Below are 144,179 nucleotides of genomic sequence, written 5' to 3'. Positions count from 1 at the left end.
TATTTTTATACAGTAGATAATATATAGTATTATTGACATGCACTGTATATAGTTATCTAAACTGTGCAGAACTAGGAGTTCAATTCACAGAAAGTTTCAGCCCATAAGGTAACATTTCACTAGCCTCATGGGCAAAATCCCATGTGGTGCCTCCTGCTGGTCAATGTAACTGAAAATACTAACAGGATATACACAGAATATATCCTAGCCAGAATGGCGTAGTAGGCTAGAATTGGGAGAGTATGAGTTCTAGTTCCATAAAGTCAATTGGGTGGCTTTGGGCCAGTCACTTTCTCTCAGGCTAAGAAAGAGACAATGTCAAAGGACTTCTGAGGAACCTTGCCAAGAAAACCACAGGGACTTGTCCTGGAAGTTTCTGAGAATCAGACATAACTGAACAGAAGAAAAAAAATAGCCAGGATATACAACCACCAACCTATCACCCTATGGGCTCAGTCATAGAGGAATAAGTGAACCCACTGCACCTACAGTCTGTTCCTCTCCTATATGAAATGAAATGAAATGAACCTTTATTGTCAAAGTACAACCATGTATACATTGAGATTGGCTGAGCCTCCCTTCGTGCCCCCACCCCCCAGCTTACAGTGACACAAACCCTCCATCTTATTATACCATGTGAACTAATTGCACAACACACCAGCCTCGCAAGTCAATTATGCATAAAGTTTATAAAAAATATTTCCCGTTCAAAAGCCTAATAGCCCATGGATAAAAGCTGTTTTTTCAGCCTGTTGGTGCAGCTGGCTATACTCCTATATCTCCTACCCGATGCTAGGAGAGTAAAGAGATACCATCCAGGGTGTGTGTCATCCCTGAGAATTTTCCTCACTCTTCCAAGGCAGTGAGCCCTGGCGATGTCATCCAGTGGTGTCAGGGGACAGCCCACAATGTCTTGTGCTGTGCTCACCACCCTCTGTAATGCCTATCTGCGGGTGTCAGACCAGCATACCAAACCACAATACCATACGAGAGGACGCTCTCTATAGTAGACCGGTAAAAGAGGGTCATAAGCCATTGTTCTACCCTGTTCTTCCGCAAGACTCTGAGAAAGTGAAGCCTCTATTGGGCCTTTCTGGCACCTGGGTTGTATTAACTTTCCAGGTAAGATCTTCGCAGAGGTAGACTCCCAGAAACTTAAAGGAGGAAGCTCTCTCCACACAGTCCTCCCCGATGTAAAGTGGGGCAGGTTCCTCCTTTTTCCTCCGGAAGTCTAGCACCATCTCTTTCATCTTGCCGATGTTCAGGTGCAAGTTGTTGTTACTACACCATATGGATAATTTTTGTACCTCTGCCCTGTATGCTGTCTCATCCCCACCTGTAATAAGACCCACCACGGTCGTATTGCAACAGATCTGTAGTCATTCAGGCACTCAACTGCAGTTTTCTTGGGGACTGGGACAATGGTAGCTGCTTTCAAGCACGATGGTACACATGCCGTTTGCAAGATGTTAAAAATCCTTGTCAGGACCATTGCTAATTGGTCGGCACAATTCCTAACCACTATCCCCAGCACCCCATCTGGGCCTGCGGCTTTGCTGGGATTCACAGCCTTCAATACAGTTCTCACTTGGTCTTCAGTTAGGGTGAGTTGCTGAAAATCAGAAGGTCGGCCAGCAGAGGCTACGGGGTCTGGTCTTTTTACCTCATAGCAAGTGAAGAAGATATTCAGCTCCTCAGCCAACGAGGCATCAGTGTTTACCATGCTCCTCGTACTGCCCTTGTAGTTGGTTAATTGCTGCAGTTCCTGCCACACTTGCCTTGTATTGTTGTCTGCTATGTGGTTCTCCACCTTATGTTTATATTGCTGTTTCGCCATCCTAATGCCTCTTCTAAGATTTGCCCTGGCCTCTCTGTATGTGTCCCTGTCCCCTGCCTTAAAGGCAGAATCCCAGGCTCTCAGGAGTGTTCGTATCTCTGCAGTCATCCAGGGTTTACAGTTCCCATAAACTCTAACGCACTTTTCTGTTGTTACACTATCAGTGCATGTTCTAATGTAAGAGAGTACGGCATCTGTGTATGCATTCAGATCTTGTTCTTCGAATACACTCCAGTCAGTGGTTTCAAAGCAGTCCTGCAACTGGCTGAGAACACCCACTGGCCAGGTTTTGACCCTTTTCGTGACTGCCTGCGTTCTTTTCCTGAGAGGGACATACTTTGGGCACAGCAGGAGTGAAAGATGGTCGGATGTACCCAGGTGGGGGAGAGGGAAAGCTCTGTATGCCTGTTTCAGATTAGAATACATGTGGTCTAAAGTGTTCTTCCCTCTGGTGGGAACTTGCACATACTGTACAAACTTGGGGAGAACTGTCTTCAGACAAACTTGATTGAAGTCCCCAGACACAAGAGCGCCTTCTGGGTGAGTTTGCTGCTGCCTGGTCATCCTATACACAGAAACACACACAGAAACACACACACACACACATTCTTTTAAAAAATGTTTTAAAGGATACTGTTTGTGCTCGTCTCGTACACATCCTCCCCGCTTTTCCCCTCATTTTACTCCTCAGAGGAGTAATTTTTTATTTTAGTTTCCAGACACAGAAAGAAGAGGCAAAGTAAAAAGGGGTGGGGAAGCTTGGAGAAGAGTGTGTAGCTTTAGTTTATTATTATTTTCTATAAAACCTTCTTTATTCTTCTATCCCAATATTGTAAATGTTGATGTTTTAAGAGTAGTTTAGGGCTGTTGCAATAATTACAATGTGAAATTATCATTTATTTATTCCTTTGCTGTCCCTGGGATCAAAGGGAACGGAAATATAGTGACATTTTTGGTCATAATGTTCAGCACCATTTGTGGATTCAAGAAAAAATAAATAAAAGCAGATTGAATCTTAAGTGGCAGTGCAACTCATCCAATGTAGCTATTTTCAAAGGTCACTTAGGCGAGATGGGTGTAAAACTTTGATAAACTACATACATATATGTGTGTTTGTATGTGTGTGTCAGTATCTGTTTTCTGTCCAAAGAACAATCAGCAACCAGTTATTTCACTTTGTCTAAATAACAAAATGTTGACTCATGCACTGAGCTGTTTAATTTACTTAACTGCTTTTAGTCTAAAATTGGTTGTTACTTGCTTTTGTTGGAAGAAAGGTCTTCATCGTGGTTCATCCAAGCTGGGAATAAACATGGCAACTGCTTTGGGAAGAAGGTTGTAATTTATTGGAGAAGAGAACCAGACAGGAAGATGTCTGACAGAAAAAGGACTGAGCACATGTAGGGAGTGGGTTTTTATACCCTCTGGAGCTTTTTGTTTGGAATTATTTCCTGTTTCAGGCTTTGTATTTCCTGTGTCACATATTCTGACCTGAGTCTAGGTGTGCCTTTCTGGTATTCTTGATGGTGGTGGGTTAATCCTATTATGTCCCAAGGTCATATCCTGCTTTCCTGGGGGTGGGGTATGTAGATTTTAGGTGTCTTTGTATTCTTAATCTCCCAGCTGGGGGCCTGCAACCTTCCTGATGGTTTACATCTGCATTTCTATAAAACTGGTTTCTGCTTGGGGAAGGGAGACGTGGGGCTATTAAGAAAACTGGGCATGTTTTCTTGCCTCTTTAAGATCCTTTGAGGAAATATATTTTTCTTCCCTTTTAATATTTCCTTCTCTGGGGAGCTGACTTCCCACACTTTAAAAAAAGTACAACCACATTCTGTCAAATTGCTGAATTATATCAAACTTTGTGGAACAAATTTTATATACTAATATTACAAAAAAGGGATAAAGTGGCCAGTGTTCTCTTTCCAAAAAACTAGACTATATCATCTAAATGTACATATTTTGTTTTTAGCATTTAAAATGGCAAAGGTGACCATATTTTTTTTAAAAAAATGATTATTTAGAATATATTTAGATGTTATTACATTTACACATCATGTTAAAACTTTAGGACAGCTAGTCAGGATCTTTAATCTCTCACACTACACAAATTAACCTAGCAATATAAAAGTTTGATATTAGTGTAGCAAATTCTTTCTTTGACATTTACCATACATTTAAGCTATAACTGAGTTTTTCCATCATTTTATCGCACTTCATGCACAATGCACTTATTTTCATGCAGAGAACAATTCTTCTGGTGAAGTACATGTTTCACTGAGATACTTTTAAAATGAAGATTATTCCTAGTTGGAAGTTCTTATCGTTTGTCATTTCTTTTCACCTGAAAAGCAGGATCGAATCCCAAATCAGCTGGTTCTGTGAGGGGGGGAGAGGAGGGGGAAAGAACTTAATCCTTAAAGTGCCATCCACGTCTCTTTATTTTACGTGCCCCAAATTACAGCTAAATTTAAACTTGGAGGATTATGCAGCTGGCTGTTATGGTATAGGCCAGGGTCTCCTGCTTGAGCGAGGGGTTGGACTAGATGACCTACACAATAATCTCATTATTTCTAATACCTCTCATATAATACACGCGCACCTAAGAAAATCACAGCCCACTTCCGGCAAAGATATATGCAGTTTTTCGGCGTCACTAGTTTAGAGTGATCAAAACGCAACTGCCTTAGAGAACTCTTGCCTAACAAATACAGAACGATTTCAAACGTTCTCTTTTCACTCCCGTCTCCGCCCGCGAGAGAAGATCGGAAGGCAGAAAATGGGCGCTCGAACGTTTAAATAGAAAGATTGTAATCAGAACGACTTTCTAATCCTCCTGATTGGGCCGGCTTGCGGAAAGCGACGTGAGAAACCGCCTATCGGAGTAAAGAATCGGAAAAGTCTTTGCGGGGATTGGAATGGCTCTATAATTTGAATTGGGAGTGGGCGGGTTTTTTTCCTTTTTCTGTTTCAAGTTCCAGCCTTGGCGTATCGGGAACAACCAAGGGTGGTGGAGGGTGGCTCTTGTAAATTAGGGGCAATTGACCTGGATAGAGTGAGGAAGTGAGGGGAGGGGAGGGGAGTAGCTTTATCATTTTCTTCAGAAGTAGAAGAAGCAGCAACAGCACTATGGATAGGCGTTTGCGGCTGAGCCGCTACCGCTTCGCCTCTTCCATGAGCTGCATTCTGAACAAGGTAAGCACGATGAGGATTCGGCGTGGTTGAAACGGCTTTAATTTAGAGCAGGGGTCTTCAGACTTGGCCCTTTTATGACTTGTGGACTTCAACTCCCAGAATTCCTCAGCCAGCGTACGCTGGCTGAGGAATTCTGGGAGTTGAAGTCCACAAGTCATAAAAGGGCCAAGTTTGAAGACCCCTGATTTAGAGGATCGGAACTGCGTGGGAAAAGTTAGAGGTGTGCTGTCAGGGTCCAAGGCCTTGGCGGTGGCTACGACGTTGGTCCCTTTTCCAAACCGATTTCATGATTGACAAGTAACACTGCTGTCCCCCCCTCCTTCCTCTCTCGAATTAAGTAGTAGTAATGGTTTACCATTATTCTATCGTTCTTCCTGCATGAGAATGGGGGAATGGAGAGCATTCCGGTTTAGAAGTCTGTTTAGGTATTTTTAGCCAATGGGCCAAAACTGAGCAGAAGTAGACACGCTTTTAACTGGGCTTTGTTGAAAATGCAGCCATGCGCAGTTAGTTCCGTGGTATAATTGCTTCATCAAATTCAGGAATATAGATTGGTGTTTAGCCGCAAAATATAACGTTGGGATTTCTATAGTTAGACTGCACATAATCCAGATTAAGGCGACTGTTTTTGGAATACAGAAAAAGGTGTGTGTGTGTGTGGGGGGGTGATTCCTAGATGGTGACAGAAACGGCTGTCATCCCAAGTTTGAAAGTCTTCACGTGATCCACATCACCTGAATATAAGTAACAGGGTTTTCAAATCGGGTATAGATTTTCTTTGGTAAAATCCATTTTCAATAGAAATTCTAATCCCCTTGGGCTACACGTGTTTTGAAAAATTTCTTTAATCTATAAAGAAATTTAGATTCTGGACTGAGGGGTTTTAATTTTTAAACTTTTAAATTTTTAAACTTTGGGCTACTAATTGTTATTTAATCTTATTTTAATTCTATTTTAACTCTTATTTTGTCTTTTAACTTTGCCCTGTAAACCGCCCTGAGTCCTTCGGGCATAGGGCGGTATATAAAACTAATTAAATAAATAAATAAACTAATTAAATAAAAGATCTACTTAGTAGTTAGAAAACATGCAAAACTGATGTCATATGTTCTTAATTTAGTACAACTTTGCCTTTGAAGATGATATAGTTGTCTCTATCAAATCATTGACTTATCAGACAGAAGATGGTAAGATTATTTTTACCGTATTTTATTACTATATATTTTATCTTAAAATACAAATAGAGAAATGTTGAATCTTATTTAAGAATAAAATGAAAAATTAGCAAAATTTATTGCATATGTCTGTCTTTCTCTCTACATGTGAGTATGTATGTGAACACATATTCATATCTTGAAATTACTTAGAGCTGCTTGTACTATATAAAAATATTTAGGTAAGAAATTGTCCTCCTGTACAATTTGAAACAAGATAGTAAGGAAATCAAATACATTAATATGAATAGAAAATCAAAATATAATCCTACATTATGAAGCTTATATTGCAGAATCTACGCAAGCATACAATAGTTTGCTATACTAAGGCAAAGGTGGTGCAATTATCCTAGATATTTTAGTGGCATTAAATACTGTCAACCAGAGTGCAAACATTGGGAGATAGAGGCACAATGGTAGATTGTTCTAATGCTTCCTCACTGAGCATATACAGAAGGTGTTCAGGAAATAGGTTAGATCCCTGGGCACTGTTGTTTAATTTTTTGCCTATTCTGTTCCAAGACATACCTGAAGGCACTGGGAGAGGTCACCTTGGCTGAAGTATAAGTATGCGGATGATACTCAGGTATACATTTCCATCCCAGGCCCATTGGGAAATATGGATGTCTGGACAGTATCAATATCTGGAGAATATCAGAATTTTGGGGAAAAGAGTCATACGTAACCCAAACATGAGAAAATTGGCGGTTGATTACCATATTTAGTTCTCGAAGGGGTTGTGCTTCCTGGAACGCATAGATTCACATCTGAGAGTCTTCCTGGTCTTGGGATTCTTGCTTGAAGAGCAAGTGAATACTGTACCCTGGAGGACTTTGCATAGCTCTGACTGATATGCCAGTTATGGCTTTCCCTAGGAAAGGATGTACTGAACACATATATATGTGCACTTAACATTATAGAACATGATTGAAATCTGGTCCAAAATCCAGCTCAGGCAATCAAGCTAAATTTCATAAATAATTTTTATGGATTTGGATGGGGTTTTTTTGTTTGAAATACTTAAATGACAGCTAGAGTTAAAGATGCATGGAGAAGTAATTTAGAGTAATGTAGGATCAAATCAGATGGTAATAGAAAATGTTCATAACTTTACTACTTTAAATCTGAACATAACACAGGAACTTGGGATCCAGTTTCATACTTCTTGATGACATAAAGTTTATCTGCAAGGAGTCTAAATTTTAGTTGATAAATCGAAGTCATTCTTATCCTATCTTGGTCTCAGTGCCATTGCCAATTTACAGCAGATAGGATAGGATAGAATACAGAAAAGAGCAACAAAGATGATTAGAGAGCTGGAAGCTAAAACATGAAGAACAGTTGCAGGAATTGGGTATGTTTAGTAAAAAAAAAGGACTAGGGAAGATATAACAGCAGTTTCCCAGTGTTTGAGGGGCTGTGACAAAGATGACGGGCAAAATATTTTCCAAAGCATCAGAAGGCAAGACAAGAACCAATGGATGGAAACTAATCAAGGAGAGAAGCAACCTAGAACTAAGATTTCCATTATTTTCCGGCGTATAAGACGACTGGGCGTATAAGACGACCCCCTACATTTCCTGTTAAATTATAGGGCTTGGGCTATACTTGCCGTATAAGACTACCCCTCTTCCAACGCACACCAAATAAAAATTAAAAAACATCAGATTTGATTTTAATATGGTAATTTTAATTCAAATGCTTATGACATGCAGGTGCTTAGTAGGAAAACTCACTTATAAACATAAGGCTGTTTGTCATCAAACGTAAACATAAAAATGCAAGTGGATTAAACTATAATAATATAATAATAAGAATAAGAAGAAGAAGAAGAAGTTGGAGGGGACCTTGGAGGTCATCTAGTCCAACCCCCTGCTAAGGCAGGAAACCCTATACCATTTCAGACAAATGGCTGTCCAGTCTCTTAAAAACTTCCAGTGTTGGAGCATTCACCACTTCTGGAGGCAGGTTGTTCCACTGGTTAATTGTTCTGTCAGGAAGTTTCTCCTTAGTTCTAGGTTGCTTCTCTCCTTGACTAGTTTCCATCCCTTGCTTCTTGTCCTGCTTTCAGGTGCTTTGGAGAATAGCTTGGCTCCCTCTGCTTTGTGGCAGCCCCTGAGATATTGGAACACTGCTATCATGTCACCCCTCACCCTTCTCTTCGTTAAGCTACACATACCCAATTCCAGCAACTGTTCCCTATTTTCCTAATTCACTTTTTCACTTTTCCTAATTCACTCTAAAGCTTTCCCTGCGCAGAGCCTTAAATAACACCAGCTGCCTGCAATTAGTGCAGGTTCGCATCCCACCAGGCTCAAGGTTGACTCAGCTTTCCATCCTTCCAAGGTAGGTAAAATGAGGACCCAGATTGTTGGGGGCAATAAGCTGACTTTGTAATAATGCTGCTTGAGGGGGGGGGGTGAAAGCCCTAATAAACAGGCATATACACAGAATGAAGGCTATTGCTAAGCACATTGATTTGTGCTTTAAATTGTAAGCCCTGAGTCTTCGAAGAAGGGCAGGATATAAATGGGATTTTTTTTTTAAAAAAAAAGACCAAATGGGAGATCCGCTCCAGGTTTTCCAGACAGCCCGCCCAGTTCCTGAGTCAAATGTGTCCTTAGAGCTAAGCCGCTGCTCTGGCTGCTGCCTTCCCCACCTGCCTTTCAAGTTGGGATATACTACAGCTGCTCTTCAACTTTAGAAGGAAAGACGCCCAGACTCCAGCCTGTAAAAAATCACAGACTGCAGCTTCTTCTCCAATTGGTCCCGCTTTCCCTGCGCAGACTAAATAGGAGATCCGCTCCAGGTTTTCCAGCCAGCCCTGTCCCTAAATTTTCAGCACCCGGACCCCTGACTTTTGAGAAGATTTTCATGGGTTAAAAAGTAGTCTTATACGCCAGAAACTACGGTATACATAACATACAAAAGTGAATAGAGATGGAAAATATGTTCTGCTCATTGATTATTATACAGCGCTTTCTCCTTGCCTACTGTAATAAAAACTAATTTCCAATTTTCTGTCATAGTCTGGAGTGGTCATTCATTATTGGGAGGAAGTCTAGCCCCTACCCCAGATGAGATCTAATTTATGACTTTGCCCTAACCAGTGCTTTTTTTGTAAAAGAAAAAGGTGCCGGAACTCACACATGCCTTGCCTACCCTACAAGGTTTATTTCTTTATTTTTATTTTTATTTCTTTAGATTTATATACCGCCCTTTCCCGAAGGACTCAGGGCGGTTTACAGGATATTTAAAAGAAAATCAATACAAAAGCTAAAAACAATTTAAAAAGATTACATCATTCCCTGAGAAAAAATAAAAACCCCAGTTAAAGTTAAAAAATTCTCAGCCTGGGCCAGAGAGCTCGAAGGTTCCATCCAAAAAAGGTGCCGGAACTCCGTTCTGAGCGTTCTATGAGAAAAATAGTCCTGGCCCTAACTGAATCTTATATAAGATTACAATCTTAATCAGAAATATGTATTCTAACTAATGCATCTATTCTGTCGCAATTTATAGGACCAAGAATTTGGGGAGAAGAGTCAGATGATGAAATTTTAGATGTGTCTTATAAGGTATTAACATGTATGCCTTTCATTCTTAACTTTGTTATTGCTAATATGAAATTTATTTCTAAGTTGTTGGGAACATGTTTAAAAATCTAAACATTTGTGTTGGATGTGGAGGTACCTGCTGGTATTCAGAAGTTAGTCAAGAGGGAGCTAATTTGTAGGGCTTTTAATCTATACTAATGCTTCCTTAAAGTTCAGAGGCCAAAGTGAGTTCATAGTTATGCATCAGTTTTAGGCATTTGTCTATTATTATATTCTGAAGTTATAAAGTGTCAGCAGGGTTTTTTTTAAGTGTACAGAAAATAAATGTATTTTGTTTGATGGTTACAAATAATAAAATAATCCAATTTAAATTATTGTAATTCAACCTTTGTTAAATAGGCATTGCATAGATCATTAGAGGTAGCAATAATAGTTGGAAGGGACCTTGGAGGTATTATAGTCCAACCCCTGCTCAGGCAGGAAACCCTATACCGTTTCAGACAAATGGTTGTCCAATCTCTTCTTAAAAACCTCCAGTGTGGGAGTACCTACAACTTCTGGAGGTAAGTCGTATTTATTTGATAGCGTTTTTGTTTTTGTAATGATTAATGGTGAAATTCAAACATAGTTATAATACCTGACATTCTTTAATCAATTTACTATAAGAATAAATATTTTTAAAACTTGTTATTTATCTTTCCAAGTAAGAAAGGCAGATAGTCTTGTTACTTTCTAAATATTGTTCTGAATACAATTCATCTCCTAATAGTTTTCCTATGTGTTTGAGCATTAGTTGATGAACAAGACTAATATAGATTAATTAAGGTCTGTTTATATCAGTGGAGAGGGACGCAGTGGCTCAGTGGGTTAGGACACTGAGCTTGTCGATCAGAAGGTCGGCAGTTTGGCGGGTCAAATCCCGAGTGCCGCTTAACAGAGTGAGTGCCTGTTACTTGTCCCAGCTTCTGCCAACCTAGCAGTTCGAAAGCATGTAAAAATGCAAATAGAAAAATAGGGACCACTACGGTGGGAAGGTAACAGCGTTCCGTGAGCCTTTGGCGTCTAGTCATGCTGGCCACATGACCACGGAGACGTCCTCGGACAAGTGCTGGCTCTTTGGCTTTGAAACGGAGATGAGCACCGGCCCCTAGAGTTGAAAACGACTAGCACACATGTGCGGGAGAACCTTTACCTTTATGTCAGTGGAATTATACTGATAGATAATTTTGCAAACATATAGTCTTAATACTATAAGCTGCAATCAAGACTAAATATTCATCAAAAGACAGAGCACTAAATTCCTTCTAAATGTGTGAGCCTCTTATTGATTGGCTATTGCTCCTATGTTCTTATTAGTATAGTTTCCTAGTTTAGAGAGATGTTTAGCTTCTACAAGGTGTCCAAAACCAGCAGATAGAACGATTTGTAAAATTTCAGGGAATCAGGTCTCCTTGTTATTTATATAATAGAATCCTAAAACTTTTTTTGAACTTTAATTGACAGAGGAGGAAAGAAAAAATTACTACAAATAACAGTTTGCTGTCAAAGCCAAATTGGAATTTATAGTTTAAACAGATTTTCCAATTTTCTTTCGGACATAAACTGGCTTATGCTAGTTGTAATATTCCCAGTTTAAATATGTAATTCCACCAAATTGATGCATGAAAGTAGTGGGTTCAAGACTGTAGATAAACATTTGTCTAGATTCTCTCCCTTTTGTCTCTGGACCCATGGATGCTGGTAATGTAAGGAAAGGAATACAGTATCTTGAACAAGGTATATAGGAGAAGATCAGTCTCAAGCGAAAAGTAAAACTCAGCAACATTGACAGCTTATGTAAGGTTAGCTGGTTTAAAACTTGTTAACCCCCATAGGAATATACAACTTGTTATTGAACAACAACGTTTTCAAGCAAAGAATTGTCCTTTTATTACTGTTATAGAGGAATTTATTAACTGAAGTCTTTGTTTAAAACCACAGAACAATATACAATGCCAGGAACACATAGGTAAGAAAAGGTTTTTGACATTTCATAATATCTCTGTCTTACATTGTGAAAGAATTTGACTTTTAATTGTAATACATAAAAGAAAAATTCAAGGTTTGGATAATTGGTTAGCAAATGCAGACAAAAGTTGTGATGACAAGAGAGAAAACAAAGAAATAGACCAATAAATTTGTTTCAACTATGCAGAAATTAATTCTTTTTATGCTTACGATACTTATGCTTGATAGGTGTAAATTAGGAATAGTTATGTGTAGATTTCTCAGTAGTTACTTTGAAAGTTAACTGCAAATTCAAGATATTGGTATTTGCTTTTAATAGTCTTGAGAATTCTTAAGAGTTGTTTAATGACAGAAAATGATAAATTGCATGAGAGCTTGAGACTACTATTAAAAAATATACTTCATTGCCATGTGATCCTCTGCTGCTCTGAATCAAGATTCCTGGTTTATTTAATTGACCCTAAGAATTTACAGAACCATTCAAACTCTGAGGTAATCGGGAATTCCTTATCCAAAGATAAAGTATCAGTAAATTAAGTGCTGTAATAAAATATAGACAATTCTATATATATATAGCAAAACTGAACTCCTTGTTGACAATTCTAGGATTTCATTCTATCACAAAGATAAGAAGATATATCAAAATATTGGTAGATTTTGGTTATATTGGAAAATAAAGGTCAAATTATTTTTGAATTGAGCTCAACTGCTAAATCAGGTTAATGGAAAGTTTATTTATTTAGTCTTTAAAAAAAATAGATGTATATGCTGTCCAGTGTCTAATACGTGACTCTTTGCCCAGGTGTAACAACATAATGTGATAATATCATCCAGTCATACCATTATATAAAATGTAAGATGCTTAAGTGAACTGAGTATTTTGAACTTGATTTTAAATGTAAGAAAGATGTTCGTCAATAAAATAAGTGTCTGGTTTGTATGCATGAACTGACTTTAAATGCCATTGAAGATGAAATTTTATTTTCAGATGCGCATATCTAATTAAAATTTGTCTTTTTAATTAAGTGCAAAAGCAGAATTCTGATTTTGAAGAAGACTCTACAGATGATCAGGTATGATCTGCAAGTAGCTTGGGAACAGTAATATTAAACACTTTTCTTCAGTTGCAAGTATATGCATCTTTTCATTCTCCAGTTTTGCTGCCATGCACCATATTTTTTTTAAAAAAATTAAACTTATTTGTTGATTCCCCCTCCCTTTTCTTCACACTGATAATTTAATTTTTATTGTGATTTTAATAGTCAAAATGTTACATTAGGTTACAGAATGATCTTATATTTTTAACTGTACCAATTATTAGACAAACCTATTTCTTTTTAATTGTGAATAAAGAATAATATATAAAATATATAGATGAGTAATGGTTATCACTGTTTTATTGAAATATTACAACAGAGCTTATATGAGAAGCCACTTAGAAAAGTGGTGATCTCGTTATGGATTTCATAGCTTTAATTCTACTATTCTACTATTACCACATTGTTTCTTATTCCCAAGTAGCCTTTGAAAAATTGTAAAATAAAATAGCCCGATAGGCAAAAAAAACACAACAAAACTATGAGGAATCTTCAGAATCCTCTTGAATAAATCATAGCGGCATTTTATTTATAACTTATTGTTGAAGCATCTTTCCAAGGCTATTTATGTAAACGTCAGTATATTTATATTTAAGGCCTGAAAAACTAGATCATTTTGTCTCTGTTTCTCCTTGTGGCATTGTCCTATATAAAAAATGGAAATTAAAGCACTATAATATTAGCCAATTAGAGTTGACTGAACCATACCATGGGTGGCAAATAAATTTGATAAATTTTAAGTCAGCAAAGTATAGTTTTGTTTGATTCCTCCTCTCCCTCATCTCATCATATAATTAGCAACAACATTACAAATACATAAGTGATTGATGCAGCTGATAATTCTTCTATATATTTGGAAAACATGAAAAGAAATTGGTATAAAAGCATTTTGGAGCAAAAAATCTATATTTGTGAGGTAGTACATAATTGATTTCAGAATATCATTGTACATATGTGCATTTGTATGTATGCACACATTCTAAGAAACCATTTTTTGTAATTAGTCTGTACTAACTTCTTTGTCACTCGGTAGTAAAACTGATTTTGTATACTAATTGAAATTAATGCAATGTTTGTAATTTTCGGTTGTTAAAGACATTTGAGGAAGGCCAGTTCATCAACTTAAATGAAGAGAGTCAACTCAGTCCAGGTAAGCACAAAACATGTAACCCTGAAAATGACTTTTAGCTTATCTACACGTGCTTTACTATGGATCAAACTTATTTTAAAATGCATTTAACTGATACTTGGTATGCAAAGACAATACCTATATGTCATGCTGTGTTTATATTTAACAATACCAGTGCATCATAAACCTCATCCTGTGAATTAATGAATCACAGAATTTTAGCCAAAAATGTATTTTTTATTTTTGTTTTAAGCAACATTTTTGGTATCTTTTTGTACAAATGAAATACTCAGGTTGTAGCATTTGAATTGAAGTGTATTTAAGTCTGTAATTAAGAATCGTACGACACATATGAAATTAGAGCTCCTTTTACCCTTTTAAACATTAACGTGTTGCTAATTCATTATCCATTCTTCAAATAACTCAGATTACTGTATTTGTGTCATTATTTTTTTAAACCTTGATTTGAAAGCTTTCTGTAAGACATTCACTCATGGCCTCCCACGTACATTTCTCAAAAAATGACAGTACAACCAGGCCATTTAAGTTAAAACTGTCTTTATTCTAGTTGTACAATTACTTGTCAATGAAAGGCTTTTAAAGACCATGGTAATCACAATGTTTGATGTACATTTTTTACATTGGCAGAAATAGAATGTTTGTTTTTTGATAGCTACCAAAAAACAAAAAAGTGAACAAATCTTGTATGAAAAATTAAAACCTTGGTATTACTTATGCTGACTAAAATATAAGTTTTATTTAATTTTGAATTGCAGATAGCAAAGGGAAGGCTGAGTTGGCGTCTGTTAAATGTCAGTTGGCCAATATACATATCCAGGTAATAGTATAAATAAAAATAAAATTTTGCTCACAATATTAGGATATTCATTTTAGGTGTCTTAATACATGGACATATAGGTAGTCCTCATTTAGAAATCACAATTGGGAGTTGCACCTTGGTCATTTAGTGTAACAATTGCTAAATGAAACGAACTACAATCCTACTTCATTTTTTCTTTGCTGTACAAACCTTCAGAGGTCATAAATGAAAAAAATTGGTTGTAAATTACTTTTTATTCCATCATAACTGAACGGTCACTAAACAAGGTGTTTGCTAAAAAAGTATCAGCTGTATGATGAAGGATATGATATTATCTGAACTACATACTTTCCTAACTTGCAAAAAAAAACCCTCTGTCAAAATCTTTTCATATAGTCAGCAAATATTTGTGGCATTTTATCTACACAGACAATTGTACATTCTATTTTAACTGGTGTGCACATTTGGAATTGTGACATTTTATCATGGAAGCTACTTCAAAATCACCATGGAAGAGTTGGGGAGAGCCTTCCATTAACAAAATTATTATTATTAAAAATGTAATCACAAATCAATGATACTCTAGAACACGGGTGTCAAACTCGCGACGTCACTTGATGTGTCACGACGTATTGTGACTTTTTTCCCATTGCCGGCAATGGGGTGGGCACAGTTTTGGCTTGACGCAATCTACACAATCATTTCTATCAGATATGTAGTTTAGGACTTTTGAAATTAATTATAAAGGGTTCAAAGATAGCACTCATATTCCTGTTTCCATAAGAAATTAAATCAACTGTAATACTGAAAGCAACACAAAAATATTCCTCCTTAATCCAATCCACCATAGTGGAAAACCACATGCACATTCACAAAAAGGACATAGGTATAATAGCATCTTCTCATTGCCTCTGCTCTGAGGGAATAAGTTTGTTACTCTTTTCTGGTTCATTTATTTTACATTTCCATATTTATCTTTTTAAAATTGAAATGAAATCTGTATATAATATTTCATGTGTTATTACACTAAACAATGTTTACCTAATGATTTTCAGTCACTTCATATGATTTTTGTACTGCAACAACAGTAATAAACATGTGTATCCCAAAGTTTGGTTTAATGTTTTTACTAACTATATTCTTTGTGTATCTTGTTTTAGGCTACAAAACCAAGAAGTATTTTTACGTTGTCTCCTTTGCAGGAAAGAAATAAATTGGAAAATAAACCCTTAATCGGTGAGCTTTGTAACAGCTTCAAGATGCTTTACAGTACTGAAAATAAGAAAATTTCTCTTTTTTCCTTTTTAAATTTTTTAGGAAATTGTCCTTTTAGGATTTTTTTCTTTCTTTTTTTACAATTAAAGGACAGTATGAGATGTCATAAAAGATTTTCAGGTTCTTTGTGTACAGAGCTCATGCTTTCTAATTGACTAGCCAAGAACTTTATTAATTTGGCTCATAAAATAATCCTTGGAGTGATACTTGTTAGATACGCTACCTTGGTAAGAATATTTTTAAAGCACTGACTGATCTCATGTTATATGACAATTCTAGGACATTTATTTAGAAAAGGAAACTCAAATGCAATTGCTTGATCTGGATCCTATAAGGAATGCAGGAGTTTATATCTTTGTAAATACAAAATCCTGGTACAGAAACTGCCACACAATTTATTTCCCCCTCTCCTGTTTCAGTTTTCTTCAACTCATCTGTCTATACCAGAGGTCCCCAACCTTTTGGGCACCAGGGACCGGTTCCATGGAGAAAGGTTTTTCCATGAACCGGAGAGTGTGTGCTTTTGTGTGCTGCCTGCATCCCACGGATGGGGCTTTGCTTGTTTGTGCGGACCGGTTGCTGGCATGTTGTCGTCCGGTACCAGTCCACGGACTGGAGGTTGGGGACCCCTGGTCTATACCTTCTGAATAGAAGGAAATGAACAGTCAGGCAAGAGCTGAAATAAAGTTGTACTAGCTGCCTTGCATTAAGAATGCTTTATAATTATTCTTCCTTTAATGTTTTGGTCCATCTAGTTTAATTTTTCTTTACTGAAAGTAATGAAAACATTCATGATCTCAACTAATAATCATTCCTTAGAATTCTTATAATGGGAGTGCCATGAATCTTCTGCATATTTTGTATTTATCAGTGCGACCTACATGCATTAATTTAGTACTACCAGAGAGAACAGTGCTTAAGTACAGTAGATTATATAACTGGATCAGAATGTCTGTGTGTGAGCACACATGCTCATGCATACATTTAATCAGTATCCACATTCTGCCTTTTTACATATATTCTGGAGACTAGCTGGTCGCAGTTCCACAAATACTTTATTCTGTATTAGTGTTTGAATAACTGGCCTTTAGAATTTACTTTAAAAAAATAATATTGTTAGCTGCAGACAATTGTTATAGTGATAGGACTCAGAATAATTTAAAATGATTCTGCTTAGAGCTACGTATTAATACATCTGTACATAACAACACACATGAAAATTTATGTGTACAGATTAATAGGGTTAAATGTTTTCAAACAATTAACTACTACTTTATCTCACAGGAATGTTTTCTAGTCCTGTATCATAAAGTTATTTGTTCTACTCTCCTTGTAGAATGATATGATTATATTTCACATAGTTTGACATACTGAGCCATATTTGACCTAAGTTTAGATCTAAAAATCTACATTTTCATATCCTCTTTTGACACTGCAATTTATAAAATAGCTTTGGAGAAGTCAAAGTTTAACTGAATTTATTTCTGAGATTAAGAATCATTTTTAAATACGGTATCTTTGTGTTCTGTGTATCATTAGATAGTTACACAATTAACTCGATCTAACTGGATGATGAGCCTTGGCATAAGTAACTTGTGGCTTCATCACCTTTAGAGTAGAGTGCTATGATATGCATTTTTTTGATGAAACTTTTTGAAAACTACATGGAAACTGCTATGGTTGTAAAGTGCATCATCTTGCATACTGGAGAGTAAAAGCCTGTACAACACATATATAATATCTGTACGGTATTATGGATGCTATATTGGCTGCTGATAGGTTCCTGGGTATAATTCAAATCACTACTTTGGAAGAGTTTTACTGTTGTGTTTTATAATTGTATTACAATGTTATTTTATATTTTGTAGTTTTATCTATTATAAAGTAAAACAGGACCATACTTGATTACCATAGCATACAAGTATAGTAAATAACCAGCACTGCAGTGAATTAAGAAATAGGGTATACCATAAATTATTTCAATGAATCAAGCTATAGAGTGACATTGTAACAGATCATAGACGTTTTAGAAAATGTTAAGTATCTTCATTAAGTAATGTAAACAATTCAATATTAAGTCCTACTTTTTTGTACCTTCATTTTGTTGGATCTAACAGGGTACGATACAATCCAGATGAAGCAGTTGTCACCTTTATCCCTGAGATCTCCAGAACTGTCCATTTCTGCTGCTTCACATTCAGTGCATGGGACAATTGTGCCTAAAAACCAATCATTTCTTAATAATGAAACTGGCCAAAGTAGCTTTTTAGAGATGTATGAATCTGCAGATGAAAACTGTTCATGGAATAATGTGACAATAGCAGACTTGTATCCAGGAATGGTAAAAACTCTTAGCAGACTGCTTGATAAAGTATCCCAAAAATCTGTTTCCAATTCATTAACCAAGCGATACAAATACGGATATTGTCATTCTAAAAAAACAACATGTAATACCAACACAGAGAAAACAAGAAAGTCCAGAATACTAAATCTGACACCTGGCTTCATTACTGAAAAAGATGAAAACAAGAAATTGTCTATAGGAAGTAATGGCGATAGAAGTCCTTTTTACAATTCAAAGCGTCAGATACAATGCTCAGGAAAAAGTATTTACAGAATAGAATCCTCTGTATCTCAAAACTCAGATAGAATGATAATAGACTGTTCTGGTATTGCAGAAGATTATTCATACAATGAAAGAACTGGAGAAAGTGTTACAGAGAAAACTTTTTTCCCTAGTACTCTTTGTGCAGATAAAACATTTTTGGTCGATAATACAACTTGTTTCCCTTTACCTTCAAACAATGTAAAAAAGAATCAAAGTTTTGAAGACTTTTCCCAAATATTTTGCACTGTAGATTTAGACACAACATTTAATCCAAAAGCAGAAAGAGAAAATGGTGAACTGAGTACTATGGCATTCAAAACTACCTCAAGTTTACGTTTGTCCTTGAACGGCAAAGCAAACTCCATTTTACAAGGAAGCAAGTCTCCAGTGAAAACCAGTAATGGACTAAAAAGTCATGAAATTAAAACTTTCACTGCCACTGTTTCACTACCACGAAGTCATTCTTTTTCATCATTTCATGTTAACCGAAGTCCCATTCCTTATAAACAGAAATATGAAGATGCATTTGAAAAATTATATAAGAAATTGTGTTCTCCAAAGCCACAGAAACCATTTAAGTTTTCAAATATATCTGTGAGCCCTAGAAACTCTCTAGATGTACACTTTTCGGGTTTAGATAAATTGTCCTCAAATTTCCCTAAAAAAGCAAACAATACGACTGAAGATCTGTACCACAAATTATGTTCCGAAGGTTTTCCCAAATTTCCAACATTTCTAAGAGCAGCAAATTTAAAAAAATACGAAGGAGTGCAGATATCTGAAACTGTAAATGCCCTTGTTAATTCTCCAATAAGAACTCTGCCTGCTGTTGCCAGAATTAAAAGAGCGGCACATTTTTCTAATGAAGATTCTCAGTATTCACCTTTAAAAAGGTTAAAAAATAAATGTAATTCTTACAAAATATATCAGAAATTTCCTTGCTGGAAAAACATTAGAAATGACACAACTTTCACATTGCATTCACCTGTTAAAAACAGTGTAGCATCAAATACGGTAAGTGAAATATAATATTCTATAATGCCTTCAAACCTAAAAATTGTTTTAAAGTACCAAACCCTTTAAAAGTGTTTTATTTATAGTTAACATTTCTAAAATACATGAACTTACAGGGCAAAGTCCTATATGTACCTAATTGAATTTAGCACAACTATTTTTAACTAATCTCTTGAAACGAGTCTTACTGGATATTATGGCACTATGTAGTTCTCCCTATCTGTTCTTTTCTAATGTGTGAATTAGATTATGGAAGAATATTAATATTTGGATGCTAGTATTTTCTTTCTTTTAAACCTTTGTATCCAAGCAACAGATTTAACATGTAGGGCAGATGAAGGGTAATGTTTGATCTAAATCATCTGCAAAAAAATAGCTTGATACTTCAAAACTATAAAGTAATGCAGAATGGAAAAAATGTGGTAGAAGCTTATTACTAAATTCCCTTTTATTCTGGGACATCAGCAATCTTAAACTTTTTAATTTTCAGAATTATGGAGGTTCTGTTTCTTCAGGCCATGGCTTTTTGGCCACTTCAGTTGCTGATATGGAAGGTTGGTTTAAAAGATTTAAGTGAAAACTATATAGCGGTGTATTGTTCTTTGGTCAAGTTAGGCCAGGGATGTCAAACTGCCAGCTTGCGGGCCAGTTTCATCATACCAAAGCCACGCCCACCCCATTGCCAGCAATGCAAAAAGAGTTGTGATACGTTGCAACATGTCATGTGATGTGGTGAGTTAGGCAATTAATTATTTATTCCAAGAAACATTCAAATGTCAATATTAGATTAACCTATAGATTTTTAATTCTTTATGGTCTATAAAAAACAGTATAGGCAACAAACAATAAATAGGGTCAGCAGATGCTGTCAGAATAGCACAAATTCATAATTTTGGGTTTTTTTTAACAACATCTCAACATTTCTTGTTCTGTCTGAACTTATTCCCTAATATTCCTAATTCTTAATATACCTAATTGGGGATATTTTTTCATAATATTAGATCATTGGGTTGAAGTTTCTGAGTCTATTTTTAAACTTCCTTGTGTGTCCACTGATTGACAAATCCATCTGCATTTGCTTTTGTTTTTCCTATTTTCAGTGATACAAATATTAATGTATGAAATTTTTGAGTTTTGAATTATAGTTAGAGAAGGGTATCAGAAGGTAAATGCAACAGTATGTGTATTACATTCTGAATTTGGATGATTTGTTTAAAATATGAATGGAACTATTTTTTTACTATTTTTCCTATTTCTGAACTGCACATCTCAGCACATTTGAAGTTAGTTTAACTTGGTTTATAAGAAATTTACAGTAAGATTAATCATTATTCAACCTGCTAAGACAGTATTTATACTTTCATATCTTTGTCTTTGCTTTTTTTCTTTTTGAAATAATTTGCAACCAAAATATTTAAACAGACACTTTTTAATCCATATCTAATTTATTCAAAGAGTCTGGGATTTCAGATATGAATGAAAATATTCCCAGGTGTTTGCAGACTCATGAGTTTTCAAGAAAGTCACAGAATTTTATACCAAGGTAAGCAATATTTGAATTTCTTTTCAGTATTCCATTTATTTATCTATCAGATATATATATTGCTGTCCATCCCACCTAAAGTGATAGCAATTCCTTTCTTATATTTCTTTGTGAATGGATAAAAAGGAGGAGTCAAAATGTTCAGGTATCCCTATTAGCTACAATGAAGGCAAGATCAATAACCTTTCTATTGCCATGAATCATATCTAAAAAAATTGTTCTGTGGAATCAGAGGCCCTCGTGAGCAGGAGAGATGTCCATATAAAATTGGTAGATCAGAGTGTATTCCTTGTTTTTAAACTATGAAGAGTTTACTGTACAGTTGCATTATAGTTTTGTATCTACCTCACAACACTGGAAAAGTGGAGTGGTTATAAGGGGCCCCAAAACTCCCAAAGGAGTTGCATGTGGCTTTGATGGTAAAATTTGCTTATGGGTAATCTTAAGGCATGTTTTGCAGGATTATAAAGCAGTTTCTTGCATTAAGACATACGATATAACACAGAAGATCATTGGTGTCTTCTTTTACAGTACATTCCTTCCTACATAATACTCTGATGGCAGTTAGTTCAGGGAAGGGGAGAATTACCATGAATGATCATAGATAAATAAAAATAAGGTCCAGTCAAAGCAACATTATTTATCCCTGTGTGTTCCTCTATGTCACTGAATTTATTTATTCACTGCACTGAGGTGATTAATTATTCCTTTATCAATATGCTGAGATGATTAGTATTGCTATATTGCTTGTGGGAAAACGATAAATTATGGGTATACCATAGTGAGAAGAGAAACAGGCATTAATAGCCAGAGATTATCCACTATAGAGTTGGACATTAATTTCTTTTAGAATTCAAAAATAAAGGAAAGTGAATAGATGAAAGAGACTATATTTAAGCTTACTGTGAAACAGTCATTTCTTGTGTAAAATAATAGAAATTATCTGAAACAATTTGTTTTCCCAAATGGTCAATCCATTTTCACAGTTATAGTTTTCATCCCAATTGATATTCATTCAGAAGAGGTTAGGCAAGAGTTTTTCCTGTTTATACAAGATGGAATCTTCTGCAGGTAACGCATATGCCAGTGATGGCAAATCTTTTAGAGACCAAGTGCCCAAAACCCGCTCCCGCCCACAGAACCCCCCACTGCCTCCATTGCCCACCACAGATTGCCCAGCAGTGCCATGGCAGCCACGCCCTCTGCCCGTGCCCCGCAGCATCATCTGCGCACAACGCGGCGCGAGTGCAGTGTCTTGTCCCCGCTGCCTGGGACAAAGGAAAGAAAACAATGTTATGTTGTCTTGGATAACAACAGGTGGACTTGTCTAAATATAAAGGTAAAGGTAAAGGTTCCCCCGCACATGCGTGCTAGTCGTTTCCGACTCTAGGGGCCGGTGCTCATCTCCGTTTCAAAGCCGAAGAGCCAGCGCTTGTCCGAGGACATGTCCGTGGTCATGTGGCCGGCATGACTAGACGCCAAAGGCGCACGGAACGCTGTTACCTTCCCACCGTAGTGGTCCCTATTTTTCTACTTGCATTTTTACGTGCTTTCGAACTGCTAGGTTGGCAGAAGCTGGGACGAGTAACAGGCGCTCACTCTGTTACGCGGCACTCGGGATTCGACCCGCCAAACTGCCGACCTTCCGATCGACAAGCTCAGCGTCCTAACCCACTGAGCCACCGCGTCCCCTGTCTAAATATAATCAACATCAATTATATTAAGTTAATGTTCTGTTCAGTCATGTCCAGGGTTGGTATTATTATTATTATTATTATTATTATTATTATTATTATTATTATTATTATTATTATTATTATTATTATTATTATTATTATTATTATTTTAAAAAGATACCCTGCATATGTTATACAAAACTTTTCCTAACATATTTTTTTTTAATATTCACAGTAGTGTAAACACTTTCATATGAAAATTTTTAACTAAGAGTGATGGATACTAGCAGATATCATCCGTTCTGCTGTTAGTGTTAAGGTAGAGCTTGTATTGGTTGATCACTACATTTCACTAACAGAAATCAGTGAGGAGTTTCTTGTATATCATACATTGTTGATATTACAAGTGACCAGTTGCTAAAAACAAAGATTATTTTGCTATGTTGTATGCTAAGTTATACATTCTGGAGTTAAAATTATTATCTTCTGAAATGCAGCATCAAGATCAGTGGGATAATATTATGCTTTGATGGGCTTTATGATACTTATTATGTGAATGTCAATGTATGAATTTCTTAGAAATGCATCAGAGAATCATTAGTTTATTGTTTATGTATGGACGTACGGAAGTGGGGGATTTTCAGTTAAAAAAGATATGGTCAATATAACTGTGCTAAGGGCGCTTTTGCTGCTTTTTTCCTGGTATTTGTATTAGTTTGATCAAGTTTTGTTTCTTTGCTAGAGTTTCCAGAAAGCTAAGCTATAATGATGGGACAATCAGAAGCAGAGAATTCATTACAGAAGGATTATGAGGAAACATTTCTGGAAGGATCTGAAGAGGAAAATGATATTTTTTAACAAAATATATTTCGATCCCAGTAATTTCTAAACAGAACACAGATTAAGTGGAATATTCCTGAATTAAAGTAGTAAAATATTTTTACCAGTTCTTTAACTCTTTAGCTCATCAGCTTTAGCACAGGGCAGTAGACCTAAAAGACTGCAGTGAAAATGGAGAAATAACAAACTACTAATATAGTTCAGCATCCATCTCCATGCAATTATTCTCTGTCATTTGAAAGTTATGGAGATAATGGAAACTGTTTCTAAAATTCAACAGTTCAGTTAATTGGTTTTTTTTCCTTCTTGGTAATTTGTTCAGCTTAAGTGTCTATAAGAAACATCTTTTGTGGTACTTAATTTGTTTAATCTGCACCTCTAGAAAAAGGTTATTGGGAGTTAGGGGATAATCAAGATTTAAATGTGTTTTTATATAATGCCTTTAACTTACTATTCAATAAGCTCATGCTTTAGGAAAAATCTTTATTTCATTGACAAAGAGTAGATATGAAAATATCCATTTTTTGTATTTTTATTTTATTTTAAATGTACCTACTATTTGATATATATCTTTGTCTAATAAACATTTAAATACATTTGTATTTTGACTGAGTTTGTTATAAGTTTGCTTCTGGAATGTGTAAGGGTGTTAATTTCACCTAGGATAAATCTTTCCTTATTTTTATTTGCTTATCAGTTTTCTAGGCTACCCAAAACTAAGCATGGAAGGCTTGATTTATAGAAAAAACTATAAATTAAAAATAAAATACAATAGATACTGTTATTTGGGGGTAACAGCAACTAAACTGTTTCCCACTGTTAGGTGTTCTCAGTCAGCAGAGATGGGCCAACAACAAAGGCTCAATTGTATAAGGCTATCTTGTGAAGGAAAGTCATTTCAGTCTTTTTTTTTTTTTTTTGCTTTTTGAGAAAAAGAGGGGGAGGAAAAGAAGGAACCTGTGCTGGAGAGGGGACTAGTACCACACAGTTATAAAGCACTTGGTTCTTAACTAGTCAAAGAGCATACTTTCAATTCGTGTTCACCATTCCTTCAGGATTCTTTCTGTCACCTCTAGTACTCGCTGTGAGAGTGAAGTTTCGTTCTCCACGCTTGTAGATTGGTTTCTGAACACTTGTTACCAGGCTAAGTAACATCTTCAGCGGAATTTAGGGAATGTCAGTGTTGGTGTTGTGTTACTGTAATACTACTGTAATATAATTTTCCTGTTGGTTCTATATTCAGCAATCAAAAAATGGTAGTTAAGCTTACTGAACTATATAACTATGAAAGTTAACTGAAGTAACTTTCTAGTCATAAGAAATTGCCTTATTGTTCCATCCTATTTAGGACCAGAAGAGGATTAAGAGGGAAATCCAGGAGTCCATGGGTTAAAAAATGTTACTTTGCTAAATTATATTACTTGTTTATTTATGTATTATGTACTATATGAATAAATAACTTGATTCCTGTTCAAAATGAATTTATTTATTGGCTTCTTAGACCACCTAACTCCGAAAAGACTGAACAATTTACATAATTTTAAATAATACATAATTTAAAAGGGAGCAAGGTCACCAGAGCAATACCACATAAATAACACCCAAAATCAACAATGTTTGCCAGGGCCTCCAAACACATCTCAATCCCAGTATTAAGAGATTTCTGTAGCATTTAAAGGATGGGAAGCATGCATCTTGAGGAAATTGCTTTTCTAAAGTACAGAGACCATGCATCCTCAATCATGCAAATTATAACATTTAATGAAAGATCCTTGGACCATACCAACTGCCCAATCATACCACATAGGGAGAAATAGTTGAAGAATTCAGAATGAAACTGGCTCACAATTTTATGACATAATCAAGCTCAGGTTATTCTCAACTTCTTAGATAAACATGGTTGGCAGCATATATTTTTCTAGATGATCTTGCATATGCACATTAGCATTTGTAATTCTAAGAATTAGGCATAAGTTAAAATATATGAAATAATTATTAGAGGAAGCATTATAATACATATTTTGGAACTAATTGTTTACTTTTATGTCAAATTAGATGAAATGTCATATTTAAATATTTACTTCCTGGAACTATACCAACTATATCAATTTTCTCTTGAATCTGTTCACTAGGAACAAAACTACCGTTACTTAGTAATCAAAAGTATAAGACAGATTTTAAAATCACCAACCGATTTCAAGAAAATAAAATGTGCTTAATTCAAACTTCATTGCTATATTATGAGATTTCCAATGCATTCAGGTAGACTGAATTGAACAGGTATATCTGGGGAGTAATTAGGAGTATCACTTCTTATAGAATACACTATAAAACTGGTGTAAAAGTCAATAACAATTACTTAAATACAATGAAAAATGTCAAATTCTTCCTTGGAGATTTATTTTTATACCTCATTTACTACTTTCTTTACAGACCATTTAATTCAGATGCTCAAGACATTACATTCTCATTGGGTAATTGGGATTGACTCTAGCAGTTCTTAACTAGCAGGAAACTAAATACATGCCGACATTACATTTGCTAGCTGTATAACTGTTAATTAGATGAATCAAAGCTGATACATTATTCCCTAATTAACCTTAAATATGTCCTGATGTTATTACATGTGCAGTATGGCAAGTTATAATTATACTGAGCAGAGCTGAATGAATACGTTTTTCTCAGGAAGTTAGCAAAATTTTTGTTAGTGGTTCTAATCTAATGGAATATAACTGCTTTATAGCAAAGACTAATTTGTCTCCTCATATATGAACCAGGTGGAGGGTATAACCAGTTCCACACTGACATGCTAAAGGACCAAGCAAGTATCTCCACTGTTCAGACAACTTCTTCCATGATCCAGACTACTCTAAGTACCATGTCAAATTGTGGGCAAAATTTAATTAAAAGTCTCAGAAAGTTATATAAATTGTTCCTCTACAGAACTCAATGGCACAAATTATTTTGTTCAAACAATCACTTATCTAACTTGGCAATTGACTGTCTCAGTGAATGTATACATTGAGAAAATTATTTGATTACTAAAACATGACATCCTTTGCATTGTGTTTTAAACCAAACTCTCTGACCGAATCAACGTGAGAAGTGTTTTCAGTCAACTTATTTTCAGCACTGAGTTGTTCACTGTTGAGATAAATGCAAGACAGCGTGGTGTTGTTTCTGGTAAGTTGATTTTCACCCATTTCTAATGTAGGATATTTCTTTTTGGGCTGAATTTTGTGCTTTCTTCTTACACTATGATCAAGGGAAGCATAGCACATTTGGCGTTCAGCTATCTGCTACAAAAAAGCAATTCATATTGATCATGTTATTTCGTTTACTATTATGGCAAACAGCTAACAGTAAAAGTAACAAGTCAATTGTATGATACATCTAAATGAAATGATACAAATTTGCAATTATGTGTTTGGTAAATGCTTGGAAGCAGGACTTTTTCCTTAGCTGGTTTCCTACTTTGTCATCAATTCATCATTTTTACCCTGGAATATTGCCTTCTCTGCCTCCATTGGATCCATTCCTGAATCCATTGGAATAGGATCATAAAATGTAAGGTAATAATTGGTTTCTCTTTCTCAATTTGAATTGCTTATCTAAATACTTCTTGCTGATACCATTTTTAATTGCAATCTTTGGAATTTTAGTGAATTTCATCAAACCTGATATGCTTTTAGGAGTGACATTGGGCTTCCTGAAAATCAAGAACTCCACTATAGGACTCTTGATTTCCTGTTAAACCCAAAAGATCATTATCCAGTCATCTTTGAATAAGATTGTTTCCTTAGGTTTACATTCATTGATTAAGATGATTATGGGCAGCTTAATATAAACAATGCTGTCACTGCAATACTTGATTCTGATATGATCCACTTGAACTAATAGTTTCTTGCTAGTTCCATATGCATTTGAAGATTATATTTTTTTACTGATATTGCATTGGCATACTATATAAGAAAAGTCTATTCATTACCTGGTCATTTCCCCTATTTTACTCTATTTGGATGAACTGGTTCAGTATCTTCATTTCACACAATTCTACTTCACTTGGTGGTGTCCTACTTTATCCCCCCCACACACACACCACTGGAGGTCTCTTATATGGGTTAATAAACTGCCTTCGTAGCATCTCTGTAAATGGGTTATTGCAACAGTGTTGCTGTGTTATGAGATAGTCAGATAACTCTCAGATATTATTCCATTAAGGCTCTGGCAATGTCAGTATAATTTCTCAGCACATTTATCATTAACCAAATTTGAAAGGCAACCACATAGTTGCACACTTAACTTTTATTAGGTTATTTATGGCAGAATATGAAGCAGAATTTGGCAGAATGATTCTCCAATATCCTGAAAATGAACCCCTGCCTAGTAGAAAGGCACTCATTTGTGTGAAGTCACAGATTCTACCAGTATCTAAAGAAAACATTTGAATGCATATCTATGATTCACACAACCCATCTTATATTTTCCAACTTGCAGATTAATGTGCTGATCTTAGGAATTGAGCAGTAAATAGCCATGTTCAAGCATATTTAGGCATATCTGCTATCAAATTCAGGAGGGTTCCAAATGAATTTTGTTAATGCACAATCCAATTCTATAAATTCACAGATCCTTTGTTAATCGTAATTAACTAGGTTATCTTACACCGAATCATTGTATTATTATGTGGAATGTGTATCTGCAGCAGCAGTGGGATAATTTTGCCAACTTAGACCCTTTTTAGAAAGAGATTTGGATCAAGAGACAGCAGTCCTGAACTGGATGGGAGAGGGAGAAGAGGTTCAGGCTAACTGTAATTTTGAATCTCTTGGGTATGCCTAGTAACCTAGAACATGGGTCTCCAACCTCTGCCCCCAGCCCGTTACTGGGCTGCAGCTTCTTCAGAACTGGACCATACAAACAGGAGTGTGTGTGTGCACACTCAAAGCTTCCCTCACACAAATGGTGGCCTACCTGCCACTTGCAAGAAACTATCCCTCTTCCCCCCTGCGAAGCCAGAAAGGTTGGGGACCGCTGGCCTAGAAAGTTATAGCTTTAGTTTGGCAAGATTCTATGTAGTAAAGGTAAAGTTTCCCCCGCACATGCGTGGTAGTCGTTTCCAACTCTAGGGGCAGGTACTCATCTCCGTTTCAAAGCCAAAGAGCCAGCGTTTGTCCGAGGATGTCTCCGTGGTCATGTGGCCGGCATGACTAGATGCCAAAGGCGCACGGAACGCTGTTACCTTCCCACCGTAGTGGTCCCTATTTTTCTACTTGCATTTTTACGTGCTTTCAAACTGGTAGGTTGGCAGAAGCTTGGACTAGTAACAGGCACTCACTCTGCTACGCGGCACTTAGGATTTGACCCGCCAAACTGCCGATCTTCTGATCGACAAGCTCAGCGTCCTAACCCACTGAGCCACTACGTCCCTATTCTATGTATTAGGTACAAGCAAATAAAGGATTGGATTCAATGAGATTTCACTGTCTCATCTCTGAGCTTGGGCTTGACATTACATCTGTCTTGACCACTGTAACTACATGTTACTTTACCTGCAATATCTTGGAACTCTTGACTCCATAATTTTGTTATGGAGTAATAAGTCAAAATAATAAATGGGCATAAATAAATGTGACATATCTGGTAAAGAAAATGCATATATATTCCAAGGCTGAAATTAAACATTAAATTGGCCAAGATTTTGCAAGTGGCATCCTGTATTTTAAGCCAGCTAAGATCTAGATAAATCATTCAGCACCATAAACAGTCCTGAAAAAAACCTGTTGGAAATCAAAGAACATTTACATAAACAAGCATGTACAAACCTGTACATCAGTGGTGGATCTGGGAGAATGGACATTCATTTGCTCGTAGCAACTTTCATCTGAAAATAATTTTTGATGTAGAATGTTTTAAAATAATTACTCTATATTATTATCAATCATAAAGTTCTGTACTAACCTATTATTTTTCAATACCGTGCAGTGTAGCAGCTATAACTATACTGTGCTGGTAAATACCTGACATATTTCACTTCCTCTAGATTAAGGAAGGGCTTTTGGAGGGCTCAGTATAGTACTCTGCATCCACTTTCTTGCTGGGTAGATATTTAAACTGAACTGAAGAAGCATCTTGGATGAAAAGCGAAATGTTTTCAAGGAAAAAACAAAGGAAGTCCAATTGCCTTTGGAAAAGCACCTTTGTGACAGCCATGATCTGAATGACTGAGAATCTCCATAGACGTAGAAATTTTAAAAAGTTATTTGAATGGACCTGTCTACAGAGTTCATGAGAAATCAAAACCATAACTCAAGCATGAGTATGTTGTAATTAGAAGAATTTACTTATTCTAGTTCCTTGCAACAATATTCCAGATAAGCAAATCTTTAGTATACAAAGGTTTTTATCTTCTGATTGTCATAGTTGTTTAATCACTTTTTAATTTTTGTATTCTGTTTTTTTATTATGTATTGCCCTGTTCACCGCCCTGAGTCCTTCGGGAGAAGGGCGGTATATAAATTAAATTATTATTATTATTATTATTATTATTATTATTATTATTATTATTATTATTATTATTATTATTATTATTATTATTATTATTATTATTATTAACAACATCACTAATATTGTGGCCAAATTTTCACTGGCAACAGTTAACACAAATAATTCAAATAATCAGCAATGATTACCATATATTTAATTGTTTTTATATTCATTTATAAGGACCACTGATCACAATAAAAGCAAATATAAAAAGTCTATACACTCCTATTAACATGCCAAATATTTGAGATGTAAAAATATCAGACTAAAATAAATCACTTGGGAATTTTTTGCACCTTTAATATAACATATAAGCTGTATAATTCAATTAAAAACAAACTGAAATCTCTCTTTGGGAGGGATAACAATAAAAAACCTACAATAATGTGATTACATAAGTGTATCCACCCTCTTATAAATAGTGATGTGGCTGTGTTCAGAATTAACTAACCACATTCAAACTGATATTATACAAGTCAGTACACATTTGCCATTAATTAAAGTGACTCTGATGAAGCCCATATCAAGTTCAACTATTCTAGTGGGCTTTTTCTGATATTTACTAGTTACTTCTTTCAGCAAAAACCATGCTCTGCAAATAACTTACAAAGCATCAAAGGGATCTCATTCTTGGAAAGTATAAATTAAGAGAAATGTATAAAACCATTTCCAAGGCATTGCTATATCATGGAACACAGTGAAGACAGTCATCAATAAGTGGGATAATATGGCACAACAGTGATATAAAAAAATCATCAAAATTGATTTTAAAAAAACAAGAAAACTCATTCAAGAGGCTGCCAAGTGGAATTTCTGGCAAGTAATGGTTGTGTACTACATATGCCAACAATCTCCCCTGTTCTTCATATGTCTGGGCTGTGAGGTAGGGTGGCAAGATAGCAGCCTTTTCTTATAAAGAAAAGCACCCAAGTCTGGCTACATTTTGCATATATATATATATATATATATATATATATATATATATATATATATATATATATATATATATATATATATATATATATATATATATATATATATATATATATATATATATATATATATATATATATATATATATATATATATATATATATATATATATATATATATATATATATATATATATATATTAAGTATGACAAAAGCATGGGGAAAATATGTTATGGTCTGATGAAATCAAGGTTGACCTTTTTGGCCATAATTCCAATGTATGTTTAACAGGTGTGCACTTTTTATACCCACTGTATGTATCTACAGTATATATAGATATTAAAAATATTAAAACATTTTAAAAATATACAAACATTTGTTACCAACTTTTTTGTTTTACTAAGGATGGGTAATTTCCAAATGTCCTCCAAACCTTAGTATATTTTATATATAATATATATGAGAGAGAGAGAGAGAGAGAGAGAGAGAGAGAGAGAGAGAGAGAGAGAGAGAGATACAGATACAGATACAGATACAGATACAGATACAGATACAGATACAGATACAGATAGTCAGTTTGGTCTAGTGGTTAGGGAACCAGGCTAGAAAGCAGGAGACCATGAGTTTAAGTCCAACCTTAGAAATGAAAGATGGCTAGATAACTTTGGACCAGTCACTCTCAACCCAGCCCACCTCACAGGGCTGTTGTGGAGAAAATAGGAGAAGGAAGTTATGTTGGATATACATATTACCCTATTGAGTAATTTGTAAAAATAATAAAGGATACAAATTAAATAAATAAGCATGAACTTCTGTATTCCTCCTAGAAACCGCAACATCGTCTTCCAGAAGAGAAGGGGGGGAAAAAAGAGGAAATGCCTACAAGGATTAGTTCAAGTTAGCCATATGAACCTAAATGCAATATATAGATAACTTTATCTATAGCTTACTTAGCATCTCCTGATGGTAGGGATTAAGATTGTCATAAACTGGATAAGCTTCTGCATGAAATTCCTCATTGCTGTAAAAGAGTGCAAGAGAGTTTTAAAACAAACTTAATGTGGACACTTTGTATTAAATTGTATTGCATAATTTGTTTAGAAAATATGATTTATATGACTAGGTGATTTATTTGAGTTTAGCTAACAAAGAAACATAATAAATATCCAGATTTCCATTTATAGAAACAGATTTGTAATGTTCACCATAGAAGATGCTAACATGGTTTCTTCTGATTTCTCCTCTTCTATTTCTAGTAGTCCCCTGAAAATATAATCAGTGTGTTTGTGGAAATCCACTGATGCAACTTGGAAGATACTATGGGGACTATAGGAATCATGGAGTATGAAACACCCATGAAAAATGTTTCTTTCCACTTATCAATAATTGACTACAAGGACATTTACAGCAGACAATCACAGCCTTTTTGGCCCATTCAGAATAATTGAAATTTTCAGACTGTGTTATGGACATGATCACAAATGGCTGCCATAATAAAAGTACCCATAAAAAAACCTTTGCCAATGGCTGCAACCTACTATCATTTTTTTATTATTTTCAGAATATTTCGGGTATACACAGTATGCAAGATATCCTTGGAAGTAAAGAGCTGCATGAATCTGATACTTTATTTCCAGAATACTGAACATCATTATCGATTCTAGAAAATTAAGCTTCCATTTTAAACAATATAAAAATAATTTGGAGCCTGAAGTGTTCCCAAAATGTATCAGATGGAAGCCACATATATTACATTGGGATCTAGAAGACACTGGATAAAGGTCTTTCCATGTAAGCACACCACCTCAAAAAAGGAAGACTTTTGCCATACCTTGGATTATATTCATTATAATCTTCACAAATTTCCCCTGGAAAACATTTTGAAGAAATCAGCAAAATTTAAAAAACGGGTGTGCTTGGCATTTGAATATAACATATTTTTGAAGATGTGATATTTCTTTATAAAGATAAGATGGAATGCTCTCTGCATTTTTTTCCCTACTATACAATTCTAACTGCTGTGTCTCCTTGGTTTTGCTACCTCCCTGGTGCAACTTAGTGCTATCTTGGCCTCTAATGCCTATTTTCTTTCTGGCCTCCCTTCTCCAGAACTGCCCCGTGCCCTTTGTTTCCATCTTCACTTTTTCTTCCTCTTTCTACTTTGATAAACCTACAAAGCAGTCTACATGCAATAAATAGCAAAGAACCTATTATAGTCAGTATTTACACTGCGTGTACTGTGTGTTCTATACAGCATATAGACTGCTTTATAAGTTTGGATAGAGCAGTGTTCCAGGTCTAAAATGTTTCTATATACTCATATAGCCTAGAGTGCTTTTCAATAAATAAAGATACCAGCAACATTGTACTATATGCAGATGGAATATTTTTTTCCCTTTTCAGCAAGTCTTTGAGAAATGTACTAGTGTGGCAAGAATGCTAATTGCATATACCGTATGTTGATTTAGGACATAGAAATAAAAAGAATAGGCTTGAATCATGCAACCTTCACTCCAGACATGGAGTTGAAGGTTAGTTGCTAATGTTGGTAAGAGTATGCATGTGTGAGAATAAATGGAATGCTACTGAGCAAAAAGGAAGACAGGATAAGTAATATCTCCTTTAGTATTTAATGCACCTATAGAAAAATATACAAGACTGCTTGCAGAAATATTGCTGAGAATGGGAATATAAGTGACATTCTGATGCAAAAGAATATGTGTTTGCTGAAAATCTAGACTATCTATCACAAAGGTTAGATGGTTTGATGCAACAAATACTATAGATCTGAACATTTATATACCAAAGGCATTATATACCAAGCAGGATGTAAAAATGGTGAGCAAAGATAGAAATGCATGGGAAAAGGTATTGAATGGTACTGAGTTAGAATTCATTGACCCTTTTTCTTATCTCCTGTCTTTCATATCTTTGCTTACGGTTTTCTTATTCCCATTCTGTGCCTTCTATAACAGGCTGTAACAAAATAATAATAATTAAATATATGAATGTGTGTGTGTGTGGTATTGCTCTGCAGTATTCCACAAATGTTCTGCACTTTTTGCTGGATCCTTTTTTTAAAATAATAACACTAGGTTGGAGACATCAAAATCTGGGTTATTTGTGTTTTCTGGCTGAGAGTGGTGGTGGTGGTGTTGGCAGTGACTATAAAAATGCATTTTGGGCTCATATGGTACCTGAAGGCATTTGCATAGAGTAATATGAATTCAGGAGCTTGTGTTATAACTAGAAACAGCTGTAAAGAAGAAGCTTCAACAGCCATCATGCTATAATAGTCATTTACTAAGGGAAGATTAAACTTGACAAGTTTCTTCTTGTTAAACCACAACTTAAAAGTATCTTATAAGTATAAATATATCTGAGATTATTTTTAATGTGGCCTTAGTAAAAATTAGAACTACCTTTACTTAAATCAGATAAATAATTACTCTTTTTATTCCATTGCAGATGAAAGTAAAACCTCACTTCCTGCTATTTCTCTAATTTACAACTTACATTATTCTAGTAAAAATTGTTGTATTTCTTGTAGCTGAAACTCAGCTTATTTTCATTAGTCCACTGCTGCCATTTTACTCATATGAATGCATTAATTAAGGCTTAGTTTAATTTAAATGTCTTCAAATATGCCAATATATATTTTTATCAAAGATATATTTTGAGACACTATCTTACTACACCACTTATATTATCACATTGATTTACACTAGATAGAATATTGGTACAATATTGTTTAAGCTTATGTTACTATATAGAAGTCACAGTGCTACATCAGCAACAATCTGCAGAGCTATTGGTTGAAAAACATTGTACTATATAGGTAGTTCCATTTCTATCCTAGGGATAAATCTGTTGTGTGTGTAAGTAAACCTGTTGTGTATTCTTTACTACTCTGCTATCACCTCTCCCTTTGCTTAGTTATATATCAGAATTGCAGCTAAATCATTCAATTCTATTTAATTTTAATTGAAATTCCATTTGTTTTTCTTTGATGTAGGAGGTTTTTTATTTATATGTAATATAGTTCCTATGACAATAATGATTCTCTGATAGGAAAAAAGCAGTATTAACAGTCATACTCCTCTCTTCTACATCTGTTTCTTCAGCTTTCCTTACCTTTTTGTTTTTTGTTTTTCAAGAAGTATGAAACATTTTTTAGTAAAGAAATTATCATAATTACAGTTACAATAGAAAGAGGTATCCAGCAAATGGTACACTGATTAGCCTCCATTCCTATAATAAGAGAACAAATATAAACAAAAATAAGAATTTTGTTCATTTAAATTTTTCAATTTGGCATATATTTGACATGCTGGAACTTATATCCATGTGTGAATTTCACAAACACAAACATTACTTTTTTTCTTTGGATATGGAGATACATATACATATACATATACATATACATATACATATACATATACAGTATACATACATATATATATATATATATATATATATATATATATATATATATATATATATATATATATATGAAATATAGTCAATTTTGAATAATTAATTGTATCTGTATGTTCCCATTTGAAATGTGTAATTTTATTTACTTATATATTGAAAAATGGATATCCATTTTTCTAATATTGAGGCATAAACAGTTAACAATTATAGAATTGTAAAATGAGTACTTAGGCACATAGGAAATTACAAACCTGTATTAAACTCAATTTTTGTGCTAATTCTGTAAGCTCTATAAAGAATGTGTCAGAAAGGTTGTAATTCTTTTTTCCAGAAATTTTGAAACCATTGCATGAATGACAAAACAAGTAAGATATTCTCCACACATTTTAAAGTCAGAAAAATGAAAAATAGTACACTATTTCCTTTATTTGCTGACAAATTTACATGTTTTAAAAACAGGTAGTTTATGTACTGTATATCAGTGAAAACATCTTAATGAAACTACCCAAAAGTGTCAAATAATAATAACTTTTGTGTTCTTCAAAAATCTGGTCAGAAATAAAACAGAACAGGTAACATTGACAAACATATGAGAAATGTAGGAAAATATAAAAGAATATTGAGCAAGTCATTCAAAACAAAACAGTGAGTTTAATGAAATATATTCTGGGATTTGTACCACCTGCCTGTGCCGCCACAGTGCTGTAAATTCAATCTTCAACAGCTATGCTGGTTAACTGAAAACACCACATCTGCAACATTTGTTCTGAACTATGGGGCAAACATTGTCCTACAGATAGGGATTTGTTCCTTGTCCTGCCTCCTCTTTCTCCTGAAGCCAAAGTGCATTAGTGACTTTCAGTCATCATCATTTGCCGCACAGTTGCCAGCCTTTTTCCTGACTGCAAAAACAAATGCAATGAGGAAAGTACAAAATGGTCAGGAATATCTGTAATGATGGTCCCTGGGTTTCAAAGAGGCAAGCATGGCAGAGAGATCAAAGCTCCTCCCCTTTTAATGTGTGGCACAGCATAGCACGCTTGCAAAAAGGAACAAGCTTTCAAGTACTCAGTTGTATTTGACATTTTGCAGCCAGGGACTTCGCAGCAGATATCCCTGACTGACTGGAGCATTTTTATATATTTTTTTTCATTTCTTGCCTGGTTATCTTTCCATTATCCCCTTCTCTGCTCTTCAGCATCTTTTGTATTCAATTTTATCCTATCACAAACCAATGTACTAAATGTACACTTTCTGACATTGCTATAACAGTTATGATAATAACGCAGTGGAGGCCATGATTTTCCCAACTGCTAACTTTTAACTGCTTTGGCTGGGCCGTTACTTTGCAGTTGCTGCCAACTTTTCTCCAAAGCCACTTTAGCTGGGCAGCAGGAAAGGTCAAGAATTTGCCTGGTTTATGCCTGCCTCACACATCGCAAAGCACTAACCAGACATTCCAGGGACTCCTTATCCACACATACGAAAAAGCAAAAAACTTTTGTCTTTGCTAACAGGCATATTGGCAGTATTTCAAGGGGTAGAGGCAGAGGCTGTCTACCAGATGTTTTAAAGGAAGGTGAGGCAGGTAAGCCAGAGAGGACAAGAAAAATGAGTGAATAAAACTCTTAAATAAGCAAAAGTAAGAAGGCGGAGCAAATAAGAGAGAGAGAGAGAGAGAGAGAGAGAGAGAGAGAGAGAGAGAGATGAGAGATCAATGAAGAAGCAAAGAGAACAAATCAAACAGCAGAATGAGAAAGCTTATAAGAGAAAGGCCTCCAAGAAGCAAGAAACACCAAATGAAAGAGCCAGCATGAAAAATAGACAAGCACAAGAGCATTGTAGCAAGAGAAGCAGAGATTAGCAGGACTTTAGTGGTGGCTGGGGTGTCTGATTCACAGGATGAGTGTGGGCTTCCAGCAAAGCAGGAAAACTGTAACCCCACAAAATCAGGTTCTGACAGGTAACCAAACCAATAGGTTGCCAAAGGTCACTTCTTGTCCCAGCCCTATCCCATAAGTATGAACAGTGAGAAGTAGATGTTTTTCCTACTTGCAGGAGATTCACCAATGGTTTTCTTATCCCACACTAAAACTGCCTTATCATCAAATCAGGTTAACATTCTGATGACAAGAGAAGGCAAACTATACCAGCTTTTGAACTGCTGTATTTCTCAGTCTGGAAGAATGTTAAAGGCTGGTCTAGAATGCAGTACAAGGTGAGATATACCTATCCCAAAGGTGCTTTTTCAAGAGGCAACTGGATTTCCTTTGCTTTTCCTTGAAGATGTTTCGCTTCTCATCAAAGAAGCATCTTCAGTTCTAAAGAGGTTTCTTGAATGAGAAGTGAAACATCTTCAAGAAAAAAAGAAAAGAAAATCCAGTTGCTTCTTGAAAAAGCACCGTTGGGACAACCATGACCTGGATGACTCAGAATCTCCATACCTACTGTATGTTGCCTGATTCCCAGCTTCCTGATTCCCAGCTTGTTTCTGGACACAGTTGAAAAGATAGTTGTTGTTCTTTTGGCCCAGGACATCTTAGCCGTCATTATATCCAATAACAGAATGTTTGGGCCATAGAATTCAATGCAAACACAATTTCTAACTACAGAGTTCCGTTGTTATGATTTTCCTATGATTGCACATAAACTCTGGATCCCTCTGCCTGAATAAACTAGGCTGAGACTCTATTAATAGGCTCATTTATCTTATTTTCTTAAATATATTTAAAGCTTCATTTAAGTTGTTGCATTCGCCTGATCTTGATTTAATTATGTGCTTACTTTGTTGTATTTCATTTATTACAACTGTTCCTTTATTTGATGAATTTTAATTGTTTGAAAATTAACCTTAGTGGTACATGAGCACTAGATTATAATATAAATAAGTTATCATATAAATAAAAAAATATCATTATCAGCAGCTTGGATCCACCTTGTCTTTGCCTATGCAAAAGACCCATATTTCAATGTTAAGATCTTATTATTCCCACAAACAATATTACAGAATGAGTGCAAGAATTTACAGCAAGAAATATTGTTTTACCAGCATTATTCCATTGAAACTAATATACTGCAACATTTGCAGTTAGCCATGGGTGCACACCTTGTTCCAGGTGGAAGTATGGCTTTAGCTCTTGGATGATATCTCAGCAGCAGTAGATGTTAAAAAGTAGGTAGGCCATGATAAATAAGTAAGAATTAAATTTGATTTATATAATAAAAATAAAGAATGCCATTTATTTAATTATTTATTTATTCCCCTTCTATTGCACTGAAATTATGATTGAGAGGCAAACTTTTAGAGGGGCTCTGATATGTATATTTATAGTTTAGATAATATTTAGGTATCACTGGCTGAAATCAATAGAATTGATCAAAATGAAATGTAATTTTTGTAGAAAAAATACTAAAACAGAAACACTCTACAACAGCACTCATATCTATCATTTTGTTTCTAAGTGTAGTTATTCTATTATATATAGAATATATAATACTATCAAAATCTTTGGTAACAACTATCTCATCATTCTCAAATTCTGCTCAGAATGTAACCATAACAACAATTAACACCAATTAGCAAATCTCCAAATACTTTGTTAAGATTACAGTATGAATATGCATGCATTCATCTTTCCTCTTTATAGCAACTCTGATGCAATCTAATCAGATTTCTCCAACTGTTGCTTTTTGGATGTGCTGGGGTTAATACATCTTGTAAAATTGTTGAAATATTCTTTTTAATTACATATCTATAATTGTCTCTTTCTGCCATTGGAACATGTATTCTTAGAGCATTAATGACACATGCATCTGAAAAAAAGAATATGCAAGAGCAGAATCTTTATTTCCTATCAGTAATTGATTTTATTGTCTACTTCATGCAGCAATGCTCCTAGCTTACAACCCTGTTTTTGCAATGCTGTATGGACCTTTTTTCAAACAATGACCTCAGTCAGACTTAATCATACACTAAATTGTCATTAGACGTGAAACCATCATTTTGTCAAAAAGTGTCCAGATTACAAAATAATTCTATATTGGTATTCTACTGTATAGCTACTTTTGTATTCAGAAATTATAAAAAATGAAGTATTGGCTAAAAGGAGATCACCACTAGGATTAAAATGTCTATATCATAAAAGAAGTGGCCATCACACTGAACTAAGCTTAACAGAAAGAAGTACTTCTTGGCATATTAAGAAAATACTGGATACATTTTTACTGCCTTTACTGTCTATATACCATTTTACAAGCAAATCACAGTAGGGAAAATCTCAAAGGAACTAAAATAATTACTGAAATTCAAATGAGCACCAGTACTAACTAAATGGAGTAAACAATTCTGCATGCTTTAAACAGTTGGCATATGAAAATGACTGGAATAATGATTGATGCCTTATATCCGCTTATCTGGGAATAAATGTAATTGAATTCATTAAGACTTCAGTCGATGTAGACATGCATGGGATTACATCTTAAGGTAAATATATTTATAAGAAGGATCATGCTGGGAATTCATATCTCCAGGAGTATCCCCTGTTTTAATTAAGGTATCACCTATAGTTTACTGTTTTCCCATTCCACACAATATCACTCAAAGACAAGACAACTTATATTTCAGAATTGTAATTCTGACTTTGTATTGGAACAAACAAACATTCTTCTCTATATATTTGTGACATAAATAAAGTTTTGGAGCTCCCATCCTCCAGTAAAGGCAAATCCATTATGTGATTGAACAACCCTGAACAAGCATAAACACAGTTATGGCCTGGTAGAGTAAGTTTTAAAAGATTATCTAAAAGAGAATTAATCAAAACTTAGTTGGGTTTCCAGTTTTCAAAGCATATGCCTCCAAAGCAAAAGATATGGGGAACAACTATCTTTCGACTCAAGTAAAAATTACTGAGCACTAACATTAGTTCTTCCCAACAAATATTTTATAATAATGTTTCTTTCCACTTATCTAAAGATAAGTTTTATGAATATTATAAAAATGAATAGACATTGAGCTCTTTTGCCTTTGGATTTATAAACTTTTTGAATAAGTTTTTAGAAAGATACTTGAAATTGATGGTATAAAGGAAAGATACTTACTGTTCAGTTTCCTGCTGGTTATAGAAACAAACGGAAACAAAAATAGGTCTCAGTGAGAGACTCAAGAACTTACTTTGGCTGTTCAACACAGTTAATCTGGGCTTTTAAAATTCAAGTTTAAATCCTACAAACAGGAAATGTGGTAGGCTAGTGGAGCATTCTATAACAGCCATGAATAAAAGCTCAATTATTTTTCTTCATTGACTGAATTCTTCTACTGAATTTAGTGTTGCAAGTATGAAAGTAAATATCTTTATTCTTCAATTGAGGTTTATTAAAAAAAAATTCATAGAAAAGCCAAAGATATATAACATATTGCATGTTGACATATAGTTAGCACTTACTAAATATAGAACTTCTAGATCGTTAAAATTCAGTTTCTTTCATTAAAGTACATTATGAATCTTAACAAACCTTTCTTTGGGCAGAAATACTATAAGACAAGTGCTCAAAGGTTTGAAGAATTACTGTGATTTCAGTTTTCCCCAATGGCCTGACTTCCAGGGTTGTTAGACTTCAGCTCCCATGATCCCCAGCCAGAAAAAAGGTTGCAATTGTTTACTGCAGTAATAAATAAATAAAAATATTGGATAGATAATTTTATAGGTTATGTGACATTTTGGAGTCAAGTCAATAGACTGCAGAGGTATAAACTATAAATACTCCTTTCACTTTTTCAGTCAGAAAATTCACAAAACAACAGAAAGGAAAACAGTGAAGATTTGCTTTCTTCACAGTTATGCAGTTTCTTATCTGGTTTGTTTCTACATTCTCTCTAACTCAGATATAAAGGAAGGTAGGTAGATAGGTAAATAGGTGGGTGGGTAGGTAGGTAGACCAATCTATCTGCTATAGGTGAACAGACAAAAATACCATAAAGAAATTTGTAGCCTTTCAAGTTTGCCAGAACTTTCCTTCAGTAAAGAAGGCAGAAAGCAAAGATAATGAAGAAATAATTTTTTTTTTAAAAAAAGTAGCCAGCTGCACATTCAAGGCCTGTTCTAGATAACAATATTAATCTACTGGAACTTGTTACTACTAATTACAAGGAATATAATTGGCTATTAGATTAATAAATTAATTGTTTTAATAATAATAATAGAAACAATGGATTATATAACAAAGAGAGAAAAATACTATGTATAATAAATTGTATAAAACAAAAACCTTTAAATATTATCAACAATCTTCAAACCTTTTAGCACCTGCAACAGTCAAGTGCAGTGCTGGAGAAGTTATGATGATATCATTCATGAACATCTGGCAACAATTATTCTTGCACAGTTTTCGGAGGCTGTGCAAAAAAGGGGTTGTTTCCAGACTATCCAGAAGTCATGTGAGAGGATTGTGCTCTCATGCGGCCTCCAGACCTTCAAAAAATAACCTTGATTTACCTGTATTTCATTTTTATTATTATTTTATGTTTCTTTATATAATACATGGCAATGGACATGATTGGACTGTATTTTTTAAAAAAATAAATAAAGAAGTAAAGAATTGTTTCACTTTTGTTCAGGAGGCAGGTGGTGATATGACAGCAGACTTAAGTTAGGCATTTTCCAAATGTTTGACATGCAGACCCCAAAAGGTTTGCCATCACTGTTCTAGTGTCTACTATTATATAGCAACAAGCACATTCTGTTACTATAGGAAGGAACTGGTATTTTCAGCATTCAAAGGATAAACACATCAGTAAAGAAGCTGACCCTATTTTGATATGAGGGATTGGACAATGCCCATTACTTTCTAAATTTTCTTCTATACAACAGCTGAAAAGGATTTAATGCTGTAGTGACCTATGGCATGCTTTGGATTTTCCTGTGCATGCAAGGTTTATATCTTGGTCCATTTTTCTGTGGAAGATAAGGAGAAATTTTAATCTCAGTTATTTTCAAGAGGCTTCAGTAAGGCAAATGGCCTCATTTGTTAGAAATTCTCTAAATATACCCTACTCTGGTTAAGATAAGATAACCTTTATTGTCATTTTTTTACTGTGAGCACACTGGCACACATTAAAAATGAAATTCTGTTGCCTGCTCTGCTTTCCAATGATGGACTGAGTGCAAGAACATTCCCTTGTTCAATCACAGATATGTTGGTTCTCTCTAGCTGGCACAAAGATCACTGGAATTATGGTAGCCTTGTCCCATTTCCCCTTGGCTTTCTTATTCCAATATTCTGGCTAGGATTGCAAATGAATTTCCACATCTTGGTCATTCCTAGTCAAAATAATATGCTTTTTCAGCCTCATTCTTTTTTTTTCTTGTCTCATACAATGATTTTCATGGATATGTTTCAGTAAGCCAGTCCTGTCATGCTGTAGAACCATGACTAGCATCATTTTTGCTTTAACCTGTGCAGGATTCCCTCTTTTTAAGGGGACAAAATACCCCAGAATACTCTGCCCAAGATTTTTCATTGTCAGTCACTGCCCTGGGTTTACTTCCATTTTTGTTACAAAGGGGAGCCTTATCAGTCCTGCATCACTGCTTTTTCTTTTCCTGGCTGGTTTCCAGACCAATTAGATCTAGGAAGATAAAATTCCATAGAATGCTTCTCTTACTCATCTTTCCCCTGCTCTTGTAATGTTTTTCTTATGTTCTTGTAGAGACATCTGGTACTTTTGTTTTTCCTGCTGTGGCTACAGATGAGACTTTCATGAACCAGTTGCCTACAATAATTGCTTCATAGACATCCTTTTCACAACACCAACTGTGATTTCTTGCTTCTATTCTAAGATTTGAATTTAGGCTTCAATCCACGGGACTTTTCTAATTTGGCCAAAGATGAAAGTGACAGCCTCTAAACCAGGGGTGTCAAACTGCTGGCCCGCAGACCAGATGCATCATAGTGAAACTGCGACCACCCCATTGCCAGCAATGGCAAAAAAGTCATGATACATCTTGACACATCACATGACGTTGCGAATTTGACACCCCTGCTCTAAACCCTATCTGTATGTCAATAGATGTGGTCTTACTAGAACTCTCTCACTGCGAGAGTCCAAGATCTGTCCTGCCCATTGACTTCTATCTGTACCATGTCCACTTTCTAGGAAATCAGACAAAAGTGACTTATTTTGCAAAGCACAGTTAAATTAAGTGTTGCTAAACACTATATTTAAATCAGATCTTAATGAATATGTAACTCAATAAAATTTTAACTGAGACTGTACAAGTCACAGCTGAAATGCTTGGGTTGTACTGAGTGACAATTGCCACCACCTCATTGTACTGACTTATGATTTTAGTCAGAATTTATTGAAACTCAATGGACAGATTCATACAACATGCTAATCCCAAACCCAGAAAACTAAAGGGATATTTTATTACTCATTTTATTACTCATATGAATATAATTAGTCAGAAGTATATTTCTTTTTATTAGATCATTTTTATATTATTTTCTTCCAAAGAATTCTGGATACCAGAAGAATATAATTTTGAATCAAATGTGATAAAGGTCTACCATAAAAAAGATCAAAAAACCCCCACAACAACCCCGAAATGAAAGTGTAACCAAAAAAAATAAGAACTATCTGGTACATGTAATTTTCCTTAGCTTAAATTTATATCAGCTTGAGAGGATTTACCTTGAAGAGATTTATCACATCTAGTCTGGGTGTGGTCAGCCAGAACTGGCAGATCTACCTAACAGAAATCATCTTCTAAGCATGAGTAACATATTCCCAGAAACTGCTGTTAGGATACAAATCAAGTGGCATCGCTAGATCAGCTGCCAGTCAAAACCTGAGCTTCCTGGATCCCCTTTGAAAGAGCACTCCAGTCAAATCTCTCCTGAAGAGAAATGCACCTTTGAAGATATGCATATCATACATGCCATTTACATTTATGTTACCAGACTGCTCAGTTTCCAGTAAGTGTTAGTTTATAGTTAGATCTGTAAATTAAAACTACAGAGCTAGTTGCAGTTTTAATAATATTTAAAGTCATGATGCATATTGCATGGGAAAATGTGATATCTGATCGTGCTCTATCTTTGTATGATTCTACTTCAGGAAGCATGAGAGGCAAGGCCGACTGATTTTAATCAGGGGCTTTGTCTCAAAGGAAGTAGTTGCTGATGCAAGTTTAGATACCACATTCTTCAAATGAAGTGAATGATCATGGCTACACTGTTACTGTGGTAATGCTGGGCTTCACCATTTTGCATCAAGGAAGTGCTTCATTTGAAGCTTCATCAAAACAAAATGCCCTTTTGAAGTGCTGGAAATGTAATTCTTCAGCCTCTCACAACCAGCTGGCCAGTTTGTAGTACTATGGTGTTTCCATTTCCTTGTCTTTCACTTTTTATTTGAGTTTGGTATCTCAGGGTCTTGTGCCATTGTTCACAGGTACTGTATACATGCATACATGATGCTCTTGTCTATCTCCTCCTGACTGAATGTAGTTAGGCAACCTGTAGTCTCTGCTTATTCCTTCTGTAAAGGTAAAGGTAAAGGTAAAGGCTCCCCCGCAACATGCGTGCTAGTTGTTTCCAACTCTAGGGGCTGGTGCTCATCTTCGTTTCAAAGCCGAAGAGCCAGTGCTTGTCCGAGGACGTCTCCATGGTCATGTGGCTGGGACAAGTAGCAGGCGCTCACTCTGTTACGCGGCACTCGGGATTCGACCCGCCAAACTGCTGACCTTCTGATCGACAAGCTCAGCGTCCTAACCCACTGAGCCACTGCATCCCTATTCCTTCTGTAGGTTTTCTTAAATAGTTTTTATGTTCAAGTTATAACCTTAGTCACTAATCCTGGCTCAAGTTAGATTCCCACTCTCAGGAACATTCATACACATGCACAAATGGTTCACTTCTAACAACTGGAAGGCCTTTCAGACAATCACTCACATCTTGCCACCTCATACCTTGACTACTGCAACACCTCTACATCGGGTTGCATTTGAAAACCACTCAAAAGTTTCAATGATTATTCCAGTGGCATATGTAATTATGGGCATGCCTCAGAGTGACTATGTGATGTCCCTCATGAACTGTACTGGTTGCCAGTTTGCTTCTAAGAGCAACTCAAGATCCTGGTTGCTGCCTAAAAAGCTCTACATAGCAGAGAGCCTGGTTTCTTGAAAGACCGCTTCTCTGCCATAGTATTAGCAAGACTGGTTTTATCCAACAGGTTTGGTGCACTCCAGGTTTCCTTTGATAAAACAATGCCATTTATCAGAATCCTAGAAGTATGTCTTCTCTGTTGCAATGTGTATGCTCAGGAATGAAGATACCTCTGAGATCCAGATAGCTCCCATCTGATGGCATTCAGAAAGTCTTGATTCCAGACTTGATTCTGTTTCCAGATGTTAAGCTAGAATGGTTGGAACACCTTGTGTGTATATCATTTTTGCTTTATTAATCAATTTTGCCATCTAGTTATTGTTTTTGTTCTATACTTTGGTATATTTGTTGTTTGTTTTTATTTTATAAGCCATCCCTTGGCAATTGGAGTCAGGTGGTATCCAAGTTGAATAAAATTAACAAGTATTTACTAAGCAAATAAAATGAAGCTCTACACGTACCCCCAATATGGAGTCATTTTTAAAAGCGCAGCTATAGGACCAAAATGTGGCTGTCACAGTTTATATGATCAACATCTTCTTCAGATGCTCATATACCAAAATAACTTGAGCAACCAAAGAAAATGTATTTGTCTGATGTATCGAACAAACAATATTAATGACTAAGCTGGCAAAGAAAAATTATAGACTTATTCCACAAAAGTAATATTTAAATACATGAAGAAAAAAACAACAAATTAGAATATTTTATAATATTAATAGTAATAGTATAAAATTAATGTAATAGTATGCATGTTTCTCACAAATAAATCCCACTAAGCTTTATTAACTAGTAGATGAACACACACATGCAATATCAGTCAAGCAATTGAGTAACTGTAAAGGATCAGAAAACATTAAAAGAATGTCAAAATTCATGACAGTCTTATATTTGTTAGAATCAAACAAAACACTAGGAAGTTAATATATTTTATGACCTTTTGATTAATTCTAATAATAGTATTTTAGATTTTGATTATGTAAAGTTGCCATGTTATATCTATTCCCTGTAGTAAGAGCCAGTGAACTCAATACAATTTACTTGTCAGCTGACATTTATATGATTGTACTAGAAGTAATTAAAACAGTTTTTACAGAATAAAATGTTATCTTTAATAAAGAGGATAGCAGAATATTTTTATTGCCCCAGATTTTTAGGTATTAGTAGTTGATAAAAAACAATGTTTTAAAAGACAGATGCCTTGTAAAAGGTGATGTCTTGCAAGAATATGCCAGATAAAATATAGATATGAGAACATGTGGTTCTTCATATTGCTTCTGAACAATTATACTTTCATTTTTACCAATATGAACATTGAATCATTTCTTAGATTAAGTTTACTTAAATTGGTTTAAACAGCATATAACTGTTAAGTACTGTAAGTCTGAAAAAATTACTACTACAGTATCATCTGCAACTGAAAACATTTCTTCTTATAAATAGCATTGCAGACTTCCGTTGGAGAAACCACTCAATTTTTTCCAGGACTTTGAAGAATGCTTTCAGAATCAAAGTGCCTAGATAATTTGGTACACACACATTTTTCATTGACATGTGACATTCTAATTATAACCACTGATGTGCAGGCAATCCTAGACATTTAATGACTGTGACAACAACACTGAAAAAAATGGACCTATGATGGGTTCTCAGACTCATAACTATGAAATCAAAATTTGGTTGTTTGCCAACCAACATATATTATGAAGGTTACAGCATTCCAAGTTCATGTGATCATCAACTGCAACCTTCCCAGGCAGCTTCCAACAAGGAAAGTCAATAGGGAGGGCTGGAGTTACTTAATTCTCTTAACAACTGCAGTCATTCACTTAACAACCATAGCAAAAAAATATTATAAAATTGGACATGACTCATTTCTACCTTGCTTAGCAGTAAAAATTCAGGTGTCATTTGTGATGATAAGTCAGGGATGACTTGTAATGGAGACAGTACTGTTACATTCTGAACCACCTTCTAAATTCCTGATTCTTTTAAAGTGGTGGAAGAGAAACATTTGTCTGGATAGTGCTGTCTAGGAATGCAGCCCCATATTTAGGGAATAAAAATGGTTTCCTCAGTTACTGTCACTCTGACAATCTCTTTCATGTTGTAAATGTATGAAAAGGTCCCATATGATTAAAGGGCAACAGGATTGTACTAACTACATCACTCTGTGCCCATTTTTTGGTGCCAATGGAAGTAAAATTTCTTTCCTGTGCAAAGACCACCTTCAGAGGTTGGCTATTCTTCAAGTTATTGGCAAACAGGAAAGAATTATGTTCTCCTTTTTCACCTATATCATTCCAGATTTTTTTTCCCAGTCTGTCCCATCTGCTACTATACTTGTACATTAGCCCTTAAAAGATATGCAGAGAGAGAGCTTGAGAAGAGCCAACCTCTTCTGATTTTCCTATATCCTCCCACTGTCAGGACTCTGTGCTGAGATGAACTTTGAAAAAGGAAAGGCAGACATTCTGTCAACAACTACTTGGAGACATATTGTTATGGGTCTGAGAGTTGTAGGCCTCCAGAAATTGCTCACCTTGACTCCCAGCACTCTTGTTGTCAATGCTGAATCACTTCAGCAGTATCCAAAGAGCCTTTGTTTTCCCATTCATGTTCATTGTCAAAGCAGTGATGTACTTTAGAACACTGATCTACTAGACTCTTCCCTCATTCCCTTTTCTATAATCAGGTCCTTGACAAGAACTCATGCTTATTTTGCATGGTAAATTATGGCAAAAGTTCATGGTTTTTAAGACAGCGAGTACATAAATGAAGTAGGACCTGAGGAGATTTACTGAGTAAAACAAGAATAACTTTAAATGTAGATTACTGACAAGAAGTATTCACAGGCCAAGGCAACAAAACAAGAAATGACAACATTTGGTACAGGAATGTGAATACAGAACAAAGATTAAATTCTTTCCCTTTTCTAACCAGATGCAGCAGCATGTTTTCCACAGATTACTCTGGCTACTACACAGCAGTTTCCTGGACTGGCTATGCTGAAGCTCTTTTCTTAGTTTCTAAAGATTATGTAGTGCTATCTTGCAATTATTCATCCAGATTAATTATTGTTTATACTAAAGGCTTATGAGAGACACACCCAATATATACAAGCAGTCCTCACTTAATACCTATAATTGGGACAGGCAACTCTATTTCTAATAAATGCATGACTACACCAGACTTACTGTAGGTCACTTCTGCTATGGTCTTTAAGTGAATCACCCATGATTGTTAAACAAAACATCATAGGACTGTGACTTACAATTTTATTTACGACTTCTCCATTGACTCTGTTTTTTGGAAGCTAACCATAAAGTGTGAAAATGACAATTGTGTGACCACCGGATGCTCTGATTGTTACAAATCACCCAAATTTAATCATATAACTGCAGGGATGTTGTCACAGTTGTAAGTGTGAAGACTGATCATTACTTTTTCGGTGTTATCCTAACCTTGAATGGTTACTAAATACTCTAAGCTGAACTACCTGTACATGAAAGCTTACCCTACCACAAGTGTCTGACCATAGAACTGCCAAAGCACTTTTAAAAGAAAAATAATAATCTGTCAAGTCAAACTGTACCATATGACAAAACAGTGTATGAAAAACAGTGTGTGGTGGGCAAGGTTTCATGAAAAGTAGTTTAGGTCCAATAGCCTTTCGCTTTGCCACTCTCAACAACTTTCAACACACACACACACACACACACACACACACACAGAGAGAGAGAGAGAGAGAGAGAGAGAGAGAGAGAGAGAGAGAGAGAGAGAGTGTAAAAAAGAAATGCATTTAACCATCAGCTACATCTGAAATGATACGTTTGGCCCTTATTCTGCCTAATCAAGTATCTATTGTTGAATCAGCCAAAGAAACATGTAATGACTATAGATATTCAGCAAAAGGTCATCCTGTTCACACATCAGTCCCTGTATTTATTAGTTGTTGCACAACAAAATATTAAACATTGTTTTTTTTTATTTTAAGGAGAAAGAAGGGGGGAAAAATCACTAATTTTTCTGCTCTAGTGAAAATGTGTGGAGGATTAGGTGAAATAATTAGAGGGAGAAATGCAAGTAATATGAACAAAAGTTGGCATTTTCACTGACACTTTTCTTTTGCTAATGACAGCAAAACACAAGCTGGTGACCTATTTTCCTAATCTTAATTGTCTGACCTGATGCTAAGACAATTTAAGCCTTTATTAATCTTACTTGACATGATTTAAAGTAACATCTCCAAAGATTACATGTAGTGTAATCTTTACTTAGTTTTATAAACTGTCTCTGAGCTTCTTGCCAGCAAATATGGCTATCATCTATAATTAATTTGTTCTTTTTCTCCACTTAATTAAACAGCCTTAAAAACCTGAGCATCCAAGGTAGTAGTCATGTGATGACTTGTCCATGGCTATGGAATGCATTGTGAGGTTGGGTACATAATATTCTGAAACAGCAACTCTTCAATATTCTCCCTTTGCAAATTTATTGAAAGCCATGGGAGCATCTGAATGGCATAATTTCCTCAGTTCATATTCATGGGCTTACTCATAACAACATCCTAAGACAACCTGGCCCAGACTCTAAAGGAAAGAAAATGTAAAGTTTGACTTAATGGTATGGACTTACAATATTTATATCATATCATACCATGACAATATGTGAATGGTATTTTTCATGAATGAATGAACCTTTATTGTCAAAGTACAACCATGTATACATTGAGATTGGCTGAGCCTCCCTTCGTGCCCCCACCCCCAACTTACAATGACACAAACCCTCCATCTTATTACACCATGTGAGCTAATTGCACAACACACTGGCCTCGCAAGTCAATCATGCATAAAGTTTATAAAATTATTTCCCATTCAAAAACCTAACAGTCCATGGATAAAAGCTGTTCTTCAGCCTGTTGGTACGGCTGGCTATACTCCTATATCTCCTACCCAATGGTAGGAGAGTAAAGAGATACCATCCAGGGTGTGAGTCATCCCTGAGAATTTTCCTCACTCTTCCAAGGCAGCGAGCCCTGGCGATGTCATCCAGTGGTGTCAGGGGACAGCCCACAATGTCTTGTGCTGTGCTCACCACCCTCTGTAATGCTTTCCTATCCGCGGCTGTCAGACCAGCATACCAAAACACAATACAGTACGAAAGGACACTCTCTATAGTAGACCAGTAAAAGAGGGTCATTAGCCGTTGTTCTACCCTGTTCTTCTGCAAGACCCTGAGAAAGTGAAGTCTCTGTTGGGCCTTTCTGGCCACCTGGGTTGTATTAACTTTCCAGGTAAGATCTTCGCAGAGATAGACTCCCAGAAATTTAAAGGAGGAAACTCTCTCCACACAGTCCTCCCCGATGTAAAGTGGGGTAGGTTCCTCCTTTTTCCTCCGGAAGTCTAGCACCATCTCTTTCGTCTTGCCAATGTTCAGGTGCAAATTGTTGTTGCAACACATATGGATAGTTTTTGTACCTCCCCCCTGTATGCTGTCTCATCCCCACCTGTAATAAGACCGACTATGGTAGTATCATCTGCAAACTTAATTATCACAGTAGATGGATTGGATGATACACAGTCATATGTGTATAATGAGTACAGGTAGGGGCTAAGCACGCAGCCCTGTGGCGAGCCGGTGCAAAGCTTCAGGGGGGTGGATAAAGCAGACCTGACCCTCACTGTTTGTAACTGGTCCCTGAGAAAAACTTGAATCCAATCGCAGATGGAGGGGGGAAATTTCAAGTCAGTCAGCTTTTCGATGAGAGTGCTCGGCAAAATGGTGTTGAAAGCCGAGCTATAATCAACAAAAAGCATCCTGACATAGCTTCCAGGTTTCTCAAATTGACTTGCTACAGTGTAAAGCAGTAGCTATGGCATTGTCTGTCGACCTGTTCCCCCTGTAGGCAAATTGATGTTTATCGAAATCCAGTGGGAGGCATGTCCTGAGATGTTGGAGAACCAGTCTTTCGAAGCATTTCATGACTACAGACGTTAATGCAAGAGGTCTGTAGTCATTCAGGCACTCGACTGCAGTTTTCTTTGGGACTGGGACAAAGAAAACATAATCTTCAATCTTTGAGGAATCATCTGCATTGAGTAGTAAAAATCATATGGCACATTCTCCTCTTTGAAATTGGTATTCTTCTCCAGAAAGTATTCTCCTCTAATTCAGATCTCTTTCACTTACCATAAGGGGGGAAAAAAAGAAGCTGAAGACTGACATTTCACCAGTGTAAAACTGTCTAATCTATTTTAGGCTAACTGGATACTAATGCTTTTTTTTCTGTAGGAATAAATAAAAACACTGAGTCTGGATGTATATGGAGATTTTCAGGCATACAGGTCACAGTTATCCCAAAGATGCTTCTTCACAAAGCAAGTACACTTTTTTTTTTGTCTTTGAAGACGAAGCGAAACGTCCTCCAAGAAAAAAAAATCAAGGAAGTCCAGTTGCCTCATGAAAAGCATATTTGGGATAACTGAGTCTGGATTTTATGCTAGAATATTGGTTTATTTTTCTGTGTTGCAATAATTATTGCTATTTTTCTGTATATATTAAAGAACTGGATGTTTAAACAGCCTGTATCCATCCTTTTAGGTTACGTACATAAGGTTATGGTATTTTTGTAGAATCAACTTATCAACTGGTAAGGGAGACTAATATTTTAAGAGAGGTTTTTTTATAAAAATTAGAGACTTGAGCAGTATGCTGAAATGAGAAGGATGGAATTTAATAGAGAAAATGGAAAGTCAGGAAACTGGATAGGAAAATGAAAGGCACAAGTATAGGAGGGAGGGAGGGAGGGAAAAAGGAAGGAAGGAAGGAAGGAAGGAAGGAAGGAAGGAAGGAAGGAAGGAAGGAAGGAAGGAAGGAAGGAAGGAAAGAAGGAAAGAAGGAAGGAAGGAAGGAAGCAAGGAAGGAAGCAAGGAAGGAAGGAAGGGAGGGAGGGAGGGAGGGAGGGAGGGTAAAGTTCAAGATGATGTAAAGAACAGAATGAATAATCCAGAAGAACAGAACAACCAAGTCAAGATCCAGTAAAAGACATATGAGTCCAAGGTAGAAATGTAATCTGAAAAAGGATCTCAGACAGCACTTTCTCTAATTCTCATGAGGGTAATGGAAACGAATGTAAATTCAGACTTGCAAGATTCTCTTCTGATAACCTTATAACAAAAGTAGTGTAAGCATTCATAATCTGATCTATCTTGAAGGGCTAACCAAGGGTTTCTAGAACAGGAGGTTCTTGACCTCTTCTTTTCAACCTTTTCCCCTTCAATCTTGAAAAGGGTAATTAATGCAGGATTTAGATTCATTTTAATGTTGCAGTTTTGTGGTGTACCTGAAATATTAATATGATCCTGGCCCTAAGTGTCTTTTTTGAGGATCCCAGACCTCATTCAGAAAGTCAAGAGCATGAGTGCTGAAAATCAGTCTGTGATTTGCTATCATGTTCAGGCAGGAAACACAACTATGTTATAGGCCCCAAAATACAGTTAACACAAAATAAAAGAAAGAAAAAAGAAAAGAAAAAAGAAAGATAAAAAGATTATCATTTTGTCCACTACACCTCTTGTCTTTCCAAATTAAATGTAGCTTTCCAATCTCCAAAAATCTTCCCACTCTTGACATAAATGTCAAAAAAGCCTATTCAAGGCAACATTTTACTCTGAAGCATTCATATGCTGAATTTTTTTCCCCACATACAGAGTTAAAAGTTTATATAATCAGTATCAACAGTTTCAAAAACCAGTTTGAAAGAGGTAAAAGATAAACTCTTCAGCTGTTTCATGGGTAAACTGCCTTGCTGACATCAATGAGTTCAGGTTTTTTGTTTGCTTTTCCTTGAATCAAAATTTCCTGACTCATTCAGGAAATTGAGCTTCATAAAGCTTCATGTGACGAGCCATTGCTGAAATTTAATTAGGTAGGATTGTGAATTGATACTAGTATTCATTAACATAATAGTATTTTATGAAAGTATGTGTGGGTTCATGTATTTAAATTATTAGAATATGCCATTCATGCTTATGAAATACAGCAATGGGAGCCCCTTTCAGTTCAAGAAATATTTCTTTACATACCTACTCTGAGTCATGCTGCAATTTCTATACAACATTTTGTCATTAGCCTCTATAGATTGTGACACCATTATAAAAGGGAACAGTTGCCTGAAATAGAAACACAATAAAAACTTCTTAAAACTTCTAATATGAAGTTGATATTCTTTGTAATAATGTTTGAATAGAACATGGGACTCCATTCATCAAATATACCCTTCATCAGGCAGCATTCTAAACAATAATGAAGTTTAATGTGCTTCCATCTCACTGGAGATTTAGAGCCTGACATTTGCAGAAATTGATTTATGTGACTGAAAGGAGACATGTTGTAAGATCAGGAAAACATCAATACTAGACTGATTTTATTAAACAAAAAAAATCAAGCTAAACATGTGGCTATAAAAGTTAGTGTGTTTTATCTGAATAATGATTGAATACTGTGGGAGGGAATAGTATTTCTCACCTAATATACATGTGAGCCTAATGAAATTAACCAGTGTGACGCAGTGGTTAAGGGGTTTAACTAGGATTGGTATTCAAATCCATTCTGAGCCACAGAAAAATCACAGGGTAATTTTGATCTTGTTATCCTGTCAGTTTAAAGTTATGCATTATGCAAAGCTAAAATAAGTTGATTTGTCATCCAGTATATTGTGTGAACATAGCCAAAGTGTGACAGTACAGCCGTATATTTGTCAATACTGTTATGTCAACAAACTGATGAACTTTTAATCTCTGTGCTGTGTCGAACTCTTGAGCAATTGTCTCAAACTACAAGTAATTCATTGTCCCAGATCAAATCACAGAATCTTGTTTAGCAAGATTTATTGAAGTAAAAGGGATTGGGTTATGGGTTGTAAGACTTTCACCAAATAAATTATTTAAAATGTAGAATTCATTTAACCCCTAATATATAAATATTTCAAATGACTTTACTGTGAACTTTGTGAGAAAACAGACACTGACCACTGATGAGCAAGGAGGTATCTGTTTGCAAAACTGTCTCCTGAATCTGTCTCCTGGGTAACCAATCTCTCTGTCTGGTTTGAAGGGAATAATTATCCCTTGGAATCAATATGGCAGATGAGAACTTATTCCTTAAGTGTAACTTAAAAGTGTACAAGAAAGAACAAGAGGATCACCTAACCTGACTGTACAGTAAACAAGATGGAAACATACTGTAATTAATGGAGCAGGAACATAAAGGCACAATGATTGTATAATTCTACAGTTGTCAAGTTCAAGAAACATGAGTTTAGTCAGATACCACAGAATCTCATCTGTAATCAGATACTGTGAAAAATAACTTCAGTCAATCCTACACCAGTAAATTGTGGAAAAAATAAGAGGAGTAAACACTATACACAATCTTCAGCCTTTGGATAGGTGACCAAGGATGAATATAGACAGGTAGCCTGAAATTTTAGAATCTGGAATTTAGCAACATTAAATCTCAGAATGATTTAAAATTAGTGAAGGATGCTAATAAAGTAATATTCATATATGCTCAAAATTTAACTTAATCAGAATAGAGGTGGAAGGAACCTTGGAAGTCTTCTAGTCCAGGGTTTCACAACCTGTGGGCCAGGTTTTGGGGATTGCAACTGGGCCACAGAAACGGCTGGCGAGCACATATGCATGCATGCACATCCTCACTTGCGTGAGCATGCAAAGCCAGAAATGTTGGGGAACTCTGTTCTAGTCCAACCTGGTGCTTAAGCAGGAGACCCTATAGCATTTCAGGTAGCTGGCTGTCCAGTCTTTTCTTAAAAACCTCCAGTGATGAAGCACCTACAGCTTCTGAAGGCAAGCTGTTCCACTGATAATTATCCTCACTGTTAGGAAATTTCTCCTTAATTCCAGGTTGCTTCTCTTCTTAAGTAGTTTCCATCCATTGTTTCTTGTCTTGCCTGCTAATGCTTTGGAAAAGAAATTGACCCCCTCTTCTTTGTGACAGTTCCTCAAATACTGGAATACTGCTATCATGTCACCCCTAGTCCTTCTTTTCTCTAGACTGACCATGCCCAATTCCCATCCCTTAATATTGGGGGCGAGTTACTGCCCCCCGTAGATAGGGCTCGCAACCTGGGTGTCTTCCTAGATTCACAGCTCTCCTTAGAAGATCATATAGGAGCTGTGACTAGGGGGGCTTTCACTCAGGTTCGTCTGGTGCGCCAGCTACGACCCTATCTGGACCTGGATGCCTTACGTACAGTCACCCATGCACTTGTGACCTCTCGTCTTGACTACTGCAACGCTCTTTACATGGGGCTGCCCTTGAGAATCACTCGGAAGCTTCAGCTGGTACAGAGTGCAGCTGCACGGACGCTTTTGGGGGCTCCCCGATACTCCCATATTACACCTCTGCTTCGTGAGCTGCACTGGCTTCCAGTTGCCTTCCGGGTGAAATTCAAGGTGCTAGTGATGACATACAAAGCCCTACATGGCATGGGAGGGCCTCCTCAGGGTGCCACCGGTCAGAGAATGCCGGCTGGTGACCCCCAGGGGGAGAGCATTCTCGGTGGGTGCGCCAATCCTCTGGAACCGCTTACCAGCCGAAATCCGGATGGCCCCCGACCTTCGCACCTTTCGGCGAGATTTAAAAACCTATCTATTCCAGCAAGCCGGCCTGGCCTGATAGATTTGGGGTTTTATTTGTAGATCTGGGGTTTTATTTGTTTTATTGTTGGTTTATTGTATACTTACTTTGCTCTGTACACCGCCCTGAGTCCTCCGGGAGAAGGGCGGTATATAAAACGAATAAATAAATAAATAAATAAATAAATAAATAAATAAATAAATAAATAAATAAATATGTTTTTGTCTCCAGGCCTTTAATAATCTTAGTTGCTCTTCTTGTCACTTTTCCAAAGTCTAAACGATTTTTTTTTTAATGTGTTGACCAAAACTGGATGCAGTATTCCAGGTATTGTCTCACTAAGGATTTATAAAGTGATACTAATACTTCACATGATTTTGATTCTATGTCTCTGTTTATACAACCAAGGATTATATTAGCTTTTTTGGCTGCTACCGCACACTGCTGGTTGATGTTTAAGTGATTGTGCACTAAGACTCGAAGGTCCCTCTCACCGTTACTGTTTTTGAGCCAGGTTTCGCCTAATCTGTACTTGTACCTTTGGTTTTTCCTGCCTAGATTAAAACCTTGCTTTTTGCTACATTAAATTTCATACTGTTGGATACAGCCTATTGTTTAAGTCTGTCAAGATATTTTGGATGCTGAGCTTGTCTTCTGGGATGTTGGCTATTCCTGCCAGCTTAATGTCATCTGCAAATTTGATGAGTTCCCCTTCTATTCCCTCATTTAAGTCTTTTATGGAGATATTGAAGGGTACTCGGCCTAAGAAGAAAATTAAAGGCTCAGGATTAAAGTTTAAGTTTGATAAAAACTTAGGATGAGAACTTATGAACTGAGTTTAAATTCTCAGTGACCAGTACAATAAATTACATCCCAGGATATTAAAGTAATTTGCTAACTACCCACTTGAGCCCTTATATATTATTTTTGAGACGTCCTAGAAAACAGGGAATTTCTATATTACTGAAGAACAAACGCTAGAATAAAAGGAAGAAGAAAAAAGTATACCGGCTGTTTAGTAAAGACAAACTCTTGCTAATGAAGAAAATTCAGAATGACTGAAATATTTTAGCTCAGTCTTCTAGAAGAGGATATAGTTCCACCAGGAAGGACAGAATGAAGGGACAGGATTGAAGATTAAAGCTGATAAAAACATAATCAAGAACTTTCAAATATTATTTTGAATGTGTTTAAATGTCAGGGCCAGATAAATTGCTTCCTAGAGTACCTAATCTAATCAATACTTAATGTATTAGAACAATTAATCTGTGGAACAACTTGCCACCAGAAGCTGTGAATGCTCCAACACTAGAAGTTTTTAAGGAGAAACTGGACAGCCTTTTGTCTGAAATGTTATAGGGTTTCCTGCCTGAACAGGGGGTTGGACTAGATGACCTCCAAGGTACCTTCCAACTTTATTATTATTATTATTGTTATTGTTATTTTGTTGTTATTGTTATTATTCTAGAAAAACTGAAAAATAGATGAAATATCAAATTACTAGAAGACAAGAGTCGTTTTTGTCTTCTGAAAAGGCTAAAAGGAGATTCTGAACTACTATAAATCAGTTAGTCTGACACTGACACGTGGAAAGATTCTGTGCTATGAGAGGGCTGATCTTTAAACATGTTCAGAACAATATTTGAAAACAGTGTTTACTGGAATTCAATATAGATTTGTCTGGTACAAGTCTTTCCAGATTTTCCCTTCCTCAGTTTTTGATTGAATAACATGCTTAGCAGATTGTTGAAATCATATAGTTATAGTAAACCTTGATTTCACTGTAGCATTTGATGCAATATTATATGACACTACTGTATGATCAGACAGCTCATTAGGTGCAAAACAGTAAAGGCGGAGCCAATAATTTCTTCAAATCACATAGAATATCAATGTTGTTTTCTTGGCAACAGTATAGAAGGAAGTTTGCCACTACCTTCTTTCAGGATTTTTTAAACTTTCCAATGTAGTCTATAAAACTGAGATTTCCTGATGACTTTGAATCCAACTCTGCATGAGCCATCCTTAAAGCCAGTTTCAAGTAATGTCATTGAAAAATGTTGACTGGACATAGCGAAAACAACAGGAGCAAGACAAGTCGCAGTCTCTTCCATGCCTAAGACATGGGGACAATACCAGCAAAGTGAACTAAGAACTCCAGGCAAGATAATAGCAAGGTGAATCGATGGACTTTAGGCATGATGACAGCAAGGTGAACTAATAAACTCCAAGCAGGATGACAGCAACTGCTGATTGCAAGGCCCAATAAAAGCAACCACAACTCTCCGGATACAGGCAACTTGACTTCAATGGGTTCAGAGTACAACAAAGGCAACATAGCTCCTGTAGTTTCAAGGCATGACAAAGGCAACTTGACTTCAATAGGTGAAAGGCATGACAATGACAATACAGTCTTAATGAACCCAAAGCAACAGATCAAGAGCATCCATGAATCAATGGATTATTTTTTTAATAAATGTTTTATTAATTTTCTGTTTTCACAAACAAGTGCTCAATAGACAACATGATGACTGAGTCCATTAATTATTCAGTAATACATATAAGTTTTTCTAACTAAGTCCAATGTTACACCCACCAGTATAACCTGTCTTTGTCAATGCTGTAACATTGGAGGTTCCTGCTCTGACAACTGATAGAAATTGCAGCCATTTTTACTTTGCTTTTAACATGCTTTTCATTCTGTTTAGAAATTAGGTGTTGAAGGGGGGATGGGGTGAATGCTTGAGCTCAGCTAGTCATAATAACAATGCAGCTCCGTGGGAAACTCAAGGACACAAACTGATAGCGTTTTGGTGGGCTGAGGAGCTGGGAGGAGAGCCTGCGCTCCTGGCTAATTGGAGAATGTGATTTATGACTGCTTTGTGGGGGTGGGATTTGCATTCTGTTACTTTGTATCTGGGGGAAGGGAATCTAGTTTTGGGTTCAACTATGTAGTGCCGATACTTTGTTTCCTGAATGAAATGTTCTTTGAGGAAGAATTCTTACCTTGAAGTTCTTTTGATGGGTTTGGAACCATGACACTCTACTTCTGGTAATAACAATTTTTCCACATTAAACAAATACAATTCTTATTATTGTTAGTAAACATACAATTGCATAGCGACAGTTGTTACATTTTTCTAATAATGTCAATAATCTCAGTTTAGAATATCTTTCCTAGCCAAAACATATCTTAATTGCATTTGCATTCAATTTCCACTTATTTAATCCATATCCTATTTTTGCTTTTTTTATAATTTTAGTTTCTGATCCATGTTCAAAGTGTTCCAGTCATTTATAATTTCAAAATAAGTTGTATTTGGGCAATCAGAAGAATCCCTTATTCAAAATTCTTAACATATTCTTATTTCCCTTTTCATACCAAGATATAATATTATGGTTACAAATCCTAGCTAAAAAATTGTCGTAAGTTTGTCATGATCCTTATATTAAAAAGACAAAGGAAATAGGATTTTCAAAAATATGTTAAAATTGACAAATCTGTACAATTGGAACCTGGCATGATTACTGTTCCATTCATAGCAATATTTATAATTTAGCATTGGAAGACCCTCTTGGCATGGGAATGAATTCACTCCGTATGTTAGGAAATCCTGATGAAATCAGGAAAGCAAGAAGAGAAGGAAAACAAAAAAGGAGGAACAGTGGAATAGACAGAGTGAGGGATAAATAGGATTATGTGCAAAGTGTAATTTAAAAATGTCCAAATGGAGAAAATGGTTGTGAAATCCAACTCTGTCTTTTTTTAAGAGTGTTGTGTCTGCAATGCACATTAAAAAAAAACAAGCTTTGATTGCACCATCTTGACATTTTCACCAAACCCTGCAGATATCCATGGAGCTGGATAAGACTTTATTGCTCAATCACCCTGGTTAATTTGAAGAATGTTATGAGAATGCCAGGCAACTTCAGCATCAATTTAAAACTCAGCCCTGGCACATTTTGATTTTTTTTCCCGTTCCTCCAATTATATTTTCTCCTTACTTGAATAAAATTCAAAAACAAAACTTTTTTGTACTTTGCCATACATTTTAGAATGGAATTCTTCATTTAGTTGTTTACTTACACATCAAAAATGCTGCCATTATGTGTTACAGAAGCATTATTATCAAGCATATATAAAAATATAGCTTAATATCTTATTAATAGTGTACAAATAAATGTATTGCAGAACTTGCCCAATATGTAACAGTTGATAAGGAACTGGAGGTGTATCACAGAGCAGCTTTGATTTCTTTATGTACTAGCAGAAAATCAATGTAAACTAACTTTACTCCCAATGTTGCATGAGACAGCATTATAGTGCCATCTAGAGGAATATAGTACATATTTAGAAAAGGTAATATCACATAACATGGTAAATTACAAATCGAGGTAAACAAGATCAGCACTGTAATGTAATGGATGTTATAAAGCCAAAATATAGATTGTTATAATTTAATTAGCATTAATATTTATGTAAAATTCAGTAGTGATTTTGAGTATAGATACCTTATGTAACATCTGCAGTGAAACAGGAAACCATTGTTCCTAGCTATCACAAAATAAATAAGTGAACTAGTTTTTAAATTAATAAAGTATATGTTCTTTGAATTTTTTTCTATAATATTGAAACCTTTAAGACTGTAGTAAAGTGGCTTGAAATGTGAAATTTCTATGTAAGTAGGGCAGGTTTTTCAGGATGGTTCCCTTTTTGTGTACCACTGCCATCACTTCAGATAACAGGGCTTCCTCTAGTACCAAAAACAATAGTGGTTTTTTTTCCTCCCCAAAACATAAAGCAAAACTCTGCATATTTGTTGTTTTAAAGTGCGCCCCCCCCCCATGTGTAGTGAAGACCAAGCATAAAAAGAAAGGTCAGTAGATGATGATTGACTGTGAGAAAGGTCTCCCAAAACATGAAGGAATTCAATTAGTCCATAAGTTGGATTTGATAAAAACCCTCATTGATTAGAAGTCAACAATCACTTTTGCCTGAAGCAATGTCATTCTGTGAGAACTACAAATGGTAAAACATGATCCCTAGTTTAAAACCAAAGCTATTTGATCTTGCTATAGTTCAGCCTTAAGCCTGTTCTCCCCACATCTTTTTGGACACCAGGTAGCAGAACAGGGCATTATTAGTGTACTGATGACACTGTGCTGATGGATGACCACACTCATTAGCTTCATTTAAAGGCTAAATAAGAATGGAAAGAAATCAAGGGTCTTGAGCTGGATCTTACCCTACCTTCTAATTGGTACCAGCTTCAGAAGAGGAATAAGCACTGTAAATCAATGCACTTTTAACCACCTCACCTTCTGAAGATGGCCCAAATGGTTACCATGATAACTCGCATTGAAAACTGCTGAGAGATCCAGCACAACAAAGAAAGTCACATCACTCTTGCCTCAAAGACCATCCACAAGCACAATCAATACTGCTTTAGTGCTGTCCATGTCCAGGTCTTAAGCCCAAATGAAAAGAATCCAAACCTTTGAATTTGTTGCACCTTCAATCTCTAAAAAAGAGAAGAAATTTGAAATAGGTTGAAAATTAGTCAAGATTCCTGGGTCCATTGATGGTTCATTGAGGGGCAGAATATCTTCTCCAAGGCTGGCTAGATAGTTTCTTCACTCAAGAAAAAAAATTAACCATTGCTTGAACCCTCCCAGAAGACATTGATTAATTGAAGTACAAGGATGCCATCTACTTGACTGAGATTCACAGATGTAACATTTTGAACTACTTTATGATCTTCAAAATGCAAATTGCAAATAGTGATTAGGAAAACAAAAGGAATCTAGTTGAGCATGCTTTTTTAAATGTATAATTATATACATAGCTGTCCTCTTATCTGCATACAGATTTTGATAAAGTCAACATCTTTGAAAGCATTTACAGATTTAGATTCAAAGATTTAGTTTTTATTCAGTTTAGCTGTGTTTTTGTTCTTCCTGTCACACTAAATATGGAAGAAGATGAAAGAATTTCCCCATTTGACTAGAAATGTATTTAATCAAGTACACAGTAACTCAACTTACGCATGTGATCAGGGTGGTGTGCTTACCTTTCCATATGTTGTAAAATGGCATATCTGATAAAATTCTAACCATGCAAAAGGAAATATAGTATTCTAATATAACCCAAAATCTACGTAATCATTGCTTTTGATATATTGTTTCTAGAAGCATATGGCTGGCTCCTGCAGGATAATTGTTTGTGCTTAGAAGTACCAAGAGTAATCCTTGCTATTTTCTGTTAAAAGAAGCAGCAGCAGCTGTCAAAGGATGAAGTAGCCTTCTGTCTGTTAACAGTATAAGACCATTGAACAGATCCAGTATAAGGCAGTTTCTAAATTTCAAGGATGAAAGACTAGTCAGTTCTTATATTCTCACATTTTACTACATTTATAGTTTTTGTGCAGGAAAGAGACGAGCAAACCGGTTCTGCTTGTTATACCTGAGTTTCAGACATAGCAATAGCAATTAGACTTATTTACCACTTCACAGTGCTTTGCAGCCCTCTTTAAATGATTTACAGAGCCAGCATATTGCCTCCCTAGCAATCTGGATCCTCATTTTACCAACCTTGGAAGGATGGAAGGCTGAGTCAACCTTGAGCCTCTCAGAATCGAATTCCTGGAGTGAACAATGAGTTTGCCTGCATTCTAACCACTCCGCCACCACGGCTCAAGTAGAAAACAAGTGTTTAGTAGTTTCTACCTGACAGTATCACAGGTGACAGCTCAGCATTATCATTTCAAAATCCCTGGTGGTGGGAAAGAATCAGCCATAGACTATCTTGAACATTCCCTATGTTCCTCTTGCAGCTGTTCTCCTATCCTAATATCAGGGGTACTGAGAGCAAGGAAGTGCTTCAAAGCAGTATATAAACCTGGTTGTCAAATGAAAATCTCCTGAACTTTTGAACAAAAGAATATAGCTCTCCAGCCCAAACAATATATTCATTTGGTCAATTTTGTCCCCTGATTTAGGTTTTTCTTTGTGGGATCTGAGATGCCACAAACAAACTCAAAAGGTCACCATTCTCTCAAAAAGGCAAAAATCTGAGAATGATGACAAGCTTTATATCATTAAGAACTCAAGAACTAAGATATTCCACCCATGCCTTCCGGCAAAAGGACTTCCAAGCTATCTAACTCTATAAATCATAAACATTTTTATTTTCTCTTTCCTTTTACAGAAAGTGCTTGATATTTGGGAGAGAAGCAGGGAAAGGCACATGATTCTTTGAGTGGCAGTTTGCCTGACAAAAGATCATAAACAAGCCTCCAGCAGCACTTCCTGCACCAAGCAACACAATTTGTTGAATCATTTCAGCATAAAAAATTGATGTGACAGGCCCTGCTTTTTCACCAGGCAAAAAAATAACTCATTGCTTCAGCTTCATGCAGGTGCCCGGTATGGAGTAAAACAGACAAGGATGAACTCTGAGAACTTAATCAGGCTCCCAGAGGGGTTCAGGAAATCATACAACAAAGATGTTGATAGATCATGTGTCGAAATGACCTAATAATTACTTTAAGAGATGAGAGGAGTTCCCCCCCCCAGGCAAAACCACTTATCATTTTTAAAAAATGTCAGCAGAATTTGCAAAGCTTCAAAGACATAGATGTTAGAATGCTTTCAGTTGCTGCTGGAAAAATGTTGGAACGTACAGAAACATTGTGCTCAAATGTACTTCTCTATATCACAGAACAAGTAGTTAGTCCTTTTATTGTAAGGTTTTCTTTCCTTTCACTCTGGCTGTTTGGATATTTCAAAAAAGGCATTACGGAAATGGGCCCAACAGAAATACAAAGTACTCAGAGACTAGCAAATCAGAGTGAAAAGTCCCTTCCGACACAGCGTATTATCTCAGAATATTGCATTGGTTAAGTGGTTCTCTTGTTACGTTGTAAAGCTGCTTCATGATTTGTCTTATTAAGAGCCATATATTAATAACACCAATATGAATCTAATGTATAATCAATACATTCCAATTTGATTCTAGGACCACTTCTAAGGTAGTGTAGGTGTTCATTTCTTAAAAGTCCAGAACCATTATGTATCAAGGATAGTTGAAACCTTGTTCACGAGAAAGATAAGCGAACCTTCATTTAAAATATACATTAACATTTTTAGTACAATTTACCATAACAATAACAGAAACACAAAGAATCTAGAAATTAACCATAGCAGGAGAAAAAATAAACTCTGATGTTAAAAGCTTTAGAAAGAAAACTCTTTTGTCTGACATCTAAAAGACATTAGTATGAGCACCAGGTAAGCCTTTAGAAAATGGTCTGCCTCTATTATTATTCACCTCAACCCAATTTTACTAGAAATATACTGAACCCTCTTTCACCCCAGGAAATCAGGGCAGCTTACAAAAGCTTACACTGAATGCTAAAGCTACAAAGCATCACACTAAAAAGCTAAAGAAAAGGGAAACTAAATAAACCCACGTAATATTTCAAAGGTAAGGTAAAGGTAAAGGTTCCCCCGCACATGCGTGCTAGTCGTTTCCGACTCTAGGGGCCGGTGCTCATCTCCGTTTCAAAGCCGAAGAGCCAGCGCTTGTCCGAGGACGTCTCCGTGGTCATGTGGCCGGCATGACTAGATGCCAAAGGCACACGGAACGCTGTTACCTTCCCACCGTAGTGGTCCTTATTTTTCTACTTGCATTTTTTTTTACGTGCTTTCGAACTGCTAGATTGGCAGAAGCTGGGACGAGTAACAGGCGCTCACTCTGCTACGCGGCACTCGGGATTCGACCCGCCAAACTGCCGACCTTCCGATCGACAAGTTCAGCGTCCTAACCCACTGAGCCACCGAAATATATATGCAAATAAGTAAGTTTTATCCCAGGGTACTAAACTGATGGCAATCTTGATACCACTCGATCTTTCATAGAAGTACTTTCTCAAGTAAGGAATTGCCAGAGTAAGAAAATGGCTTTCTTTTGAGTTTTCAGACAAGGAGGTTTTTCTGGCAAAGGAACTCAACCAAGAATATTCTTTGATGATCTCAAGACATGAGCAGAGATAAGTGACCCTTTTTTTTTGTATTTGAATCTAAAGCCACTAGCTAGTAATTGTGTTATTTTAAAGTAAGTCTGTAGGGGAGAACCTGTACAAAGGAAAACACCATAAATCTTCCAACAACAGGTTGTTTATTTAGCAAGCAATTTCTCTTCATTCTCTAAATACCTGCTGTGTTAGAGTATGAATAAATATATAAACAAAAACTAGTAATCAATATGCAGTAGTAATTACAATAAAACTACAATAAAATCAACCTGAAATACAGCCCAAAGAATAAAACCTATACTTAAAGATGCCTCTAAATATTTTAAGATATTGCTTGCTGCTAAAGTAAGCATGAGAACTTGCTTAATGCCTTATGAAAAATATATATTGATATCTTCCCTGCTAGAAGAAAAGAAAATCAAGGCTACAGAATTTAATGTATAGTTTTCCAAGTATCCTACTGATCAGCTTTGACTTCAACACTGATTTTACCATATTTGGGGCTGTTTTGCTTACGCAAAATCCTTTATAACAACAAATTGATTTTGCTATTTGGTCTTCAGTCAAATTAGCCTGAGTGCCCTCACCCTCTGAATCTTAGTCTGTCTAAATCCATGATCCTTGGACTTTACAGCTTGACACTTACATGTGCTGGAAATTGAGCTTGAGCCTTAACTGAAATGGCTTCAGATAAGCAGTTTCCTTCAAAGGTCACCTGGCCCCAGACTGTTCTTAAAACCAAGATGAGAGAAAATCAGTTATTCCCTAAACAGAATGTCCAGCTCCACAGGTTGCATATGTAGAAACTGATCTCATAAAAGCAAACTAGGTGATACTCTTGGCTTCAAGTTTAATTTGTACTGAAACTGTCACAGCATGCCTCCAAAAGTCCACAGTAATATATGTTTTCTTCAGTAATATATGTTTTTAACAACTCAGTCAATACCCCCAAAAGCTCAATTGGACAGCTAATTGTAAAAAACAGTGCTAGTGCCATTTGCATACTGAAGCTGGTGAGTCACAAGCTGTAGCAACTGAGAATAATGACCCAGGTCTATTATGTCATGGGCTCTGATGAACAGGAACGAGAACACGCAGAGGAGTACAGACGAACACATACTTTATTTAAGCAGAAACTGTACTGAGAGATTGGATTCACCCTGCCTCAATATATATAGCCAGGCACTATGGCAGGGGTGTCAAACTCAATTTCATTGAGAGCCGCATCGGCATTGCGGTTGCCCTCAGGGGGCCGGGTGGGTGTGGCCAGGGTGGGCATGGCCTACTGGGTGGGCGTGGCCAGCTCTACATCGTTCGCATCAAGGGTGCCTATGGGGGCCTGGGCAGGAGTGGGACAGATCTGAGGGTCTCTGGCAGAAGGAGGGTCTCTGGGCCAGGGCCAAGGCAGTGGGGGCCGTTCCCTCACTGTTTCCAGGATGGCTTCGTGGGCCACATGAAACCACTTCACGGGTCGGATCTGGCCCCCGGGCCTTGTGTTTGACATGTCTGCACTATGGTATTAACCAATCGGATTGAAGCTATACTTGCCACCCAAAGTTGACCAATAGCAGGACTGGCGCCGTCCTGTCTGAGGTGCTGGAGAACCATTGGTTCCCCAGCAGAGCACGTGGTGATATTCCAAAAGCCCAGTACATAACACCCCTCCCCCCTAAGATCAGACTATAATACCCTTGACAATTGTCAAGGCCCAAACTGAATAATATTAAACAGTATTAAATATGATGATTTGTAAGCTAAGGTAATTAGAAGTCCTTATGTGACCTTCTCAGACGTTTCTTGTAGAGTGGACTAAAAAGATATTAAAGAACGATATGACAATGCAATATACTACAAAGAGATGAACAACGTCTCAATGAGCATGCCATACAGCAGTTAAATGTGCCCCCAATTTTTGTAGATAGTAGCAGATTGTCATACAGTTACATATCACTTTATTTTAAAACATAGTCCTTAAGATATGCTGGGGGTTTATGTGGTCTGGATGAGCACCTAGGAGTTCCAGTCACTTTATCCTCTACCAGCTTACCCAGTGGGCTGGGTAGACCCATGTCCCCCTGAGCTCCTGTGTCTAGGGGAGTTGCATTGCTCTGTCTGGCCTCTTCCGGTGGGCCCACCCCAGAGTCTGACTGTTTAGCAGAGTGTGCACAATGGTCGCTGAAATTCGGCTGGTTTGCCTGGTCAGGGGTGCCATGTTGCACTTCTGAGCTGCCATGCTCCTCTTCTGGATCAAGTTCCACTGAGGAAGGAAAACCCTGGTGGCACTGGTGTGAGCTGGCCTGGATGCCAACTTGAGGACTTTGGGAGGGACTTGTACCATAGTCTTCACTTAGTGACCACTCTGGGAATCTTTTTCTAAGTTGGTCAATATACCTTCTGACCAGTCGCCCTCCTTCCAACCCCACTTTGTAAGATAAGGGTCCAGATTCTTTGACCACCTGACCAGGAACGCACAAGTTTCCAGGCCCATAGTTCCTGGCCCAAACCCAATCACCTGTTTGCAGCCCCCTTGGGGGTTTTGGTTTAGGGGCTTCGTATGTCACTCTGCCTGGATGCAACCTGTCCAGTTTAGTAATCAATCGCCATACCCGTCGAAGCTCAGCAGGACTTTTTCCTGTAGCTGTGCAGGTTGTAGAGTGTTGACAGAGCAAGAAATCTGCCAGTCTATGATGCCAGTCACCCGTGATGATGCACTTGAGCACCTCCTTTGTTGTCCTCACCATGCATTCGGCTTGTCCATTCGTAGAGGGGTGAAATGGTAAAGACGTAGCATGTCTGATGAGGTTACCTCTGAGAAAAGCCTGAAACTCAGCAGCAATGAATTGAGCCCCATTATTAGAAACCAAAACATCAGGCAACCCATGTGTTGCAAAGAGTTTTCTCAGCACCTGGATGGTCCTAGCAGTAGTCATATTAGGGACTGGAACTACTTCCAGCCATTTTGAGTGGCTATCCACTACTACCATAAAAAGCTGTCCTTGAAAAGGCCCAGCATGGTCAATATGAACCCTGGACCAGGGGGTATGTGTTTCCTCCCACCTATGAACTGGGGCCTGAGGCATTTCAGGCCTAGACCTCTGACAGGTATAGCAACCATGAACTTGATCCTCTACAGCCTTATCCAGGCCAGGCCACCACAGGTAGCTTCTAGCCAACACTTTCATCCGTACAATGCCTGGATGGCCTTCATGTAAGGAATGTAAGACTCTGTCCCTCAAAGTTGTGGGAATAATAACTCTGTTGCCCCATAAAATGCAATCCTTATGTGCAGACAATTCATGTCTCCTGACAAAATAACTTTGGAACTCAGGGCCTGGACTTTTTTCCGACCAGCCCGTGTGTACCCATGACAATACTCTGCTCAGAGGTTTATCTGTAGCAGTCTCAGCAGCAATATCCCCAGCATGGATGGGAAACCCAGGTAAATCCTGAATAGACAATATTTTAGCAGCGGGGGCTGGATCAGGATCCATTAGAGGCAGTGGTAATCTACTGAGGCCATCTGCATGGCCCATTTCCTTTCCAGGTTTGTGAACTAACTTAAATCTGTAAGCAGCCAAAAATATAGACCATCTCAGCATTCTTGGAGACAGTATGTGGGGAGTTTGCTTATCAGTGGTGAATAAGCCCAAAAGGGGTTTGTGATCAGTGAAGACAGTGAAATCCCTGCCAAATAAATAATCGTGAATTTTTTTGACTCCAGCCACAATGGTTAAGGCTTCTTTATCGATCTGTGCATAATTACGCTCAGCAGCAGATAAGGTTCTGGAATAGAGTGCAATAGGAACTTGTTCCCCATTCTTCTCTATGTGGCTTAAGACGGCCCCCACCCCGTAGGGAGATGCATCACATGCAAGGCAAACAGGTTTAGACTCAATGTAATGAGTGACAGTGACAGGCCCTTATCTGAAAGGAGGGCCTTTAGATTCTGGAAACTTTTTTCATGTAATTCAGTCCACTTCCAAGGGGCTTTTTTTTAATCAAGTAACTTGTGGAGGGGCTCAGCTATTGCAGCCTTATGAGGTAGAAATGTGTGATAAAAATTCAGGAGGCCCAAAAATGCTTGCAGTTCTGCCTTTGACTGTGGCCTAGGAGCCATTTTGATGGCCTTAACTTTTGACTCAGTGGGGTGAATTCCACTAGCATCAATATGGAAACCTAAGAATTCCGTTGAAGAAACCCCAATATTATATTTGTTTTTCTTTAACTTGAGGCTCGCATCACATAGCCTTTGTAACACAGCCCTGAGCCTCTTGACCAATACTTCTGGGGATTTCCCGGCAATGAGAACATCATCAAAATAAGGACAGACACCCTGAATTCCTTTAAGTGTACGCTCCATAATTCCTTGGAATATGCCTGGTGCAACGCTAACCCCAAACTGCAAACGTTTGACTTTGAATGCTCCTCTATGAGTCACTATCGTTTCAGCCACAGCTGTGGCCTCGTCTACTGGCAACTGCTGATACATCTGCGCTAAATCGAGTTTAGCAAAAATAGTGCCCCCTTGCAAAGAGGCTAGAATATGGCTATCGGGACCAGGTATGCATGTTGCTTTAAAGCTTTATTTATCGTGCATTTGTAGTCTGCGCAAATGCGAATCTCTCTGCTGGGCTTTAGTGGGGTGACAATAGGAGTTTTCCACTCCCCCAATCAACAGGCTGCAATACACCTTGCTCTACTAACTTATCAATTTCAGTATCGATTTTATGTTTTAAGGCGAAAGGAACTCTGCGAAGTTTGACTCTTATTGGAACAACATTAGGATCTAACTTAAAAGAGATTTGTGGCCCAGTATAAGTTCCTAGTTTTGACTCGAACACATCCACAAATTCCTCACAAACAGCCTTGAAATCTGCCGTCTGTGTCCGGTTAATGCCTGTTATTTGAATGCCCAAAGCCTCAAACCAATCAAGTCCTATAAGACTTGTTCTATGGCCCTCTACTACTATGGCATCCAGGTGCCCCGAAAACCCTTTAAATTTCACCAATACTGTGGCTTCACCCTTAACTTTAACCTGAGCATTCTGAAAATCTGTTAAAATAATGTCTGACGGTCGTAATATAGCCCACTGGTTGCTGCGACTGCAAACAAGGTTGAATGTGTCCTGTGAAATAATTGAGACCGCCGAGCCGGAGTCCAATTCCATTTTGCATGGAATTCCTTGTAGCTCTACTGAGAGATTAAGTTTAGGCTTAAGGGGACGACGAGCCCCAGTACGACAAACGCTTCTCTGGCTCCTGAAGAACCCCACACTGACTGGACCCAGGGCCCCAGTACCTTTCCTAGTCGGTTCCTCCGACTGATGCTTGGGTGGCCTGTCTCTCTGGCATGCCCTGCATACCACCGCAATGTGCCCGGTCCTCCTGCAAGCCCTGCACATGGCCGAACGGAATCTGCAGTCTGTGCGGGAGTGGTTGCCTCCACACCCCTTACATCTCGGTAAGAGAACTGCCTTGTAATTATTCTCTCTTTGTTGATTTCGGTGGTTTTGCTCTCTTGGCTATCTCTGGTTTGTTGATTTCGGGTTCCTCTTCTTCAGACGATTCTCCGGTGCCAATGGCGACCTCGTGGTGGATCAAAACTTCTGTCTTTGGGGTTTTGGTGGGCTGTACAGTTTGTACTGCACCTCCGGCTGCTTCGTCAGCCATGATCTCGTCTTGTGCTTCAGTGAACATGAGGTTTGGTCTGGCAAATAGTCTCTGCTGCAAAGTTCTGTCTCTTAGTCTGCAGACGAGTCAGTCTCTCGAACACTCCTCCAAATTCAAAAATTTGCAGAGACGTGTGGCCTGTCTTAGGCCTGCGATAAACTCGGATACTGTCTCACCGGGAAGCTGCACTTGTTGGTCAAATTTAAACCACCAGGCCATCTCTGACATTTTTGGCTGGAAATGCCCGGTCAGCTTCTTCTTCAGGTCAGCAAAAGATACTGCTTTGATGGGTGTTGGCGCGAAGAGGTTCTCAGCTAAATCGAAAGTCGCTGGCCCACATACGCACAGCAATGTCGCAGCTTTTAGGCCTTCCTCTGCTATCTTGTTAGCTCGTAGGTAATTTTCTACCTGTGAGAGGTAAGACGGCCAATCTTCTGGATGTTTGATGTCGAATTCTCTGAGTTTGCTGACTTTTGGCATTTTTCCTTAATTCCTGCTCTGCTGTTGGATCCTGCTTCAAGTCTCAGGGAACGCTTCCTCTGAGCACGCGGCCGCTAGCGTAGTTTACTAGCTGGCTAGAGATGGGGGGGAAGATGCCTCTTCCCTCCAGCGAGTAATGCCGTCCCCTCGTGACTTCAGGCCTCAGGCAGAGAAGCGGATCCCATCCTCGTCGCCACTATTATGTCGTGGGCTCTGATGAGCAGGAACGAGAACACACAGAGGAGTACAGATGAACACATACTTTATTTAAGCAGAAACTTAAGTAAGTGGAAGTTGCAGAGGCTATGCAAATACCTCCCAAATCTCAGATGCACTTCGTGGAGAGGAGTACGCCTTGTCTACTGATTGGATGATCTGACTTCTGTGGTTTGTTGTTTGAAGACCTCTTACCCAGAACACTAAAATTAGTGGATGTATAAAAAGAATGCCTATGAAACTATCCCCAAAAGACAGAGATACTTTGTCTATAGAATCTTTCTTTGCCTAATTCAGTGCCCATGTCTCTAGTGTTATCAGTTAACTGATTTACAACCAAACTAATAAAATACTGGAAATATGCTAATTGCCTTTTGCTTCTTGTTTCCTATTCTAGGGTTAAACAATATGTTAAGAGCGCTTTGTCATGGTCATAGCCACAGAATAAATGCTATAAGGTGCTCATTGGTAAAATTGGGCTATCTGAATAATATCCTCTGAAGCAGGTGGTAATATTCTGGTTATGATAATTTTATTTTATTTTATTTAAATTTATTTATTTGTTTTTTCTATTTCTTAACCATCCATCTCCCTCAGAGGAAATTGGAGCAATTGGAGTGAAAAGATTAAAATGAATCAGTATTTCTCCTTCTCCTACTTCAAATTACCACTGATGGGGACAGATTCTTAAGATATTTCTCCCCCCCCTTTTAAAAAAAGAAATGCACTTGTATATTATGTTTATGTGATTTGAAATGAGAAAATACTGATCAAACTATATCTCTAGCTTTTCAAAATCCTCTGTCCAGTTCAAACTGCACCAAGGAATAATAGCATGATTTTGACTACATAATAATCTGAACATAAATAATTGGTCTATTGCAGAACCAACAGAGAATCATTTCTGAAAGGAAGAATTGAATGACATTGCCTTTTGTTAATCCCTTACCTTCCAGATAATGTCAGGGTAAGGTTTTCTAGTCACTTCCAAAGTATACATTTCCATGTTATGTTGCCTTAAGTGCTCAAGCCCATTTGTGAGAAAGTGCTTCTATTTTTCTGAAGGCTAAGCTAAACATTTATTGGCAACTTTGCAAAGAAAAATTGTACTTTCAATAGACCAAATGCTCACCATGAACCATAATAAATTCCATTCTTCCTCAGTTGAAGAACTAGAATAGCACTGTGGCTATGATCTTTGCTTATAACAGGGAAATTTATCAATTCAAACCTTTCATTTTTTAAAAATACAATTTTACCTTCCACAGCATCAATATTCCCTAGGCATTTTTTAAAAAAAACATGTCCAGGAATACACTGTTTACTATTTTTTCAGACCCCTAACATGCAGGATTTCAAACCCAGTTCCCAGGTAGCCCATTTGAACTGCCATTTTTTTCTATGTTAACCAAAGAGAATATCTATTATTTCAGCTATGCTGATTTTTTAAAAAAAACCTATAGAAATTATAGTTCTATATCAAAATATATAATCTGTTGGATTGAAACAGGATGGAAAAAAGGGATCTTTTTTATTTTAAACCTTCTTTTGTGCTTGCATATTACACACACACACACACACACACACAATATATATATGTATATGTATATGTATATGTATATGTATATGTATATGTATATGTATATGTATATGTATATGTATATGTATATGTATATGTATATGTATGTATGTATATATATGTATATATATGTATAAATATATGTATATGTATATATATATATATATATATATATATATATATATATATATATATATATATATATATATATGTATGTATGTATGTATGTATGTATGTATGTATGTATATATGTATATATATATGTATACCGTATTTTCCGGCGTATAAGATGACTTTTTAACCCATGAAAATCTTCTCAAAAGTTGGGGGTCGTCTTATACGCCCAGTCGTCTTATACACCAGAAAATACTATTCACCTCTCTGATCTTTTCTCTTTTCTGCTGGACGGCGGGATTGCTGGGTGAATGGAGGTAGGCGATGGCGACCCGTGGTTAAGCGGCCGATGGCAAACGGGTGATGGAGGGCAAACTCTCATCAGCTCCTGGGGCGGCTACTGCAGCCGCCGCTGTTGCTCTCTGTAGGACTGGCCATGCTGGCGCTTCCAATGCTGGCTGTCAGGTCCCCAAAAAGAGGAGGGGCAGGCGGTCCCCAGAGGCGCACTGCTCGACAGTAGGAAGGGAGCACCTTTGCTCCTGCCGAGGCACCGCCTGACCCGCGCCGACCGGAAGAATCGCTTGCCCAGTCACGGAGTGCGGAACAGCGGTACTTGGTGCCCCTCTTGCTCGCACACCATGCAGCGGCCCTGGCCAGCTGACCTCGGCATGGCCACCCCAAGCCTGGCTCTCTAGCATGTCTTCCGGGCCCGCCTGGCCAACCGTCTCCTGGGCGGGGCTTGGCTACAGACGGCTGCTCCATCTGTAAATGCTATCTCAAAGCCGGATCGCGCTTGGTTGTGCAGGCTGCCGAAAGGCGGGGACTCAGAGTTCCCGCGGTGGTTGCTGTTTGCAGAGTCTGGCCTGGAAGAGCGTGTGGCTTTGCACCATTTGCATCAGACAAGGCTGAATCAGGCTTGTGTCAGACACTTGGCAACTGGCATGTAAGTATTTTCTGATGTATAAGACGAAAAATCTTGAAAATCTTCTCAAAAGTTAGGGGTCGTCTTATACGCCCAGTCGTCTTATACGCTGGAAAATACGGTATGTGTGTGTGTGTGTGTGTGTGTGTGTATGTGTGTGTATATATACAGTATGTATGTATGTATGTATGTATGTATATATTGGGGAATGCTTTCCTAGAGCAACTTAATATGTATGAATATTATGTAAGAAAACCAAATTGACATTATTACACTGCTTTGAAGGGAGTAAGTAATTGGTACTATTTCTTTCAGTACTTTCAGTTTTTTATGACCAAAATAAATAAAACCAAATTAAATAAAATCCCTGATCTATTAAAATCCCCATAGCAATTCATATGTAGAGTTGTGCTTGTACATGCAGGCCTTCTCAGCATGTGACGCTACAGGACAGATGCAGTAAATAAATTGTACCTCCCTAAGCCAACATCGTACATTTAGTTCCTCCTCAGCAATCATTGTACTGAACTTAGATAAAATTAGATGATTAAAGATTCTTGTAATTTTTAAAGGAATCCATATGCTCAAACTCTGCCACATTACTTCAGTCTTTTCCTGAGAAGAACCCTATGCATTTCCATTTTTTTTCAAGAGTTCAGTGCTGTATGTCTAAGAACCAACCTTAATTTTTCCCCAATCTAAAAATAGTCTTCCAAACATACTGCTGTTATTAAGAAAGCAGAATACTCCTTTTCACAAACAGTGTAGGCTGTTTGAAACACCTGAAAAGCTTTAAAGTGCCTGCCTCCTAATTCTCCATGAAATAATTCAAGAGTCTGAGGAAACAACTCATTATGAGATCCCAATAAAGACACCCTAAGGTGCCAATAAAGATGCAATCAGAAGGTACTAAACATAACATGCCAGTGTAGTTTATGATGATGAAGCATCTGCTAGGTCAGGGGTGTCAAACTCAATTTCATTGAGGGCCACATCAGCATTGCGGTTGCCCTCAGGGGGCCGGGTGGCTATGGCCAGGGTGGGCGTGACCTACTGGGTGGGCGTGGCTAGAGTGCGCATGGCCTACTGGGTGGGCATGGCCAGCTCTACATCGTTCACATGAAGGGTGCCTATGGGGGCCTGGGCAGGAGTGGGACAGATCTGAGGGTCTCTGGGCCAGGGCCAAGGCAGTGGGGGCCGTTCCCTCACTGTTTCCAGGATGGCTTCGCGGGCCACATGAAACCACTTCGCGGGCCGGATCTGGCCCCCGGGCCTTGTGTTTGACATGTCTGTGCTAGGTTATGAACATAGCAGTCTCACTGTTTCATTCTTTGTAGTTTCTACCAAAATGAAGAGTGGGGGAGGTGGAAGACACAACTGTGCTAGAAAGTAAGACTATATCACTCCAAACAGGAAGTAGAGAGGTAGATGAAAAGTTAAGAACACAGTTCACATTTGTTTTCTTAAGCAAAGAGTATTTCTGTCCTTTGGTGTCAGTGAACTGTAGCCTGCTAGCAACAAGGCAAATCAAATGCAAGAAGCAGAGACAGCATTTTGAATGCCCAGATGCTGAAAGGACACTTTTGGAACAAATCTTAGTAAACTGAATCAATCTTGTAAATAAATCTTATTTATTTGTTATTTGCCCATTTATTTGTTATTATAGCCATGGACTCAAAAACAATAAAAGGACAGCTGAAATGATAGCATAATTAAATGACAGAAGTAAACAACTGAGTTTTATGATGAGCATACATATCACAGCTCAGATATGTGGTATGTGAATCAAGCCCAGCAATATCTAGCAAAAATTATCACAAGATCTATAGTCCTTCTTTCAAAATAATACCTACAGGTCACCTATGTCCCTTATGAAATAAAGGAGCTAGTCACTAGCAACAGGCTGCATATCATACAATAAAGAATTATCCATTGGGATAAAATCAGATAAGATTTTTTCACAGTTATTTCAAACAAAACGACTGTATTTCCTAATAAAATCAGCCCCAAATGAATAGCTCATGTGCACAACTTTCACTACAGTATATTATCAGCTATGATTAAGAAGCAATGTGAATTTTGAATAGGATACAATGACCAGCTTGAAAAAAGGACATAAATTAGAGCTCTGAAATAATATTGAGAAACTAGCAGGAGAGAATTTCAATGTTCAATATGTTTATTAACCTTAAACCATCATACATACAGTAAATGAAGAATTTTAAAACTAAATATTCGTATGAAACAGTTGAACTACAAAAATAGTTCATTCTGTGGATTTGCCATGAATCAGAATTGGGGTTTTATTAGGCTACTCTTAATTACAGTGTTATTACTTTTGTTCTGATTAGAAATTCTTTGTAGATTATGATGAATAATTTAACAAATATTGAATATCTGTCAGTGCATTTTGCATTTTACTGCTTTTGATTTTACTGCTAACAAATCTTTCCCCACATACAAAAAACCCCACAAACCATCGCCATGTGCATAAACAGTATCTATTATCTTTCAGGAAGCAAATGAAAAGGTTTATGCCATAATACATTTGTTAAACCTTTAAAATGCCCCAAAACTTCTCTTGATGTTATTAATTAACCATGTAAAGATATGTGGGAATGAACTTAGAAGACTGACCAAAGGTTGCTGCCAAGGGAATCATCAGATAACAGACAGCACAGCCTAGAGCCAGATAATGGGCAGGGCAACAGAATCAGAAGAGAATCTCTCTTGTTTCTTGTGTGGAAAAAAAATGGGGGAGGTAGGTACTTTCGAATTTGCTAGATTCTGTTAATGTAGCTTTACAATAAAGTAAATTAACTCATATACTTGTATTTCCTATCTGCTTTGCCTCGCAAGATTGACAACCACAATGTATTTACAGAAGTATTTGTGCAGTGATGCCATGCTTTGATAAAATTAATGCACTGAAGTAGATCTGTGAATCAATGTGTGGGCCTATTTTAAAATAGCAAATTGAATCAGATAGTTTGAAAGCACTTTTGTAGCTTTTCAAAATTATTATTAATTTTGATTGATTTTCTACTTCTTCTGGAATTATTTTGAAAAATATGCAAACTATATAATATTGCAGCATCCGTTCCATATATGGGAAGATGATATGTGCTGTAAGATTGATGTGAATCAATCAGTATAATGCCTTATTAAACTCTTAGCCTATCAAAGCTGTGTAGGTGTAACATCAACAGTAAGAAACAAGCAGTCAAAAAATATGCCACAGGCTACTACATGATAGAACAGCAATGAATGCCTCGGAAAAGACATTCAGATGTTATGAACTGTCTCTATACCTACAAAGATCAAAATAGTGCAAGCATTGGTGTTCTCTGTGATAATCTAAGATAGAAAAAGTTAGACCTCTGAAGGACATTGATATTTTTGAATTGTGGTGTTGGAGAAGACTCCCAAGAATACCACGGACAGCCAAGGAACCAAACTGATAGATCATTGTACAGATCAACCCAGTCCTCTCTCAAGGCTCAAATGACCAGAATAATTGCTCTTGCCCACAATTGTCTAGTCTCTGGAAGATGAGGGAATAGTTATTTTTTGCTGAAACCATGATTGCCACCTTCAAAAAGACACTGGATTTGCATTCTTCCTTTTCTAATCAATTTCACAAACTAATTGTTAAGTGCTTTTCAGTTATTAGGAACCCCAGGAAAATGTTTTTGGTTTGAATTCTTTAAAAAAAATGATAGGATGGGACTTTGAAGTTTGGACACTAGAGGGAACTATAGATTATGATTAAAGGAGAAGAAAACTTAACTGATTTAGAGTGGAGCAAAATATTTTAACATTGGACTTAATGCAGCATATGTTTGAACAGTGGACTCAGAAACTAATTTTAAGAATGTCTGCCTGTAGAAAAGGGGGGAGGGGAGTGTAGGATAGAAAATGAAAAAAAGGGAAAGAAGAAAAAAAAGTCCCCCCCCTTATTTTCATTTTTATTGTATTTTATGCTGTGATAAACCTCAATACAATTTTAAAACAACAAAAAAGAATGTTTAAAAGATGTTATGTAGGAAGAACAAGTTTTACCAGATAAACACAGAGACTGATTTGAAAGTGGATTTAAAAACAGCAGGTACAAGAATGATATAAAAAAGATGCTACACAAAAGAAACTGGCTTATGTCTTAATAATTAAAAGGGGTATACAAATAACAAGCCAAGAGAATGACCTGGATATTTTTTTTATGGATTTACAAAAGGTGCTTGTTAGAGCTTTGAAAAAAAATTGTAACAAGGGAAACAAATGAAAAGAACTCAAGTTCAACATTATTTTAAGGGTCTAAAGTAAAAGTAAAAAGGAAGGGATATAAAGTAGTAGCTTTGTGTTGTCTCCAGTAATTCTTAATGGATTTTGCTGATCAGGACTGAAGTGCTGAGCTTTTAAGGATTTGTTTATAAGTAAGAGATGGAATTTGGAAACAAGAGAGCATTTATTTTATTTTAAGAGAAAGCTATAAGCTACTAAAATTTTTATACTTGTTATAATGAAGGGGAGAGCCATTTCTCTATATATTTGGTTTTTTTTAAACCATATTGTTATTTTTTCTTTGCAATATTTTCTTTTCTATTTTTTTCATGTTGCAATACAATACAATACAAGCAGGAGATGACCAGAGCATGACTAACTGAGCTCAGGTCCCTATGATCCAGAAAATCTTGATTGCTGATTGACAGTTAATTGTAAAAGGCAAAGCTGTGTACTATATCAGGATCTTCTCTGTTGATTCTAAGGCTGGTTAGTTTACCTTCTTTATATTTAATTGTAACCTCATTTTTGTCACTGTGCTCCAGGACTGGAGCATGCAGAACATTTGCATCTTCAGCTATTAGAGTAGTGTCACCAACCCAGTATACCTTATTAATACTAATTCTTCTAAGTTAGCTAAGTCTAACAACTTCTTCTTCTTTTTGTGCCAAATCTGTTATTAGACATTGGCAATCATGTTGGCGATCCTATTTTTATCAGCAGCCCCACAAAAAAGTGCTGCTTAGTTTTGTCCAAACCAGTCCCTTAGATTTTGAAGCCATGATGATCTTCTTGTTTGCCTTGTTTGCCTTCAATCTTTCCCTGGAGGATTAAATGGAGTATGCCGTATTTTTCTGGGTGTCGCATCACATGTCCGAAATATTCTTTTGTTTTTTAATTGTTTTGATCATTTCCCTTGGCTTTCCCAGGCAGCTTATCACCTCCTCATTTCTGATCTTGTCAACCCAGCTTATATGTAACAGCGCCTGTAAATCCACATTTCAAATGCTTCTAGTCTCTTCAGATGGCCTTCTGTCAGAGACCAACTCTCTATACCATAGAGCTGGATAGAAAAAATACAACATCTGAGTTATATTTATAAGTTATAAGTTATACATCTAACAACTATTTGTTGAAAATCAATCTTTCTAACTTAATTTATTAAATACATAAATTATTCTATACTTATTGAACACATAATTCATTTTCTAAGGATTGTATATAAAATATTTGATTCGTTTATTCTAAATAAAAAAGGTCATTCTATTTTTATATTGAACCAAAAATTCTATAATTCTTCAACTATATATTTTTTTATTCTTGTGTCATAGGGTTTACCCATTGTTGTCCTTTTTATATATTTCCAAACTATATCATTAATCCTCTTTATATCACCTTGAAATTATGGATTTTTTGTTTTCCTTCTTTATATCTTCTTTGTTTTGGAATTCTTTGCAAAATATCTCAGTTCTATTGGCCTGCTGCTTGAAGACAAGATAGCTTTGCTTTTTTGTGAGGATGGAACAAATAATTTTTCTGCAAGCATAGATTTCAGCAGACTACATTATGGAATTATTATGACTACGTTATTATACATGTATGAAAGATTCAACATGCCTGTGTCATATTTCCTTACAAGATATTAGATGGGTTTTAATAAGTTGATTAGGGCTTGCATATCCTCCTATTCCCCAAAGCTACTTAAAACCCAGAGAAATGAAAGTCTTTGTTTTAACAGCTAAGGTGATGACTAACCTATTTATCAGCTAGTACTTCCTGTGTTAACCTCCTTCGTTTTGCATAAGGGAAACAACAAATCATACAATAGAGATTGCACACTAAACAGTTTTAATATTCTTTGTTCCACAGTTCAGTAGAGAACAGGTCATAGTTTTAGCTAAATCTTAAGAATTAATCTGCAGTTTTATACATCAATGGAATTTCAATATTTTCATGGAAATATAACTAAAGAAAATTGTGAAGAATTACTGAGCAAAGTGGGAATAAATGGAAGTTTTTTAGTACGAGACAGTGAGAGCGTACCAGGAGCTCTTTGCTTGTGCATTTTGTAAGTACCTCCACTTTTATGTAACTAAGATAGCTTTTATTGGTTAAAGGAAAGGATTCAGTCAGAAGAAATGCAAATGTTTAATAGAATCTGGTATTGTATAAAGACAGCTTGAACATGACTAATGCTTTTATGGACTGAGTTATGTTTTTAGATGCTTGCACTTTTGAGAACCAACTACCATCTGTTTTCAGAAAGTGAGAAAATTGTTCCAGGCACACATACCTATTTGGAGTATACATAATACTGATTCTGCTTTATTATAAGCTGCAGTGTACATCTAGCCCAAATTTAAATGTAGAAATAAATAGATAATAAAATAATATGCTGGTTTTGGAAATTTCAAACAATTACAGACTCAAGATCAATCCTTACAACATATATTTAATCAGGATATTTTTATCTACAAGCTTTCAACATCTCTTCTTCAAACGATGTGTGGTATAGAACTAGATATGTAGGATAATGTATATAGCAATATATGGAAGCCAGTTCTCATGTATGAATTCAACCAGTTGTATGATGGCAATTGTCATTGCTACTGAGTGTAAAAGAAATTTACATTTATAAAAATATTTAGAATCAGGTATATGTAATTGTTCTATGCTGACTTAGGATGTCTACCAAATATAACTGTTTTAACTTGTCAGTAAAAATATATTACTTTTTAATTTTTTCCTCCTTCAGAATGGTGGGATATATTTTTACTTGCTCTGGTGATGTTAATTCATATATTGGTTCAGAATTTTCCCATCAGAGGAAAGTTTCTATTTATTTAGCTGATATCTATTTCTAGAAAACTAAAACTTAATTAGCTACAGTTAGGTTTACCAGTGATAAATTTATACATGTTCTGCATATTTCTCTTTATGGTTAACAGTTTTAGGCATATGATTCTTCCGTGTATTTTACTTTCCCAGTTCACAAACATCACCTTTTGCTAATACACCTTTTGTTCTAAAAATTAGTTATGAGCATCTTATCTACACTTACCGAATCTTCAGGAAAAGTAATGGACATTTTATGATGCAGGTAAGAAAACGTATAATCTATTTCTTATTCCTTAAACCTAAAGAAATATAATTTTACTAGACACCTATAAGACATTTGTGCAATTTTACCAGTTGGAAGTGGGAGAAGCATGTTGAACTAGAATGTGCTTAGATTATCTTATTTTGACAACTTCATGTATTTTAAATTGTGATGAATAATGTTGCTTAATTGTGATTCTATATTAATATAAAAAGATGCTAAAGGTCATAGTTTGGGGATATTTAAAAAAATATGCTATATTAGCTATAATCATATCTGAAAAGAATCTATTTTAGTCATTATTTATTATTTGGATACAAAATAAATTAATATGTTTTTGAATTAAATGTAAATTTAGTGTCAATGTGCTTATATTTTAGACATCTGAAGGTACTCCGGCACATGTCTTCAGAACATTAAAAGATTTAATTGACAACTACAAAAAGCCAAATCAAGGCCTAGTAATCCATCTGGGCTACCCTGTAAATCGTTGTCCTTACTATCAAGAAACTCAGACTGTGTATGTCACTAAAGAGGAAGCATATGAGAATCCTGGTAAGAGACAAGTAATTATAAAGGTGGTAAAATATTTATATATTTCAAATTAAGAATCCATCAGCACAGACTACTAAAGATTACTTTTATAAAAGAGAGAGACACAGAGAGAGACAGAGAGAGGAAGGAAGGAAGGAAGGAAGGAAGGAAGGAAGGAAGGAAGGAAGGAAGGAAGGAAGAAAGAAAGAAAGAAAGAAAGAAAGAAAGAAAGAAAGAAAGAAAGAAAGAAAGAAAGAAAGAAAGAAAGAAAGAAAGAATCCAATATGCCTAGAGGAATCCTTTAGAGGATTGTTATAAAAATATAGGCAATTCTTTTCTTAGCACGCCTTAGGTAAAGTGATGGCATATATTTTTAAAGCATTGTGGCGCTGTAATTATTATTCTCCAGAACTAACATCATTTTAGGAAAGCATTGGCTGTGGATTTGGTATTTAGATTACTGTCACATCAGTCACATACCAGATCTGGTGTGATAGAATGCATGGCTCTTCCTTTGCATGAACCAATAAGATATGTTATTTTTGGCCCAGATCTAGCCTTCAGAGTGGATCAGAGTCTTTTCACAGCCATAGCAGAAATGCCTATCCCGTTATCAATACAATTTCAGCATTTAAATCAGCAGTATTGGTCAAAATCAATAGTGGGTCCAGAGCTTGCTTCTGCTTGTAATAACAACTTTCCCTGAATGGAATTCTAGTCAGAAGACTCTCACTGAATAGCGATCAATATTTTGTTCCCCCTATAGTGCAGAATGCTTGCACACTGGTCCCTCAACAAAATGGAGTTTATTTGGAGGGAGCCTATGAAATTTAGGCAGATTAGTAAAAATTAACTGCTTTCAGATTTACCATTAAAAGTAATTCATAAGTCAGATATTTATTTTATTTATTCAATTTTTATAACCTCTCAATTCAACCAAGTGACTCTGAGTGGCTTACAATTCCAAAAATATAAAACAATTAAAATAATAAACTTTAAAACAATAAGAACATCCACAAAATAGTAAAAACAGTAACTGATATAATTAATCTATTAATAGTAAAGCCAAGGAACAGGATCCTTAATACATTCCGAGCTCCAGGCATAGCCAAGGTTTTAAAGCTTAGCAAAAGGGCAAAAAAGTTGAGGCTATTCTAATCTCTAAGAGGAGAGTGTTCCATAACACAGGGGTATAGCAGAAAAATCCCTGTCTTATAGTTCCCTCCAGTTGACACTCTGGCTGATGGGATCTGCAGCATTCCCAATCTGTTTGATTGAGTTGAATGGGTAGAAACGCTTGGGAAAAGGCAGTCCCTCGGGTAAACCAGTACCAAGCTATGTAGGGCTTTAAAAATGACAACCAGCGCCTTGAATTGCACCTGTAAACACACCAGCAGCTAGTGCAGCTCACATAGTAGGGATTTTACACATTTTTTTAAAATCTGTTTTTAACTTTTGTATCTCTGTTTTTTTAATCACCCTGTAAACCGCCCTGAGTCCTTCGGGAAAGGGCGGTATATAAATGTAATAAAATAAATAAATAAATAAATAAATAAATAAATAAATAAATAAACTAGCAAAATTTATTATCCATGCAGCTGCGTTTTGTACCAGTTGGAGATTCCAAATGCTCTTTAAAGTAAGTTACACTAATCTAAGCAGGAGGTTTCAAAGAAATGGACGCCAGAGAAAAGGATTCCTGTCCAGGAATGAGCAGAACTTGAGCACTACCCAAAATGTGCAAAAGCTTTCCTAGCCACAGCTGCCATATCTTGTTTGGATAGAAAAAATCTTCAATTTGCAGGAATTAACAATTTAGGTTCAGTCCAAAAACTCAATAATGGCTTGGTTTCTGTTTGGGACAGAGACTTGAGGAGGGGGTTTGCCTTTAAAATCCTTTAGGGAAATATATTCTGCCTTTTAAATATTTCCAAGAATATTTTTTTCTCTGGTGGGGGGACTGACTTCCCACAAATCCCCCCTTTGTGCCATAATAGTGTGGGTGACGCACTTTTACTGGCACAAGATTAAAATTGATCTGATCAGGAAGATTTGGTAAACATGCTTTAAACTGTTAATGCAAAAAAGGGAGGCACTAATAGAGTTCAACCATGAAGGTCTAAAGCCAGAGCAAAAGTTCTGTTAGATGGAAAAGAAAGTTATAGTGTCCAATATTCTGTGCCAATTCTTTTTAAATGTTGGGTGTCACTTTGAGCTTCCAGTCAGGTTTTGAAGCACATGCCTCTCAAAATTCTTCACAGCCATGGTTTCTCTCAGTACATAACCACTGGCTGCCCTTTTTCAAGGGTTGCTTCCTGCCTTAGCTCTTAGTTCAGTTCATCCAGGTTAGTGATGTCCAATTGAGGTTAGCCAGTATGCAAGCCAGGTTATTAATTTTTTTTAAATTGCACATAGTGAGCCCTAGGACTCCCAATCTGAGTCCACCAGTGCAAGATATTCAGGGCTTAGGTTTGGAGATCTCTTTTCTGCTACTTCCCTAGTCAGGGCATATGAATTGCAAATCACCTGAGGGGCCTGGTTCCCTCCCCCTTGGAATTTGCAGGAAGTTGTACATGCAAAGTTTTAATGACACAGGGCAAGAATCAGGCTGGAGAAGGTAGGTGAAAGAGATAGACTACAGCTACTTCCACAAAACAGGCAATACAAGCATCCTAGACAAATTTTCCCTCCCACCAGACAGAAGTCCAAGGTGTTCAGTACTTGCTGTGCCAACTATTCCCAAATGCCATCACTGCATAAATACATTCAGCTGCTTAATTTCAAAACAAATGGGGTAAGACAGAGAACCTTACAGTGAGTTTCCACCCGCCCCCCATAGTCTTCTAATTTTCTTCTGAGGCTTCACGTGAGGACCAATGGCTCCAGGGCTTCTTCCTTCCTATGTAGCTTTCACAGGCATCTGGGGGAATGGTAGGACTTGAGAAGATCTGTTCCACTCAGGTTGCATGGTGGCTTTTTAGTGGATGGCTGGATTCAAAATCCAATTCTACGGCTCAAATGGATGGAGGCAGTGTCTGGGTCAGTGTGGTCTGCTTCCAAAAGGTTGTTGAGTCATCTATGCAGGGCTGAAAGACATGAGAACAAGATGTCCTTCCCACTTTCTGGGTGGACTTTCCCAGGAGAGACAGACAAAGGCATGGAGAACAGAGGATCAGAAAAGGAGAAGTAGAATAAGAAAAGGAGAAGTAGAATGGGGGGGGGGGTAGCTTGCAGACAGAGTTTGAAAAGGCATTAATACTGCAGTGCTTAAAGAAACATATAGGGAGACAAAATCAGGAAATCCAGCTGTGATTGGGAAAAGGATCTTCTTACTCTCACACACAGACCTACACACATTTCCTTTGCTCCCTTAGGCTTTAAAGTTAAAATTTAGAGGTATTCACCTTTACCTTCTTTCCAAAGCAGCCCTTGAGCTCAAACCCAAAACTCCCTTTACTACCCAAGGCTGTGGGGCTGTTGAATGGCTGTGATTATTGTGATCCTGCTATGGGACAGGCAAAGTGGAGTGAGGGAGAGCAATAAAACTACAGACATTCACCAATCCCTCTTCTTAACTTGTGCCACATTAAAACAATAAGGACAGCACCAGCCTCATTATTAATTGCTTGGCAATTCAGGGAGAAAATTTTGTGCCCATATACTTTTCTCCTGGTTGACGGACTGTTGGAGAGTACTTTAACATCTGACTATGCCCTGGAGGTCAGTGGTCATATACATACTTTGCATTATCAAGGTCAAACCCTAAATAAAAGGTATGGGTGGTTTTTGACTTAAAATCATTTGTTTAGCAAGCATCAAGTTACAATGGCACTGAAAAAAGCGACTTATGACTGTTGCAGTACCCTCTAGTCACACGATCAAAATTGGGGCACTTGGCAACTGGCATTATTTATGACACTTTCCTTAGCCCAGGTCATGTGACTGGTTCAAAACGAGATGGGGGCAAATAAATAAATAAATAGCTCTTTGTAACCTTTCCAGCCAACAAGCTGAGTCAATGGGTGAAGCCAGATTTGCTTATCAACCATGATTTACATAATGACTGCAGTGATTTCACTTAACAGTCATGACAAAATTATCATAAAAATCAAGCATATGTTCATTTAACCCAAGGGTCGGCAACCTGAAAAACCAAAAGAGCCACTCGGAACTGGTTCCATCACACACACAAAAAGTGGGAGCCGCAAAAAGTGTGCATGCATGCGTCCACGCACGTGCAAAAAACAAAACGTTTTGCACATGCGCAAAATGGGAGGCACCTGCATGGCGATGGGTCTCCCTGGTGACGGGCGCTGGGTTGCGGCACCGCCTTCAGCCCAGGTGCCGCCAGAGCCACCCCCGGGACCTCCAAAGCACTGCCCGTTCGGAGAGGTGCGCACGCAGCTCTCCAAACCTTCCCACTCTCTGAACGGGCGGCGGTACCACCTGTTTGCAGACCTGCCGCCACCAATTTGGGCGGTGGTAGGTCTGCATGCTGCCGTAGCCCGTTTGCAGAGTTGCTGCCTTCAGAGTTGTTGCAAACAGGCCACGGCAGCTTTCCAAATAGGTGGCAGCGCCACCCATTCGGACAGGTGCACGCGCAGCTCTCCAAACCTTTGGAGAAGTGTGTGCGCACCTCTGCAAACCTTTGGAGAGGTGCGCGCACACCACCACCCATTTGTAAACCTGCCGCAGCCAGTTTGGAAAGCTGCCGTGGCCAGTTTGCATACCTGCCACCTTCAAAGGAAGGCGGCAGCTCTGCAAATGGGCCGCAGCAGCTTTCCAAATGGGTGGCGCCACCGCCTGTTCCGAGAGGTGCGCGCGCACCTCTGCCCGAATCGACAACGGCGCCACCCGTTTGCAGACCTGCTGCCACCAGTTTGGAAAGCTGCTGTGGCCCGTTTGCAGAGCTACCACCTTCGGTAGCTCTGCAAATGGGCTACAGCAGCTTTCCAAAAGGGTGGCGCCACCGCCCATTCCTAGAGGTGCGCAAGCAGCTCTCCAAACCTTTGGAGAGGTGCGTGTGCACCTACGCCTGAATGGGTGGCGGCGCCACCCGTTTGCAGACCTGCTGCCGCCGGTTTGGAAAGCTGCTGCGGCCCATTTGCAGAGCTACCGCCTTCAGAGGAAGGCGGCAGCTCTGCAAATGGGCTGCAGCAGCTTTCCAAATGGGCGGTGCCACTGCCCGTTCGGAGAGGTGTGTGTGCACCACTGCCCGTTCAGAGAGGTGCATGCGCACCGGGCGACTGGGAGCCGCAGGAGATGGCTTAAAGAGCCATATGCGGCTCTGGAGCTGCGGGTTGCTGACCCGTGATTTAACCAATGGAAAATCTGGTCTTAGCTCTGACTGTAAGTCAGGGTCCACCTGCATAAAAGCATAGTAGCTAGCAAGAGCACTTAACCGCTTCATAGTGCTTTACAGCCCTCTTTAAATGATTTACAGAGCCAGCATATTGCCCCCAACAATTTGGGTCCTCATTTTACTAATCTCGGAAGGATTAAACAGTCAAATTTCAGTTAGTCAGGATTGAACTGCTGGCAGACTGAAATGTTATAACATACATCAGGAAGAGAACAATATTGGGCTAGTTAATGTAGCAGTCTAATAGAAGTCTACTCTGTACTTTTAAAGGCACCGAACATGTGAAATAAGTCCTTTAAAAATTTATTTATGTCAAAAATGGAACTGTTAGCAGCAAACAACTAAAGGCAGTTAGCAGAATATTTATAATATAGTATTATAAATTGATATGCGTGGCCTTATCTGTTGTATTGTCTACCCCTGGAACAATGATCCCCCTGAAACCTGGATAGTTCCCACCCTGTTAGCGTTCTGGAGAGCCTAAAACACAACCACTCCCAGGCCTTGGACCAGGGTGATTAATCTTTGTTAATACATTTTTTAAAATCTAAATGAACCAACTTTTTATTTAAATTATACTTATCCTATTTTTGTCGTTGGTGGTTTTGTCCTTTTGAGTTGTTTTTGCATTTTATGCATTGACATATTGTAAGCCATCAGAGAAATTCTGGAGTCAGGCAGTACCTAAGCAGATTAAATTTAAATTCACGCTGTTATAAATAATCTCATTCATCTTTACAGTGAAAAAAAACTACTTTTATGTCAGTTTCAAAATAAAAAAGAAGCAAAGTACAATATGGATAGTAGGTGTATACAAATTATTTTTTTAAAAAACAGCTTTGCTTTGACTTTAATAATACTTAAATGCCCCTCCAGTGTGAAAAGGCACTCCACTTCTAAGTATCACGTTGGAGTGATACTTGTATTGCTGAGTGAAGAGTAATTCCTGCCAAAGCGAACTGACCCTCTGACACTTTTGATTGGATGTGTTGCTTTTCTATACTGAGGCACTACAAATGGAGGAGACACAATCCTACAAAAAATAGCTACACACATCTCTATGGGACTGGGGAAAAGTGAAGGGAAAGTGTTGGAGACATTGTGATAAAAGTTATTTGCTGTGGAAGGCTGATAAAATATGCCATAGAGATAGAAGCCACTAAGATTTAGACTTTAGCTACATATAACACTGAAAATATAATAATTCAACCAGAATTTAAAGGAGCAAAAGTAGGAATGGGTGTCTGAGGTGAAAAAGAAACCATCTTACTTCTTTGCTACATATTTCTCTTCTGCATTCAAGTTTCTGCCCCCTTGGATTGTATAATGCAAGGTAGTCATGTAATAAACAGAATCCTCATTCTATTGAGTCTTATGGAGTAAATTATCTCTTTCTACTGTGTATTTAAATCAACAGTGATTATTTAAGCACCATGTTGTAAATGTGAATGATACTGATACTTTTTGCACTGAAATTTAGAGAAATGTAATAACCTTTTTCTTATCCTCTCTCCAGATGATGGTGATGATTACTTGAATGTCTTGCCTGATTAATCTGTTCACTCCATTTCAGCGGGGGCGTTCTATGGATCACATCCATACAAACTTTTCTATTCACTTCACTGGATTCTGTTCATTTATACTATGGATGTGACAAATTTAATGCCAATTTCTACTTGCTTGCTTGCTGGTCTGTGTAAAAGGCACATTTTGTAAAATGCATAAATATTTGTATTGTCTTCTTTCCATGTACTGGGTACATATATGTGTCTCTGCAAATGGTCACTTTATGCCCCTGATGAAGTGGACATCTGAAAAGCTTATACCACAAAAATGTGATAGCTTTTTCCATAATGCAATACCTCATTATATTTTCATTTTAAGAGTTTTCCTTTATTAGCACTATTTAACTTACTATATTTGAGTCATAAATGCAAGGGTCTTTGATGTTTCTAAAATGCTAAATTGTTTGTACTATTCAATATCATTGGTATACTGTAAGTGACACTTAAAAACACAAAAATATATTTAATTCTCATGGAGTATATGCTTTAACATAACAGATTGGTTAACAAATAGCATAAGCATTCAGATTAATCACCAATTTTTATTTAATAAGTAAGCCAAATGCTTAACTTATCATGCTACATCACGTCCATGCAAGGGGCAAAGTTTGGAAAGATCAGTCACCTTAATAGCTTTCAGAAGACTTTATATTTACTAAAATTGTATTTTTAAAGAAGACTGTGTACTTCAGGGTTGAATTGTTGGGTCTCTAGTCTTCTTTGATTTTCTGTTTCTGCATATATATTTCTGCAGAACAGAAACCTGCAAATTCTGTTCCTCCATGCAATGTCACCTAGCCTGTAAATGAAATGTCTGCAGGAAGAAAAGAAAGCTCAGAGGACACCAAGAAGCCAACAATTGTCTGAATTGTATAATTTTATTTGAGTGAAGTGTGTTAGTCACTATACAAGAACAGATACAAGTACATATAGTTTTTTCCTGATGGTGTTTTTACAACAGAATTTTACATTTTGATCAATAGTTGCAAGTAGCATGCAGATGAATTTAGCGAACTCTTATCAAATGTTTTCCTTTTGGTTTATATGTGAAACATAGAATGCATAATACCTAGAGCTTTAAATTGGTTACAGTTTAAAAGAGAAAAACATCATAAAAATGTTTGATTAGTTCCACCAATTCATTTTTCTTGTTAAAAACAAAGCCAGTATAAAGTTTGGTCATTTCCCCCGTTTCTTTAGTAAAAACATTGGCAAATTATTAATATTAAAAAATATACCAGAATGCAAAAAAGAGACAAAATTGTAAAAAATTGTACACATTCTTTTAACTTAAATTACATTGTTAAACTCGACAAAATTCTAACTTTAAAAAAAGTTATCCAAATCACTAAGTGCATCCTTACATTTTTGAAATAGAAGTATAATGATCTCTAACTGAGCCTTATAGATGTCTACATTTTTTTATATAATTTCAGTGCCAGGCTTTTTTAGTTACCATCTTCTATTTTCTGCTAATAGCTTTTACACTTTTAAATTATAATGTACTCAAGTGTTCTTTTCAATTCATTTTAACCATAATTTAACGTGCTATAATGTGAATAGAAATGGCTTGATGAACTGTGAAGAATACATCTGTATAAAAAATAAATGAAGTATTTTTCCAGATAACACGTTTGTTTGTGCAGTGATTTTTCTTTAGAGAAATGAAATAGTGCTGTGTGTTCAGCAACATTAACACCAATGACAGAAAATCAACGAGAATGTCAGTTTCCAAATTCTTTCATAAAGAAATGCTAATCATTTTACAGTTATGGGGATTGGGGATGAAGCCATTTCAAGGATCAAGGAGTTGAAAAGGACTTCAAAAGTCACTAAGTCCAATTCCAGAATATCCAGTGCTGTATTATGTTAAACAAGTAATCATAATACTTTGGCTTTACAAACACTCTTATCAGTTTATACTACCAAGAAGTTCTTCCTACGATTAATTTCATATTATTTTTCTTTGAAGTACAATCTATTCCAGACATGTCAAACACAAGGCCCGGGGGCCGGATCCGGCCCGCGAAGTGGTTTCATGTGGCCCACGAAGCCATCCTGGAAACAGTGAGGGAACGGCCCCCACTGCCTTGGCCCTGGCCCAGAGACCCTCCTTCTGCCAGAGATCCCCAGATCTGTCCCACTCCTGCCCAGGCCCCCATAGGCACCCTTGATGCGAACGATGTAGAACTGGCCATGCCCACCCAGTAGGCCATACGCACTCTAGCCACGCCCACCCAGTAGGCCACGCCCACCCTGGCCATACCCACCCGGCCCCTTGAGGGCAACCGCAATGCTGATGCGGCCCTCAATGAAATTGAGTTTGACACCCCTGATCTATTCCTTCAAATCTTTAACTCTGGAGCAATATAAAACAAAATACATGTATTTTAGCATATCTTATAATATACTATCTTGTTTTTTTGTGTGGAATAAATATGTTTATCTTGTTTGAATCTTTTCTCATGGGACTTGATCCCTAAGCTTCTTACTCTCCTTCACCTACTATGCATTAGAACATACTATGTTATTGTTATGTCATTTCCATTTCAAATAGCTAACAGTCTGCGGTGATGATCACATTTAGCTGTGTATATTTTTGTTTTTCAATTTATTTTTATGCCTATAAAAAGACAAAAGCCTGTGGAAAATAATTATCATTTCCATTACACAGGATTTAACACTTTCATATTAGTTGATTACATCAGCCAGTATATAAGGTTTTCATAAATCATGTGTCACAGGAAATAACACCAGAAACATATTTTGAGTACATTTGTCTCTTTATTCTAGAAAAAAATCATTAATGTATGAAGAAAATAGTCTTAATGCATACGATATACAGATGTTGTCAAATAGATACTATGTCAGCAAGTAAACCTAAGATTTTTCTAAAATAACAAATATTTTGTAACTATCAGTAAGATATGCCACACATCTAGAACTGTCCAGAGCAGATATCGTCTTCAATTTACCACTTATTTAATTAAATTGTGAAGTAGGTTTCAATTAACTCATCAAATATAATCTACTTGTCCAGAAGTTACTCTCTTAGATGAGAAAGAATTCATATGGAAAAATGACCTCTGTAGTTTTCATTCATAGCCACAAATGGGAAGAAGGAATATAAACTGATTAGAAATAGCAAGCCCCTCTTCCAAATCTGTCTAAATAATCCTGTTATCATGGATTTCTAATATTTCCCTTTCATCTAGAGAAAAAAATGAAAAAGGCAGACGTGGAGTTTATTTATTTATATTTATATACCGCCCTTTCCCGAAGGACTCAGGGCGGTTTACAGGGTATTTAAAACAAGAAATACAAAAGTTAAAAACAATTTCAAAATTACATCAATCCCTGGGAAAAAAGTAAAAACCCCAATTAAAATTAGAATTAAAATTAAAATTCTCAGCCTGGGCCAGAGAGCTCGAAGAGCCAGATCTTCAGGTCCCGGCGGAATGAACGGAGGTCGGGGGCAGTCCTGAGCTCCACGGGCAGCTGGTTCCAGAGGGCAAGTGCACCCACTGAGAAGGCTCTCCTCCTGGGTGTTATCTGCCGGCAATCTTTTACCGGCGGCACCCTGAGCAGACCCTCCCTGTGGGAGCGCACTGGACGAAGGGAACTTGATGCTGGCAGCAGGTGTTCCCTCAGATATCCCGGACCCAAGCCATTTAGGGCTTTATAGGTCATCACCAGCACCTTGAATCTCACCCGGAGGGCAACCGGGAGCCAATGCAGCTCGCGGAGTAGAGGTGTTACATGGGAGTATCGAGAAACCCCCATCACAACTCGCGCGGCTGCATTCTGCACCAGCTGAAGCCTCCGAGTGGTCCTCAAGGGCAGCCCCATGTAAAGAGCGTTGCAGTAGTCTAAACGGGAGGTCACGAGCGCATGAGTGACTGTGCGTAGGACATCTTGGTCCAAATAGGGTCGCAACTGGCGCACCAGGCGAACCTGGGCAAAAGCCCCCCTGGTCATGGCTCATATATGGTCTTCAAAATTGAGCTGGGAGTCAAGGAGGATGCCCAAGTTGCGAGCCCTATCAACGGTGGGTAACACCTCACCCCCCATCGTTAAAAGTGGAATGGTCTGGTTAACCCGAGATGCCAATATGCACAGCCACTCAGTCTTGGCAGGATTGAGACGAAGCCTGTTTCTCCCCATCCAGACCTAGACCGCCTCCAGGCAACGGGACATCACAGCGAGGGCATCGCTGGGTTGGTTCGGGGTGGAAAGAAAAAGTTGGGTATCATCAGCGTACTGATGATACCCCACCCCGAAACCACGAATGATCTCACCCAGCGGCTTCATGTAGATGTTGAACAGGAGGGGCAAGAGAACCGACCCCTGAGGAACTCCACAAACGAGAGGCCTCGGGGTGGACCTCTGCCCTCCCATCAACACCGACTGCGAGCAGCCCAGGAGATAGGAGAACCACCGTAAAATGGTTGATGGTATCAAAAGCTGCTGAGAGATCTAATAGGCAGCGGGGAAGACACCCTCCTTCAAAGAAGCAGTTATTACTGCCTGGAACCAGCCTCGTGTCTCCTCCTGGGCCGCGTAAACCAGCCAAGAGGGGCACGGATCCAACAAACAGGTGGTGGAGCTCAGCCTCCCCATGATCCTGTCCACATCATCAGGGGAAACAGGATCGAACTCAGTCCAGATAACATGCTCAAGACTGTCCGATTCCTCCACGTCAGACTGCGCCCAGTCAGAGTCCAGACCGGCCCGGATCTGAGCGATTTTGTCTGTCAGATGATGACTAAACTCCTCGGCCCGTCCCTGTAAGGGATCCTCCCTCACCCCTATCTAAGCCTAGCCACCTCTCGGAGTCCCAACAATTGGGACCGTCATTAAGGGGAGTGTGGAAACAGGCGGTTGGTCGTACCCAGGAGGAACCCCCCTGAGGGCATACAGATCAGCTCCAGAGTAACGGTAACAAACCATGCAACAGTAAAATGTCCACCTAGGGCAGATATTACAAATATTTACAATGGGTGGTTCGATGGAATGATGGTATTCATTGAGTCCGGTAGGTATGTCTCTCAATCCACTAGTCCACTAGTCCAGCTCAGCTCTCACCTGAGCTGGGGATCAGAAAGGAAGCCCTAGCCGTCCTCTCACTCCGGCTGAGGAGTCCAACCTGGGGTGGAGAGAGCAAAGAGTCCCGGGCCAAGCCTACCCCAACTGGTCTCTCACACCAGTGGGGCGGTCGATAACCAATCCAAGACCGTCCTCCCACCACGGTCAGGTCCCAGGCCCAAACCGGACTGTCAATGGGGAGGTCTTGATTCCAGCCGGGCATTAAAACGGCCATACCTGCCTGCCAGCACAGGAAGTAAGCCAGGCCGCGGCTCATCTTCGGGCCGCCGGCCACTGCCGCCATTCTGGAAGGGGGGGCAGAGACAACCTCTCTCACAAGCGTCCGCCCGCTAGTCCAGACGATGTTCCAGCGGCAAAAGGCATTCCCGGCAGTAATTTAATAATCCACGCATTCCCCAACATGTCCACTGCGGCGGGGCAAAAAACGAGGCCGATGTCCGGGCCTAACAGCCACCGCCGCCATCTGGAAGGAGAGGGAGGGCTCCGCGCCACTAAAAACGGCGCCTGCCAGCTGATAACAGTCCCAGCTCCCGATCGAGTTTCCAGCCGGTGAAATTGGTGAAATCGTCGCCACCGCCCCTCCGTACAAGCGGAGGGTATCCACGGCGAGAAAGCAGAGGAAGGAAGCCTGCAGCAGCACAGTATTGTTCTCCAGGCCGGTAGGCCAGTGCCATCCGAAGCGCCACTATCCGAAGGGGGGGGGCTCAGCGCCGCCAAAAACAGCGGCTAGCAGACGTCTCTGCATCCACCCACCCCCCAGAATCGCCCCACCATACCATGCCACGGCTGGGCCTCCCTAAATCGACCCATTTAGAGCCCTTGTGGAGCGCACGTAGCTCAAACTGCAGCCGAGTTGAAGTCTGAGAGGTTAAAAAAGAAATTACAACCACTGGACAGATCCAACCTTTCTGTCATATTTTGTTAGAACAAAAAGTTGTGTGTAATGATGCAGTGACGAGATAGCTAGTTCTTTCAAACTCTGCAAACAACAGTCTGAATAGCAAAATGAAAAAAAAAAGTCAGCATTCAAAAATTCCTAGATGAAAGAAACTGCTCAAAGCAGGACCAAAATACCTTCATATATGACAAGCAACTAGAAAAGAATGGAGAAGAAAAAAGAGGCCCTATAAAACAGCAGGACTGCTGGAGTGGTTTCCAATGTCATCAATAAAATAAAAGGCTATCTGAAACTTAGTTCAGCATGTTACAATTGATAAAGAGTTGTTAGGCAATGTCTTCCATTTCCCAAACTATGAATATTATTTCATCATTACAAAGACATGTATGCACAAACATACACAAATCTTTGTTGGCTTATTTATGATACTGATTAAGATACATGCAGTACTATAATTGTTGTTTTCCCTGTCCTCAATATCCTGGCTTATTAAGTTGTCTGGAAATATTTAAAGAATTGTAAAGTTATGTGCTATAACAGATTTGTGACTCTTTGAAGATGAATCACCTGTGTTCATTCAATTGGAACACTGGTTTTGACACAGTACATAGGCATTGAGCATATCTGGTACATAATTTTGCTCAAAAATAAGGGATCACTTTCAATTTAGGAGTCCTAAGGAAATGAATGATCAAAATAATTGTACCTGCTTAGTCTGCCATATGTTGTCATATTCTATCTAGCATGTCAGGCAACTGGATGGAATAAAAAAAATTGTGAATACATGTTTATAAGGTGGTGTGGTCTTAAATGAACAACAGCAACAATATAGAGGATGACTTGTAAACTGATTCTAAACCTTGGCAAGATGAAGACCTTTTGGATAGACAATTCCAGGGTGTAGATCCTAGGGAGCTAAATTGTTCTAAATTAAGTTGTATCCTTCAGAAACAATAACATATATTAACACCATGGAGAAATGACCCACCTGTCATTTAATAAGCTATTGAATTCCATTGGACTCAGCAGTTATATCATTTGTATGGAAAGTACAAACAACGCAAGATCCAATCAGAATAATAGGGAAGACATACAAGGTCCCTTCCAGCTCTGTTATACTGCTAATTTTAAATCTCACCTTGACAAATTACCATTATAATCCAGTAAATTGCCATACAGTAATGTTTCTGGTCATAGAAAATTGCATCAGCAAAACCATGCTACCAGTGCAGCTTAGCAATGCTGAATTTCTGCTGTTTATAATGTCATGGATCTTTTGGTAGATTGATGTTTGACGCCTTGCCTTTTTTATGGATTGTCAGAGCACTTTCAGACACAAGCATGGCTGACTCACTTTCGGATAAGAATAAAATTTCAGACTAGATCCCACCCCTCTCAACATTCAATTCTCTATGAAAACTCGGGTCACTGCCTTTAGGAAGAGTCACTCGAGAGCAACTCTACCTCTTAAACCAGGGGTAGGCAACCTCGGCTCTTTTATGACTCATGGACTTCAACTCCCAGAATTCCTGAGCAAGCCATGCTGGCTCAGGAATTCTGGGAGTTGAAGTCCATGAGTCATAAAAGAGCCGAGGTTGCCTACCCGTCTTAAACCAAAACAAAATCAGATCAAAGGCACGTCAGCTCTTTCGTTCTGAAAACGAGAGTAAAGTTCTAAAAAATTTCCCTCCTCCTATTCTTACCTGCTTGTATTCTACAACGCCTCCCCTAATCCCCCTCCCTGCAGATCTTTGCCCCCAAACCCGTGTTCTCTCGAACACGCTTTGAGAAACGGACCGCGGTTTCTCTCTCATTTCAGTGGTTTGTCGCGGAAGGAAAGACGCTGACGGAAAGCAAACATAGCTATCCCACACAGTGGCCTCAACTACGCCTTAGCCATAGCTCACATCGGCTGGGGACAACGAGCGCGGTGGAGCTCTGACCGTGAGCGAAGATATCTGCCCAGCCAAAATTCTATCCGGCTGGTTCCCAGCATGCAAGAGAGTTTCCTAGAGCGGCGGAGGTTTCCGCCCAGCTCCGGAGGCTTTCTTCACTGGGGCAACAGCAGCAAAATGGCGGCCAAGGCGCCAAATACAAAGTTTTGAATGTGACTTGAGGGCTAACGCTGTCTCTGGCCGACTTTACGGATGGTGAGGCTATGGACGCCTCGGCGTGTATGAAGTCTCTGCTCTTGGCGGCTTCTCAGTACCGAGCTGCCCGCACCCAGCCCAACGCAGCTCTGCTCCAGCGGAGTTTAGAGGTGAGAGACAGGCTGGGTAGACCACCCGGTTCCTTCCCCCTTCCCCCCCCCCGCCCCCGACTTTCGGATATTTTGTACTAGAAGTAGGAAAAGAAGAAACGCGCGTTCAGATAATTGGCGGCGGGCGGCTTACAATTTAAAGCACAAATCAATGTGCTTAGCAATAGCCTTCATTCTATGTATATGCCTGCTTATTAGGGCTTTCGTCCCCCCCCCCAAGCGGCATTAGTCAGCTTATTGCCCCCAACAATCTGGGTCCTCATTTTACCTACCTCGGAAGGATGGAAGGCTGAGTCAACCTTGAGCCTGGTGGGATGCGAACCTGCTGTAATTGCAGGCAGCTGGTGTTACTTAAGGAGGCATTAGTCCACTGCTCCACCAAGGAAAGATAATACAGTTGATCCATATATAAATGAAGTGGTTAAGGGCTGATATGTTGTGTCCTGATGGCTCCAGCGCAAAGACCTTCAGTAACGGTTGAAAAAATGAATGTAGGACACCGTCCTCAATTGATCCTCAGCCCTTTGTGTAGGCAGCCCGTCTTTATTTTGTTTTGGTTAGTGGCAGATGTCAGCCTCTACCGGAACAGGCAAGAGAAGCCACCAACAAGTACGCTTAGGGACTTGGCCCTGCATTTTGGCGGGTGGTCTGGCTCAGTGGGTTAGGACGCTGAGCTTGTCGATCAGAAGGTTGGCAGTTTGGCGGGTCGAATCCCGAGTGCCGCGTAGCAGAGTGAGCGCCTGTTACTCGTCCCAGCTTCTGCCCACCTAGCAGTTCTAAAGCACGTAAAAATGCAAGTAGAAAAATAGGGACCACTACGGTGGGAAGGTAAGTGTTCCGTGCGCCTTTGGCGTCTAGTCATGCCGGCCACGTGACCACAGAGATGTCCTTGGACAAACGCTGGCTCTTCGGCTTTGAAACGGAGATGAGCACCGGCCCCTAGAGTCGGAAACGACTAGCATGCATGTGCGGGGGAACCTTTACCTTTACTTTACTGTTAGAGTTATTGTGCTAGAAAGCCATTGCTCTCGCTTTTCTTGCCAACACATGGAAGGAAAGTGGAAGCTAGGGCTATTGTTCTGCCACTGAAAAAGTCCCCTTCTTCCCTCCACACACTGGCTGAGGAGTTTCTTTTCCCTGCTGAAGGGGAATGGAATAGAACTGACTCTTTAGTCTCTGTATCTCCACTATAAGGTCATGGGACCTTCCATGCAGGAATGCTAGCTGCTCAGACACCAAGTGTAGGTTTTGTCAAATCTCTTAAAGCAGCAAAATTCAGACCAGTAGCTGATCAACCCACCTCGCAAGATTATTACTGTGGAGAAAAGAGGAGACAGGAATATTAGGTATGTTTTCCACCTTGAGTGACCAGTATAAAAGTAAGTACAAAAACAAGATTAAAAACAATCTAATAATAATTATATTTAAACCAGGAAAATGAAGATGGGTTATGGAATCTCTGAAACTAAATAATTAGTTCCTGCAGCGGAGTTCTTTATGATTTGTTTAATATTCTTTCTCAAAGGTTCCAAGCAGAAGGACTAATGCCTCACCTATGAGATAAGACTGAACCGTCCATCTGTTCATTTTAGCCATGCCTTGTAAACCTTGCTTGAGTGAAAATTCTCTTAGAATTGCTCACTATTCTGCCTGAAAGAGCAAAAGTGGATGGGGATAAATCATACCATAACACATGTTTCTAAACAGATGTCTTTTGATAGATGTTTTGTTGAGTATCAGTCATACTGCAAATTGGGAGGAGAAAGAGATCAACCACTGACTAGTTGCAGTAGTGCTCGGCAATAATTCTGAAATCTGCACCTGCGACTAGATTGGGGAGAGTGTTACCTACTTTCATCCCTCTAATCAAAAACAACCCTGCTGAAGCTGGTCTGTACTTCTGCGGACAAGGTGACAAAACCCACTTCCCTCCTTCTCTTATGCACTTTGCTTATGCTTGCTACCCATTGCAAATGGAGTAAGAAGGGAGAACAAAGCCCCCCCTTCTGCTTCTCATGCTATGAGTGGTGTGAGAAAGTGGGGAAAAACAAGAAACAGAATGGTGTCTTGGTACCACTTTTCTGATTCAGCTATGTTACTTCCTTGCTTCTCCTTGCAAAGTTTAAGCTTAAACTGAAGAAAGTAGGGAAAAGCACTAGGCCACTCAGGTATGAATTAAATCATATCCCTGTTGAATATACAGTAGAGGTGACAAATAGATTTAAGGAATTAGATCTGATAGACAGAGTGCCTGAAGAACTATGGACAGAGGTTCGCGACATTGTACAAGAGGTAGCAACCAAAACCATCCCAAAGAAAAAGAAATGCAAGAAAGCAAAATGGCTGTCTGAGGAAGCTTTGCAAATAGCTGAGGAAAGGAGGGAAGCAAAAGGCAAGGGAGAAAAAGAAAGATATGCCCAATTGAATGCAGAACTCCAGAGAATAGCTAGAAGAGATAAGAATGCCTTCTTAAATGAACAGTGCAAAGAAATAGAAGAAAACAATAGAATAGGGAGGACCAGAGATCTTTTCAAGAAAATTGGAGAGATGAAGGGAACATTTAATGCAAAAATGGGCATGATAAAGGACCAAAATGGCAGGGACCTAACAGAGGCAGAAGAGATTAAGAAGAGGTGGCAAAATTACACAGAAGAACTATACAAGAATGAGCTTAATGTCCCAGATAATCACAATGAGTTGGTCACTGACCTCGAGCCAGACATCCTAGAATGTGAAGTGAAGTGGGCCTTAGAAAACCTGAGCAACAACAAAGCTAGTGGAGGTGACAGTATTCCAGCTGAGCTATTCAAAATCTTAAAAGACAGTGCAGTAAAAGTGCTACACTCAATTTGCCAGCAAATTTGGAAAACTCAACAGTGGCCACAGGATTGGAAAAGATCAGTTTACATTCCAATTCCAAAGAAAGGCAGTGCCAAAGAATGTTCAAACTATCGCACCATTGCACTCATTTCTCATGCTAGTAAAGTCATGCTTAAAATCCTACAAGCTAGACTTCAGCAGTATGTGGATCGAGAACTACCAGAAGTACAGGCAGGATTTCGAAGAGGCAGAGGAACTAGAGATCAAATTGCCAACATACGCTGGATCATGGAGAAAGCTAGGGAGTTCCAGAAAAACATCTACTTCTGCTTCATTGACTATGCTAAAGCCTTTGATTGTGTGGATCATAACAAACTGTGGCAAGTTCTTAAAGAGATGGGAGTACCAGACCATCTTATTTGTCTCTTGAGAAACCTATATGCGGGTCAAGAAGCAACAGTGAGAACTGGACACGGAACCATTGATTGGTTCAAAATTGGGAAAGGAGTCCGACAAGGCTGTATACTGTCGCCCTGCCTATTTAACTTATATGCAGAGCACATCATGAGAAAGGCAGGGCTAGATGAATCAAAAGTTGGAATTAAGATTGCCGGAAGAAATATCAACAACCTAAGATACGCAGATGATACCACTCTAATGGCAGAAAGTGAAGAAGAACTAAAGAGCCTCTTGTTGCGGGTGAAGAAGGAGAGTGCAAAACATGGGTTGAAACTTAACATTAAGAAAACCAAGATCATGGCATCTGGCCCTCTCAATTCCTGGCAAATAGATGGGGAAGAAATGGAGGTAGTGACAGATTTTATTTTCCTGGGCTCCAAGATCACTGCAGATGGGGACTGTAGCCAAGAAATTAAAAGACGCTTGCTCCTGGGGAGGAAAGCCATGGCAAATCTAGACAGCACACTAAAAAGCAGAGACATCACCCTGTCAACAAAAGTGCGTATAGTCAAGGCTATGGTCTTCCCAGTTGCAATGTATGGCAGTGAAAGTTGGACCATAAGAAAGGCTGAGCGCCAAAGAATTGAGGCCTTTGAACTATGGTGCTGGAGAAGACTCCTGCGAGTCCCTTGGACTGCAAGGCGATCAAACCGGTCAGTCCTAGAGGAGATCAATCCTGACTGCTCTTTAGAAGGCCAGATCCTGAAGCTAAAACTCAAATCCTTTGGCCACCTAATGAGGAGGAAGGACTCACTGGAGAAGAGCCTAATGCTGGGAAAGGTTGAGGGCAAGAGAAGAAGGGGACGACAGAGAATGAGGTGGCTGGATGGAGTCACTGAAGCAGTAGGCGTGAACTTAAATGGACTCCAGAAGATGGTAGAGGACAGGAAGGCCTGGAGGAATGTTGTCCATAGGGTCGCGATGGGTCGGACACGACTTCGCAGCTAACAACAACATGTTACTTCCAGCAGCTTAGCATCAAGGGAGATGTTTCCCATGCACCAGGCTTCCAGTGCTTCATTATAAATGCAAAATATGAATCTAAAGTCTGATTGGTCTTTGAGTTGAGTGCATTTTTAAACCTGTTTCCAAGCTGCATATTTGTACTTTAATGCTGTTGTGCAGAAGAGCCACAAGGTTACAGTTACACTTAACCAGACTTGTTAGTAAACTGAAATTAGCCCAGTGGAATACAGGCATATTTAGTACAGAGTTGTTCTGCAAGTTTTGTCTTCTATAATTGTTTGATAGTTTAAAATTTCTTCAAATATATAATGATGAGGATAATACTATCCTGTTTGTTTGTTTATTAAATATATAGACTGCCCATCTTACCTCACAGTAATTGGGCAGCATTTAAATCTCTACCTGTTTTACAAGGACAAAAAAGAATCTGATATAGGGATTAATTCATTAATCTTTGTGTAAGGTTTTATACTTAGTGTCACACTTGCCCTAGCATTACTCAGGAATTTAAAAGAGCCAAAAGAAAGTCCTGAGCCGAGGTTTCAGCAAGCAAACAACTTTTATTTTGATCAAAATAAAGTTAGGTGGTCACATCTCTCTTCGTGGCTGGTAGACAGATCAAGGCAACAACCAGGAAATATGTCTTCCACCTTTTATACCTTTCCAGAACAAAGAGATCTGGTCTTGGTACTAGGAACCAAAAGGTACAGAAAAATAATTCCTAGATGATGACTCATACACAACAACCCAGCTTCCACCATAACTCCTTTTCCCCCTCCCCTTACCATGCTCTTTTCATGTAAGCAACCACCTGTACCTGAAGCATGAAACATTTGCTTTTATATAACTAATTTCCCAATATAAAGCACTTACAAAGCTGCTTGCACATAAACAAAGATGATTATATATGATTACAAAGTATCACTACTAATATCAATATTACTAACATCCACCTTAAGCATAATAAAATCCCTTCATTTGCATATTGTGATTTGCATCCAATAAACTTCCTATTGTAGTTTTAAAGCACAAATTGCTTCAATGATATTGCTACGTAAGAAAAAAATGTTTTTATCAACAAGTTAAAGTAAGTACCTTATAAGAAATTGGCAAATCAAACAAAAAGTAGAGTATCTCAAGTTTTTAACCTCTAGGCCACAGGCTCTTTCTCGAGTATCTCAAGTTGAACTTGACTTACGGTGACTTCATAGACATACAATTTTTCTGACCAACTATACAGAAGATGTTTGATATGTACTGTACACATTGATCTCACACATCAGGTTCTGTCACTTAAATAATTTGTATTGATTTTATTAGGAAAAGGTAAGACTTCCTGTTATGGTCATTTTATACACACACATACACACACACACACACACACACACACACACACACACACACACACACACATATATATATATATATATATATATATATATATATATATATATATATATATATATATATATATATATATATATATATACATACACACACACACACACATACATTTTTGGATTGCTAACAAAGAATTAAAGGGATTGTTAGCAATCCAAAAATTTTACACAAATATGAGCTGTGACTGCTGTGACTACTGCCTGTTGATGGCCTTGGGTTAGGCTGAAACAGGAAATAAGATTTGTCCCATGTTTGGGGCCTAGCAAGGTAATCTAAATACTTAACAAACATTTAACATACATACATATATATATATATATATATATATATATATATATATATATATATATATATATATATATATATATATATATATATATATATATATATATATATATATATATATATATATATATATATATATATATATATATATATATATATATATATATATATATATATATATATATATATATATATATACACATATACATATACACATATACATATACACATATACATATACATACATACATACATACATACATACATACATATATATATATATATATATATATATATATATATATATATATATATATATATGTATATATATGGATCTTTGGTCATTCGGGTTTTTTACAATGGACAAAGATACAAACAAATGGAAGGAGCACCCATGGGATCACCCCTTTCACCTGTCATTGCAAACCTCTACATGGAACACTTTGAAACCCTCGCTCTAGAAAAATCCAACCACAAACCCAAACTCTGGCTCAGATACGTAGATGACACCTTCGTAATCTGGCCACACGGCAAAGAAAAACTGGATGACTTCCTCACACACCTCAATAGCCTACACCCCAAAATACAATTCACCATGGAAACAGAAGCTAACAATCAAGTTCCCTTCCTTGATGTCTTAGTCTACAAGAAATCCAACGGCTCCCTAGGACACACTACCATAAAAAAACACACACAAACCGCTATCTGAACGCGCACTCACACCACCACCCAGCACAGATCAACTCCGTAGCCAAGACACTCATCTCCAGAACAAAACACCTAGCTGACGAACAACACCTAAAAACCGAACTACACACTCTCACTAATGTACTAACAGCCAATGGATTCTAAAGAAACACGATTACCAACTTAATCCGAAGAGAGACACCGACAAAAACCCTAGACAGAGAACAAGAAAATGGCAAAGCCCTCCTCCCATACTTAAAAGGGACCACAGACAGAATCAGCAAGATCCTCCATAAACACAACATCAAAACAGCATTCTACACAGACAGAAAAATATTCACCATCCTAAGAAACCCCAAGGACATAATTGGGTTAGAAAACCAAGGAGTATACGAAATCCCATGCACCACCTGCCCCACCACATACATCGGACAGACCAACAGAAGAATAAGTGCACGCATTGAAGAGCACAAAAACTCACTCAGAAAGGGAGAACAAACTTCATCCCTGGTCCAACACTTTGAAGCCACGGGACATGAAATTGATTTTAAAAAAACCAAAACTATCGCCAAAATTGAACATTTTAACAACAGAATAATCAGAGAAGCCATTGAGATAGAAAAACGCCCCCACAGCATGAACAAACGAGATGATACCTCTCGCCTACCAGCCATTTGGAAACCCGCCTTGATTGACAGACGAGTCCCAACCACCAAGAATGATACCAGACCCAAACTCATGATAACATCACATGACACCACCACCACACAACCATTCAAAAAGCAAATCCGAACCCACAATGATAACGAGGCACAACCACAAAACAGAAACCTAACTACAGCTGCAACATCAGCCACTTTAAACCCCTCCAAACCACACAATAAGCAAACAGATACCCACTATAAAAACATAGCACCACCACAAACACGAAGCCGAACAAAAGCAGCACAACTCACCAGCTCAGGTCTAAGGCTGGCAGCTGAGACCAGCCCATCCACTCAAAAGACCCCCCCCCACCCAATCAGAACACACCCACCATTCAAAACACACTCCCACCCAATCAGAACACACTTAATCCCCCACCCAATCAGAGCACACCTCCACCCACAGAACACACCCCCTCTGGCAGTTTAAAAAAGAGGAACAAACAGCCACTACCACATGCTTCTCCCAGAAGAAGGAAGCTGAAGCCACCAGGCTGAGGATGACGGATGGGATTCCGTCGAAACGTTGCTCCTACACCTTCAACTCTACGCGGGGAAAAACCCGAATGACCAAAGATCCATATATATATCTTGAAGGCTATCTTGAAGGCTATCAAACAAGCAGTATATATATTTGTGTAAATTACTAACAAAGAATTAAAGGGAAACTGAGATGCATTTCTGACTCCTTAGTCGTCCTCAGTCAGCTATACCCTTCTGAGATTCGAACCTGGGCTGATTGCATACAAGGCAGTGTTATTTGCCTCTAAGCCACAAGGTCCCTCTCGCTCTGTTAGCTTTTTTTCTGCAAGGGAAGATATGTTTCAAATGTTAACTATTTAGATTACCTTGCTAGGCCCCAAACATGGGGCAAATCTTTATTTCCTGTTTTCAGCCTATCTTGAAGGCTATCAAACAGGCAGTAGTCACACCGGACAATTCATATATTTGTGTAAATTACTAACAAAGAATTAAAGGGAAACTGAGATGCATTTCTGACTCCTTAGTCGTCCTCAGTCAGCTATACCCTTCTGAGATTCGAACCTGGGCTGATTGCATACAAGGCAGTGTTATTTGCCTCTAAGCCACAAGGTCCCTCTCGCTCTGTTAGCTTTTTTTCTGCAAGGGAAGATATGTTTCAAATGTTAACTATTTAGATTACCTTGCTAGGCCCCAAACATGGGGCAAATCTTTATTTCCTGTTTTCAGCCTATCTTGAAGGCTATCAAACAGGCACCGGACAATTCATATATTTGTGTAAATTACTAACAAAGAATTAAAGGGAAACTGAGATGCATTTCTGACTCCTTAGTCGTCCTCAGTCAGCTATACCCTTCTGAGATTCGAACCTGGGCTGATTGCATACAAGGCAGTGTTATTTGCCTCTAAGCCACAAGGTCCCTCTCGCTCTGTTAGCTTTTTTTCTGCAAGGGAAGATATGTTTCAAATGTTAACTATTTAGATTACCTTGCTAGGCCCCAAACATGGGGCAAATCTTTATTTCCTGTTTTCAGCCTATCTTGAAGGCTATCAAACAGGCAGTAGTCACACCGGACAATTCATATTTGCCCCATGTTTGGGGCCTAGCAAGGTAATCTAAATAGTTAACATTTGAAACATATCTTCCCTTGCAGAAAAAAAGCTAACAGAGCGAGAGGGACCTTGTGGCTTAGAGGCAAATAACACTGCCTTGTATGCAATCAGCCCAGGTTCGAATCTCAGAAGGGTATAGCTGACTGAGGACGACTAAGGAGTCAGAAATGCATCTCAGTTTCCCTTTAATTCTTTGTTAGTAATTTACACAAATATATGAATTGTCCGGTGTGACTACTGCCTGTTTGATAGCCTTCAAGATAGGCTGAAAACAGGAAATAAAGATTTGCCCCATGTTTGGGGCCTAGCAAGGTAATCTAAATAGTTAACATTTGAAACATATATATATATATATATATATATATATATATATATACCGGTATATGTATATGCATATATGTATATGTGTGTATATGTGTATATTTGATTAGTTTTAATTGCCTTTTTTTAGCACTTGTCTTATTTTTTTCAGGTTATCTCAGGATTGAAATTGACAAAATGTTTTGCATCAAACCATATTTTACCAAGTGAATGCTTCAATTGCTTAGTAGAACTTATTGAGGACCCAAATCTAAGCTCTCCGTTAACCTTAAATGTAGTAGGCTTGCTTTCTCAGTTAGGTGAGTTTTAAATGCATAAGGCTATTGAAGGTTCTGATTTCTTTCTTTTTTGAATAGACTGTCCTATTACATTTTTAATTAAAGAGGAGTTATTGTTATTAGAATCATACTTCCTTGAATTAGGATTTTAAAAATAGTTTAATTCTTGTAAAAATAAAATATATACTATGTGGTAACATATTCTGTACCACCTCATATATTTCTATGACAAATTGTGGAATATGTAAACAAGAAGTGATTATGACATTTTCATCAGAAATGAATTATCTCCAAAATATAAAATCTGAGATAGAAAAATGGTTGAAATGTTTTCAGTTTGCTAAATTAAGTTAGTTTGAATTTTGAATGTATGCATACAGGTAGTCTTCGACATACAACTGTAATTGGGACTGGAACTTCTGTCACTAAGCGATGTGATTAAATGTGCCTCATTTTATTAACGTTTTGCTTAGTTGTTATGCTAATCCATTTTCTCCCATTGACTTTGCTTGTTAAATGTGCCTTGGGAAGGTTGCAAATAGCAATTGCACGACTCCACAATTCTGCAAGCATCATAACTATATTTTATTTTATTTATTTTTTATTTTAATCCCATTTATATCCCGCCCTTCTCCGAAGACTCAGGGCGGCTTCCAATTTAAGCACAAACCAATGTGCTTAGCAATATGCTGGTTGTCTGAATTTTGAGCATATAATCACGGAGAAACTGTGATGGTTGTAAGTGTGAGTACTGATTGTAAGATACCTTTTCATAATTTAAATTGGTCATTAAATAAATTTAATTTAATTTAATTTAATAATTTGATTTCTATACCGCCCTTCTCCCGAAGGACTCAGGGCGGTGAACAGGGCAATACACAATAAAAATCAGATACAAAAATTAAAAAAACCATTAAAAACCAATTAAACATCATGCCCATAAAATCAATACATATTAAGTTAAAAACTAATTTTAAAAAACCCAACCCCACCCCGTCAGACCAGGCCAGCTTGTTCGAAAAAGAATGTTTTAAGATCGCGCCGGAAGGAACGAAGGTCGGGGGCCGTCCGGAGCTCAACCGGTAAGCTGTTCCAAAGGTCTGGCGCGCCCACAGAGAACGCTCTCCCTCTGGGGGTCGCCAATCGGCATTCTTTGATCGGCGGCACCCTGAGGAGGCCCTCTCTGTGGGAGCGCACTGGACGGAGGGACGTTGACGCCGGTCGCAGGTGTTGCCGTAGGTAATCCGGACCCATGCCATGAAGGGCTTTGTACGTCATAACTAACATATGGTCATATGTCGAGGACTACCTATATTTATATGTATAATGGTTAGAGGTAACTGTAAAGTAAAAAAAATGATTTTGTGGAGGCTCATTCCTGAAATATTTTCAGTTTCTCTGCATATATTTCTTAGAGTGTTAATGATATATGTATATATGTTACTTATAGTTCTAGATAATGAAACCAGGGAAGCCCTTCAGAATGCTTACAATCTGTGTGGTGCCCTGGCAAGTGTGATTCTTCGAAGTTCTACAAATCCTATTGACCCAGTAATATTGCAAGTAAGAGAATGTAATGCTTTATATGAAATAAATAATTATTATAACATTTATTTATTGTTATTATTATGTTCTTTTGTGGCATTTATAGTATTGGCAGTTGATGGTCTCCTATGTAAGTTGTTTCTAGATCCTGTATGCTTAGCATTTCAGACTATGCTGAAATACAAATACTAGGAAGACCAGAATAATGTATAATATTAGTATTTGCGCAATTGCTATCAGAAATATAATTTTTAATTGAAATAGTTTAGAAGCACAAATCAAATAAAACCTTTATTGTGGCCTTTAGGCCAGAGAGAGCAACAATAAAATGCATTAATCTGTAATTATTATTAATAAAACTTTAGAAATATATAAATTACAATGAAATAATATAAAGTGCATTATTATAGTAACTAGTTCACTTAGCAGTAGCAATCACAAAAAACTATGCTAAATTTTAGCTACAGGTAGGACATACAACAAATAATAGCACAAAATTGGGCAACCTGGAAAAATATGACAGGGTCCTGATCAGATAGAAACAATGACAGATAAACATTGTGCTCTCTCCCAGAGTAGTTTTTTTTAAAAAATGAGCTAAATATATACCTTTCGATATTACCAATACAGAGAGCAGCAAAGGAGCAAACGGCTGAGGCTTTTCATAGAGCCATATTCATACAGGCATAATGTTGCTGAAAAGGAATATTTTATACTACTACTACAGAATTGCAGAACTGCCCCCAACCTTGTCAAGATGAAAGCCTGATGAAATTTCAGAATTAGTACTTGAAGAGAGATAAGATTATGGCAAATGCCCATTTGAAAAGAATTAAGGGTATAACTATAGGATTAGATACTAGGCTTAAACTGGTTTGAAAATCAATATCCCAGATACATTGTTTAAGATAACACGTGACATTTTCAACCCTAGTGGACATAGGCTTTCAAAAGAATCAAAAGTGTCTTAAGGACTGGCGTTGCTAATAGCTCTTGTTAGCCAGGTTGATTTAAAACAATCTCCGAGAACCAATTGAGCTATATCATAAAGTTTTACATTAACTGAGATATAAAATAATGGGCAACGGTAATAATAATTAATCTCTCTAAGCATTACTCAGATCAACATTTTATTGACTAAACCTGTTGAGAGAAAACAGAGAAGGATTTATCAAGCAAGAGTATTTGATCTGAGTATTAGGTTTTTTAATGTTTGATATTGTGCTCTGAGAATTGAATTTCATATTTTGGTTTTGGTTAAATTAACTGATTTTTTTGTTGAAAAAAGCAATTAGTAGGTTGTAATTTTAATACAATTTCAGTTGAATTATTTTATTATATCTACCACAATTTTAAGGCACTTGGACATTTACAATAATTGCAAACATTAAATAAAATATCCATGGTAGAAACAAAATATTTAAATTCTAAAACCAAAATAGTATAATATATTATCTGGTTATGCATCTGAAAAGTAAATGCAGGTAAATCTAATGCAAACAGTTATACTCTCATTGGTTTTCTTTTTACTTAACAGAGTATTCAACTGCTACAGAAATTGACCTACAATGCAACAATATTGCAGAAAAGTGCTAATATCGAAGATTTAATTTCTTTCCTAATGCTTCGCATGTAAGTGTCTTAAATGCAATAGTTAACTAAACCTGCAGTTGTAGGTACATTTATATGTTTCAGTTCAGTTATCCTATATATAACCCTATGTAGTCTTGAGATGCATGGAAATGTGTGTCACTGAGTTTACGTTTGGGGGTGTATTGGACTGTTTTCTAGATGTTTAAACTAGGCTTTCTGGTTGGAGATGTTCCTGCCACACTAATGGCAACAAAGGGAAGATACTTTATCCTTCTTTATTAATGCCTGCTTTGCTTTGTGAGCATCCCTCATGGTTACTATCAGTGTGGTCTATGAACATACAAACCTTACCTAAAGCTTTAGAGTAGTACCTGCTCGCTAAAATTCTTGTCATTCCTGGCATGAGAGTGTCAAGCATTATGTTATGCTCACCTTGGTGGGGAATCTTAAACTAGGAACTTCTGTCCCCCTAGATATTTGACGATAGGGATTCCTATTGAAAAAGTGCTACAGGATTTAAAGTTTGGAATAAATTCCAAGAACGTTTTGAATCTTTACAAGTTATGAGACTGTGCCAGAGGAATCTCTCTTTTTGTTTGGTCAGCTGCTCCTGCATCACATAATATCTATTGTACAGCTTGAATGTACAATAGGAGCCAGCTGTCCTTGATGTTATTATATAAGCAACCTATGTTTATTGTAGATGTGGTCTGCCCTGAACATTTAGTAGAATAGGTCTGCCAGTATTCAATGCATCCAAGTATCTTTCTTAGGAGGTAATATATATGAGAATGTAGCCAGCATTCACAAGTAGTTTTAGCACTTTGCATTATTGATCACATAACTATAGGTAATCTCTTGTCAGCCATCTGTTTTTTGTCACCTCGTTTTTTCATTTTATTAATTAATAAAGTTAATAAAGTAATTTGAGTAGTTTAAATGCTGAATAATACATTTTTCTTTAATGTTGCCTTAAATCACTAACATTTACATTTGGTTATATAAAGCTTAACAGATACAAATCTATGTATATACTAAATTTAATGGGTTCTTTGTATAGCAAAGTGAATATTTTCTGAATGAATAATGATCAACTTGTAAAATCAATTTATTGGTAAATAAATATTGAATTATGTGAATATATTTAGTGACCTTTTTTTAAAAACTTCAGTCAGTCTACAGAAGATGAGTTAACTATACCATGCCTAGGACTTATGGCAAATCTTTGTCGACATAATCTCACTGTTCAGACATATATCAAGTCATTGGTAAGAAATTTGCTTTATTGAAGTCTTTTAAAAAATATTATTTCCATAATTTAATAATTGGAAATCAGAGCACTTTTGGTCCAATAAAGGGCACAACAATTACTTGCTTAATCTGGGAACTTTTATTTTTGTGTGATTATGATGTTTTTCCCATTCAATTTCATTGTGCAAAAAAGATATTTTATCTAAGGTGATTCACATTTTTCAATATAACTTTCATTCTACTATTCTACAGTTCCACTATGAAAGAATCAGATCCATCTTCATTATAATTAAATGGAATGTAGACATCTGTGACCATAAGTTTACATAAGTTAACATTTCCTAATACATTTCCAACTGTGTTTTCTTACTTGCTTAAATGATTGTGTGAACTAAAATAAGTCTTTGAAGTCTGTGAAGATCTGTGATTGAAACTGATCAAAGTTTAAACTGAGTTTTTCATAGTTAAAGAGATCTTAGAATGTTGATCACTATTAATGCTAAAAGAAGGAACATGTTTATTGTTATGAATTTGAATGTTATATCTTGTGACTGCAAAGTCTGTAGGTTTTGTTGCTAAATAAAATTATCCATATAATTTGCTTAATTATGTTATCTTTATATAATTGTAAATGTAATTGTAACACTGATATGTTAGCAGTGCAGTATATTGCAGGTAGCATAGTATTTTGCAAATATGGTAGTCATAGCCTATAGAATATTTAGGTAAATATATTTAGGATTGTATAGTATTATTTGTCACTCTGATTATTTGCAACCTTAGTGCTTTGATGAGCAAAAATTAAAATAGTTGCATTTTTAATAATTTTGGCTAGATATTTCAATTATATGATTTTAAGGAGTACATTGGGTCCCCAAATTCAGTTTTTCAACTAACATACAATTATTGTAGTGCATATAGTGTATTGAATTAGGTTGTAACTTTAATCTCACTGCATGCTTTAAAGATTTTTTCTCTCTTTGTATTAGACGAATGTGAAAGGTTTTTACCGCACTCTGATCAGTTTCTTGGGCCACAGTAGTCTAACAATGGTTGTTTTTGCACTTTCTATATTATCAAGTCTTACATTAAATGAAGAAGTTGGAGAAAAGGTAAGCCTGCCTGACTCAATTTAAAAGAAGCTTATGCATAGTATTTATATATTTATTTCTTTATTTGCTATAGTTTCTACATCACTTAATTTCCAATAGCTCTGAGTAGCTTACCTTAACAAACAAGATGTTTTTTAAAAAATATTGCAGTCTAATAACAATATCCCTTAACAATAATCCTATCAAATGCTGCTGTTGATCGGGCAACCCAGAGCATTGCCGCATACTGTAGCTTTGGAAAATTCCTTCAGTACTCTTTGGAAATTCTGGAAATCCAAACTGTGTGATCTGAGTAGACTGACTATGTCCTTCTTTCCTAAAGATAGCCTTGGTACTGGAAGTTCTAAAGACACCAGAGAGTGATTTGCTTGTGACAAAGTATTGATACAAATACCCACAATCAGTACATAATCTCATATATTCGAAGACAAAAAACAGATCTAGTATTAGGAGTCCTAAATTGGGCTGCAATCATCTGGGACGATCTCATTGTGATCTTGATACCCTCAGACTGCTAAGTAAGACGACTTGAAGTTCCACAAGACCAAAAGTCTGATAGCCCCTTCCTTCCATTGAATGCAGGTGACTTGATCTGTAATGTAAAATTCATATGATTGTAAATCTTTCTTTTTTGTTTAGCTGTTTCATTCCAGAAATATTCACCAGACTTTCCAGTTAATATTTAATATCCTTGTGAATGGTGATGGAACACTAACAAGAAAATATTCTGTGGATCTGCTTATGGATCTCCTGAAGAATCCTAAGATTGCAGATTATCTTACCAAGTAGGCTTTACATAATAAATAATAAAAAAGTTTACGTCCCTTTATGTATATAAATACATTTTATATTTCCTGTGATTTGTCCTAGTTGGTTCTTACTGAATGATTTGATTTGCTATATTTTTCCAATCTTTTCTTTGATTCTTTGGATCTTCCAAGCTTAAGATATGAATTGAATTCTATAGTACTTTCCCATAGCTTTAATTTCTATTTAATATAAGGTGATAAGAGATCAGTCTCTGTCAGGACTTGTCAATAATCGGGCTAGATCAGGTTAGTTACAGCTAGTATTTTCTAAAATTGTAATTAAAAAAACACCATGCATTGTGAAATGCACCATTTTAGATGTGGGTCTCTTGGTTTTATTAAATAAAAAGCTGTAACAGAATGAGCAGCAATTGAGGGGAGATATTTCATCCTCCTTTCAGACTTTTTTTTTTAATTCCATTTATATCCCGCCCTTCTCCGAAGACTCAGGGCGGCTTACAAGCTTAGCAGTAGCCTTCATTCTATGTATATGCCTGCTTATTAGGGCTTTCGGGCCCCCCCAAGCGGCATTATTACAAAGTCAGCTTAATTGCCCCCAACAATCTGGGTCCTCATTTTACTTACCTGGGAAGGATGGAAGGCTGAGTCAACCTTGAGCCTGGTGGGACTCGAACCTGCACTAATTGCAGGCAGCTGGTGTTACTTAAGGAGGCATTAGCCCACTGCTCCACCAAGGCTCTTTTTCATCTTGTTGATAAACATCTCAAATATTTTTTATTCTACTCCATTAACAGATTAATGTACAGCTTAGGTTTTAATTTGCCAGATGTGTTCATGCTTAGTTTTGTCCAAGGCAGTAATGAACAGCCAGACTAATTCTACTAATCGGAGAATGCTGGAATTAACAGAATAAGAGAAAGTCTCTGGCTATATCTATATGTAGTTCTCAATTTATGATTGGCCAGAAAATGGCAGCAACAAAGAGGCTTGATTTATTTCACTAGTGTTCTGGTGCTACAGAATGCTGCAGAGCTCACGTTAGCAAAGCAAGCACCTCCATTGCTGGACTGCACAGCGCAATCCAACAAGCAGACATCATTTTCTAAGTGGACACTTCTGGGATCTTACCATATAGCGCCAAGCTGATCCTGAATGTAGCCACTCTGAAAATGACAGCTGCTTGTGGGATTGCAGCACAGTCCCAGCAATAAAGACCTTTGTTTTGTTTTGCTAACGTGAGTGGAACAAAGCAAGGCACTCTGCTACTGGGATCACATTGCAGTCCCATAAGGGGATATCAGTTTTGGAACAGCTGCTTCAAGGATCATGCCACATAGCCACAAGCATCTATCCAGAATGCCACTGTATACATACTGGAAGCGGATGTTGCTGCACTGCACAAGTGCATGTAAGCTGGAAAGAAGCTGCTTTGGTGCAAGCACACTGTTGAATGCAATTTTTTATTTCATAGTGGGGCTTCTTGGGGGGAAAAAGCAGCAAGAGCAACATACAACCTTGCCTGCCAACTTCCCCATTAACTTTGCTTGTGGAAAATAGCAATGAAATTGCAAATGGTGATTACATGACCACAGAACCCTGCAACTATTATAAGTGTGAGTCGGTTGTCAAGGATCACACAACTGCAGGTATCATGGCCAGAACTTCAAGAAACAGTCATAAGTACCACTTGTTTATTGTCATTGCAACTATTTGCTGAGTGAGTAGTCACTAACTGAAACGACCTGTGCAGTATTTCAGCTAGTAAAGTGTGTGTATGATAAATCCCTTACCAAATAATTTTTATTTTTGCCTATCAAAATACTCATAATTTCAATATTCTTTTTTATTTCTTTTTTCCTTCATAACTATACGTAGGTATGAACATTTTACATCTTGTCTCGATCAAGTGATAGGCCTCCTTCATGGAAGAGATTCTGATTCTTCAGCAAAGGTACTTTCTAGGTGCACAATAATGTGTGTGTCTGTGTTTAGTAATTTTTTTATATTGGTGAAATGCAATAAGCCACAATAATAAAAGTTATATTAGTGAATCTACATAACATCCACAAAATCTACATAATTCAAATGATTAAAGTAAGCTTAACATTAATGAAGAAAAAGAAACTAATAAAAACAAGTAATATCAATTTAAGTTTAATCTTAAATCATTAATCTTAAGTCTAGGCCATATAGAGACATACTACTCCATTTCTCATTTTTAGAATATAAAATGTTTCAAAAGTTAGTAATATATAGTATATCATGAATCCATTCCTTAACGTCAGGAAAACAAGTTTCCATTTACATACTTTGATAAAGCCTTGATAAAGCTAAATCTCTCCTTAAAGTTACCAATTTCATATTTTAGAAAACAGTTCAACCATTGCCCCCACTCTTTGGAACATTATCTGGGACACCATTCTCCTGGCTGTTCAGAAATATCTGAAAATCTGGCTTTGCTGACTTTCTTGGGGCTCACAGAGGACTCTGCAGCCATGGAGCTGGTTAGCACTTTGAAGGGTGTCCTTTCACCTTTTTAATTTTAATTATTTTAATCCTGTTTTTCTCCTAATATAAATATATACAGCCTTTATGCTTTTATATTTTAATTGTACACTGCCCAAAGTTGCTCTGTGATGGAGATGGGCAGTTCCTAATTTTCATAAATAAATAAATAAATAAATAAAATGTGAAAGAGCCAGTTTGGTGTGGTGGTTAAAGCAGCAAGCTAAAAAGAAGAAGACCACGAGTTTTAGTCTTGCCTTAGGCATGAAGCCAAGATGGGGTGGCCTTGGACCATTCATGGTCTCAGCCCTAGGAAATAGGCAACAACATTCTGAGACTGCCCAGGTGGTTGCCAGGAGTCAACACTGACTCCAAGTCACTTCCCTCCCAAAAAAGTTCAACTATAGCATAACTTTATTTCCCTGCCTCTGCTAACATGCTATAACTTGAAATAAAAAAGAACTGTGTAAAAAGAGTTCTCGGTTTCTTAGACACATACACACAAGGAGAGAGAGAAAAAGAGAATTAATATTCAATCTTTTAAAAATATTCTTTGATCAAACAATACTTTCTGATGTATTAACCAGTCTTCAGTCATTTATATTTTTTAAAATTTGAAAGCATTGATTTTCCAAGACTTGGATATACATTTATTTACCCAGCTGCCTTTCAGTTCCTTAACTATTTCAGTTCTTTGTCCACCCAGTTATTAAATTTAATATGTTAGATTCTTTTCTAGATAACTTTCTTTGGGATTCCTAGGTCACATTTGTCTACTCACTGTCCTTCTAAATTATCCCCTTTTCTATGTCATCAATGGTATCATCAGTTATCCTCTCTGCAGATTTTTCTTCCTTATTCTACTTGCTCCAGCTGGATCCTTCATTGCATATTTCTTCTTCCTCCCTTCTTTTCTTCAACTGCTTCAGTCATATTGTTCCTTTACAATACAAATAGCAATTCCATTCCAGAGAAGCTGACAGCACCAACAAAAATTTCCTTTGCTTGGCAAAATTGGTTGGAGGGAAATTATGGAAGGGTCAGGCATCAATGATTCTTGGAATAATACCATCCTTGTATTGATAAGGAAAAGGAATTATTTCCAGTCATTGAATATCAGAAGAAAAGAGTAGTTTATTTTTCTCTGTTCCTTTGTCTGCTTGTGTAGATGTTCCGTCCTTCTGATTGCTCTTTATTTGTGTCTGACCCCCCCCCCTCTGTGTGAATCGGTATGTGTCTCTGTGTCTCTTTGTGCCCTTTCCTCTGTTTCATTTTCTCTGCTTGTGGTCTATAACAGCCATTTTGTGGTTCTGTGTGACTTTCCTAGACTCTTTATGTTTCGTTTTGTCTTTCTTTCTAATATTAAAAAAAGCAACTGAAAATGTAGATAGTAGAAATACTATCAATTTTTTTCTTACTGGCCACAATACCATATTATTTGTCACAATTTCACAGATTTATTTGCTCACACAGCAAAAAATAAAAAGCCCCCAAACATGAACTGGAATAGTCAGATGCAATCCAAAATAATTAATTGCATGTTTTGCCCTGAGATAAACTACACCTTCTTGAATAGATAGCTTGCTAAATTTCTTTCTTAAATTTTTTTTGTACATTTTCAATGCTATAACTGCTTAAAATACTGAATGAAATAAAGAATTTGATAGTGTTTTAATTTTTTAAGGTATTTTAAAGCAATACTGTGCTTCAGCAGTAAAGCTTTGCATCAGAAATCTGAAATTGTCTTAAATACTAGTGTAAAGAATGCCTTGGTGGCGCAGTGGGCTAATGCCTCCTTAAGTAACACCAGCTGCCTGCAATTAGTGCAGGTTCTCATCCCACCAGGCTCAAGGTTGACTCAGCCTTCCATCCTTCCGAGGTAGGTAAAATGAGGACCCAGATTGTTGGGGGCAATTAAGCTGACTTTGTAATAATGCCGCTTGGGGGTGTGTGTGTGAAAGCCCTAATAAGCAGGCATATACATAGAATGAAGGCTACTGCTAAGCTTGTAAGCTGCCCTGAGTCTTCGGAGAAGGGCGGGATATAAATGGAATAAAAATAAAAATAAAATAAATAAAATATTCTTCTAAAACAGAAAACACATTTTTTTCCCTCTTAGATATTAGAATTGCTACTTGCATTTTGTTCAGTGACACAACTCCGTCATATTGTACGTCAAACAGTACTGGAACCAAATGTAGCAGCCTGTGCAAGTACAAGACTTGCAACTCGTGCTAAGAATTCTGACTCATCTATTGTCTTGGTACACTGGTCAAACCAGCCACTGGAAGTATCTGAGAGGTGTTCAAATCTTGCTTTGGAGCTATTCCGGGAGCTATTTGAGGTAATTAATTCAGTGTTTTGGCTGTTGTATTGGGTTACTCCTAGTTTTTTTGTAGGAGGAATGTTTATATCAAGAAATAGTTTGTTTTATTGATAAATTTGATTGTTTCATGAGCTTCAGTTCACTTCATCAGATGCAAGGAGTAGCTAGTCTGATACCAGATTTAAATTAGGGTGCCAGGGAAAGAAAAGGGAGACAAGTTTGTTATACAGATGCATGTGAGACAGATTAAAGCTTCCCAGAGTCTTCTTGCATGAGACAGGAGCTATAATAAATCTAGATAATAATAATAATAATAATAATAATAATAATAATAATAATAATAATAATAATAATAATAATAATAATAATAATAATAATAATAATAATAATTTTATTTGTATATCGCCCTTCTCCCGAAGGACTTAGGGCGGTGAACAGGGCAAACATATAAAAGTACAAAAATACAAAAGTTAAAAAAGAATTAAACGAAATGCCCAAGCTACAACAATAAGTTAAATATATTTAAAACAACAATAAACAATAAACAACAATAAAGCTGCCTGCAATTAGTGCAGGTTCGCATCCCACCAGGCTCGAGGTTGACTCAGCCTTCCATCCTTCCGAGGTAGGTAAAATGAGGACCCAGATTGTTGGGGGCAATTAAGCTGACTTTGTAATAATGCCGCTTGGGGTGTGTGTGAAAGCCCTAATAAGCAGGCATATACATAGAATGAAGGCTACTGCTAAGCTTGTAAGCCGCCCTGAGTCTTCGGAGAAGGGCGGGATATAAATGGAATTAAAATAAAAAAATAAAAAATAAAAATAAAATCCCAACCCATCCCCCATCAGGCCAGGCCGGCTTGTTCGAACAAATAAGTCTTCAGATCGCGTTGGAAGGAGCGAAGGTCGGGCGCCATCTGGAGCTCAACCGGCAACCAATTCCATAAATCCGGGGCGCCCACAGAGAAGGACCCCCCCCCTGGGGGCCACCAGACGACATTCTCTGACCGGTGGCACCCTGAGTAGGCCCTCTCTGTGGGAACGCACAGGGCGGAGGGAAGTTGACGCCGGCAGCAGGTGATCCCTAAGGTACTCCGGACCCATGCCATGTAGGGCCTTGAAAACCATTACCAGAACCTTGAATCTCACTTGTAATGATGTAATGATGATCATTACAAGTAGCAATTGTAATGTATGAAAAATGTTGTATTTATTAAAACCTTTTTAAGATTGGCTGAAACCTTTTGAAATATGAGTTCAGCCATCTCTCTTAGTACAGTATTATTTTTTTAAGATAGTCACTTTATGGTCTGCAACACAGTGTCCTGGGAGATTGAAATACTATTATTTTGTCCTGTTTTTAAGTTCTGATGTCAAAATTATGTCCATTAATTCATTTATATAAAGTTTGTCTTGTTTGTTCTACATAGAATCAGAAGGACGTTGGCATTTGATCATAGGAGGAAGAGTATATGAAGGCACTTCTTAACATGTGTGTACTTATTAGGGCCCTGTGAAGTAGTAAAACATGTATATAAATGAACATTTGAAAATACTTAGGCAAGAATTAAAGTTCTTACAAATTTCTTATTTTAAAAAAAATTAAATTTAAAAAATATTTTTCCTCTATGTAAAGACCTGTCACCTACAATTTTGTAAGTTCTTGTAATAAAATAATTCATTATTATATTTTTAAAAAGGGAAAGATACTCAACACTGTGATTATGAAAATCAGATCAACAATTAATAATTATATTTTTGTAAAACAGTGGTTAAAAATTAGTCTATTTAAGCTAATATATCTAAACTATAATCTTTTTAAAACCAAAAATTAGTAACATTAATATCAAGTAATAGGTTAGGTTGCATTTTTAAAAATAATGAATTATACTCCACAGAGTTTGGTAACATAGAATAATTATTCAATTGTTTCAATGCCAATTAAATTGATAATATTTCTGTTATAGGATGTTATTGATGCAGGCAATAATGCAACTGCTGAGCGTTTTGTGGATCTTCTTTTGCCCATTCTTCTTGACCATCTTCATTTTCCTGATCACATACTGGAAGATCTGTTGGCAAAGAAAAAATGTGAACGAATGATCAAGACTATTGATATCTTGATAAATATCCTTCTTGTAATTTTTTGTTATTGAAGATTGTCAGAAAATCATGCATTTGAAATAAGATAAATACATTTGAATATTATAAAGCTTAAAAACAAAGTTTCTACAGTATTAGATAGTGCAAAACAGAAAAAGATTTAAGACAAAATAGAGTCACTCATCTAGATAATTTTAAAACCGATTAGGACATTGAAACATTTTTTTAAATGTTTAACGTTGTTCTTAGTGTTTTATATAGGAAATCCATTTTCTGCATTAATATATCAATAATTGGCACTTAACTATGACAGATTTCTTGATGTTTGCTTCTTATTATTTCAACATCTGGATTTTTGTTGCAAGACACCTTATATATTTGCCATTATGAATTTATAATATTCCACAGAAATTAAGAAAAGTCTGATGATAATAAAATTATAATTTATTGTTTGACTTATTTTGGAAATTGTGGTAAAATACAGAAGAACATTCTTCATTAATTAATTAATTAATTCATGTGGCAGTTGTTGTGGGCATTGCTTGGAGATTCTCAAGTTTTTAACGTTACTTTGAATTAGATATATTTTCCTGTTTAGACTTTCATTTTGCATCACTAGGGAGTTTTACTTACAGCCAATCTTCGTTTACTGATCACAATTGGGACCAGCAACTTGTCACTAAGTGCCAGGACGTCTAAGTGAAAAATCAGGGAACTTACAACTTCATATCGGCTTTTGACATTAAGCAAATTCCTGCAGTCATTAAGAAAGATATCATGTAACTGCAACTTGCAACTTTGCTTCCATGTTCTCTATAAATTCTGTTTGTTTGAAGCTGGTTGTGAAGTATGCAAATAGCACTCATGTGACTGTTGTTGTTAGCTGTGAAGTCGTGTCCGACCCATCATGACCCTATGGACAACATTCCTCCAGGCCTTCCTGTCCTCTACCATCTTCTGGAGTCCATTTAAGCTCACGCCTACTGCTTCAGTGACTCCATCCAGCCACCTCATTCTCTGTCGTCCCCTTCTTCTATTGCCCTTGATCTTTCCCAGCATTAGGCTCTTCTCCAGTGAGTCCTTCCTTCTCATTAGGTGGCCAAAATACTTGAGTTTTAGCTTCAGGATCTGGCCTTCTAAAGAGCAGTCAGGATTGATCTCCCCTAGGACTGACCGGTTTGATCGCCTTGCAGTCCAAGGGACTCGCAGGAGTCTTCTCCAACACCATAGTTCAAAGGCCTCAATTCTTTGGCGCTCAGCCTTTCTTATGGTCCAACTTTCACTGCCATACATTGCAACTGGGAAGACCATAGCCTTGACTATACTCATGTGACTAGGATGCTACAATGTGAGGGTTGTTTGCAAAGCTGCTTTGTTTTCCTAAACAGAAGAGAATATAGGTAGCTCATGGCTGAACCGTGGAACGCTTGATGTTTCTGAGTCTTGTTGTTTGCTTGCAGATGATTTATTACCCAACTAGGTGTGGAGTTTGCTTCCTGTTTGCTCCCTGTTAATATAAAAGCTTCCAGTATTGGTGGAAATGTAATTTTCCTCGGTAGTTTCTTGATTAGGGTATTGTCTTTGGATTGTTTGTCTGATGTTATTTCCTGCTTTCTTTTTCTCCAACCATCATAACTTTCAAAGGTTGTTAAACAAAGCAGTCAGAAAGTGAGGAATGCACAGTATTCATTAGTGAATTTGACCGTAAGCTGAACATTTTTTTAAAAAATAGAGTCCTTAACAGAATGTACCTCTTTGTGCAGATGATATGTTGAAAATGCATGTCATTAAAGTTTTAACAGCTAGCAAATGTACTACTTTAATAGAACACCAATTTACTTCTAGTGGAATTGATTTTAGTTTTGGGACAAAATTTATGGACTGTGAATTGAGGTAAGCCCAAGCTAGGGTTTTTATCATTTTTTATTTGTTCCAACCTATACCTTTGTATTTCAGAAGGATAAATTGAAATTTTGCAGGGACTAGTCCCTATTATATTTTTGTGAAGACCTTATAGCTAACAAACTCTCCCTAAAATTCATAGCCTGTGCTTCTGTTTTAGATGGAATTTAATTTATAAGTATGTGGTTGCAATAATTGAACAATTACTGTTTTTTAACTTTGCCCTTTTTTCATCAAGTTAAAAACAAAGTTTTTCAGAGTACTATTGAATCATAATAGGCTCTTATTATAAGCATAACATTTTATACTTCAAAGTTTAGAGGTATTCCTAAACAATGAATCCAATAACCATGGAGTTATGTGTATCAGTTCTACCTCATTATTCAAAAGAAAGTCTAGATAGAAGTGGGAGTGTATATTCATTTAAACATAAAGTGGATGAACTCTTGGAAAAATCAGAAACTCTTATCAAAGGTTACGCAAATCTAACCTTGCTTCTGATTTTTCTGCTCAGCATAGGAATAGTATGTGGGAATAGCATAGGAATAGACATGTTGCTGTACCCTGTTCAGGTGTAATGTATGAACAAGGCAAATGAAGGTTCCATTCAAGATTAGCTTTTTCCCTCACTTCCAAAAGATGAGTCCAATTGAAAGTGACAGAATTTCAAACCTTTCAGTTACATATTTTCCCAATGATCCATCTGTATATTATAACCAAAATTTTTAGCCCACTTTAATCTTTAACCTGTTTTTCCTGTTTGAAATTTCCACAAAAGCTTAAACATTTTAGCAATTACACGTTCATCATCACTATACGTTACTTCAAATTTTACCTTACTTTGCTACAAACCATGTCTTTTTTTTAACCCTCTTGATATCCAAATGGAAAGCCATTGATAACTATATCTTTCTGCCTTTACTTGCTCTCTTGATTTAATTTTACATTCCCCTTGATTATAGGTTTCATAGAGTTGTAAAAGTAATTATTTTAGTTTTGAATGTTTATTCATTATAAAATGCTTTCTTTCTTAACATTTTTAGCAAACTTGCTGCTGATCTAATCTTAAAAACACTGGATCTGATGAGTAAGCTTAAGCAGCTGGTTCCTAACATGGAAGTCAGTTTTTACAAAGTTCTTCAGGTACAAACTTTTAAATATTTATATTAATCATTCTAAAAATGATGCATGTCATTCTGATCATTTTCTAACAGTGACTATTAGACTTATCAAACCAATTTCCATAGCCTTTAAAAACATAAATATCACCTGGGCAGATGAAATGAGGCTAAAAGGAAGTTTGTGCAAAAACCTGCTTAAACCACTGCTGGCTGTTTTGACGGGGGAAAAAAAGATTTGTTTAACTAACAAGTGCTCTGTATCTAGGACCAACGCTTGGTTACCCCTTTGGCTTTTGCTTTAACATCACACCACAGGGAACAAGTTCAAGCAGGACTTCGAATATTATTTGAAGCAGCCCCGTTGCCAGATTTTCCTGCCATAGTGTAAGTTTCCTATTGTTTCTTTAAAAATACTGTCTTTCATAAAAATCTTTTTGAAAATCTACCTTGAGAAACTGCCATTATTTCACGTTTTGAGCTTCTTCTATAAAATAGACACTTTTCCACTAATATTGCTTTTTGTGTATGCTTTTATTAGGCTTGGTGAGAGTATTGCAGCCAATAATGCTTACAGACAACAGGAATCTGAGCATGTCTCTAAAAGAAGTCACCTGCAAGCATCCATGACTTCTGTAAATTCAGTAAAATCCTCTAATGTTTGCCATCCCAATGATGGTGATGCTGCAACTTTCAAAATTCAGGACCTGATTCAAAAACTCCAATCTGGTTTGGAGGTTAGTGCTTTTAACACAAACATAAAAACATTTTTGTCTCGATATATTAAACCGCAGTATAGTGTAGCTCAGTATGGGACTTGAATCTGCAGTACCCAGAAATTTGGACAAACCACTAAATATCTGAATGAAGACAATGAAGTAAATTGATTTTGTAAGACAATATCATTACAGTGCCATATAATCAATGTGCTATAGAATCCATTAATATAAAAATTAATGAATATTCATTTGCTGTGTTTATAAATATGAGTGATAGGGTCACAGAAAAAATATTTTGCAATATTTCAATAATTATATTAATATCATTAATACCCAGGTTTGTATGATGTCACTTTGTCAATTGAACTTGTGTAGTCATTCTTTATGTCAAGTTTTTAATTTGTCCATATAGGTACAATTTTGAATTAAGATTTACATATTGCTTTAGCTTATAATATGAACATTTCCAACAGATGAAGGAATCAGTCACAGACATCAGGGTATCTGAAATAATGGAAGTATATGAACAGAAACTGTCTGCATTGGCAGTGAGTATATCTAATAGATCTTTTTTTTCATGGGCATGCTCCGAATGTGCAGTTCATTTTGCAATAATTTTCTTTTTAGTCTAAGGAAACAAGGTTGCAGGACCTTTTGGAAGCAAAGGCATTAGCTCTTTCTCAAGCCGATAGACTTATTGCCCAGTATCGTTGCCAGAGAGCTCAAGCTGAATCTGAGGTGGGTAAAGCAGAATTATCATATAAGGATTCATTTATTATATATGTACATCTGTCAGTACAAAATTGCTCATATAATCTGCCTTGTTTTGTATTTGAAAATAAACTTTAGGTTAGGGTTTCACTTACTTGGAATAAAAATGTTATCCTTTTATGATCGTAGATATTTGTATATCTCCAAATTATGCTTTAAAGACTAGTTTGCTGTCTGGGTTCTTAAAATTTAAAAGCCTTAAGTGTTGCTTTAGCAATAGCATGGTTCATTGGTCTAGTGTCCTAACATTTCATTCACACAATGGAACTGTCATTTTGCACAAATTCCAAAAGGCTAGGATGCTTGCTTCAATGCTGAAGGATACAGAAAGAAAAAATGAAGATCTGGAATCACTATTGAAAGCACAGCAGACAGAATCTGAACGGGCACAAAATGATATTGAACAATTATTTCAGCATAATCGGAAACTACAAACAGTAGCAGAAGAATATGAGATACTGAAAAGATCTTCCATTGAGCTACTTCAAAAGTAAGATACAACCCTGCTAAGCATTTCTACATGGAAAGCAAAAAAAAAAAAAAGCTAGCACTCAGATTATCATATTATACAACTGTTTATATATAATTGCTTTTATCATCAAAAAGGATGAATATGGAGATTTTATTGTTATTGACAAATAGAATTTGTAGCTCTATAATTAAAGGAAAGTTGGCATGAAGTTGCCTCATCTAATGACATTGATATTTATTTAATGGCAGCCAGGATTACCTTTATTGTCATTTCTATGCAAAGATCACATCTTAGTGATGGCAATCCTGATTCCAATTGCCCTAATATGTCTAGTACTACCTGTAAGTGCCAACAATTCTTCAGAGTGATGGATGTTAGCTTAATAAAGTTGGGTACTATTCTTTCTTTTACTGCATAGGTTGAAAAAAAGTTGCAGAGAAAAGAAGTTTCTACTCTTCAAACAGTGTTGGTTGAAATTTATTAGATATTGCAAAATTTAGATAGTAAGGACCTATATATTATCTCAAATATTTTAAATGTAAATGCTGAGCTTTTAAGTAAAGCATTAATACAAAACTTGGACAAATTGCTAAGTTTGTAAAGCCGCCCTGAGTCTTTGGAGAAGGGCGGGATATAAATGGAATTAAAATAAAAAATAAATAAAATAAAATAAAATAAATTGGAAGTTTTCAGAAGCCAGCAGCTAAATTGTCCCAAAGGTGCTTTTTCTAGAGGCAATAGGACTTCCTTGTTTTTCTTTGAAGACGTTTCACTTCTCATCCAAGAAGGTTCTTCAGCTCTGACTGGATGGTGGGGAATGGAAGGATTTATATTCCTTGCAAACAGCTGGTCATTTTCATTGTTTTAGAGAGTCATTGAGACCACTTGGAAGTTTATCTGTGTTTTCAAGGTCATTTGAGTGGTACAAATGTGTATGGAGCCTTCTTGGAACTGCTGAAAGGACTGTTGTAGATTGGAGATAGATGATGTATCCCTCCTCATCTTGAGAGAGGGCTGTTCAGTTTTGACATAGATGGCCTCTTTGACCCCTCTTTCAAACCAGCGATCCTCTGTCCAAAATGTGGACTTTCCTGTCCTCAAAAAAGTGGCCTTTGTCTTTTAAATGCAGATGGACTGCTGAATTTTGTCCTGATGTGTTTTTTCTCCTACATTGTGCCATGTGTTTATGAAATGATTTCCCCCAATGTAATAGATCTGCATATGTGTCACTGCATTGTACTGCATATACCACGTTACTTAGTTTGTGTTTGGGTTTTTTTATCCTTGGGGTGGACAAGCTTCTGCCTTAATGTATTCTTGGGTTTAAAGTGTGCACATATGTTGTGTTGGCTGAAGATCCTCCTGAGGATCTTTCAGAGCTGAAAAAGCTTGGATGAGAAGCGAAATGTCTTCAAAGAAAAACAAGAAAGTCCAGTTGCCTCTAGAAAAAGCACCTTTGTAACAACCATGATCTGGATGACTGAGAATCTCCATAGACAACAGCTAAATTGAACCCTTTGCTAATCTTATTCTACAGTAGTAGCCAAAATTGTGGAATCCTTGTGGGAAAAGTGTGCATTTGAGGTACATCACTTTTTTTTGGAGTAGTACCATAAAACTATATATCAATGGAAGATAATTTAATCAAGAATATAATGCAATAACTGTTATGAAGGATTTGCTATTAGAATAGCAGTTATAAAGAAGAAAAGTGAAACACGTAGAAAAAACGAGATATACAAAAATTATCACCATGTCAGTTAATACTTAGTTGGGTAACTTTTAGCATGAATTATGGCCCTACAACATCTTCCATGGAGTGAACCAAATCCTTTAGTTCTGCAGCTGTTATAATGTGAGACCAAGATTGAATGATTGCTTCTATTAACTGGGTTTTATTGCTGGGTCACTTCTGAGTAATAAGTTTCTTTAGTCAGCTCCATAAATTTTCAATTGGATTAAGGTCTGGGCTATTCCCAGGCTATTCCAGCAGTGGAATATGATTATCCTGAAACCACTTTTTGCACACAGCAGCAACATGACATGGAGCTGAATCTTGTTGAAATATAAATGCTTCATTGTCTTGGAAAAGATCATGTGCGGAAGGCTTCAGTTTGGGCTCAAGTATTTCATTAATGTATTTTTGGCCATTTATATTCCCATTAATCACACAAATTCTGCTCACACCTTGTGATGTCATACAGCCGCAGATCATAACGCTGACTGGATGTTTCATGGTACGTGTAATGCAATCTGGATGCAAATCTTCTCTGATTCTTCTCCTTACGTATTTTATGCTATCACTACCAAACAGGGAGATCTTGTTCTCATCATTCCAAATAACACTGTCCCATTGTTCCTCTGTCCAGGTAACATGGGTTTTAGCCCAGTTTAGTCTTTTCAACCTTTGTTTGAGAGATAAAAAATTTTTTGTGTGGCATTCTAGATTTTAGGCCAAATTCTTGCAGTCTGCATCGAACAGTCCTTGCACTCAACTTCACATTGCATTGCACCATTTCATCTTGTATACACCCAGATGATTTTCTTCTGTCACATAGGCACAGTCTCTTAATTCTTCAATCATCACTTGCTGTTGTGCACCTTTTCCTGCCTTTACCAGTGTGGTTTTGTAGTGACTGAGTCTCCTTATACCTCTTCAAAAACTTAGAAATGCAATCTTTGGTTAAGTTTCCACCAATTTATCTTCTAACTGTAGCCTTGTTCACTTAATAACACTATTTTACATCGCTTTCTGGGTGACCAGGCAACTCTTTGCACCATTACTTTAATTCTATTATGTTTTACAAGCTCACTAAATGAAAGAACACAAAAAACCCCAACCAACTTGATGTTGTTGTTAGCTGCGAAGTCGTGTCCGACCCATCACGACCCTAGGGACAACGTTCCTCCAGGCCTTCCTGTCTTCTACCATCTTCTGGAGTCAATTTAAGCTCACGCCTACTGCTTCAATGACTCCATCCAGCCACCTCATTCTCTGTTGTCCCCTTCTTCTATTGCCCTCAATCTTTCCCAGCATTAGGCTCTTCTCCAGTGAGTCCTTCCTTCTCATTAGGTGGCCAAAGTATTTGAGTTTTAGCTTCAGGATCTGGCCTTCTAAAGAGCAGTCAGGGTTGATCTCCTCTAGGACTGACCGGTTTGATCGTCTTGTAGTCCAAGGGACTCGCAGGAGTCTTCTCCAGCACCAGAGTTCAAAGGCCTCAATTCTTTGGCACTCAGCCTTTTTTATGGTCCAACTTTCACTGCCATACATTGCCCTATGGACAGTACCAACTTGATAGCGATCACATAACACACCTACAAATGTCATCTCAGCTTCAATACATGACATCAATAACTGAATCCTACTGTGATCTGATTGGCTCCTTGCCAAAACAAGATGACACCTGATTGGCTCTCTAAACACTCATGCTTATTGGCTACAATCAGATGAAGGAAAGCTACCTGATATCAACCTAAGCATGTTGTGCTTCCTTTTTGTGGTTATTTGGCTATAACCTTTCATAGAATACAAATAATTGATAACTTTGTTGCATTACATTCTTGATTAAATTATCTTTCCATTGATATATACTCCAAAAAAGGTGGTGTTATTAGCTATCAAAACTCAAATGTACACTTTTCCCCAAAGGTTTCCACAATTCTGGCCATTACTGTACATAGGTATGAGAAAGTTATCAGATTACTTATTTATGAAAACTACAATCAAGTTTGGCTACCAAATTGCAAAATTAGGTCTTAGTGTTTAATCTTATCAGTTATTTTTTCTACTGTTGCTTAGCTATGGGAACTTTTTTATCATACCCTCTAATAAGTAAGGCAAAGTGATAGAAATAGAAGCAACAGAAACTGCAACGTTTGCAAAAACCTCTCCCCCAAAATAAAAAAACCCCAAAGATCGAAAAAAAAACTCTTAAGAGAGAAAATGCCTGATTGAAGCAATGTAAAGAACATCTTAAGAGTTCACAACCTTGTTTGGAAATTGGGAAGTATCTTGGTGAATATTTGTAGATCTCAAAACAGAATTCCTATAAATAGAAGTATGAGTAAAAATTAACTGCAGATGTTACTTATTTCTTGTTGATAGATCAAGTTCTGTTGTCACTTCTATTGTTAGAAAATAACTATTTTTATTGCTTCTAATTGTTCAAAAATCATACTTATATTCCATGCAAAGTTGCATAGAAAATTAATAATTTGTTGATTAATTGGTGAGAAATATTAACTGGTGAGAAATATTTTTTAAAAAAATATGTATTCTTATCAGAATTCCTCATGGAATTTAGCACTTTTCCTCAGTGCTAAAAGTTGAATTTAAAGTGCTAAACACACAATTCCAAAAACACAGAAAGAAGATGAATTTGAAAGGAGGTTCTAATATATACCAATAGAAAACAATATTTATAGCTAAGGGTTGAACTAAGGTTTTGTTGCACTGATCTATTATCTAGTTGGTAATGAAACATTTGCAAGAAAACCATCAAAGTCAGAGAGCACCAAGGACCCCACATTCTAATATATGTTATCAAATATTACATTATGAAAACTGCATAGCATTCGTTCCTTTTAATAGTACTAATTTGGAAATTTTAGGCATGAAACTATTGAAAAGCAATATAACAATCTGCAAGGAATGTGTAATTCACTGAATAAACAACTTGAGACCCTTAAAAGACTGAATGAATCACTGAACCAACAGAATGAAAAGTAAGTTAAGTTGTTTTGTAAAGTTTAAAGAAAACTTCATTTAAATTAAATGGTTTGGTTGAATCGTAACAAAAGTTGTATAGATTTTTTTTTGTCAAACAGCCATGATAAAGATTATTCAGTAATTGGGGACAGATGATTACTAGTAAAATTAAAATTATTTCTAAATAAAAATATTTATTTCCTGTTGCTAAGATTCCCACATTTATATTGTTGTATGACTTTGAGATCTTATGCCTATTCTAATTGTACTATTTACTTTTTTTCTCACTTGTTACCCATACAACTTAAACTTTTTGTCTGACTCATTTTTCTTCTTAGTTCCTGTTTTCAACATTATTAAATGACATTGAAAGTTTCACTTGGGTCTGGGTACATCTCCCTGTTGAAGGTCTATATTATGAAAATAAACTTTGATAACAAGTAAGGCTGTAATTGGCATACATCAGGGGTGTCAAACTCAATTTCATTGAGGGCCACATCAGCATTGCGGTTGCCCTCAGGGGGCCGGGTGGGTGTGGCCTACTGCATGGGCGTGGCTAGAGTGCAAATGGCCTACTGGGTGGGCATGGCCAGCTCCACATTGTTCGCATCAAGGGTGCCTATGGGGGCCTGGGCAGGAGTGGGACAGATTTGAGGGTCTCTGGCAGAAGGAGGGTCTCTGGGCCAGGGCCAAGGCAGTGGGGGCCGTTCCCTCACTGTTTCCAGGATGGCTTCACGGGCCACATGAAACCACTTCACGGGCCGGATCTGGCCCCCGGGCCTTGTGTTTGACATGTCTGGCATATATACTACAGTATGATACTTAGAGACATCATTATTTTTCATATGTATTTTAAAATGTGAAATCTAATATTTATGCCTACAATTTCAGAACTGTTGCTCAGCTTCTTGAAACAGAAGAACATAGAAAAGAATTGAACAAACAGATGCAAGAAAAAGATGGGCAAATATCAAGTTAGTACCTATAAGTATATCAGATTTTTCACACATATTGCTTATAGAGAAAGGGTAAAAAATTAATCTGTTCTATTATTGCATATTTGTTGGGTTCTTCATGCTCTCTTTGCTTGGTTGTTTTCTTGTAGACATTTCATTGCCAGTCTGTTTATATCATTACATATTTTATATTGGAAAAGCTGTTAACCTTCATTTTTATGTTCCCTTTTAAGACATCCCAAAGACAAGCAGTATTTCAAAAACCTGTTTTCTACATTGTGCAGAACTATCTGCCTCTAATACTTCTGGTATAAAGCATACAAGTCCTGCTCCCTCATTTTAGAAAGCCAAACCAAAAAATTAGACAAGCTGAATCTAGTCTTCTCCCCAAACTGGCAGGGAACTATTTTATTTCAAGCATTATTAATGCTAGTGAGAAAGCCTAAAAAGCAAATATTTTAAAAAAATAAAGTGCTACTCCCTATCTTCTGCCCTGGCAACAGAAGGGCATAATCCCTTAGAGCCTGCTGCTATATTTTATCACCCCTGAGCTGTTTAGGATCTGGTTTTTGCCTAAATTAAATTAAACTATTTATGGGCTAGAGTTCTTTCCTCACTAGACAAGGTGCTTATGTTTGGCAAACAGCATGTTCCATTACAGATAGTCCTTGAATTACAACAATTTGTTTAGTATCCATTCAACAGTACTGAAAAAAGTGACTTACGAATGTTTTTTACATTTATGACTATAATAGCATCCTCATGGTCACGTATCAGAGTTCAGATGCTTGGCAACTGAGTCATATTTGTGATGTTGCAGTGGCCCGGGGTCATATTTTGGACCTTCTGACAAGCAAAGTCAACAGGAAGCTGGATTCACTTAACAATTGTGTTTCTAATTTAACAAGTGCAGTAATTCACTAAACAACTGTGGCAAGAAAGGTTGTAAAATGAGGCAAAACTCATTTAAAAACGATCTCGCTTAGCAACAAAAACTTTGGGCTAAATTGTGATTATAAGTTGAGGACTATGTGTACTTTGGACTCACAATTAAATGCTAAGAAAAACCTTTGGCAAACAGTAACTGAAAGTGCAGGGTATTTTCCTTGGTGATTAATAGAAACAGGAATATCAGTACACAAGTCACAGCACAGATTTTTAACAATACCACAAGAGAATACTTTCTTTATCTGGCCAAATAACAGATGTCTCATCATGAGTTAGAAATAGTAATTGTTGTAGCCAGATATATTGAGAAACATGTAAGTTGCTGAATTAACTAATACAAGCAATTTAAGTTGTTCAGAATAAATTATTTGTATGTAAGGCAAATTAGGAAAAAAAAATCTGAGTTCACATGTTCCTTTGAGCTGGAATGTGATTTCTTTGGATTTGGTTCAATGTCACCTGTCATTAGTGGTTTATTAAAGAAGCCACGGTTAAGTGAATTGTGTTTCTTAAAATCTCCATTTCAAGTCAAGTATGTTTTTGCACTAAACTGAAAAATGCATCTTTATTAAGACAAATGCTGAGGACTATAAAATGTGAACGGTCAATGTTCAGCAGATGGCAGTGCTGCACAATTCATGCAATGATAGTTGTGGGAAAGTATCAGTGTCCAAAAGTTTTGGAGTCACCCTTTTTGTTTCCTACATATTTTTTAAAAGGTTTACAACAGAAGATAAAAGTTCAGGAAGAAAAACTAAAAGCCAAACAGAAGGAAAAAATAGATATGGAGGACAAAATGGACATTCTTAGAAAAGATCTAAGTAAAACTGAACAGGCAAGAAAAGAACTGAGTATTAAGGTAAGTTATTTATTTAGGATTATTTGTGTGCTGCCACTTCTTGTGATTCTAGGGCAGGGGTCGGCAACCTAAAAAAGGAAAAGAGCCACCGGGAACCGGTTCCATCACAAATTAAAAAAACTGGGAGCCGCGCGCGCGTGTCCATGCACGCGCATGCGCAAAAAACATTTTGTGCATGCGCAAAACGGTTTTTTGCGCATGCGCAGACGCACGCGGTTGCCATTTTTTTTAAAAGTGAGATGGAACCGGTTCCCGGTTGCCCGACGGCGACGGCCCGTCTGCAAAGCTGCCGCTTTCGGCAGCTTTGCAGACAGGCCGCGGCAGCTTCCTCAAAGAGCGACGCCGCGGCCCGTTCGCGCGGAGGTACGCGCGCACCTCTCCAAAGGTTTGGGGAGGTGCGCGCACAGCTCCGCCCATTCGGGGAGGTGCGCGCGCACCTCTCGGAACGGGCCACGGCATCGTTCTTTGAGGAAGCTGCCGTGGCCCATCTGCAAAGCTGCCGCTTTCGGCAGCTTTGCAGACGGGCCGCGGCAGCTTCCTCAAAGAACGATGCCGCGGCCCGTTCGCGCGGAGGTACGCACGCACCTCTCCAAAGGTTTGGGGAGGTGCGCGCGCACCTCCGCCCATTCGGGGAGGTGCGCGCGCACCTCTCCAAACGGGCGGTGCCACTCTCCATTTGGAGAGGTGCGCGCGCACCACTGCCCATTCGAAGAGGTGCGCGCGCACCGGGCGGCTGGGAGCTGCAGGAGACGGCTCAAAGAGCCGCATGCGGCTCCGGAGCCGCGGGTTGCCGACCCGTGTTCTAGGGAATATAGAATAAATTCATTGTTGATATGTATACATATTGAACAAAATAAAATTAAAAATGGATAGAGGTTGCAAATATTGCTAAAGATATATTGAATTAAATGAGATACACTTTCGAATAAAAAAGACTGCCTTCTTAGATTCATAAAATAATAATAGACATTAAGCAGCTTACATCCATAAATAGTGCCTTAAAAACCTAATCTGGTTTATTTTGTTAAGTTTTTTTGTTGATTTTCATTTTTATTTTGGAAAAGGTATATATGTATATATTATCTAGATGAGTATAATTTATCGACTGAATCATTGTCCAAAATATACTTAGCACAATTAGTAATTAACAACCAAACCATTTCAAAACATGTTTTATGAGTTATTGTCTAATTGCCGACTGGTTTGTCAGTTTAGATGTTCTAAGTAAGTTTTGTTATCTATAGCGTGGAATTTATTGGATTTTGACTTCACCCTATGTGAACAGAATGCATATTTGCATGTTTGTTAGCTATATTCAAGGTGCTGGTGATGACCTATAAAGCCCTAAATGGCTTGGGTCCGGGATATCTGAGGGAACACCTGCTGCCGGCATCAAGTTCCCTTCGTCCAGTGCGCTCCCACAGGGAGGGTCTTCTCAGGGTGCCACCGGTAAGAGATTGCCGGCGGGTAACACCCAGGGATAGGGCCTTCTCAGTGGGGGTGCCTGCCCTTTGGAACCAGCTGCCAGTGGAGCTGAGGACTGCCCCCGACCTCCGTTCATTCCGCCGGGGCCTGAAGACCTGGCTCTTCGAGCTCTCTGGCTCAGGCTGAGGATTAATCTTATTTTAACTGGGGTTTTATTTATTTATGCAGGGACAAATATAATTTTTTTTAAATTTGTTTTTACCTTTTGTATCTTGGTTTTTTAATCACCCTGTAAACCGCCCTGAGTCCTTTGGGAAAGGGCAGTATATAAATGTAATAAAATAAATAAATAAATAAATAAATATTAAATAGTGTATAATATGTATTTTCAGGCATCTTCTTTGGAAGTTCAGAAGTCGCAGTTGGAAGGGCGACTAGAAGAAAAGGAGGCTTTAATCAAGCTTCAGCAAGAAGAACTAAACAAACATTCTCATATGATTGCAATGATCCATAGCTTAAGTGGTGGTAAACTAAGTGCAGAAACTGTGAATCTCAGTTTATAAAGGAGATTATATAAGTGTGCAATTAATGCCATTTTATGTTTTGTTATGAAAAATATTTTAGATAATTTTCCTTGAAGATATTGTGGCTTTTATGAATAGTAGGCTATATTCTATTCATTTTGATACTAATACCTATATCATTATTGGTTGCCTTGTTTATTAATTTAACAAGGACTGGATATAATTTTAGAAAACATTTAAGTAAAAACCAATTTGATGTGCAAATTATCAACTATGATAGGTTTACTTAAGTTAGTAATTCTACTCAAAATGATTTTACAAAAGCTTTCATTTCCTTGTATATAAAATGTTGTACCTGAAATCTTGCTGGTTAACCTATAAATTTCAAAATGAAAGTATGCAAATATATATATATATATATATATATTATGTAGAAAACAACATTTTAAGTCCCGTATTACAATACAGATAGACATTAATGAATTGCACATTTAAAAGAGGTCTGAATTTCCCCCCAAAAACAGAATAGATGCTCATTTTCATATATTCAGTTTACCTTCTGGTGTAAATGTCAAATAATTCTATTCATAGTTTTTCAAATTTAGAGATTTCTGAATATAATAGTCACAGGTTGTATTTGTTTCTTTTAAAAATATTCTACACATTTTCTAGTATTTATTACAAACCTATTTTTTTGCTGAAGATAGACAATAACAGTGTATATTTTTAAACTATTGCATGAATATGTTTTAAAATAATGAACTTTCAACCAATATGTATAGTTTAAAAATCAACTTACAACATTTAGGACAAGGACATATACTTTATATACATGTACTTTATATATCTGTCATCTTTAATGATATAATGAAACCTGATTATGTTTGGAGACACTGAAACTCCAAAACAATTAGTAGTAATTCCACTTAAGAGGGTAGTGATCATATGCCAACATTTCAACAAATACCTTTATATTTTAAATTCAACATGCCAGCCTTCCTCTTTAACTATGTGCAATTGATGCTGTCAATTATATTTTTGAAAGCTATTGTCTGCAACTTGGCAGTGTTATTTGACATTTAAATGAAGTATTTATTATGGAATCTGTAGTGGTCTTTTTATATTTTTGTTGTAATTGCATAATTTGTCTCTGGAAAAGGAAATAAATAACTCAAGTTATGCATGGATCTTTGATTGATGAAAACTGGTTTACTTTTTTCTTCCAATTTATCTTGACTTGGAGCTCGCATGAGCAGTTCATAATTAGTTCCTCAGCCAATCCCTTGCCATTCTTTCCTGTAACAACTGAAGTCTTCCATCTTTTTCTTTTCCACCAAAAAAAAGGTGTATTCAGTCTAATGATGCCCATGTATGATGTACTATATATGCATGTATGATGCATATGAAGGTATAATTTTATTTGTTGGAATACTGTTAGTAATGAAAAACATTGGACTGGGAGAAATTGGTAAGTCATTCTCCTTCTTCATTTCTTTTTCTTAGGTCGTGCTTTCCATCTAGGCTGTCCTCTTGAATATTTCCAACTTTGGTATTCCAAATGGCAACCACAAACAGCACAGAATGCTTGCATATTATGTCGATTTCAGATAAAACTTGAGCAGATAACCTGTCAATCTTCTCTGTGTCAATGGTTAAGGCATAAACTTAGTTAATTATTAACTAAGGTTTGTCTGCAAAGTCTAATTGATATTATTTAATCACTGTTTGCATTGTACCCAGGTATTGCCCTTACAATATCATTCCTAATTATGAAAGCAGTGCCATTCCTGTGTGTCTTGAGTAATAAGTATGAACTTTTAGCTAAAAGTGCCCACTTACGGCCCCTCTTATTATATAATGCCTAAGATGTTAATGTATGCCCAGTTCATTTCTCTGTGCGGCTTTTCTCATGTTCCTGATTTTTATGTTCCATGTTTTCACTGTATTTCTGCCTTTGAAGTTTGAGATTTTATTATACTTCAATATAAGCAACTAGCTGTCCCAAACTCTTTAATCTCACTGTGTCATAAACACTTTTATTACTCTTATAGATCCACAGCTTTTCTTCAGTAGCATGTTAAGCACGTTTAGTATATTTATTTAAGAAAAATTATATGGCCACCCAACTTACTGTCAATGACTCCAGATGGCTTGCAAGATAAAAACCCAATATAAAAAGCAATAACACTACCATTCTAGCAACAACAATCAAATAAGCCATTTGATAGGCTCCACACCACTCTGGGCCCCTAGGCCTGATCTGGGCCTTGAGAAAGACTGTCAAAGTGGGGGCCAATCTTATCTAGGGATGATGTTCCACAGGGAGGGAGCCACCACAGACAAGACCTTTGGTACCACTAGATGCACTGCTTTAAGACGGAGTACGTACTGTACTGTTTACTATTGTGTATATACTGTACAACAGTGCATGCTAGGATGATGAAAAGAAATCAGACACTTAAGTTACATTTGTCAAGTGGAGATAATAACATAAGTTTCCATTAAAGAAAGGTGAGAACAGGTCTTCCCAGAGGCACAGTTTTGGCAACACAGGAGGGATCGCAACCTCCTGGAGAGCTGATGGAAGCTTCCCGGACCAGCAGCTATCACAGCCATTGCGAGCCATCACAAGCCGGGGTGGCCACTTGGAAGATCTTGAAAGTAAGTTTGGAGGACTGCCTGGGTGAGACGATTGAGAAACCTTAAATGCTGGAAACTGTGGGGGGGGGAAATATAGTGTTTTAATTGCCCTGTACACCACCCCGAGTCCTTCGGGAGAGGGGCAGTATACAAATCCAACTAATAAATAAATAAAATAAGAATTTGAAGCCGTGGAGAAGTGGGGGGAGCGGATTTTTAAACTGCTCCTTCTGGAACTGCAGTGGTGGATAACAATGGAAGGCAAAAGAAGGCAATGAATCAAGTATCTCGGCTAAGAATACTCTTGAAGCTTAGGAAAAGGGAGAGTAAGTGACCTTGAATGATAGCTGCTGGACTCACTGATTAGAAGTTTACAGAGTCTGTTTTTTAGTTTGCGGAATGGTGGATGTTTTTTACTTTGGAGACCATATTTTTTATTTTCTCTTCTTTTGGACTAAGGCACGGAGATTCTGAAACGAACAAAGAGCATAACCTGTATGGATTAATTTCTTTTTTTTAAGATATAAGAATATTTGGCTTTTTTCTTCTCTTTTTCTTTCCTTTTCCCTTTGTTCTCACCTTTTCTTGTCACTGAAATTTTTCGTACTTTTTTTTTTGGAGCACATTTGGATTATAATACCCCATCGACATTTGGATTACAAACTACTGGAGAAAATGAAGAAGACTACAACACACCCAGCAACAGCTGCCCTAATATCACAGAGTCCGGTGGCACAGAAATCACTGGACAATACAACGCAGCAAGAGAGATCTAACATGGAATTGAAAAATATGATACTGGCTCTACACACAGACTTCAAAGAAGGGATTGGTAAACTAGAAGAGGACGTAAAAGAGGTCAAAGAACTGATGGAGAAAAATGAACAAAGATTGCAACAAGCTGAAGAAAGAATTGAATTAACAGATAAGAGACTAGAGGAGATTGATAACCGACTTACATTAACAGACAGGAATCAGGAAAAAATGATCATCGCTTTAGAGATGGATAGAGCTGATTATTATTTAAGATTCCAAAATGTTGAAGAAGAAAAGGGAGAGAACCTAGCAGATGTAATGGCGTGAATATTAGCAGAAGCATTGGAGGAAAGCAAGGAAAAGATAATTAATGATATAGATGAGATATTTAGAATACATACTAGATATGCAACGAGAAATACTCTCCCCAGAGAGGTGCATATAAGATTTACTAAAAAAGCATTAAGGGCAGATATACTACAGAAGCTGAGAAATGTTAAAATAAAATACAAAGGAAGAGAGATAGTGATATTAAAACAGATCCCAAGAAGAGTAAGAGACCTGAGAAAGGAGTATCAATTTCTGACAAAATGCTTAATTAAAAAAGGGATAAATTTTAGATGGTTAATACCAGAAGGAGTAATGATAAATTGGCAAGAACAGAGACATAGACTGGACACATTAGAGAAAGCAGAACTTTTCTATGATCAATACTTTGAGTAGCAAGAAGAAGAAAGGCTGAGAGGGGAAAGAGTAATCAGACAGCAAGGAAACGAGACAGAGAAGCAACGCAGTAAGTATAGCATAGAACAGGAGGAAAGGGTGTTGAGAGAAGGGACAAGAGGAAAAGAGGCAAAAGAGCAAAGATGAGAATAATGAGAGCAACTAAAACTTCAAATAAATAATCATGGAAGAAGAACTAAATTCAGCTATAAAAAGAAAAAAACACTAAATAAATTGGGGAAATTAAAAATGGACATAATTTGCTTACAAGAAGTCCATATTAAGAAACAACATAAAAATCTTCTAGAATATCCAAAATTAGGAGAATTATATACCTCGCAGATCAGAGTAAAAGAGGTGTGGTATTCAAAAAGCAATACAAACTACATTGATATATTCAGATGAAGAAGGGCGAATTTTAATGGTGGAAGTAATTATGAATTGTAAAAACACTATTGGTAGCGATTTACGCCCCAAATGAAAACCAAGAAAATTTCTATTCAAAATTACACCAGAAAATAATAGAATTGGAATTCGAGAGCATATGTATGATTGGAGGTTTCAATGCTATCGTAAAGGCCAGGCTGGATTATAATATGACAAAAAAAAAGACCCTAAGGAGAACACTTCCAAAATCTTTTCATAATATGGTGGACGAATTAAATATATTAGATGTTTGGAGAGAAAAACATCCGGAGAAGAAGCAATATACATTCTATTCTAACAGACACCTGTCCTGGTCGAGAATAGATATGATATGGACATCAATAGACTTATTTACAAGTACACAAAATATAAACATAGAAACAAACACATGGGCGGACCACAACCCAGTCACAATTATATGGAAAGGACAAAAAAAAGAACGAGATGGACATTAAATCAAACTGTATTGAATGAAAAAGACTTCCAGCAATATATGGAAAAAGAAATGTTTTCTTCAAGCAAAACAAAACAGAAGATACTTCACTTCAAAATGTCTGGGATATGGCAAAAGCGTACATGAGAGGACTTGCTATATCTTATATGGGGAAAAAGAATAAACAGCAAAGACAAATTAGGGAAAAACTGGAGGAAGAATATAAGACTTGAGAAAGAACTACAGAAAGATACACAAAACAAAAAGATAAAAAATTTAATGGAGTTGAACAAGCATAAAATGAACTTAATAGAAAATGAAGAAGTGGCAATGAAAATAAAGGCAGCTAAACAAACCTTTTTTTGAACATGCAAACAAACCAGGGAGATGGTAGACATATAAAATTAAAAAGGAGAAAGAGAAGAGATGGATTAAATGGCTTCTGGTATGCCGACAGCTGTAAATGGATGCGTGGAGGATGGCTCCCGTCTTCCACGTCCAGATTCGCATCACTGGGGGGTCCTAAAAGGACCGAAGAGTCGCCCTGGAGGGGTGTCCAGACAGAAGGGGCTTTTGCAGAAACACGGGGGGCAGCAACCCCCTCATTAGTGCCTGCATTCCCTTTGTACCGGCAGACGAAAGACTGACCATAGGAATATGGCCAGCTCCTAGGCTGCAGACAGCCGAAGTCAAATCTACTATCAGGCAACATTAAAGCAGCATGGAAGAGACAAGGGTAAGATTCCTCTCTTGTACTTTAATCATCTTCTTTTCATCTAATTAAGCTGCTAAGTACTTTCCCCCCTGTGGAGAGGGAGGGGGAATTTAACCCTCCCTTCGGGAGGTGGCGAACAAACTCACAGGTGTTTTTTGGAAACAAAAGAACATTTAAGAAAGAAATAACAAAAGAAAAGAACTCTTAAAGTACTTGGGGGACACTCAGTGGCTAAATTTGAAATTGCAATTTTGACAAGAAAATATTTAAGAAAACAAGATAAAGAGTAACCTCGAACATCAGATGTGAAAGTTTACAATGGAAGAGTTTCAAAAACAAATTCATGCTCTGTGGGAAATATCTTACCAAACGTATCAGCTCCTTTCTACAGCTAGCGATGAAATAAGAGCTTTTGGAAAAGAATTAGAAAGCATCTCGATGAAACAAACTCAAACTCAAACTGTGACTACAATTAATATTTTACTGGGACAGAACTCAACAGAAGAAATTGAACAATTAAATACATTGGCAGAAGAATTAAACAGTCAACAAATACAGGTTTTTGAAGATGGTGATGGAGAAAATATGGAAGGAAGTTTATTTGGACCAGGACAATTGTATCAAGAGGTGAAAATAATAAGATGTGGTGCTGTTGGCAGATTCTTTAATTCTTTAAAGGTGGAGACTGGGGGTCCACTTCAATATGATATAGTAATACAAGAATGCTTTGATGACCCTGAAGCAAAGAAGCGCAAAATGACATGGCAAAGGAAGAAAGCAAGAATAAGACTGAAGAAATATGAACATTTTTAAAAGGCCTGAAATAGATAATATTAAAATAGACAGGATGGTACTGGGATTACGAGAATGTTTTGATGAGTAGATAAAAATATTGATTAACTAATAAAAAAATAATAACAAAAAATAAAATACAAATGTATGAATATCAACATTGAAATATTGAGTTTTTCTAAATGATATGGGTTAAGATGTATATATGCTAAGAATGATAGAATGTAACTAATATATTTGGATGCAGAGACATGAAGGATGTATTGAATGTTAAAATGGAACAAATTTTGGTTAATTTTTAATATGTGGAAACTAAATGAGAAACAAGAATATTTTATTGTCCTTTTTTCTTTTTTTCTTCTTTTTCTCCTTGTGATTTGTATCTTAATGACTACTATTTTAAATATTGTATAATTGATATAAATATGGAAATGAGATAAATGAGAACTGGACTACATTACTAGGTATTGAAGAGAATTGTATAAAGGAAAAAGAGGTTATTTAGTAATATGAAATTGAGAAATCTTAAATGTTTTAATTTTAATATCAATGTAAATTTAAAGCTAGAAAAAATAGATAAGGTGTTTGATGTCTTAAAGATGGAATGTTAAAATATGAAATATACTAAAAGATTGATGGATATATATCCAAAAAATAAAATAAAATAAGCTATTAAATGATTGATGGATAGTAATAAGAAATATGTTAATTTAGATAAGAGATAGTATATATCGAAGAAAAAAGAGAGATGAAGTATTGGTTATAAATAATGTGGAGATTTGTAATAATATGTATTTGTCTGAAATTGAATTATTGTAACTTGGACACCACATTGCTTTTTAAAGATATTATTGTAAATATTGGAAAACTAATAAAAAATTTTTTTAAAAAAATGAAGAGATGGATTAAACAACTGGAAGATGCCGAGGGGACTTTACAACACCGAAATGAAGAAAAGAAAAAAATAGCTTGGGAATATTATGAGAATTTATATAAGCAACAAGCAGTTTCAGATGATAGGATAAAACAATTCTTGGAAAAAACAGAGATACCTAAAGTATCAGAGAACTTTAAAAAGCTACTAGAAGAGAAAATAACAATGATGGAATTAACAGAAGCAATTAAAAAACAAAAGCGGCAAAACACCAGGACCAGATGGGCTACCAGCGGAACTATATAGAACATTGCAGGAACTGTTAGGCAATGTAATGCTGGAACTCTATAATGAACTCCTCTCTGAAGCTAAGATACCAGATTCGTGGTCGGAAGCACTTATTACCCTGATACCAAAGGAAGAAATGGAAATACAGAAAATAAAGAACTATAGACCGATTTCCTTGCTGAATGTGACTATAAAATATTCGCATCAATTATGGCCGAAAGACTGAAAAAGTTCCTAAACAAATTTATACATTTGGCTCAAAATTAATTCCTGCCCAAAAGACAGATTAGAGACAATATGCAAATTATATTAAACACATTAGAATACTATGAAACATGCTGAAAAACAGATGGCATTGATGTTTTTGGATGTGCAGAAAGCATTCGATAATGTGAATTGGCAATTCATGATAAGACAACTACAGATTATGGATTTTGGGGAGAAATTTATAAATGTAATTAAAGCAATTTCCAGTAAGCAAATAGCCAAAATAATGATTAATAGAGATATGACTGAAAAGATTAATATTATGAAGGGAACAAGGCAGGGATGCCCTTTATCCCCATTATTGTTTGTACTGACACTAGAGATATTAAATAGAACTATAAGACAGAATAAGGATATAAAAGGTATGAAAGTTAAGAGAGAAGAATATAAGCTACAAGCTTTCGCAGATGATCTAGTATTTATCTTGGAGGAGCCACTAGAGACAGGACCTGTATTATTAGAACAAATAGAAAAATATGGTGTAGCAGGTTTGAAGATTAATAAAGATAAAACAAAAATGTTAGTGAAAAATATTACTGAAAAACAAAAAAAAGAATTGATGGGAAAGTTAGAGATACAGATTGTAAAGAAGGTAATTTCAGGCCCTGTCCGACGAGTCACCAAAAGAATGAACCCGGAACGGGAGCTGGTTCTCCTAAGCCACGTTTATTAGCCTCTTAAACAGTTGCTCGAAGACAGACGAAGTCAGCGTTGATTCTACAGTATCATTAACGCTGTTAAATAGCCAGCCAAGCCGACACCCTCCACCACACCCCTAATCGTTCCACCACGCCCACACCCTACTTAACTAACGCCTCCCATGGTTCCCGCCCTTTGGCACCCGCCCCACCACCATTGCAGCCGGTAAGCCACCCCCCAGCCCAAACCACCCTCTCTTTCCCCAGAGCTTCGCACGCTTCCATCTTCCCCCTCAGCTTTCCAATCCGCCGCAAGCCTCGCCCTGAGCCCCTCCCTGACCCGCGGGGGTTCTCCACCACCCCCTGAGTTACTCTGGCGCCCATCCATGTTTTGTCCCCAGTCTCTGAAGGCCGGTAGATCGTTCTCTGGCCGAATACGGCAGCCGCGCTTCCCCCCGGCTCGTTGGCCGCTTCCGGGAGCCGCCGGGCTGGTCTGCGGCCTCCCCAGCTGACGGGCGGGCTGCCGCTGCCTCCCCAGCTGATGAGCGGGCCGCCGCTGCGCTGTTACTCCGGCCGCCCCTCTTCCTGGATTCCCAGGACGGCGTGGACGCTGGTGGTCGTCTCCGGAGCGCCGCAGCTCGTCGGGAAGAGGAGGAGGCTGGCGGGAGTCCCTGGAGGCAGGTAGAGCGCTTCGTGGCTTCCTCGGGTGCTGGGCAGACGGGTGCTGGGGTGAGGCAACGGCCAAGCACCGTCCCGGCCCTCCAGGAATCCGTGGGCGCCGGCAATTGGTCTCAGGGCCTGGCGGAGCGCTCCGTGGCCGACGG

At 37.2% G+C, this 144,179-nt stretch overlaps 4 protein-coding genes across 5 annotated transcripts; 3 read left to right on the top strand and 1 right to left on the bottom strand.

The window, feature by feature from the left end:
• Positions 1–4,819: 4,819 nt before the first annotated feature.
• On the top strand, positions 4,820–20,327 carry HJURP (Holliday junction recognition protein; the record flags this gene model as incomplete). The annotated part of the gene is made up of 10 exons (XM_081326344.1): positions 4,820–5,032; positions 6,153–6,219; positions 9,766–9,821; positions 11,781–11,808; positions 12,834–12,880; positions 14,000–14,054; positions 14,810–14,871; positions 16,014–16,089; positions 18,246–19,750; positions 20,241–20,327. Exons 1-10 carry the CDS (start codon positions 4,967–4,969, stop codon positions 20,325–20,327), a joined length of 2,049 nt encoding a protein of 682 aa, XP_081182470.1. The 5' UTR covers positions 4,820–4,966.
• Positions 20,328–26,836: 6,509 nt separating this feature from the next.
• Positions 26,837–70,084, bottom strand: TRAT1 (T cell receptor associated transmembrane adaptor 1; the record flags this gene model as incomplete). The annotated part of the gene is made up of 6 exons (XM_081326343.1): positions 26,837–27,108; positions 29,635–29,693; positions 32,239–32,309; positions 34,486–34,648; positions 35,423–35,539; positions 69,949–70,084. The coding sequence occupies 6 exons, from the start codon at positions 70,082–70,084 to the stop codon at positions 26,851–26,853; spliced, it is 804 nt and encodes a 267-aa protein (XP_081182469.1). The 3' UTR covers positions 26,837–26,850.
• A 10,654-nt stretch (positions 70,085–80,738) lies between these two features.
• On the top strand, positions 80,739–89,713 carry LOC308667595 (SH2 domain-containing protein 1B-like). Of its 2 annotated transcripts, XM_081326915.1 has the most exons (4): positions 80,739–80,925; positions 81,894–81,957; positions 82,338–82,512; positions 89,370–89,713. In XM_081326915.1, the coding sequence occupies exons 1-4, from the start codon at positions 80,792–80,794 to the stop codon at positions 89,405–89,407; spliced, it is 411 nt and encodes a 136-aa protein (XP_081183041.1). In that variant the 5' UTR covers positions 80,739–80,791; the 3' UTR covers positions 89,408–89,713. The 2 variants fall into 2 exon arrangements, with proteins under 2 accessions (XP_081183041.1, XP_081183040.1); XM_081326914.1 differs by lacking the exon at positions 89,370–89,713 and having other exon boundaries at positions 82,338–82,911.
• A 7,576-nt stretch (positions 89,714–97,289) lies between these two features.
• Positions 97,290–135,982, top strand: CIP2A (cellular inhibitor of PP2A). Its single transcript, XM_081326916.1, has 21 exons — positions 97,290–97,682; positions 107,070–107,217; positions 108,647–108,759; positions 110,279–110,373; positions 111,506–111,602; positions 112,575–112,697; positions 113,337–113,482; positions 115,343–115,418; positions 118,092–118,316; positions 120,266–120,418; positions 122,146–122,294; positions 123,347–123,446; positions 123,690–123,808; positions 123,963–124,158; positions 124,614–124,688; positions 124,768–124,878; positions 125,205–125,401; positions 129,995–130,108; positions 130,983–131,065; positions 132,715–132,854; positions 134,672–135,982. The coding sequence occupies exons 1-21, from the start codon at positions 97,581–97,583 to the stop codon at positions 134,840–134,842; spliced, it is 2,733 nt and encodes a 910-aa protein (XP_081183042.1). The 5' UTR covers positions 97,290–97,580; the 3' UTR covers positions 134,843–135,982.
• The last annotated feature ends 8,197 nt before the right edge of the window (positions 135,983–144,179 follow it).

This window comes from Vipera berus (genome assembly GCF_964194415.1).
Source record: "Vipera berus genome assembly, chromosome: 4".
NCBI classification, from domain to species: domain Eukaryota; kingdom Metazoa; phylum Chordata; class Lepidosauria; order Squamata; family Viperidae; genus Vipera; species Vipera berus.
This window is presented reverse-complemented; position numbering and strand designations above follow the sequence as displayed.

Excerpts from the sequence above, each read along its gene's own strand:
- LOC308667595 (XM_081326914.1), top strand. The coding sequence starts at position 80,792 with ATGGAATTTCAATATTTTCATGGAAATATAACTAAAGAAAATTGTGAA. Across the intron at positions 80,926-81,893 it reads GCTCTTTGCTTGTGCATTTT|TTATGAGCATCTTATCTACA; the intron begins GTAAGTACCTCC and ends TCTAAAAATTAG. Across the intron at positions 81,958-82,337 it reads ATGGACATTTTATGATGCAG|ACATCTGAAGGTACTCCGGC; the intron begins GTAAGAAAACGT and ends CTTATATTTTAG.
- CIP2A (XM_081326916.1), top strand. The coding sequence starts at position 97,581 with ATGGACGCCTCGGCGTGTATGAAGTCTCTGCTCTTGGCGGCTTCTCAG. Across the intron at positions 107,218-108,646 it reads AGGCTTGCTTTCTCAGTTAG|TTCTAGATAATGAAACCAGG; the intron begins GTGAGTTTTAAA and ends TGTTACTTATAG. Across the intron at positions 124,689-124,767 it reads AGAAACTGTCTGCATTGGCA|TCTAAGGAAACAAGGTTGCA; the intron begins GTGAGTATATCT and ends TTTTCTTTTTAG.